The sequence below is a fragment of the Orcinus orca genome, chromosome 13, assembly GCF_937001465.1.
Source record: "Orcinus orca chromosome 13, mOrcOrc1.1, whole genome shotgun sequence".
NCBI lineage: Eukaryota > Metazoa > Chordata > Mammalia > Artiodactyla > Delphinidae > Orcinus > Orcinus orca.
This window is the reverse complement of record NC_064571.1, coordinates 26,384,517-26,528,695: the sequence shown is the minus strand read 5'-3', so window position 1 is coordinate 26,528,695 and position 144,179 is coordinate 26,384,517.

The window sequence follows — 144,179 nt, the reverse complement described above, 5'->3', positions numbered from 1 at the left end:
ATGTACTGATAATATGCTTTACAGCTTAATATTCAGAAGCCTATGTTTTGGCTAAGTGAGCTTCAGGAAGGAAGGAAATTTGTGGTTTACCTCCACTTACTTTGGAACCGCTGGTTCCAAACATCTACTTCTATGCACAGTCATCATCTGTAAAATGGAGTCAACTCTAAGACAACAGAGTTACAGAGATGTTGCACAGCTCCATGTGTCATTGTCTTCATTTGTTTCAGAATACCAATAACATCTAAGCTACTACTGAAAGAGTGCTATATTATTTGGGGTCATCTAGTGCAACTCTGTCAAAGTAAAGAAAAGGGACCTAGAATGACTATAATTTCCCCAAGAGGACACAATTATTTTATGGTAAATCTGGGACAAGAACCCTAATCTCTTTGATCCCATTCCATTGTTCTTTCATTGGGTTCTGAACAGCCCAGAGAAATAAAGAGAAATAAAACTCCTGTGTGCTGTGTCACTGGTACAGGACATGGCAAGATTGGAATTGGAGCATTACATATTAAGAGGTATCTGAGAAATTCTTCAAACTAATTGAGATATATACCAGGTACATAGAACACAGTATGTTTTATGAAGATGATTCTGTGCAATGAACAGAACTGGTAACACACACTGGAAGGTGAATTCTCATTTTCTGGCCCCTTGAAAACTCCACCTCAACATACACATTAAAATAAACATTTGAACTGGGTCATATTTAATTCTGCATGCTCTTGTAAGTCAGCAGAATATTCCATATATCATTTAAGTTGTCACTCACTTTTTAACTTGACTTTCAATTTCTAAAATTCTTTCCAAACATAAAACAGAGGTGGGAAAATGGTATATGGGAAGCTGCAGAGATGAAATAAGCTTATTTCATTCGGCATAAAGATGAATATCCAAACAACTTCTTCATGGCTGAAAGTGTCCAAATCTACTGTCTTCATTTTGTAGTCAAGGCTTCCGGAAAAATATGCTAATGGATTCCTTATTACCCGAATGCCCCATATCAGTTTCAGTAGGTATCATTATATATTATGGAAATTTTTCTCAGTGACGGTGAAAGACATCCTGGCTGAACATCCCCCTGCCCATGACACAGAGATGATGGTCTCAAGCTATCTTGAAGGCACTGGAGCCCACACTATCCGTTACTAATATTAATGGAGGATAAAACTTCATATTCTGTTTGCTCTATATTTGTTAAATCACTTCTTCCCTTCATTAAACTGGATGGCCCATAATTGAGTCTGTAGTGTGTCTATCATTGGAAACTGAACAAATTTTTGTTGGTTTTATTAACGTCATACGTTTCTAGGGAGGGTCTATTCAATAACTAAGTCTAGTTTCACAGTTACAAATAAATTATGATGTAACTTTGAATAAATTAAGCTCATCATAAAGGAAGGATACTGAGAGTAGCTACTACCCCTTCCTTGAGGGGCTCTTGTAAAGCACTAAGTAAAGTAACACAGGTGTATATGTATGCATATATTTTCAATGATATTTGTACCGACTTAAAAAGAACTCTACAGAATGCATTATAAAAACCTTAATGCTGTGTGTCCCTAGTTCCCAGCTCTCTCATTAAAACTACTTAAATGAACACAATCTTATCTGTTAGGATACTACTTCTTGCAGTACCCTGTCCCAACCATTTGCCATCCTCTTCCCATTAGTCCTCAAGTCAGAAGCCCCGAAGATCTGTTCATTAATTTATGAACACATTTCTTCATCCAGCCAAGAAAATTGATTGATCCCTTACCAAATTTCAGGCACCCTTCTTCAGTATGATTTATAGGCATGTTCAGGAAACACAGCAGTGATTAACACAGATGAATATAGTCTCTCTTGAGCTGAGGGGGGAGGCAAAAGTAAATAAGCAAATATAAAAACATAAGTATAGTGCTTCCCTGGTGGCGCAGTGGTTGAAAGTCCCCCTGCCGATGCAGGGGATACGGGTTCGTGCCCCGGTCCGGGAAGATGCCACATGCCGCGGAGCGGCTGGGCCCGTGAGCCATGGCCGCTGAGCCTGCGCATCCGGAGCCTGTGCTCCGCGTCGGGAGAGGCCACAACAGTGAGAGGCCCGCGTACCGCCAAAAAAAAAAAAAAAGCTATGAAAACAAAACCTATGGATGGAGACCTACATGAAAGATGGAAGAGTATAATAATGGCCAGAGTACATTACTGTGGCAGAAGCAGCAGCCCTTAAGGAGGACAACTTTATAAATTACAAATTGGATTTAAATAGACAGGGAATTGAAAGTGGAGACATTATTTTCTGCAGAAGATGATGGACAGGGGAGAGCAAAGAAAATAAAACTGAGATTGTTAACAAAATACAATGCTAAGCATATAAGTTAGGACTGAGTCCTTAACTTTCATTTTTATTAATGACTGGGTGAGTATAGATTACTGACTACACAGAACCAAGCCTGGGAACACATTTTATATTTATGATCTTTGTGCCTAAAACTAGATTCTCCTGCAATTTAATATGACACTAGGACAATGACTGGCCAAGTTTTAGATTAATCACTCTTACACAAAGATTTTTCATTCATATAATCTCAAACAAATACTGCGTCACCAATTAAGTTCCAGATCCTACGCACTCTGGCTGAAGATATAAATATCTTGCAAGCCCAGCGTCACTTTCCTCCTTCTCTGGTAACAAATCACACTTTCTATTATGACAATGGCTCCAGTTATCGGCCCAGGAATAAACACTTGACTCAGGAAGAGCCAATTAAAGCCCTCCTTTAGAGTTGATCGAGAGCTTTAAGGTTAGAGTATTTCAATCTTATGAAATTTTTGTAAAACAAAATTATTTCAAAATCTACTAATTATTCTTTAAGTTCTAGAAACTGCATTCTGTGACTAAGAGGACAATTTATTTGCCGTCGTTTCTGCTCTGCCCACTTTATGTTTCTGGTATTGTGAGATAAAGGCAGTGGGGAATGGCAAACCAATTCTGATTCATTCAACACATGAGTGCTTCTTAGGTACAAAACACCATTCTGAACATTGTCCGAGGTAAAAAGATAAATAATACCTAGCCCCTTATAATACCTAGCCCCTTACCCTCAAGGATCTTCCAGCTTAGCAAGGGAAATAAAACATGCACACAGATGACTGCAACAAAAAGAAGATAATGATTGCTGCCAGATGTTTGGGGAGAATGAGTAGAGCAAAGAGAGAACACAGAATAAGGCAACATTCAACAGTCAGCCAAGAACTATTTGTTGAGCAGTTGCAAGCTGTGACCTGGAAATGGAAGAGGAGAGCATAAATGTTCACACGGGCAGGTGAAAATTCAAGTGTTCTTACTTGTAACACAGCTCTTCAAATATATTTTTTGGCACCAAGTGCCTACTAAATAGCCTTAAATTAAAAACTAAATAAGGATACAGTCTCTATCAAATATAGCCTGAGGTACTGATGCCTAAATACTAGGATCACAGTATTTGTGTCCCAAGGATGCCTTTCTATTGCTTTGCTTCTTTTCCCCTTTCCAAATTAGCTAATGCTGCCTTAACAGGATATCTATTGCACTTGTTCCAGCCTTTTTGATCCAATGTATTGAATAGCAGAATAGGTGAGTTACAAGAGGATATTTTGACTTCAAACAACAGAAATAAAATACTATATAATTGAAAAAAAAAAAAAACAGAGGCAATCTTTCAGGCACATGTGGATCCAGGAGTTCACATGTTTTAACCAGGTCCCTTTCTCTCTTCCCCACCCCTTCTTCTCTCTGCCTTTTCTCCTCTCTGGTATCTCTCATTATGGGATTCAAATATTTCCCTGTTTATGTGGGAGCTTCTGGCACAGCTGCAGGCTTATACTCTCGCAGCTCCAGGGCTGCCTGGAAGGGGCGGGCGCATCACAGCATAAGGTTGCACAAGGTGTGCACTTATATAGCAGGGCATCACATCTATGAGTGATGGATGATCACATTGTATGCAGGGGTAGCTTCGCATAGTGGTTTTTTTTTTTTTTGCGGTACGCGGGCCTCTCACCGCTGCGGCCTCCCCCGTTGCGGAGCACAGGCTCCGGACGCGCAGGCCCAGTGGCCATGGCCCACGGGCCCAGCCGCTCCGCAGCACGTGGAATCCTCCCGGACCAGGGCACGAACCCGCATCCCCTGCATCGGCAGGCGGACTCCCAACCACTGCGCCACCAGGGAAGCCCTTCGCATAGTTTTTACGTCACTTTTCTTGAAGATGGCAGTAAAATGGTATGTTTTTACAAAATCAAATAGTGTAACATTGTCCAAAAGATATACATAAAGCATTTAGAGGAAGGAGGCTCCTTTTTCTTTTAACTCCGGCACGGATTGTCTATTGGACAGTGGTAACCCTATGTCATCACCCTCGTTACTCCAGCAGAAGTCCAGGGATTAGCCCTGCATAACTCTTGTTAGCCTCTATTCCCTTCCTTGAACACTGTAGCCAGAAGGTTTTTTTCCTCCTCAAACCTTAAGTATTGAAACCTGGAGGAGGGGCATGTCTGAAAAGAAAATGATGGACTGGACTCTCCCTAGAAGGACGATAAATGGGTGGTCAACAAGAAAAAAAATATCCTCTGTACCAGGAAATGTTTGAAGTGTTGTTTGGGTATCAAAAAACGGGTGCCCTACACATAAAGCAACAAAGGATATTGGTCTAAAAAGAACACCATGGCCAAAGGTGCATGGCCTATTTCAACAGAGGATTTGAAAGTTAAAAGTTAACCTGTAAAACATTCAGTTCAATTTCATCATTTTACAGATGGGCAAAGTAAAACTCAGGCACAGGAACAGAAGTGCCAAGGTCATACAGGTGGTTGGTGGAAGACACAACCAACTTCCCAACTTCTGACTTTTTAGGGGTGTGTGTGTGTGTGTGTTGTTTTATTTATGTGCAAGGACATTTTTCTTTAGTACGCTAACATTACAACAGAAAGTATAGTCTTGTTTTGGTTTTCTCTGCGCCCTCAATTCTGTATAAGACAGTTTCGCTGCACTCCAACAGAAAGGCTCAGCAAGAGTAGAGACCACCATAAGCAGTACACGTGGGCACCAAGGGCAGATACATTGCCCTTCCTTGTGTAGGAACTAGGGCCACTTGTTGCTTTACTGGGCCAAGTTTGGGCTGGACCTGCAGGATGGGACACCTTTGAAAAACAGCTTCCTAACTGCACTACAACCTGCTCTGGCATCCTGATTCCATTCCCCAAACCCCCCAAATCTTCAGCCAGAAAAAAAAAAAAAGAATGGATCACTGGATCACTGGATCGATGGGGAGATTTCTGTCTGCTCCTCCTACTGTCACCTCTTTCTTGCTATTTCCTGCCCGAGGAAACCTGACATCAGCCCAAAAGCATCTCTGGAAATGGGTAGGAGGGAGCCTTACACCTGTCAGCGCCAGAGAAGAAAGTGCGCTCTGCAGAGTTCTCAGTTGTTCCATCTCTTGCGATGAAAGGAAGAAAAGGAGCGAATCCGCCACAGATTTACTGGAGACCAGGGTTACTTCATCCGGCTCCGGCCACAGTAACCCCTGAAGACCAAAGATGCATTTCCATTCCCAGCATTTCTTGTTGGCGTCTTTCCCTACAGGCTAGCCCAGTGCCTGGCCCCGGAGAAGTCTCTGCGTAAAGGTTCTTTAGATCATAAATCAGGCTCCTGTGTGTTTTTCTTAGGAAAAACTGGCACAGACGAATTAGCAGTAGAGACTGGGCTCTCCCTACTACCCTGCATGCTTGGCGGCATCACTTTCGACTACCTCGCATTCTCCCGGCGCTGACAGCCCCGGCTCCGGACCTCAGGGTTGGAAGCAGTCAGCCCCAGCTAGAACCGCCCTGTCCGGGGCTGATGCCACCCTGTGCCTAGAATGTGCGTGTGGGTGCAGGCGGGCGAGCGAGCGGCTTCTACAGTGAGACCGAAGCAGGAGCTCAGCCTTCGCCTGCGACCTGCAATCCCCAGATTCCCTGGGGATCTCGAAACTCCCAATCGGAGGTACTCCCCCCGCCCCACAGCCGCCCACCCATTCCCTCCCCCCTTACCTCAGCACGCAGCCCCTCCCTGCGTGATGTTGCAAAACCGTGGGGAGGGTGGGCGCTGGGAAGCGTGGGGAGAGCCTGAGAGCGAGCGAGGGTGGGAGGGAGTGGGCGGAGGAGGAGAGGGAGCCGAACTCGCATTTAAAGCGATAGCCATCCTCGCTCTCTCCCCAGTGCTGGGCTGTTGGAGAGCTCGAGCTGCAAGCCACCGAGCGCGAGCTCGAGCGCGGCGCGCTGGCCAGGGAACCCGAGAGCGCACGGCGCCCCAAGCTGGCAGGCGCCGCGGGACCCCCCATCCTCGCCGGCTGCCCTTCCCCGGGCGCCCCTACCCTCCTCGCCCGCAGGAGACCCTGGGCTTCACCGGAGGAGCTCACCCCAAGGGGCCAGGACTCCGGCGGGCCCGCCACCGTCCCCTCCAGTGCCGCCGCCACCGCCGCAGCCGCGGGAGCAGCATGGTCCAGCTGGGGAAGCTGCTCCGCGCCCTGACTTTGATGAAGTTTCCCTGCTGCGTGCTGGAGGTGCTTCTGTGCGCGCTGGCGGCGGCGGCGCGCGGCCAGGAGATGTACGCCCCGCACTCCATTCGGATCGAGGGGGACGTCACCCTCGGGGGGCTGTTCCCGGTGCACGCGAAGGGTCCCAGCGGAGTGCCCTGCGGCGACATCAAGAGGGAGAACGGGATCCACAGGCTGGAAGCGATGCTCTACGCCCTGGACCAGATCAACAGCGATCCCAACCTGCTGCCCAACGTGACGCTGGGAGCGCGGATCCTGGACGTTTGTTCCAGGGACACTTATGCGCTCGAACAGTCGCTCACTTTCGTCCAGGCGCTCATCCAGAAGGACACCTCCGAAGCGCGCTGCACCAACGGCGAGCCTCCGGTTTTCGTCAAGCCCGAGAAAGTAGTTGGAGTGATTGGGGCTTCGGGGAGTTTGGTCTCCACCGTGGTAGCCAACATCCTGAGGCTTTTCCAGGTAGGGGGGCGCTCCCTCCGGGGCAGAGCGCGCCGTAGCTCCCCGCGCTCTTTATCCTGAAGGCTGGCTTGGACTCCAGGGGTGCGGGGTCTGGTCAGCCTTCGCTCATTTCCACCCTGGAGATCCTGCCGAATCCCTCCCACCTCACCCGAGGAGGTACTTTCCCTGCTTGATTCATTTCCCTTCCATCTCTCCCCTGTCCGCGCTCCACTCCATCCGGCTTGACATTCTGGATTTATGGCCCCATTGACAAGAAACAGTCTCCGAAAAACAAGGCGATGATTTAAATGGGTTTGCATTCGAGTGAAATATGGTTCCAAAACAGGCTTGTAAAAGTGCCGGGCTCCTGTGAGAGCCACCTAGGCGCAAGGAATATGAAAGATGAGAAGACGCCTAGAAACTAGGCATTTCTCAACCCTCCAGCTACCCTGCCCCAAGCCGCCCGACAAGCTGCAGCTGCCTTGGAAAATTTCGAGAAGAGCTTAGGGAGGCAGTTCTTAAACCGAAGGCTAGGTCTTCACCTACATTTGGACGTGAATTGCCCGTTTCGCTCGGGTTGGATTTCCCGACCTGTAACCTGTCTCTGCGAGGGCATGGGGCGGAAGGCGTGGGGACTGTCCTCAAGCGGGGAGAAGCCACCGGCAGACGTGCCCCCAGGTGATTTGCTCTGGGCAGTTGTTTGCACCGTCCAAACTGCCTTCGCGATCCGGCCACTGGCAGGAGCCGGGCGATCAGCTTTCTACTCCTGCCAGCTCAGAGCCCGGAGGTGAGCTCATGCTAACTGCGAAACACAATCGCTTTCTCTGCACCCACCCTGTGCCCATCCTTTCCCACGACCTCCCTAACGCAGCCCCCAACCCCAGTCCTGGGTTTTGAGGACGATTCTCAGAGCCAGACAAGAAGGCGCCTGGAGGGAGGCAGTAGGGTGCGCCGAGCAAGGCCGGGCGGTCCTCTAGCTCCGGGTGCAGGCGGGCAACGGCGGAAGATGCGAGGACGGCGGATCGGGCCAGCTGAGCCGTGGGCGGTGCTGCAGTGCTCTCTCACCGCCTGCTCCCGCAGCCTCGGCCCCACAGCTCCTGTGCCGCCCTGGGTATAGATGGATGGCTTCTGGATGAAGAAATTGAGTTTCAGGGTCTGCGTGACTATGGGTTCTCTTGTTTCTCTTTCTTCCTGTGTGTCTCTCTCCTTGTGTCTCTTTCTCCCTGCTGTTTTTTTTTTTTTTTTTTGTCTCTCTGTTTTTATGTTCTCCCTTTCAATTTCTGCCTGTCTTTTCCTTCTCTACCCCTATATCCAAGTTTTTTTGTTCATCTCTGTCTTGAAGTGATCCTTTCCTAATGCACAGCTCTCTCCCTGCCTGGTAGGACCCAAGCTCAGTTAGTCCCTTCTCCAGATGTTCTGGCTGACCCTTATGCTCCCCATAGCTAAAAAGTTGGCTCCCTCTCAAGTGCCTTTCCTGAAGCACGTTGGGTTTCTGGAGGGGACTCCTTGTGATTCAAGCTGTCACTACATCAGCACCCAGGAGTATGAAGTTTGTGTTTGTGCCAGAAGGAGGGGTGCCTGTCTAAAGCTGCAGCCTGGTATGGACCCTCTGAGCCTCTGAGCATCTGAGCATCTCTAGCACCTCTTGAGTATGCCACCATGGAGATCTCTAGATGTTTGCAAGGCCAAAAGTGCTTCTGGGCAGCCTTCACTTTGAGGTAATGCTTTCAGGAAGAGCCTGGGTTGTTGTAAGCAAAACCCAGAAGCACTTCCTTTACCTCTGAGCTTAAACTAGAGAACCTGAGGAGGCAGCGCTGCAGGGAGGATGAGGCCAGAGGTCACCTGAGAACCACAGGGGCAACTCACAGTATTTTTACTGGAGCTCTGGGGGTTGAAGACACATTTGCTGTTTGACATTTTAAAAATTATTTTGGTGCCTTCACTTGGAGCTTGGGCAGTACTGCAGAGGGGCCTGCCTGTTGAAAAAAGAGTGAAATCTTAGTCAAGAGAGAGCTTGCCGACTAGGCTGAAGGAATGTGTTTGCTGAAAAAGATTCCAGGGGGAGCTGATTCCTTCTCTGGTGTGTGGATCTGAGGCACTTGCAAGAAAAGAGAATGCTTGCCTTATGCTTAGTTCCCCCGTTCCCTGCGCTGGGAAGGAAAGGAACTGAATGCCAACATTAGCAGTGTGGGTTGGGACCAAAACCATTCAGAGAAAACACTGTCATTTTCCTCTAATTTGCAAATTGCAGCTATTCATGTTGGATTGAACAGCTGAGGGAAAAGAGCCCCCAGTTTTCACCTGCATTTATTGAGAAGAGGCTGGTAGTAGGAGGGATGCACCAACTTGTAGCTTGTGCTGCAAGCTGGATATAAGCTTGGTGTGAGCATCCTGGTTAACCACTGCCCATGTTCAAATATACAGAGATAGATTCCAACAATCTCTTCCCGTAGCCTTATTTTTGCGTGTGATCTTAGAAGCTCCTGGCATGTAAGTCCAGTCCCCAGTTTCCCAGCCTCTGTAAACCTGCAAAATGAATAGAGAGAATAGTGGAACACAGACCCATTGTTCAAAGACACAGTCACTTTAGGGAAAGAAGAAAAGAACGGGTAGGTGAATCTTCTCTGGGATTGCAGGGTTCAGCTCAATGAAGACTGTCCTGTATAAAAGAAACTCCTCTAAATGGTTGAATTCTTAGCTCTCCAGAGATCTGAATTTTCTTTTCCCCAGTCCCTGTGGGTTGCTGTGGGGAATGTGCCAAACCTATCATTTGAGATAAAAATTTATGGTGAGGTAAGCTTCTAGGCTGGGGGAAGGAAGACTTAGTGACTGAAATGGGGGATGCTAAGCACTGGGGGGCAAGAAGGAACAAGGAGATAGTAATGGATGTAACAAATGCTGCAGCTGCCAGCAAAGCCTGGATTGAACTTCCTTCCTGAAAATGAGGACCCGGGCGAGAATGACCACTCAGATGTAAACAGTGTCTCTGACTGGGCATTCTCATCTGCCTGCCGGTGGGCCAGAGCTGAGCAAGTCCTTTCTCTCCTCTGTATGCACGCTGAATTGGTTAGTAAGTGACATGTCAGAGGACAGGAATCATATTCAGTGGATCTTTCAAATCCAGGAGTTTGAGGCTAATGAAATTAGTGTGTGGCCAGGGCTCTGCCAACTAGAATTAAGTCACTGCAGCCACCCTGCAATGCATTTTCAGCCTGAAGGGAGCATCAGGGAGGAATTTCGGGAGATTTGTTTCTGAGCCTGTACAAAATAATACTCTCCTAATGCTAAGAAAGATTAAATGTAAATTAATATTGACTACGAGTAACATATTTAAAAAATAATCGCCGAGTGGGGGATGGCTTAAAGTGGAGAGATTATATAATATGGTGTCCAAAGAATAAATCTCCCCTGACCACTGTTTCATGGGCTATAAGTAAGATATATTACAATGGAAATTAATGGGAACGTTTTTAGTCAAGGCTTCTCTGCTATTGGCTTGAGAGCAAACACTCTGAGAGTATAAATTACTCTTGCTATGTGCTGACTCTGAATGAACAATATTTCATGTGCAGCGACATGGTCTAAGCTATAGACTTGGAATTGAATGGCATCTGTTTCAATTGTTTTGTTCTCTCAAGAGCAACTAGATAGAAAAAAGTGGTCAATTTGACCCTTGTGGGAGCGTGTTGCAAATCTAAACCTGTGTCCCTCATACCATAAATGAAATACATTTGTAAATTTGTAAGTGTTCTCCTTCTGTTCATTGATGCTTGAGTATAATCTCAAACTTTGGGAGCAACACTTTATACATAAGTACTTGGTTTTCTTCCTTTCTTCTTTCTCTTTCTCCTCTCTCTCTCTTTCTCCATCTTATGTAATTGGATAGAACTGGGCACCTAGGATGATGTGGTGTTACTATAGTGGGATTTAAAAAAAAAATCAACTCTAACTTACCCTTTTAAAAATTTCATAAATACAGGTGTCGGTGCCATTTGGAATAGTCTCTATAACAATTTCTGTCTCCACATTTACTGTGTTTCAGCAAATTTACCTAACAGATGGTGAGTGGGCAATTTTTAAAGGGGCATTTTTTAAAAGAGCGGAGAGGGAAGGAATTAGAGACAGGCACATACTATATTTGAAGTTACCTCCACGTGTATTTTATGTATGTATACCCATACAATTAAGAAGTCTTTGGATGTTTTATCTTCAAGAATAATTCAGATAATGGATTACTTGAATATCATAAACATTTAGGGTTTAACAGATTTGTTACATATAGACGTTGTATCATGGATTTAAAAGACCATAGCCAGCGGGCAGCGGCGGGCGGAACGACCGAGGGGCGGCGCGGGCTGGGCGGCGGGTGCGGGGGTCCGTGCTTCCTCCTGGTGGAGGGCTGGGGTTCCCCGGAGACGCCGGGTTGCTCCGCGTTGCCAGGTTACCGAGCGCGTGCCCCGCGCCCGCTCTTCCGCCCGGGCCGCCCTCGGCGCTGCCTGAGCCGTGGTGCGGGCTGCGCGGGGCGTCGGTTCCGCGGAAGCCTGGGTAGGGCGCTGCGTGCGGGACTCTCGTCGCTCGTGGACGGGGCGCGAGCGCGCGGCGGACGTAGGGCGCCGACCTGGGGCTCCCCGGCGCTCCGGCTCCGCTCAGGGCGCCCGCTCAGGGGCCTCCGGTGCGAGGCCCCCTTTCTGGTCAAGATGGCGGCGCCCAGGCGGGCCGCGCCGAGGTGAGCTGGAGCTGGGCCCGGAGAGCGACGAGTCTGCCACGCCCAGGACTTGGACCCCGGGCTGGTCTCCAGTCTCCCGGGGAGCGGCGGGTGAGTGGACGCGGCCGCGCGTAGGTCCTTCTCGTGGGGTGGTCAGCTCTCCGTGCCTCCGCAGACTTCTTTCCTCTGATAGTCAGATCTGGGGTGGCCCAGGTTGGAGGCGAGGGTGCTTGATTGGGGAAACCTGAGGGGTTTAAGGACTCTGTTGGGATCGTTTCAGACCCCAGCAAGAAGCTGAGCAAGTTTCCTCTTGACTCTCTTCCCGGCTAAGTTTTCTCCCTTCTCTGAAGACGCTAGCTTTTCTGAATCACTTTGTTCCCCGGGGGGATACAGTTGGTGGTTCTGACCGTGGAACGTAGGACCCGGCGCGGGGACGCCTGAGCTGGTTCTAGTTACTTTGTTTGCAAAGCACTTGTCTTGTCTTTGGAATCTTTGTGTATGTAACCAACGTTGGGAAGAGCCAGCGTTTTCTCCTCCAAAACACTGCGAGGGGTAACTTTATACGTAAGAAACAAGTGGGCGTTCACATCCATCTCTTTTCCAACCACTGAGCCTTGGTTGTGTTTCCTTTCTTTAAGTTTGTCTCGTTTTGAAGTGATAACAAAAACAAACAAAAAAGACCATAGCCAATTACACAAAGTATACTCTAGTCTCAGTCCTGCCATTAATTAGCTATGTTACCTTAAGTCGTTTAATTTTTCTAGGCCTCATTTTTCTCATGTGATGTTTTTTCTTTGAAAAAGTATAGTTTCTAGAAGTCTCTAATCTCTGTGTCATAGTTCAGCTTGGAGAAAACCTGTTCTTATCCAAACTCCATGACATTGTATTTCCAGCTCCAACTTTGGACTTCGAGTGAGTTGGGGGCAACTTTTTAAGGATATTTTCACACAGCTTTTTTAGTTAATATCAGTCTAGCTGACTTGTCATACTCAGACTTTCTCCCATATTCTTTTACCAGTGTGTTCCTTAGTCATATATATGAAGACTGTTGTGGGAAAAATGACCTCCTGGGTCAGCTTACTGCATGGTCATCGACACAGGGCAGGGAGTAAGATTCTGTGGATTTTACAGAAGCAGATACAGGTTTCATTATCCATGTCCTCTCCCCTTTCATCTTACAAAAACAGCAGGCTTTTCTTGGAGAACTGCCAGATAATGCCATCCTGCCTCCTCACGGCCCCCCCCCGCCCCCCCCCCCCCCCCCCCCGGGATGAGTCTCCAGGGACTGAACTCCGGTAAAGCAGGTGATTGGCTCATGGGTAGGCATCTGACCTCGGCTAAGTCTATCAGATTCCTCCCCAGGACTTTTCTCTCAGAGAAAAATGGAAGAATTGTCTTTTCTCTCTGGAATTTCTAAGCTGGGGAGATACGACTCTGGGACTCCCAGTTACCATCCAGCACAAGAAGAGACTTTCTGTAAAATAAAGTCTTGCAGAGGTAAGCAGGGCTGAGCGATGGAGAGAGAGCTGGAACCCTGCTGATACTCTGGAACTTCCAGATCCAACTGTATCTGAATATGGCTGCATCCCTGAATTTCTAGTACTTGTTTGTTGAGGTGGTTGCTGTTGTTTGGTTTTTGTTTTTAAATTTCCTTTGACTATTTTGAATTTGTTTTCAGCCATGTGCATTTGAAAGCATCATAGCTAAAAGAGCTAATTTCCTACATTAATGTCAGGTTTGCTGAGTGGCATTCCTTAAGTGAAAAATAATATCCGCTATTTTCTTTAAATAAAATCCTTCTAGCTCAGGTTTGAGATATTCAAAACTCTGCCTCCTACCCCCCTCTTTTCCAACATTTACTATATCACCTTGAAGCATTTGTGACCACATCTTTCCCATCTAGACGCAGTTGAGAGAGAGAGCAAAGACTTCTGATATAAACTGCAACCTATACGCCTCCTACCTGGAAGCTTTAGAACATACTTGATTCTTGTCATTAAAGCAAATCTTTTGTTGTTGTCTCCAGGGCACAGAAGCATTTTCATGGCATAATGGAGTGCAAAGTACATTAAGCCTAACTCTACTTCTCACCCTCTTTTACTTTAAATAGGCAGAAAAGAACAATCTCAAACACATTTTCCCAACAAATAAAATACATATACGATTATGTTTAGAAGACGTTTATGCAACATATAGTTAGACTGATTAATTAATGGACCTTTCGCCAATTGGCACAGTAAATATGTATGTTCAATGTGCTTAATTAAAAAGAAGACAATAACATATTTTTACAGGTTAATTATCGGAGAAGAGTATTGTGCCAGCACACTTGATGCTACAGTATTTCATGTTTGACAGGTAATCTTCTTTCAATTATATTTACTGCTAAGTGTTTCTTGGATCAAGCTATTAAATTATAAGGTCAAAAGTAAAATGGTATGAAATTACAATGATAAAGGGACACATATCCCACTTTATGAGAATAGAAGTTCTAATTTCTTTTCAATACTACTAGTAGTGACCACAGTACTAATTTGAGCCCTTACTGTGAGCCACTGTGCCCATATACATTTAGTTCTTACAGTAGTTCTGCAAAGGGCATGTAATAATCCACAGTGTAAAGCTGAAGAAAGTGCTTCTCATAGCTGAAAGTCACATAGCTGGTGAGTGGCAAAGTCTAGATTCAAACTTAGAGTCGTCTGACAATGCCCAGGTTGTTGACCACTATGTACACTGCTCAATTGTTGCACCAATAAAGAAGTGCTTGAAATAATTATAGATTTGCCTACCCTGAAACTGCAGTGATTTAAAGACATCAAAGTTGCCAGTTGCTTAACCACATCTACTTACAGTAAGAAATTACATTTTATTTCATTTCTAAAACAAGATTAATTCTGCAGGCCCATAGAAACTTGAGCACACAAATCCTACCTCCAAATGAAAGATGCTTGTTTTCCACTATTCAACAGATGGCCCTGTACAGAGGCAATAAACATATAGTAGAATTTTCATTCAAATAAATGAGAAGAGAGGTTTCTTCTTGTCCTGATTCAGTGCCCATCATTATGGATTATGATGGCTCATCCCAAACTTTACTTCATTCACTCCACTCTTTCTACAAAACTCCAGTCATGGAATCCATCATTCAGATATATGTGCAAAGCGAAAGGACTGTATTAATACAGTTGCTGAAAGTCAAGTCGATAGAGCACAGGAAATACATCCTAATAAATGCAACATTAATGTTTGTGTGGGCCTTGGAGTGAGGGGTAGAAGAATTTTCAGTTTAATGGAATATTTTGCCTCTTGCTATGAAAGTGTGGCTGAATAGTCTTGTAATTGGTCATTTACAGAATCCTCCATCTCTGGGTTTCATGCTTTCTTTACTCTGCAGCTGTTGATTCCTTCTCTTGTTCTGGATGGAAGATAGCAACGAAGCCACTTCAAAGGGCTCAGCCTGCCTTTTTGTGTTATTGTTTAGATGAAGATATTTCCATTTATTAAAGCACACTATTTAAACATTTTTATCATGTTTCAAACTTGACTGTGTTCTGAAGGTATGAGCACAGGCAGACATAATGGGGGATGTTTTCCAGGAGAGAACATAGACCATACCCTTATCAAAGGAATTATCAGAATTTTCATGTATGGATTGAGAATCAAATTCTGGAGTTAGACCTGAATTTAAATTCATACTCACAACTTATTACCAGTCTCATCTTGATCAAACGGTTACCACACTTCTCATCAATTTCCTTATCTTTGAAAGCGGAATAAGAGAAGTATGCCTGGTGGAGTTACACATAAAGCTCATCTGATAGAATATTCATAAGGATTTTGCACAAAATATACATGGAAATATTTTAGCACCGAGTTTAGCATGCGATTCGTCTTCGATACGTTTAAGAGCTATTATTTTATTATTATTATGCTATCATTAAATATCACTATTACTTAAATGTCATTATTGCTAAAATTGCTGTAAAACTACCGCAGTAACCCATGATGAATTCCCCTCTTCTGTTTCCTTTGTTTAAATGGAAAATATGTATATAAATCTAGACAGAGAACACTTTAGTGATCCTATTCAGTGGAGTGAGAATTTCCATGGCACTGATTAAAACAAATCCTGAATTGCATGGACTTAGGATAGCAGAGAGGGGCTTCCCTGGTGGCGCAGCGGTTGAGAGTTCGTGACCCGATCCGGGAAGATCCCACATGCTGCGGAGCGGCTGGGCCTGTGAGCCATGGCTGCTGAGCCTGCGCGTCCGGAGCCTGTGCGCCGCAACGGGAGAGGCTGCAACAGTGAGAGGCCCGCGTACCGCAAAGAAGAAAAAAACGATAGCAGAGAGGCTAAGAGATTTGAAGTTAGACATCCCCAAGTGTGAATTCTACTGTGACCCTCTTCTAGCTCTAGAACCTTGAGGAAGTTACTTAAACTTTCTGAGCTTTACTACTAGTTTCCTCATCTGTATCTTTTTCAGGACTATTTATCAAGGATCTTCCTGTTCTCTATGCTTGGACGTATCAATGAATAAATTAGACAAGAGCCTTTGCCTGCGTGCTCCTTCTTGTGTGCTTTCTCCCTCCTTACACTCTCGTGTGGAAACGGATGTTATAAATAAATTCTGTGCTTTGTCACAAGTTGATGGGCGCTACGGGATAAGGAAAAGGATGTGAAGCTCACTGAAGAGGCTTGGGTTGGGAGTGCTGGAGGAGTGTACAGGTAGGTTCTGATTTTAAATAGGGTAGTCAGGGTGGATTTTATAAGTTGACATTTGAGCAAAGACTTGAAGTGAGGGAGTTGTCAGAATGTATGATGGGGAGACCACTCCCTGGGAGCAAGAATAACCAGTCCCAAAACTCTAAGGCAGAAATATGCCGGGCAGCTTGGAGGAATATCAAGGAGGCCACCCTGGCTGACTTAGTCAGTGGGGAGGAAGAGACAGCAGGACGGCTGGAGGTCGGATATGTGATGGGATGGATTGGGTAAGTCCTGGGAGGCCATCACATGCATTGTGTCTTTTACTCTAAATGTAGGCAGCCAGGGGCAGGATTTTAGCCGAGGTGTGGCATGAACTGTCTCTTGTTTGAAAAGCATAACTCTATCTGTGGCCTTGAGCATGTGGGGAGAGAGTGGAGTCAGGGAGAATCTCGGGAGGCGACTACAGGATCCTCGAGGTCTATGTTGGTGGCCTGCACCAGGCTGCTAGCGGCTGGTAATTCTCAGAAGTGGCACATTGCGAAGGTTGTGACAGCATTTCGTGGTAGATTGAATGCAAGAATGGAAAGGAAGAGGGGGTCAAGGGTGAATTCGAGATTTAGGGCCTGGGGAACTGGAAAGGTGTGGTTACTGTCACCTAAGATGGAAAAAGTTTGGGGTAGAGCATGTTTGGGGCATTAAAGACCAGTTTTGGAGGTATAAGATTTGAGTTGTTTTCGTGACGTCCAAGTAGAGATGCTGAGTACACAGTTGGATACACAAGTCTGCAGTTCTGAAGAAAGGTCTAAACTAGAGATACACTTTAATACAATGGAGATATTAAGAATAATTACATGGAAGCGCTATTTTAAAGATAAAATGAAGTAATGCAATTAGCACTCTGTCTTCTCAAAACATTTAATAACTGTTAGCTAAAATAATTACCTGAAATGAAAAAATACCTATAGTTTGTTTTGTTGTTTGCAGTAAAAGTGAAGAAAATGTCACAATTATTTTAATAGTATTTGTGACACAGTAGTTTTAGTTAAGACACCATGACTACAAACATTTACAATAAACCTTTCAGTCTCCTACTTTTCACTCTGATAGGGTACTTGGAACCATATTTTGTAAGGTTTAAGTTAGTTGTCATAGGGTACCTCTTTAATTAGAAGTAATTCTGAACTGTCTAGTTCCATGCAGTTTTATATACATATATGTATAATTATTATTTTATGATTTATCAAACTCAGTTGAAAATTTGCATCACTGATATACATTAGAATTTAAGCATTTGCCCAGGTATTCAAGGAAAAAAATGTACTTGTCTTGTAATTTCCATAGGGGTACTTACTTTCACATCTTCCCTTCACTTTGCAATCGAAAACATGGCAGGGGAAATATTACCTTACTGGTCTTTGAGTTCCCCTTAGCTATCTGCAAGTCCTTAAACAGCCTTTGTGGCTTAACCAAAATTCTCTTCCATCTTCATTCCGCTAACAGATATTGGTCTAAGCATGTACTTATACTAAAAAATGCATGACCACGTTGTCTCTACACATCTATAATTTTATGTTAACACTATCATTATGTAAGCTATACTTTAATTGTAATTATAACAGATTTTATGTCAACACACATCCATTTCTAGTGTTCATCTGGTGTTCAAGGGGAGAGCAGCATGTCGTAAATTTTATCAAAATATAACATCTGAAGAATAGAACAGAGGGTAATTGTGTAATTCTGTATTCACTCTAATTAAGTTCAGTGGAGTTGGCATAATAGAATTAAGATGAAAAAAAAAAGACATTGAGGTACCATGGCTCCCTCTCCTAACACACCCTTTTCGTATCTGAGAGCAGAGACTCAGCACCTTTCTGTACAGAAATGGAGACGGGAAGAGGCCAGAGGATGAATGACAGGCACGAATGAGGTGGAACTTTGAAGAGCAACATGGAAATGAAATACTTCTTTTGTATTTGGTAGGTGGGGAAAATGTACCAGCGTGTATGCCTACTGGGACCACGTTTTCCAGAACAGTTAAGCCCAGTGTCAACTATGCTGTCCCACCTTCCTCGTAAGTAGGAACATACTGTTACTTGAATCTTTGCTTCCTGTTTCTTGATACCTGGTTGAGAAGATTATCACAGGAACTGCATCTTGTTAGCAAATACACTGTTTTGAAATGATTGACACTCACTGAAGAGTGGCAACTCCAAGCTTGCTCTCTCTTGATCTTGGACTATTTAAGTCTGGAGTGCAGGAGTGGGTTATGGGGAAAGACCATTGGAATTCTTATGTCTTCAGCATAACGGTTATAGCATAATGGTTAGGAGTGTAGGTGCTGGTTCAAATCTCTGCTTTCCACTTGCTAACCATATGAGCTTGGGCAATTTACCTGATTACCTGAACCTCAATACTCCTGCCTATAAAATGATGTTAATAATATTTCATCCCCATAGACTTGTTTTCAATGTTAAAACGAAGTCACTTACACCAAGCACTTAATACAATGCCTAGAGCATAGTAAAGTCTACTATTATTACTATTACTACTACTATTATTATTATTACTATCACGATGCCAGGTGCTATTTTTCCTATGCCTTATTCCATTATCTTCTGCCCTGTCTCCCCATTTCTGTCTTGTTTCTGTACAAGGGTAGGTTTGTCACAGAGCATTTTCTTTCCCTAGTGTCTGACTCTTAGTCATCAAGATGACTGGTCCACGACCCGGCGTTCATTGCTGCTCGTTGAAGCAACCCATTTTGAGAAGGGGAGTTGGATATTGATGCCAAGTTGGGTCAAGGAGAGAGAATTTTCTCTCTTCTGCACTCAGAGAGCTAAGTGAAATATTCAGGCCTCAGAAGGAGAATCAGGCAAAGGGCAACATGCTTAATTTCATACCTTAGTGATTAAGAACAAGTCAGACAGGCTGGATTTGAACTCATTTCCGTCATGTACTGACAACGGGATCTTAGATGCTTTTGTAACCCGTCTGAGGCTCAGTCAACATCTGAAAGAGACGAATAACATTATCAGGACCTAGCGTATAGCCTCGTTGTAATAAGTGAGTAAATCCTTTTAAAATGTTCAGCACGTTGTTTGGCATATAAACACTTAATAAAATTTAGCTTCTTTGACTACTACCGCTGCTAATATTATTAAGTAGCTGAGCAGATCCGAGGCCCATTTTTTTCTTAGATTGCACATAATCATTTGGACAACCAGCTCACATTGATCAACCGTTGCTTATATATAAACCCCCATGAACCCAAAGGTGCTTTAACTCTCTCCCCGTCAGAGCCTGTTCTGGGGGCAGAAGCAACACCGGCACTACCCCCGGCATCTTTGCCTTTATTGTCACTACACTCGCCTGCCATACTGAGCACTTTCTGTTTGCCAGGCACCAAATTTAGCCCTGCGTATGCACTATAGCATATAGCTCTCACACTCAGGTGGGAGACATTATCATCATCCCCAACTTTCAGATAAAGACGCCGAGGTGCTGGAAAGGTAAGAAACTTGACCCACAGCAAGAGATGGAGCCGGAGTATTCAAACCCTTCTCTCTGACCTCAAGAACCCTTAAATATTAGCATACTACTACATCCTGGTAAGAAAATCTGCTTCCAGCCACTCTGGTGAGAGTAGAAGTGATTCTCAGTCCCCACATTCCTCTATTGCCCATGCCACCCTAGCCTCAGGACTAGGGGGGAAAGGAAGTGATCTCTTCAAAGAGCAGCCAAAGGGAACCTACTCCCTTCTGCCTTTTCGTAATCAACTAACCAATATTTTATTTCCTTCTTAAGAGTCCGCACATGTTCCTTTTGGTACTTAGCTTGGCCTTTTAGAATTCTGACATTCTGTACATGACTCATCCACTGTATTTCATGTTAATTTATTGAGGTCAAGTATAGGGTCTTACTCATCCTGAAGTCCAGTTATCCCCTGTCACATCTAACTCTGTTCTTTTCTTCTTGTAGGACATCTGCAGATATTTATTTGAATTTTGTTGAATTGTTCTCATCAATAGTACATTAAAAGTTATACAGAAAGTGCTTTCTTATAAGGAAAACCATCTAAATAGATTTCTAGCTCTTTACTTTTTATAGCACTATTGTAGAGATTATAGATCTCCAGGTAATATTTTTTAGATTGAGTTCTTCATATCATCTTATTTTTACATATAATGATAAATCTGAATTTTCTCTATCAAACCTCCGAGACTTCACTGGCTTGTAACTTAGCTTGTTGATTATGTGTTGTTGACTTTTCCATTTACAATGATATTTGATACTGGTAAGGATGGGGCTGGGTGGGAAGGTACATCTTAGGGCCATAAATTGGTTTTGTAGAGAACTAACATAAAGATCTAAAGTCTCATCATATTTCTGCAGAACTCATGAATCATTTTATTATAATTCCATTCATTCAGGGAGTATAAAACCATTTTCAAATTGTTATTCCTAATTTGTTCATCTTCTCTTCCTTAGTCGTAGTGAGAAGAGAGCAGGCTGAATGGAAGAAAGTCATTATGACCACTGGGGCCACTAGGGTAGGCATCAGTCCCAGAGTTTTGTTTTCATCTCTCCGCTATTAATATTGGCTAATGTCTTGAGTGCTTACTTGGTGCAAATTACTTAGCCGACCATGGCAAATGGATTGTGTCATTTCATCCCCTGATAGTCATACAATTAATGTATGTATTATTATGATATCCCATAATGCATACATGGAACAGAGCCTCAGAAGTAGTTATTTGCTCACGAAAATATGGTAGATGTGGAATTTGGACTCAGGTCTGATAGACTCCTAAGTCACTCCTAATGATTTTTATCACTAAATTAAAGTTGTATACCTCTGGAGAGTAGATAGTTTCTAAAATCTCCTCAGCTCTAACGTTTTATAATTAAATTTTTGTCTGATGGCAAGCTTAACAGTTAAGATGGGTAGGAAGGAATGCCAGCCTGTTGAATGGAATTTCCCTGAAATAAGCCTGTTTTATGACACCAGTTCACTCATTCATTCACTCAGCATGTATTGAATGTTTGCTCTGTGCAAAGGCATTTTAGGCATCACAGTGGAGTGAGCGCCCCTTCCATAGACTCTCCTGCAGCACTCAGAGAAGTCTTGGACTGGTTTGCCTGTTATGGAATGGGGCTTGGTGATAGAAGCCTAGTTTGTCCTCCACTGATAAAACTAAGACATACTCATATGAGTTTATAGGCATCTTGAAGCCGTGGGATAGTAACACACATGAATCTTACCATTTTTGCCTGGGATTAATGATATAAAGGCTTTGGATTTGGGTATGGAAAATGGATGCAATTATGGGTGTGTTGGTTCTACATATATATGGACATCACGTGTCATCAGCCTGCAGCTACCTGCCGTTCCTCACTACTCCTTCTTTTCACAAACCAAACAAGTACCATCTTATCTCTCCTGTGGATAAGCTCTTGACAGTGGCACTAGGGCCTCCCTCAATAAGTACATCATTGGCTAAACCAGTGGTTTCTCAGATATGCTCATTGAACAACCCTTAAGGTGGATTGACATTCCACTGCCTAGAATAGAATATGGTTTTCTTTACAAATCGGGGGGAAAAAATAGGCCACCAGCTGTACTTTCTTTAATTTAAATTGTTTTTATATATATATATATATATATATATATATATATATATGAACAGTTGTTATATATGTGTATGTATACTCGTTCATGTATATGAATGATTTAAAATTGAAGAGAGATATATATACACACACACATATATATGTATGTATATTTAAATTTTGGCTTCTGTTAGCAAGTAGTAAATTAAATTATTAGCAGATCCATACTGCAGGGAAATAACCAATCAGATTTCATTCAATAGCTTGCTTTTTTGTAGATTTATGGTTGTGATTTTATATCTGCAGGTATGTTTGCTGAAGAAAATATTTCTACCACTTTACACAAAATTAAATTCATTTAATACCAATGCGGCATGTCTCAAATGTCTTAATACAGTTTTAATCTTTAATCGCATCAGAAGTATGAAATTAGAAACATACCCCAAAATCATTTGAAGATATAATTACTTTCGTTTCCCTTATACTTTTGAGACTTTTGAAAAATAAGTATTTAGTTGTACTTATCTGTTTCTGTCTCTCTAAGGATAGCAAACACTGAAACACAATTCTTTTTAAAAGTCAATATTAAAAATATATTGTCCAAGATGATCAAAACTAAGGAAGTGGCAAAGAAATTCAAAAATTTAAACTTTCAAAGGGTGCTTTTTTTGTGAATGTGTAGTACTTGTTCTTCTGAAGGAATTAATCTTCTTAAAAATTTAATTAACTTATTTTTTATTGAAGTATACTTGGTTTACAGCGTTGTGTTAATTACTGCTGTACAGCAAAGTGACTCTGTTCTACATATGTATATACATCGTTTTTCATATTCTTTTCCATTATGGTTTATCACAGGATATTGAATATAGTTCCCTGTGCTATATAGTAGGACCTTGTTGTTTAGCCAATCTATATATACCAGTTTGCATCTGCTAATCCCAAACTCCCAGTTCATCCCTCTCCCACCTGCTTCCCCCTTGGCAGCCACCAGTCTATTCTCTATGTCTCTGATTCTGTTTCTGTTTCATAGATAGGTTCATTTGTGTCATATTTTAGATTCCACATATAAGTGGTATCGTGGTATTTGTCTTTCTCTTTCTGGCTTACTTTGCTTAGTATGATAATCTCTAGTTGCATCCATGTTGCTGCTGCAAATGGCATTATTTCATTCTTTTTTTTATGGCTGAGTAATATTTCATTGTATATATGTACCACATCGTCTTTATCCATTCATCTGTTGATGGACATTTAGGTTGTTTCCATGTCTTGGCTATTGTGAATATTGCTGCTGTGAAGATCAGGGTGAATGTGTCTTTTTGAATTATAGTTTGGTCTGGATATACGCCCAGGAGTGGGATTGCTGGATCATATGGTAGGTCTATTTTTAGTTTTCTGAGGAACCTCCACACTGTTTTCCACAGTGGCTGCACCAACTTACATTCCCACCAACAGTGTTGTAGGAGGGTTCCCTTTTCTCCACACCCTCTCCAGCATATGTTATTTGTAGACTTTTTAATGATGGCCATTCTGACTGGTGTGAGGTGGTACCTCATGGTAGTTTTGATTTGCATTTCTTTAGTAATTGGCAGTGTTGACCATCTTTTCATGTGCCTATTGGCCATCTGTATTTCTTCTTTGGAGAAATGTCTCTTTAAGTCTTCTGCCTATTTTTTTGATTGGGTTGTTTGCTTTTATTGTCATCAAGTTGTATGAGCTGTTTGTATATTTTGGAAATTAAGCCCTTGCTGGTCGCATCATTTGCAAATATTTTCTCCCATTCTGTAGGTTGTCTTTTCATTTTGTTTATGGTTTCCTTTGCTGTGCAAAAGCTTGTAAGTTTGATTCAGTCCCCTTTGTTTATTTTCATTTTTATTTCTATTGTCTTGGGAGACTGACCTAAGAAAACATTGGTATGATTTATGTCAGAGAATATTTTGCCTGTGTTCTCTTCTAGAAGTTTTATGGTGTCATGTCTTATGTTTAAGTCTTTAAGACGTTTTGAGTTTATTTTCGTGTATGGTGAAAGGATGTGTTCTAACTTCACTGGTTTATATAAGGCTATCCAACTTTACCAACACCACTTGCGGAAGAGCCTGTCTCTTTCCCATTATATATTCTTGCCTCCTTTGTCAAAGATTAGTTGTCAAAGATTAACTGAGGTGTGTGGGTTTATTCCTGGGCTCTGTATTCTGTTCCATTGATCCATCTTTCTGTTTTTGTGCCAATACCATGCTGTTTTGATTACCGTGACTTTGGAGTACTGTCTGAGTCTGGGGTGGCTATGCCTCCAACGTTGTTCTTTTTCTTCAGGATTGCTTTGGCAATTCTGGGTCTTTTATGGTTCTGTATGAATTTTAGGATTATTTGTTCTAATTGCGTGAAAAATGTCATGGATGATTTGATAGGGATCGCATTAAATCTGTAGATTGCTTTGGGTAGTATGAGCATTTTAACAATATTAATTCCTCCAACCCAAGAACATGAGATGTCTTTCCATTTCTTTGAATCATCTTCACTTTCCTTTATTAATGTCTTACAGTTCTCAGCATATAAGTCTTTTGCCTTCTTGGTGAGGTTTATTCCTAAGTATTTTATTTTTGGGGTTGTGATTTTAAAAGGCATTTTTTTTTTACATTCCCTTTCCGATATTTCATTGTTGGTATAAAGAAATGCAACCAATTTCTGTATGTTAATCTTGTATTCTGCTACCTTGCTGAATTCGTTTATCAGTTGTAGTAGTTTTCATGTAGAGTCTTTAGGGTTTTCTATATATAGTATCGTATCATCTGCATCTAATGACAATTTTACCTCTTCCTGAAGGAATTAATCTTGAAGTTCTACTAAGACTTTTGGGATACCTGTTTTAATGAGCCACTACTTCCTGCCTGAGATTGCACTATGCACCAGAGATTCTAGAATTAGCATAATAAAACTAATAATGCAAACAACAGCAACAAATCTTCACAAACCTTCCTTGCAAGGAAGTAAAGTCCACTGGAAAAACAGACAAGTGAAACACACATTCAAAATGGCAGTGATTCTCAAACATTTATGTGCTGAAAAATCATGACAAGCATGATAACCAGGGCAATTACTAGAGCCCTTCTCCAGCTGGTCCGGTGTAAGGTCCTGTAACTCTATTTTTGGTGAATGCCTCCAGGAGAGTCTGAGACAGATGTTCTCAGTTGTCGTCGACCTTTAGTGTGCATCAGATTTGCCTGAGAATATTGTTAAAACACAGATTGCTGGGCTCCAGTGCCAGAGTTCTAACCAGTTCCCAGGTGTGGCTGATATTGCTGGCCCAGGGACCACATTTTGAGAACCACCTTTCAAAACTCTGCAGTATGCGGTTGTGTGTGTTGTGAATGAGACGGGCCCAGAGAACCAAAGGAGGGCAAAGGGACTCTGCCCTAAATTAGTCAAAGGTAACAATAGCAGCTAGAATTGATTGACCCAAGAAAAAATTATAAGAACTTTACCTGCATTTGCTCATTTAATCCTTTCAGTAAGGTACATAGGTGCTACTTAGTGTTCTTCTTTTACAGGGGTGTCCAGAGAAGGTAACTACTTTGCCCACATCCTAAACTGGTAAGTAACAGATTAAGAATTCAAGTCTAGGAAGTCTGATTCCAGAGCCCACACCTCTACCCTTTCTGCCTGTAGAGAGGAGTAAAGGGTTGTCAGTGAAGCCTTCCTGGGGGCCCTGGCCTCTGAGTGTAGATAGAAGGATGAGTGGACATAAAGATCATTATTTGTGTGTGGTGGGGGTAGGGGAGGAAGTATGAGGGCTTCCAGAAGAGCCCGCCCTCCCCATACATCTGCTATAAGCAAGTCTGATGATCAGGAGTCCGGAACATGAGTATGACTGGGATACTGAGAAGGGTTCTAGAACCCTGAGGTGAGAGTTCTGGATCAGTTAGTAGGTAACAGAAAGTGAATGAGTGATTTACCTTACTTTCCACGGGTAGCAGGAAGTTTGGAGATAGACCCTCTAGCGTTAGTCCAGCTGCTGAAGGGCATCACCAGGGGACTGGGTTGCTTCGCTCTTCCAGCTTCCACATCTCTAGCATGTCCACATAGCTTCAAAGTGACCCCAGAATCTCCAATAGTGTTCCAACAATTTGGGCAGGAAGAAAGAAAAGGAAAAAAAAAAGAAATTAAGTAAGAAAAAAAAGGCAGTGTCTAACTCAGAGAGCAAATATTTTACCACAGATGGTCAACAGACTTGCACTTAGATCTCATCAGCTCGGATTTTAAACTGGCCACCTTAGCCGTAAGGATAATGGGGTCTCCTAAACCAGGGCTCTGATAGTAAGGAATAAGGAGAGAGTGGTACTGCTTAGCAGTGCCTGTTGTCCCAAACAAATATTATCCCCAAACTATTTTTTTTTATCCTATATTTTACTTTAAAGAATGGAGGTGAAACATTATGTATCTGTAAATAGCCTTTTAGAAAGGGTACAATTATATAGTTATACAACCCCCTGGAGGGCTCCTTTCTTCTAAAATCTCTTTAAAAACTGTTCAAGGTTAAGGACATTTTTATCTTAATTTAGTAACTTGCAGTCGATTATCTTGGAATGACATCCTCTCTCTGCAGATGTTCTGTCAGGCTTTAGAAAATTCTAGAAGTGGACAGAGAAGTGTTATGGTACATGTATTTGCAATATGCACGTCTTTGAAATGAAATCCATTTAGGGACCAAAAGGCATTTCATGTCTTTGCTATACATTTTCACATATTTGCCTTTCCAGAATTCCTTTGAGCAAATCTGTTCAATGTAACCCATCCGTTTCTCCCATCTGAATTCTTTATTACTAAACATTCTTCAGTATGCTCTCACTCCCCTCTGTCAAAGGCGTTTCTCTGGGTCCTCACCCTTCTCATCTCATATGTGAATGCGTATCTTAAACTGAAGCAACAGTCTGCTATGACTTCTCCATAGCTTGAAGAACCCGTCTTTGTGGGGAAGAAAGTAGACTTACTAACTTAAAAGGTAAAATGCGTGCAATGTTTCTGAGAATTAAAAACTAAGATAAAAACATAAGCAATGGAAAAAACTTACAGTGGATCCTTTTCAAAGACTTTATTTTACAGAGAAGGCAACTGAGGTTTAAAGAAAAAATGCGTTAGTTAAACACTAAATAATAAACCTTAAACCTCAGTGGAGCAACACACGGACAGTTCATTTCTCACTCACTCAGGAGTGTAGTATGGACTTTGGTGGTCTGAGGGTCAGTTTTCTGCTCAGTTATTCAGGGACCCACCACCTTCATCAAGTGGCTCTACGTTTGTCCTAAAAAGGAAAGGAGAGAGGAAGCTGCGAGCTACAATTATCAACTCGTTATCCTTCAGACATAAACTCTTCAGGTCACCTCTGGTCACATTCTTTGGGATAGAACCATACCCAGATGCGAGCGGAGATGGAGAATGTTGCTCCTATCTTGGTCCTAGTGATGCCTCTACAGGCTGGAGGAACTAATTAAAGTGTAGTCAACAGCTCGTTGTTTCTGCCACAATGAGTGATTAGCCTAAGACTGTGGATTAATTATGTGTGTGTGTCACATATACATATAATACACACAAACATATATATGTGTGTGTGTATATACATTTTTTAGCATGAGTTGACACATGGGGCTTCTGCCGTATCAAAAGAGTACAAACTGCCTCTTGTTACTTTTTCTTAATTGAAGTTGACTACTACTATCTATTTCCCTTCATTTTGCTACCTCCCCCCCGCCTTTCAGTATTATATGAAAATTCTGAAAGAAAGAATTTCAAAGTTTCCAGTGCTTTTAAAGGTAATAGAATACTCAGACCTTAACAATTTTCCTGTGTGAAACTTTTGCCAGACTAAAATAGTTAACTTATGAAAAGTAAATTTAGATTGATACAAAAGAGAAAATAAGCTGATTTTTTTTTTACACAAATGCCCTGAGCCAGGGTGGAAAATAAATGGAAAACTGGAGGAATTTAGATCCTTTTGTTGTAAATTTAAATATTTTTAATTGTAAAAATAATACAGGCTCATTGCAGAAACTCCAAAATTGAAAGGACTTAAAAAGGAAAAATAACTCAAAATCCCATTTCTGATAAATCATCTCTGTAACATTTTTGAGGGTATCTTTGGAAACTTTTTTGTGACGGGGTGCATATAAATACAATGCAAGTATAAAATACCTTTAATTATTATATCAAACTACAAAACAGTTCTATAACATTTTTATTTAGTAATATAAGTATGATTACTCATCACCTAATAAAAATCTGCAGCATCATTTTTCATGGTTGAACAGCATTCTATTATTTATTTAACCAGTCCCTACTGTTCAACATTTAGATTATTCCTGTTTTGCTTTGCAAAACAATGAGACAAGCATCCTTGTTCATATGTCTTTGAGCATTTGTTTATTTCCTTAAAATGGACTTCTAGAACTTGAATGGCTGGTTGTCAGTTCTGGTACGTACTGACATAATGTCTTCCAGAAAGGTTACCGTGCTTTTTATTTCTACCAAGAATTTAACATCCAGTGTGGTTTCTTACACACACTCATCAGTACCAGTATTATCAATATCAATACCAGTATTATCAAGTTTTTTAAAACTTTGTCATTCTAGTCAGTAAAATATGACACCTGAATTATTTTATTTGTATTTCTTTGATTAATAATAGCAAGGTTGAACATATTTTCATATCTTTATTGGCTGTTAATACTTTTTAGTTTGTGACTTTATGACATCCATTTTTCATCGATGTATAACAACCTTTTATATATCAATGTGTTTATTTTGTTTGTTGTAAATGCAATTTTTTCCTCTTCATTTATTAATTTTTATTTTGTGTGTGTTGAACTTCTTTAATACTGTCAAGTCTATTCAAAAACCCTTTAATGAACACAACAAATGTGGAAAATCAGTCATTCTCCTGCATTTTGTAATCAATTTATTTCCTTTTGGGCAGTATGGAAATGTAAGTTCTTATTTCATCTTATGGTTGGAAAGAATCTATTCCCTCGGAAAGGGATTATAGTCTCCATGATGCAGTAATGGGAGATTTTATAGGGTAGGCAGGGTCTACAGAAGAAAAAACCCTAAATCACACTCCATTGGTGGTTGCCTTATTTATAAAAATGGCATTTGAGGTTGTGTGACTGCCATCAGGTAAGCAAAATTAATTTTTAGCATGAAGTACTCCTATCAGCAAGAACAGCCTAGGATAGGCTAGCAGTAAGAAGTGAGGGGTTATGGGATTGGGGCATAGCCTCTGTTTCCTCCAATGCAGCTGGAAATTTAAACTCTGGGGCTCCTGCTTGATCCAATCAGCCCAGCTAGTATGTGTTGCCAGGTAGGGTGAGTAGACTCAGAAGTACAAGAGCTCATCCTTGGTCTCCTCTGGAAATGAGCAGAGAATACTGTGTCAAGCAGAGGTGATCAGTCCGTGGTCTGGAGACTTGGATCTCCTCACATAGTCCTTAAAGTCAGGGTGAGACAAACTGCCAATACAAATCATATTGATGACAGTATCAATGAGGTGACATTGAGTCCTTTGACCCAACGTGTGTCTGCAGTGTGCCATCCATTAGTAAATGGGCAAAGCCATTTGACAGATCTATCTGATACAATGAATGAATCTGACACTCATATTTTGAAAAACTGAAACTGTATCCATTTGTCAAGAACAGTGGCTACTTGTTCTGCTTTATTCCCCCTGGTAGAACTAGGTGACATTGCAGGCAGTAAGACGTTCCGGCATTTCACCCTGGAGTAGCCCCAAAACTGAAGAAGCTGTCTTACCAGTAGTTAGCTCCTTGTCACCAAGAATATTAAAGTAGATTTGTATGATTAGCAAATTAAAGAGACTGTAGTGCCTACCACTACTGTATTCACTAAGGCACCCAAGTTATTCTAAAGAAATCCTAATAATACATTAGGACCGTTTTGAATATTTTTATTTGATTAGCTGTAATCTTCTAGTTATAACATCTATCACCATTTTGACCACTGAAACTTGGCCTTCTTTTCTTACAGCCTAGCCCTGTGGTCTTGGGCTAATCACTAACCCGCTTAGATACAATTTTCTTCTCTATGAAATAGAAACAATATTATATGCTTTGAAGGACTGCAGGAAGATGAGCTGTAATGTTTATCAAGTGCCTAGTAAGTAGCCTGGCCCATAATAAGTACTTGGCTAATTGTAGATGTTAGTTTCATTTTTAGTTTCATTTCCAAACATTGCTCTTTACTTTTGGAACTCTAAAATTTGTTTTGAGAGTGGAGGACTTGTTGTTTGGATTCCTCCAACACTCTCTGTATATTCTGTACTTCTATCCCTACATCATTTATATTAATGGAATAAATGATCTTTGGTCTGGTGATTCCAAGGTGACGAGGAGCTAAGTGGAGGTTCAGTATACACCTGGAAGTATGGATTTTCATGCCCAGTGCAAATGTGGGAAAGGCATTATTCCCACATTATAAAGGGGGTAGAGACCTCCAACTTGAGGAGACTCTGGGTTGAGAGATGAGAGATTTACAGGTACTGTGTTTATCCTACAGGGTACCACAGGGGCTTTTATGTTCTGTAGCAAGAATTTGCACCTTATACCCTTGTAGTTAGAAGCAAAGCATACCACATAACTAATATCTAGTAAGCATTAGAGTTAGAATAAATACCATTTATTTAACGTTTCCTTTGTGTTAAGCATTTTACAGTTACAACATATGGATGGATACTATATTGTAATGGTTAAGAGTGTAGTTTTTTGAGCTGGATAATCCTGGATTGGAGTCTCATCTTTATTACCTCTTTTTTTTTTCTGTTTTATTGAGGTATAATTGACAAAATTGTAAGATAGTCAAAGAGTATATCATGATGATTTGATATACATGTCTGTTGTAAAAGGATCCTTCCCATCAGGTTAATTAATACATCTAACAGCTCATGACACCTTTTTCCTTTTTTTCTTTTTTTGGTGAGAACACTTAAGTTCTATTCTCTCAGAAAATGTTAGTTATACAATACAGTATTATTGACTGTAGTAACTATGTTATACAGTAGATCCTCAGACCTTATTCATCCTGCAGCTGAAAGTTTGTACCCTTTTACCAGTCTTCCCCTCTTTTCCCCACCCACGCCCCAGCCCCTGGCAACCAGTTTTCTACTCTGTTTCTATGAGTGTGGCTTTTTTTCTTTTTAGATTCCATATATAAATGATATCATTCGTATTTATCCTGTCTGGCTTATTTCGTCAGCATAATGTACTCCTGTTTCATCTATATTGTCACAAATGAAAGGATTTCCTTCATTTTTTTAAGGCTGAATAATATTCCATTACCTCTTAAATGAGTGACTTTTGGTACATTGTTTACACTTTCTAAGCCTCAGGGTTTCTTTTCCTCTGTAAAAAAAAAAAAATATATATATATATATATATATACTAACAGGTTACCTTCTGATATGTGGAATGTTTGTTGAATCAACAAATAATTAGTTGAGATCATAAATGTGACACTTAGCACTGTATTAACATTTATTAATACTCTCCCTGTTAATTTCTACAATAAATTGTATAATAAGTAACAATAATAATAGTACTACTAGTAGTTTTAGAAAATGCATAGGATGTGCCAGGCATCATATACTGTACTACCCTCCTTCATGTGTACCACAAGTTACATGTGGATATCATCTTCCACGTTGTTTCCTTTAAAGAAAATTGAAGCTCGGCAAGATTAAGTAGCTTGCTCCAGATGTGAACTCAGGTCTGAATCACTCCACATATAGGTTCTTAATGACTCCATGTCTTTAATTCCACATCTGCATTTGTTTGTTGTTGTTGTTTTTAACTTTCCAAGCATCTGATCTGAAATTCCTTTCTCTTTGGGGAATTTTCCACTTTGTGGGTCTTGGTGAGAAACAGAGCCTTCCTCTCGTTATACAAGCTGAACATGTCAGATACACTGTTTACTCACATGCTCAGTCTCCCTTACAGATGGAAAACAGTCGGGCAACCTCAAGTTGGCCACCTGCACCCCTCTCTTGGATTTTGAATTACAAATAAATGATGTAAAGAAGCAAGACCAGCAGTGCTGGGTCAACCTCCTGTTTCCTGTTCCTGCTTGGTAGCAAGGCCAGCTAGGACTTATAACATCACTTTGGGCTGATCCTATAATTGCAATAGCATAGCCTTGGCTTTTGGTTGTTTAGTCTGCTTCTAGTTACTGAGACCTAACCATAAACTTCCAAAAGTTTCCTTTATTGCTCAAATTAGCCATATCTCGGTTCCTGATGATTACAAATAAGACCTTTCCTGATATACAATGGTGACCTACTTATCCAGGCAGATGTAACATCGTCCTGGCAGGGACAGAGGTCAGGCAAGGTCCTTGAACAGGTGAACAAGAAGAAAAAGACCTAAGAAGGAAGAATTGAAGCCAGTTCTGCTTGTGTTATAATTCTACCCTCAGCTGCCTCTGTTTCACAGACCACATGCTAAGGACCATGTCCCTTCGCCTGTAACAGACGAGCAAAGTAGACCCAGGCCTTCCGACCCAGAGACCAGCTGAGCTGTACCGTGGACAATCTAGGATGTGAAAGACTTCACTCAATGTCTTTGTCACTTGACACATTGTTCGTCTCTTTGGGAAGTAGCTTCTTTGTGTGACAAGAATATGCTAAACCAGCACTTAAGTGGACAGAGGTGAAAGATGCCAAAATTAGCTACAGAAAAAAAGGCGTAAAGACATGTATTTTCTGTTATTTGAAGGTGTTAAGACCCCACATAGAATATGAGTCCTTTAAAGGAAAGTTGTGAATGGCCCAGGGAATGTTGAATTTCCATGTGGCAATATGTTCTTGATCGGTCGTGATGATGATGATGGTAGCATCAGTAGCATTTATCAGTGTTTCCTGGGTGAGAGGCACTTTATCCTAATGACCTTTTATCCCCATGATGACCCTGTGAAGTAGGAAATACTGTTGCAGCATCTTCAGGGTTTTTCTTTTTCTTTTTTTTTTCATCAGGAATTTACCCTAGATCACAGTTGGGTGGTAGAACGACCAGAACTGGACACTAGCCTTTCCTGAATTCCCAGAGTGTGACCTTAGCAGTTGTATTGCCTGATGCAGAGCCATGTAAATGTTGCCAAAGCAATGAAACCTGTACCTATTTCTAACAGATTCTAACTCAGAAGCTCTGGGGTTAAGTGCAGAGCAGTTGAGTGTGATTGTCTTTACAGACAGTAGACAACTTAAGAGAAGTTGTTTAAAAGTATATTTGCGTATTGCACTACACTGTCACATCTGTGACTGGTTAGCTATTGAGTAACTAACACAAATCCCAATCCCATCTCTAATCTCATTCATCTCTTGTATGATATTTGACCTAATTGAGGCAGTTTTTTTTTTTTGTTCTTTCCCACAAACACACATCGAACATCCAAAACATGCTTACCATTTGTGAGCATATCCTCTTAGTTATTTAGGAGTTGAGTAAGAGTGAGAGAGAAGGGCTTCCCTGGTGGCGCAGTGGTTGAGTGTTCTGCCTGCCGATGCAGGGGACGCGGGTTCGTGCCCCGTTCCGGGAAGATCCCACATGCCGCGGAGCGGCTGGGCCCGTGAGCCATGGCCACTGAGCTTGCGCGTCCGGAGCCTGTGCTCCGCAACGGGAGAGGCCACAACAGTGAGAGGCCCGCGGACCACAAAAAAAAAAAAAAAAAAAAAAAAAAAGAGTGAGAGAGAAAAAGACACATAAATATGAAATACGGTCATCATTTTTTTAATATCCTTTATGTTGTTAATCCCTCTTAGCATTTACTGCCATTCACTCATTTGTATTATTTGGGGTATAGCAGTTTATTCACACAGCATTTTTACATATGGCTTATCATTTGTATTCTATTTGAATAACACTAATAATTATAGACTATTGACAAACTCATCAGACCCTACATATTCATTTCAAAATCATGAAAATAAGGTGGAAAATGACGTGTAAAGTGGAAAATCTATGTGTATGTTTTCATTGGTGGAATGAGGAGCTACCTGAATATCACTCCTTTAGCTTTTCCTTCAAATGGTGCACTTTTTCCTCCATGCATAGGAGTCCCTTCCATTAGGTAAACAGTAGTCTTGAGGGCAAACCTCAGAAGTAGAAATAGGAGAACTTTTCAGTTATGGTAAAATCAAACATATTTTTCTTCAGTAGTGAAACAAAAATTCTTCATGAGAAGTTCAACCACCGTGAGTTCCATGGTGAAAAACTTTCCACTTATAGATGCAACTTCCCCCAGAATTCTGAGAAATGTCGGTAGTAGAGAGGGGTGTTGCATACACCTGTTTCATTTCCCTCTGACTTTTCCTTCTCCTTTCTCTATTGACATTAAAATCTATAGTGAAAGCACATAGTAAGCAGTCTAGGACAATTGATAAGACATTTGATCTAAATCTCCACAGTCTGTTTTAGATGGGGATGCTATGAGAGTCACAGGAGGGGAAAAAGTCTAGAATTATTCTTATGTGATCACATGTTCTAAAATAACAAAAGCAAATCTTATTTCTAGCGAATAAAATCACATTGCTTATATGATGTCATACTATGGCAGAAAAGAAATGTATGCGTCTATTTTCTTCTATATTAAAACTGCTAAGGAGTGGGGACCAATGAACTAAATCAATTGTTTTGGGTTCAAGTTGTAGTTTTTAGTAGCCATCCTTCTTAGCAAGTTTTCAGAAGCAAATGTAGTTCATTTACTATCACCACTAAATGTGCAATTGTGTAGATTTGTGGAAAAAAGTATTATCAAATATATATACTTCAAAATGATTTGTGTAAATTTATCTATTCATATTATTATTCTCCCCAAGTAAATCAAAATCTACTATATACTGTGTTTTTCTTCTATAGCTTAAAAGGGGAATGTATGTTGAAACTTATTCAAATATTTATTAGGTGTCTACTAAGTGCCAGGCACTCTACTAGGCAGTAGAGATGTTGTATTAGAGGTGGAAAATGTCCTTGACTTCCAGAACTGATACTCTTGTAAGAGAAATACTGGGTCAAACAGTTTCTTTGCTACAGAGCTTTTTACGAGTCTTGTGAATTATGAGTCTCTGATAAGGAGATGTAGTGGACAACAGATCCCAAATTTATTTGAAATCTTTTCCTTCATGGACTGTCTCATAGGATTTATGATCCACTGAACACACCTTGAGAGACACTAGTATTCTGCAGTGGTTAGTTAATTGTTTTCTATTAAACAACTATATACCGAATCCATGATATTATTATCTGGATTTTTTTGGAGGATACAATGATGTACATGGCCACTGTGATGATAAGGGCGTCCAGTTTAGTTAAGAAGAGAGACCACAGGAGCTGTAACTTAATGTAACAAAGAAATACACACACATATACATATATTTATATGTAAATTACTATTTATATAGTATACACTGTCTTCTGAAGAAGACAGAGTTGTTTGTAACTTGGGATCTCACAGGAGGTTTCACAGAGAAGGTAGACCCTGAGCTGGGCAGAATTTCAGTAAGTTAATTTGGTTCTGACCGTACGATAAAATCAGGTATCTGCACTGGTCAATCTGACCTTGATGGAACAGCATTCCATTTGCAGGGAATAGTGTGATCAAACATGCAGTGGTGGAGATTGCCAGATTGTAATATTCCAGTACCTGGAAAGTGTTGGAACATCTGCTTTCTCCACGGTCTAGAAAAGTGAATCTCGAGTGAAATGCAAGTATAATGGAGGCCAGTGCTCTTTGCTTTGTACACTGCTTTGATTCTACAACATGCAACAATGTAGTGATCTGTTTCAGATTGTCATTATTCGAGAGGGTTCTTAGTAACAGGAGTGGAAAAGGAAGACCTCTCTTCCTGTGTTTCTGCCCTATGCTCTTAAGCCCGAAAAGGTACCAACATCACTGACCTGACCTTGTCTCAGGTATCTATCAGGATCTACTAGAATCATTCTAGTGAAAGGTAACTAGACGTCCAAAGGACTTAAAAGATACACTATAACCTTTGTATACTTTATATACCTGGTGAAACAAAAATGTCACCTGAGTGGTCCCCTTCCCTAGAAATACCAGTATGTTTTTCCAGTGCATGGCAGAACTTTGCAGGTAAAACTGGGATAAAGGTGAAGAACAGTCTTAAAATTCTAGTCCTTGAACAGCACCTAACACACAACAGGTTTTCAATAATCTTAGCAACAGTATTCACAAATAATGACCATCAGCGTAACTGCTCTTTTGTGCCAAAATACATTACCATATTACTTTTTTTTCCTTCAGCTTTACAACTTGGGTTCTATTATTGTTTCCATTTTACAAATTAGGAAAGTGAGGCTCAGAGATGCTAAGTCACTTGGGCAAGGTCACAGAGCTTGTAGGAGATAAACCTGCACCCTTACTGTTGGATCCTACAAAGCAGACCATAATTTAAGTCCTTCAAAATATACCTCAGAACATTTGAGTAAATTAATGAATAAATCCTCCTAGTCAGACTGACCAGATCATTATATTAGGTTCAGCTATAAGTGGAGGAAAGTCATAATCATAGTTGGACAGTTAATACAGTAATTTACTTGCTTTGAATTTTCTAAATGATGTTTAGCTGGTAGTTTCATGATGATAACCATCGAATAAAAACAGGCATATTTTGGTGTTTGGAATAAGATCTCATATTGAGTAAAATACATATTGATTCCTAGACCTATATGATGTGAGTAACAGATGACATTGAGATGTCATCTAGAAGTACTCCTGTGCAGTTCATCCTGTCAACCCAGCTAATAATTTTAGAATGTTCAGAGTGAATAATATATGCAGCCATAAAGCATATTTCTAATCAATGCAAATAATATTTTTCCTATGCTAAACCCAGAGTTAAGTTATAACACGCATCATAAGATTAATGGGCCATTTTTTCTTCATCACTTTGCTAAATGACTTAGTCTGGAAACCATTCAGAAGGTTGCGAATTGGAGCTGAGCAGTAGTAGTGAGACTGTGCCTCTGATGATGAAACTATTTCCACCCCGACCACTACCACTCCCTTCTTGGGAAAGAAGGCAACATTTCTCCTAGAAAAAGTCACAGGTTCATAAGCTGGCTTGTATAATACGTTTGGAGGAATAGTGTGTCTTTTAAGCAGGGCCTATCTCGGCATATAAAATAATTTTTACCTACTATTTAATGAAATTAACACTCACTTTGAGGCTAGGTCTTTTGCCATTTGACTCCTGGATCACGTCTATGGATATATTCTTTTCTTGAGACGAAGTGTGAACCCAACATAGTATCCATCATTCAGTCTATCTAGCTGATGGACATCATCTGAAGCACAAGCTCCCTGAGGCCAGGCACTTTATCTGCTCTATCAGTGTAGCCCTGATGCCTAGTGTCTAGCTTTTGGAGATTCTTAATAAACATTTGTACTGAATAAGGTATGTATATGGTCAACAAAAGTTGGCTTCCCATTTTACAGTCAAGAGTATCCTACTCATGTTCTGTGAACACTGGATAGCAGAATCTTACTATGTTATTTTTCTGTTCCCTTTGCAAGTTTCCTGAAAGGGCATTCCTGTCCTTAGAATGTCCATCTCCTCCCATCTTCCTGGAGAATAACTCTTCTTTCTTAAATACTTAGCCCCATTATTGACTCTTTAAGATTGAATGTATTACCTCCTTACAAACAGGAAAATGCAGTGCTTTTTTTTTTTTCCGACAATTTATCACCAGAAAATTATTCTAACACCTGAAATTCTGGACCTAAAATGCCTGGACTAGTGGTTCTCAAAGTCTGGTACCCAGACCAGCACATCAGCTGCACGTAGGAATTTTTAGAAGTGAAAGTCTTGGGCCCTGCTCCAGACCTACAGACTCGGACACTCTGGGGGTGGGGCCCACTACCTGTTTCAGCAAGCTCTCTTGGTGATGCTGATGCATACTCAAGTTTGAGACCCACTGCTTAGACCTAGAACTTAAGGTTTAGGCTTTGGACAGATCTGAGTCCTAAACACTACTGAGACACTGGAGTGACCATGAGCAAGTTACTTCTGGGAACCTCTTAGCATCTGTGTGCCTTGCTTAGCTAATAGTGATTTAAATTAATTAGAATAATGCACACGGTGTACTCAAGAGAGTAACCAAAGCATGCTTTATGTTCCATAAATTCTAGCTGTTTACCATTATCATCAGTCAGAGCTTACTGACACATCCTGAAGACATTCTTCTAATAAGTGTAATAATGTGGTTTGTAAAATTAACAGCTTAGAAGAGCATATTACGAAGTTCATCAGACAGGGTCTCAGCAGGAAATCAGGGGTACATCAATAAGGATAAATTGAGCCCAATGTAGAGAATCAAGAGATAGTGTAGTGCCCTGTGTTCAGTAAAAGTGTGGCTACTTTACAGGAGATGAAAGAGAAAGGAAGCCTTGCTGGAGAGAGAGTCCTCCCCAAAGATGCTGTGATGCCCCACAGAGAAGCACTATACGTTAGTTGGGGGATGCAGCCAACTCCCAGCAATTTGGCAAGAATTAATACCCTAACTTCACTCCCCTCCTTCATTCCCTACAATCTTCTATTGGTTCTCTTCATTGGTGAGCCAAACAGAAGCCAGAGCAAGGACACTTACTAAGACAGGCCATGCAAGCCATCCATATAGAGTTGAGTGGAGAAAGGATGTGGAAGGGCAAATAGGACATATTTCCCGCAGGTGGTGAGCGAGCTGTAAAATCACTCGCCCTTCTGACATCATTTACATTGCAGGAGCACGGAGGAGCAAGTGGTTAGTTCTGACTTGGCAGATCCAGGAGACTGCAGGACAGAACTGGTATATGAGTTGGGCTTTAAAGGTAGATTTGAATTTTAATGGAGAGTATAGAGTAAGAAATGGTGACGAACCAAAGGAAAGGGAGATTCATTGCAAATGGAGAAAAGAAAAGTGGCATAAAGACAAGAAAAGTCAAGACTTATGGAAGAGATAGCAAATACTCTGCATGTGACTGGAGCAGAGAATGGGTAGACGAAGGCTGGAAGTTAAGATGAAGTCATCCTTGAATAATATTAAAGTTTCCTCCTTTAACCTCAATTTCCACCTTCTACTCCCTTCAGTAACATTGGAAAATTAAAAGTGAATTTGACTGGGTTGGTGGCAATGGCAGTATGAAGCAAAGAGAGGAGAATAAGAGTAAAAAATTTAGTAGTACCTTGGTGAAGCTGGGTAAGTGATGGGTGGTGGTGTCACGTCAAAGCATGGGCAAGTGATTGTGACAAATATAGGCTTATTTCTTGACTATATGACTTCAGTTAAGGTACTTAAGCCCTCTAGGCTGCAGTCTCCCAACCTGTAAAATGGGGATAAAACCTCACTTCCTCCAAGGTTTCTGTGAGGATCTAGTGAGAAATGGAAGTAAGAGTTGAGTCCAGTAATCTGTTTTTAATACATATAAACTAATGTGAGGATAAGGGTAAGAATACTTGCTATCATTTATTGAATACTTACTATGTGTCCAATATTATGCTAGTCTATTTACGTATCTTTTCTCACTTGGCTTTCTTTTCTCTTATCTGCCTTTCTATAGGCAAGTGATAACTGATGGCTCAGTTATGAGGAAACGCAGTTGTGAGGAAAATGTCAGAGGGAAAATGTACCAGAAAGTTAATTCCTAATGGATCTGTCAGCCTTAAACAGAGCATGTCTGTGCTAAAATGTGTAAAATATCTGTGCTAAAACTACTCAATTGGACAAGTTTTGATAAAGTATTAACTTAATGAATAGGCATAAACAGCTTGGAGCTTTTTGGAGGGTATGTGGTAATATTAGTATTGGTGTGATGACTTTTGAAAGTTCTGTGGCGTATAGAAGTCAAAAAGAAGACCCGGAAAGGGGGAAAACTCTCTCTGAAAGTTATTGGGGAAGCCTGGCTAGTAAGACTCCAAAAGGGAGAATCAGTAAGAGGCCAGGTTATTCATAGGCCTTCTAAGAATGTGTCCATGAGAAATATTTACAATGATTGGATGCCGGAATAAAGGAGAACACTGGCTCCATAAATGGTAACTTATTTTACACAAACAGGCTAATGATAAAGATAATGAAAATCTGATGGATTTTTGAGAGTTTCATTGACCAAACTGAGACAAAAGTGCATAACAGCTAGATGCTCATAGTTTTGATCAGTTCACTTTGGAGTCAAGCCAAGATAGCACCTGAAATGGTATGGGACGTTTATGCAAGGTCACAAAGATTTTTGGTGGTGCATTTGGGATATAAACCCATTTCCATAAGAATTCCTTCAGAAGTCAAATGTTTGCTTGTCAAAAATAGCATGAACTTACTTCCAGGAGAAGTTCTTAAGAAAAAATAATTTGAGTAATGAAGAACACTGATGTAACAGTTAATTTAAGAACCCAGAAATAGAGGTAAAGAGTAAAGCAATTATGGGTTAAGAGTCTGCATAAATTCCCCTGGAAGGGGGATATGGTCAGAGATGGCAATTTGAAAACAGTGAGTCACCAAGAGTAAAAGTTTAAATTACAAGCTGTTTTGGGGGTCTTCAAGAGAGATTTTATAGATTGAACAACAACCGCAGCAAGGATAAGGTATAACGCTGTCATGTAGACTGCAGCCTGAAAAGAAAGCATTGCAGAAAAGCCACATCACCCTGAATTTATATTTCCGTGCATTTGAACAGATTGGAGAGCAGTGAAGTTGCTTTAAGAGTGAGTGATTTAAGTCAGCCAGCTTGTGAATAATACGAGATATTTTTGCATTTACATTAACTTATGTCCATAAATAATGAACTTTAACAATGAACAAAATCCATAATCCTGATAATGCTAAGAAAACTGGAAAGATACCTTTACCTTGAAAAGACAGGATAAAGAAGACAGCATAGAAATTTAGGGAGATTGCAGTTTTGGAAAAATTATATTAACATTTATTAGCTGCTACAGCTTTGAAATGTGACGATTTAAAGAAAGAAGTAGACTGTTGATTTCTAAAAGGTAATGTGTTGGCTGAAAGAGCAGAGAATCTTGTTGAGACCTAAAGTGTTCTTTTAAGGATATATTTCAATGTCATTTCAAAAAATAAACACACTTCCCATAACAAAACAGTGAGGTTAATGGAATAATGCAGGTGAAAGCTTTTTGGCCCAAAGGAGTTCCATCCTTTGGAACAAAGTTTTATCGTTGAACACACCATGACCCAGGCCTGTGAGTGCCAGCACAGTGGCTGTTTTTACAAGATCTGGTACAATATTCACAGTAGTTCTGGCCTTAGCACTAGGCAAGGATCATTCTTTTTGTATCTTCCTGATTGCTTCCTCTACAGAAATGGGATAATCCCTCCTCTTCTAAACTGGAAAGTAGTTTTTTCCCTCAATAAAACTAGTTTCTTCTCCAGGTTGCGCTTTTCCAACTCTTAGAGGTCTAAAATGAATGATATGAAACATACTATATTTGCATCTATTTTTATTTAAGAGTTATCTAAGGAGATTTATCTTATTAAATAGGAATTTCCTAAGAGATGCCAAAATAAACAATCAACAAGTTTTCTTTAAAGATCTTATATATTATATAGCAAGATCCACCTAAGAGTTAAAATATAAGTAGGTATACAATTTAACTATTTGAAGATAATTTTTCTTCTTACCACTGAAGCAATAAGCAGGTAGTAGTACAATTTGGGGAAAACAATATTTCTGGCTTTTGTTTGTTTTATTTTAATTTGTGATATTCATGAGATCTTTTGTGAATCTTTTGGGTATATAGTAAAATTAATGGGTTTTTAACTTTGTACTGACTCGTATTTTTGTAGGTTTAAAATTTTTCTTCTGGCTTTAATTTATACTATCTCCTTTTACTTTTTCATTTAGAAATAATGTATTTTTCTCAGGATTGCAATCTCAGTGCAGTCCTCTACTTTTCTATTTGTTGGACGTTCTCTTAGACGTCTACATTTTTGTCTAGTTAGTACAGCTCTAGTTTTTTATACAATTGATAAGAACTCTTTAATCTTATGAATTCTTTATATTTTCTCTTTGGAGACAAGATTTATAGGGATTTCCTTGGGCTTAAACTAGAAAGAAAAACGAATTTGCATATGAAATGTTGAAGACTTTGTTACAAAGTGGGTTAACATTATATTATGTTTGAAATAAACTACTTCAACCAGAGCATCTAGCTGTTAACCTCCAGATTAATATCTATCATAAAATATGTGCATGCTTCCAACACATGGCATTGCCTCCTGTTACTGCATGTCCAGGAGAAATTGTTTTGTCTTGTAGCAAAAGGCATTAGCTCTTTGCACATTTTTTTTTTAATGACAGCTATCCAAAAATCAAGCTGAACCCTTGTATGTGAGGACAGAAAAGGACAATTTTTAGACAGGTCTAATATCCAGTTGTACCTTTCAGTCACTTAGAGAGAAGGCTTAGACCCCAGAAGCCCAAAGTCACAGGTTTTTTAGGATTATGGTGGTATATACCTCCAGTTTATAGGAAAAAAATGCGTTGTAGAAAATCCAAGTTAAATTAGGACTAAAATCCAAGTTAAATCTAGAACTAAAGTTTTACTGCCCCAAATACTTGTAAACTCTAGGTTACTGCTCTGTTGTCCATTTCATCAGTTGCAGAATATTCAAGTTAGTCTTTCAGTGCTAACAAGAACATAAAACTGCATTATGTCTAAAAGCAGAACATGATTGCCAAGCCAGATCTGCGCATTACCTGAGAGTTTGGGGGGCCACCCAAGCGGCATCTACTTGTTTGCTACTGACCTTCAGTTAGACTTGCTCAAGAATTGTTACAATGTAATAACATACACGCTTATGTACTCTTGAGTTTATTGAAAACACACAGCAAATGTGCACACACACACACATACACACCAGCACACCCGCACGCACCTACTCTAGAGCCTAGAATTTTAAGAGTCAGAACTTTTTATTTGCTTCTGGATTAAGATGGACCCTGTATTTCCTCAGCATGCTAATTAGAAACTCTATAAACAATTCAAAACCAGCTTCTTAAAATTGTTTTACAAAAATTGATGTTAAATATTGTCCTCAGAGAGTTCTACTCTGACTTTTCAAATTGTTTTTTTCTCCCTTCATGGGATAAACAGTTAGGGTTTCTTTTTGTTTGTTTTTTATCTCTCATTGTAAAAAATTCTATCTTAAAAGCTGATTTATTATTTCTTCCTTAGCATGGGTGGCATGGGAACAAAGATGGTATTTCATCAGTCTTGTTTTTATTTAAGTTGAAAGGTTAAATATTTCTACTATCTACTGCAATAATGCTAAATATTTTTATAGTGCTTGTAAATCTTATGACATTATATTTTTAGTTTGTATTTAAGGCATTTACTCAAAAGGGACCATACGCCTCAGTTCATGTTACTCTACCATCAGTGTGTACGGTCACTCTATTTTCTAATACTTTTAAGATTGGTTTTGGCCCCGACGTTCCTCTGCCAGATTTATTTCCTTTATTTTCCCCTGTATAGCACCATTTGAGCCATTTAATATGTAATTTCCCAACTCACCTTTCATAGTTATTTTAAACATGTGTATATATTTGAAATACCGAATTGTTTTGTATTTTCTAATTTTTGCAAAAGTAGTATCGACTAAAAATCACATCCTATTCTTTTATTTTTTTCTACACAAAATTATTGTTTTAAAATTTGTCTGTGTTGCTCCATAGAAATTATTGCTTCTGGCCACTGTCTAATATTCCACCATATGTTAATACCATGTTTTGCTTATCCATTACCCTGGTGATACATACTTAGGCTATTTTCAACACTTTATGTCCACCATAAAGCATTAATACACTCTTTCCACATGTCCCGTTGAGTAACAGTGCAGAGTAACAGTGCAGCCGTGGAATGGCTGAGGTAGAAGTCATATATATGCCTTATTTCACAGATTCCTCCCCAGAATAGCTGTACCATTTTCCCCTCACCAGCAATACTTGGAATTTCTCTCTTGCCATATCCTTTGTCACCACATACTGTTAATCTGCATTTTAAAAAATTTATTTATTTATTTTTGGCTGCATTGGGTCTTCGTTGCTACACTCAGCCTCTCTCTAGTTGCAGCAAGCGGGGTCTACTCTTCGTTGCGGTGAGCAGGCTTCTCATTGCAGTGGCTTCTCTTGTTGCGGAGCACAGGCTCTAGGCGCGCGGGCTCAGTAGTTGTGGCTCCCAGGCTCTAGAGCGCAGGCTCAGTAGTTGTGATGCACAAGCGTAGTTGCTCCACGGCATAATTTGCATTTTAACTTCTGGAAATTTGGCATGTGTGGATTCATATGAAGTAAGGTGTTTTAATTCTGCATTGCTCTGATTCTAGAAAAGTTAGGTCTTCATATACTTTCTTGCTATTCATGTTTTCCATTCTGTGAATTGCCTATCATGACCTTCGCTCATTTTTCTATTGAGTATTCTGTGTCTTTAGAGATGCAGAAGTTTTTGTATTCAGATGTTGAGTCCTTTATTGGGTTTTAGATAATGTACATGTCTTCTACCCATCAACTGTTTTTCAGTCTGACTTTGGTATCCTTTATTGTACATAAAATTCTAATTTTTTATTAAAGTATAATTGATTTACAGTATTATGTTAATTTCAGGTGTACAACGTGGTGATTCAATATTCTTATAGATTAGGCTCCATTGAAAGTTATTATAAAATATTGGCTATATTCCCCATGCCCTACAATATATCCTTGTATCTCATTTATTTTATACATAGTTGTCTGCACTTCCTAATTCCCAGTCTGTATCTTGTCCCTCTCGCTTCCCTCTCCCCACTGGTAACCACTAGATTGTTTTCTATATCTGTGAATCTGTTTCTGTTTTGTTGTATCCATTCATTTGTCTTATTTTTTAGATTCTACTTATAAGTGATATCATTACAGTATTTGTCTTCGTCTGACTTATTTCACTAAGCATAATACCCTCCAGGTCCATCTATGTTGTTGCAAATGGCACAATTTAATCATTTTTTATGGCTGAGCAGTGTTCCATTGTGTATATATGGCACGTATTCTTTGTTCGTTCATCTGTTGATGGACACTTAGGTTGCTTCCATATCTTGGCTATTGTAAACAATGCTGTTATAAACACTGGATGTGGGTGCATGCATCTTTTCAAATCAGTGTTTCTGTTTTCTTCAGATATATACCCAGGAGTGGAATTACTGGATTATATGGTTGTTCTGTTTTTGTTTTTATTAACATCTTTATTGGAGTATAGTTGCTTTACAATGGTGTGTTAGTTTCTGCTTTATAACAAAGTGAGTCAGCTATACATATACATATGTCCCCATATCTTCTTCCACTTGTGTCTCCCTCGCACCCTCCCTATCCCACCCCTCTAGTGGCTGCATCAGTTAACATTCCCACCAACAGTGTACCAGGGTTCCCGTTTCTCCACATCCTCGCCAAGGCTTGTTAGTTTTGTTCTTTTTTATGATAGCCATTCTGACATGTGTGAGGTGATCTCTCATTGTTGTTTTGATTTGCATTTCCCTGATGGCTAGTGATGTTGAGCATCTTTTCATGTGCCTGTTGGCCATCTGTATGTTTTCTTTGGAAAAATGTCTATTCAGCTCTTCTGCCCATTTTTTTAAATCAGATTTTTTATATTAATAGATTTATAATTTTAATATAGTTAAATTCATCACTTTTGCTTCATACAATGTATGTTTCTTTATTTTTCAAAGATCTATTTCATCTCTTACCCTGAAATCACAAATATATTCCCTTGCAATTTCTTTTGTTCTCTCTAGATTTTATTTTTCACATTTAGATATTAAAACTATTGTATTTTAGTTTTGTACATTAGGTGGAATTATATAACATAATGGTTAATAGAATGATTTCTGTGGGGTTTAAGTTCCAGCTCCACCATGTACTTCTTAGGCTAGTCATTTTATCTCTCATACCTCAGTTTTTCCACCTGTAAAATGAGGATAATAGTTTATGCCTTGTGGATTTTTTTGTGAAGATTAGGTGAGCTATATAGGACTGGGTACAACATAAGTGATATCACTAGGTTAAGATCCAGTCTCATATCTCTTTTGACAATGAGACTGTTTCCCCAAAAGCTGTAATTCAACTTCCTCCATTGGACTATGATTCCACCTCTTTCATGTGCCAACTTCCTCTCTGTATATAGCTCTATTTCTAGGCCACCTGTTTGATTTGTTTTCTTGTTTGCTGTTTCTTCCAAGGGCATCACACAGTTCTTATCTATCATGACTTCCCAATATATCTTAATGTGTAGGGCACATTCTCCATTTTGAGCTTATTTTTCAAAACTACCTTAGCTGTATGGAGAACTTTATTCTTCCAGATACATTTTATTTTATTTTAATGTCTTTATAGGAGATAGAGCAATCTACTCTTTTTTTTCTTTTTTCTTTTTTCTTTTTTTTTGGCTGCGTTGGGTCTTCATTGCTGCGTGTGAGCTTTGTCTAGTTGCAGCGAGGGGTGGGGCAGGAGGCTACTCTTTGTTGTGGTGCACAGGCTTCTCATTGCAGTGGCTTCCCTCGTTGCGGAGCACAGGCTCCAGGCTCGTGGGCTTCAGTAGTTGTGGCTCGTGGGCTCTAGAGTGCAGGCTCAGCAGTTGTGTTGCACCAGCTTAGTTGCTCCGTGGCATGTGGGATCTTCCTGGACCAGGGATTGAACCCATGTTCCCTCCATTGGCAGGCAGATTCTCAACCACTGCACCACCAGGGAAGTCCCCCAGATACATTTTAGAATCACTTTTTTATGCTGTCCCTCAAAAAAGAGAGCTTGGCCTTTTATTACAGTTGCATTTAATTTTATAGATTAATATAAGGACATTTATATTATTATAGTAAGTCATCTCATCCATACCTGTGATATATATTTCTTTTACTCATGTGTCCTCTAATAAAGTTTTCATTATGAAGATTTTCTGCATAATTTATTAGGTGAAACCCCATACTCTCTATAGGTTTTGTTACTATGGTAAATTCATCTTGTATTGTATCTAGATATTGATGGTATGGAGGAACACAATTGATTTTGGTGCACTAATTTTTTTCCAGCCCCTATGTTGAGCTCTTTTCTTAGATTTAATAGCTTATTGATTTTCCTGTGTTTCCAATGAAATACATAATCAAAACAATCTATAAATATGACATTTTTATCTATATTCTTCTAAACCTTCTCTCTCTTTCTATTTCTCTCAATACACAGCTCCAAAAAGGTCAGTTCCAATAGACCGGTAATGTTAGAAATCTTTATCTCAATTCTCTGCTTAAAGGAAATGCTAATTTTTTAAAATAATTAGTCGTATAATAATTTTTGTTAGTGTATACATGTGCCATGTACTTTTGGCATATAGCCTTTATCAAGGAAAGATAGTTATTATTTGGATCTAGTTTTATAAAATTTACCCTACCCAATAGAGTTTGAACCTCATGGGATGCTTTTTATCTCTTCTATCTAAAAAGAATGATGATATGATTTTCTCCTTTTATTTAACTAATACAGTGAATCACATGATTTGACTGGCTGATACTGAACCAACCTTGCATTCTCAAGGATAAACCCACTTGACCAAATCGTATTATAGTATAGATTAGCTTTTGCTGTATTACAAACCACCTCAAAACTTAGTGGCTTAGGGAGATCAGCTTGGTGCTTTGTGACCACCTAGAGGGGTGGGATAGGGAGGGTGGGAGGGAGGGAGACACAAGAGGGAAGAGATATGGGAACATATGTATATGTATAACTGATTCACTTTGTTATAAAGCAGAAACTAACACACCATTGTAAAGAAATTATACTCCAATAAAGATATACAAAACAAAACAACAACAACAAAAAACTTAGTGGCTTAAAATAGCAATTACTTGGCAATTTGGGACTGGATTCATCTGGGTAGTGTTTTACTTTTGGTTTTATCTGGGCTCCTTCATGCAGTTTTAGTCAACTGATGGATCAGCTGAGTGAGAGCTGGTCTGAGACAGCCTCACTCACAGGTTTGGTGGTTGGCATGGACAGTGGGAGCACCTGGTCCACTTGTCTTCAGAACCTAGTGGGCTAGTCCTCGGCAACTGAGCCATCAAGCTCTTTTGCTATTGTCTCATCATGTGGGTTGAGTATGCCAAAGCCCAGTCCTGCTGAAGTGGTGACTCAGGAATGAGGGTGTCAGAAGGGGATTGTGCCATAATTTTTGAAACATCCTATCACAATGTTTTTAATATACCTTAAAACTCTGTGGAATAATATTGTATTTAGGTTTTTAACTTATATTTTTAACAAGGAAAATTTGATTGTAATGTTTTTTTTATATTGCCCCTGTTTGGTATAATATTCTTCTTGCACCTCTAGCCCCATTATTCTAGCTTGGGGTACTTAAAATGTATTGAAGGGGATAGAAATGAGTATTGCATCTTAAATAAAATAGTCTTGGACAAGTGGTTCCCTCTTATCACTGAGGTTGTTCAACAGGCTGCACTCTCACAGTGGACTATTGAACCCTTATGCACACCAAGCATTACATCTCACTTATACCTTACTAGCATTCTTGTGCTGGTTCCTTGATTTTAATTTAAAAAGTAATAAGTCCTTGAAAAAATACAAAGTAAGAAGCAAAACCGCTCCATCACCCTAGTCTCTTTCCCTCACAGGGGAAGCAACTATAAAGTTAAGATGTCAATTAAAAGATATTTACAAGATGAAAATGATTCTTAAAAGTCCTTGGGGGCATTTAATCGTTGAAGGGTATGCTGAAGAAGGTAAGTAACAGTTTGACCTCCAATCCAGAGACTATTGGCAATAAGTGTAAACAGTGCTCTAACAACATGGCCTAATAGAACTCTAGAACTAAAGAAAAAGCTAGGATTAGGATTATTGGGCCCGAATTCACATTGTTCCTAATGAAGAACCTTAAAATCATGGAATATTGACTGCTCTCTAATTCTAAGTCATTCCAGAATGCTATTTTCTATGTCGAGGAGTGGAGTTTGAGAGAGAAATAAGAAGGAATAAAGTCCAGTTTGGTTTTAAAGAATCATGGAGAAATGAAGATTATTTCTTTCATAATTTCCCTGTAGATAGAGCTCTTCTATGACTGACTGTTTCACTAAAGCAGGGAAATACAGGGGGTTATCCAGAAAATCGTATCAGTTTACTTCCAGTCAGTCCTCTTCTGGGCAAACACATCTTCAACTTCCTTTGTATTATATAGTATTTTAAATTATGAATTGTTTTGTCTTCTCAGGTCAGTTTCTTTTAGCCACGTGGGTTTGTTCTCTGTTTATTCCTTCCTCCTTCCCTCTCTTCCTTCTTCTCTCCTGTACTCCCTTTTTTATTTGTGAATTGGAAAGACGATTTCCTTATATATGCTAAACTATGCAATAGCAAAACCCCAAAATATAACTAACGTTTTATGAAGAAGACAATAACGAAAAAAAATTATAGTGGAAAAATCTTAGGAAACTGGAAGGAATTTGGGGGGTCTTTCTGTCTCGAAGTAGATTTGGAATGTGAATTTCAGGTTCTCTTTTTTAATGCAGGGTTGCTAGTTGAGCCTTTATTTTGTTTCCAGAAAAACAATCAGCTTACATATTTTTTTAACAAGGTTTTCTTCACCTTTGGAAATTAGTAATGATTAAAAAGAATATTATATAGTTAAGCGATGTCTGATTTTTTTCCTCATGGGTTCACCGTAGTTCAGGTTATAGCCCTGATCTGTTTAATCCTCCAACAATCCTGAGAGGGAGCAAAGGGGCAGATGTTCTTTCCTCATTTCACAGATGAGAAAACTGAGGTTCAAAGATTCAAAGTGAGGTTAAGTGCTTCTGCCAAGGTCATTCTCTGAGGTGAAGCCGGAGCCAGGAATAGCACCTCATCCTCTTGTTTTCTCTCATGTGATTCTCCATCCGCTGACCCACTCTCACTATAAAAACACACTGTACCAGGCCTCACACAATCCCTGAAACGTCCTTTTAGTAGGACACTATGGTAGTGACAAGATTGAACAGATATAAAGAATGCTGTAAAAAAGGACCTGTCTTTTTTGTTGACTCCATCCCATAAACTTCCACAGCCACACTGCATGAGAAACATGAGACATCCATTAAGATCATGTTCCCATTAGTTCCCAAAATCTAGCTAGAACTAGATTTTGCAGAAATTGAAGACACATCTTGTGGCCTGACTGCTGAAAATGAGTGTCTCGGGAGTCAGAGAGGCATCGCTGCTCAACGAAGTCAAGAATGCCCTTTGCTAATTGTTTCTCCTCCATTTCTGAGGGAATTTAAATTCATGATCGGCACCATATATTATACTTCAATACTATTCACCATCCATCTTGTACGTATTTGCAGGAAAGAATGTTGCCCAAGTCATTATATCCCGCCATGATTCACAGTCGTATGACCTTAGGTGGCAGCTCAGCAGGAGCTTACCGGTGCCTTAAATCATCCCTGTTGTGGACATACAAGAGCGTGACCTCCGACTTCCCAAGCTGTCTCTTCATGAAATGAAAATGGAACTGAGAGTTTAGGGGAAAGTTTTGAAAGTGTCTGGCTCTTGTAGTCATCTAATGAGGTCCTCATTTCTAGCTGCTAAGCATGCCCTTTAATTGGTGGTCACTCGAAAATCAATGATAATATAACTGTCCAACTCTTTGGAGCTATTTTTCTCTCTGCTTTCTATCCTGCAAGTGCACGATAAAAGAAAGCACCCATTCAGCCATTATCTTGTGTCACTTACTATTATTCAGAGATGAGTCTTCCTTTATGTGCTCTTTCAGGAAAGACCTGGGTTGTATTTTTCACTTGCCTTTCAGGCAGAGAGTAGAGTCCTTGGCACAGATTAAGTCCTCAAAAATGTTAGATGCGTGGATGGGTGGGCAGTGGATTGCAGCACATGAGCAACTACAGTAACATTGTGATTTTTTACTGTACATGACAAGGAAATGACCTCAGTTGGGGAAATAAATGCCTAGCACATATGCCACCACTTTCTTCCCCTTCCATCTTCATTACAGTCCTTACTAATCTATTATGACATTTTTTCCCATTGGGTCTAGATATGACCTCAGGATGCTTGTAGAATATAAACAGTCCTGTGCAATGTAAACCTTGTATAATGTAAACAATGCTTTACTGTTTGATTTGAGTTGGGACACGAGAAGAATCCTATTTTCCGTCCATAACATAGACGTTGGGAATAATAGCTAATGCTTATGTAAACATATAGATTCATAGGATAGAAAAAATAATTTTTAAGAAATGACCTAGTACAGACTCAGGGGGAAAATATATGTTAACTTGATTATAGAAATTTGGTTCAGCCACTCAGCTTCAACCTTCAAAAATCATGTCACTTTTTATTTTAAACCAACATATGAATCCAAGGTATAGCAAAATAAACCATAAACCTTGCAGAACAGGGCCCTTCTAGATACGATCTCGTTAGGACCTGATCCTCCATGGTTGTATCTACACAGAGGGGTAATGCCAGGTCCCCTACGGGGAAGTTGAATTGGAGGAAGAGATAGACATAGAGGTACTATGGATAATTCTAGACTGACATGGTCATCAAGAAGTCCTATGAAAAATAATTTCTGGTGAGTATAGAGTAAATCAGCAATGAGAAATGGAGAGGATTGGAATTAAGTAGACTCATCACTAGTCCATGGTTATTACCAGTGTACCAGTTTAGCAATGAATTACTCAAGGTAGTTGATGCTAGGTAGTCTAACAAACACTCCTGAAAGCCAAGTGTCTTAACTTAATAAATGTTTATTTCTCTTGTCAGAGACCAGTGTGAATTAGGTGGTTCATTCTTAGCAGATTGCTTTCAAGTAGTGAATCAGGAACCCATGCCCCCTCCACCTTGAGGTGTTGTCTTAAATGCATGACTACCTAAACGACAGCAGAAGGGAACATGGGCAAGCATGCATAATATCTCCTGGCTGGGCCTGAAAGTGGTAGACCCATACCCTTTCAACAAGAATGCAAAAACTTGACCTCTGCCTGGCTCCAAGGGAGGCTAGAAAAGGTCATTGTTCTGTGTGTCCAGGAAGAGGAGAATGAAATGCATCTCACTGTGTCATCCATAGCTGAAGGCAGGTAATCTGTGAGAGAGAGCAATGTTTGCAGATGGTGATACATGAAGATTGAGGAAGATTGATTTCTCAGTCATTGAGGAGTACTGTTCCATCTAACTGAGTTCGGAATGGTAATAAAGTCATCCACTGAAAACTTACCAATCTAGTTTGTGTGCAAGATATTATGAATTATAGTCTTACCGTTAATTTAGCAGACCCACAAATATTTACATCTACCAAGCACCGTGCTGGCAACTGCAGCTTACCAGTACTTCTTTCCTGGGCCCTGGATAATTTCCAGTAGCTGGTATCAGGATCTAAGCTATCCACTTGTTGTGGACACTCGTCCCCTTGCAGCCCTCTCACAGGAGCCTTTAACCATTCGTGGCCAAAAACAAAGGAAATGGGCAAGAGTTACTGCTCTGCTTATCAGAAAGTGTCTCCTAGAGTCTTGTCTCCTAAATCATTTTTCTGGCCCCTTTATAGTCATTCTTTCTTTATTCACATTTCTTGGCCTACTGAACGCTATAATCAAATCCTCCCTCAATTTTCTTTTTTCTGAAGTATATAAAACTACATTTTCTTCAGCCTTTTTTTAAAAAAATGATAATTATCTTGTTTATTTGTATTTGGAAAATCTAATGAGATCACATATTTAAAAATCACATACTATCAAAAGATAAATAGTAGTAGTAATTCCTTCTGGAATATTTTTGCCCCTCATCCAACCAACGTTAGGTCCCTTACCCCCTTTCTTAGCAACTTTTATTAATTTCTTATGTGTCTATCAGAAGTTTTTTGTGGCAAAGGTACATGTGTATGTTTCAGAGGTTGCTGTTGTCATGAATTCACAGAAGCCAGAGCCTGGAAAGCATTAAGTGGTCCTGAGCACCCCATTTCCAATGAGAGAGCGTAGCAGTGCTCAAACGGCTGGGTGTCCTATAATTCAACTCAATTCTGGCACTAGCTACCTGTAGATAGCATCAGATCTCACATGTTAAGGGCTCAGTCCAGCAGGAATGCACACACACACACTTCAGGTGCCAGTCACCAAGTATATGTTGTCACCTGTGCTTCTGACCCTTGTACCACAGATCAGAGGTTCCAACGAACCCCTTCTTAGCTTTAATTAATTTGCTCAAGTGACTCATAGAACTCACAGAAATATTCTATTAACTAGATTAACCAGTGTATTATAAAATGATAAAACTCAGCAACAGCCAGATAGAAAACATGTATAGGATGAGGTATGGGGAGAAAGCATGGAAGCCCACTCTCCCCAAATCTCCATGTGCTCACCAACTGGGAAGCTCCCTGAACCCTGTCGTTGGGGGTTTATGGAGGCTTCAGTACACAGGTGTGACTGAATAACTCATTGGCCATGGGCGATTGAGCTCAATCTTGGGTGGCTCTTCCCTGCCCTGAGGGCAAGGGGGTGGGACTGAAAGTTCCAACCTCTAATCACAAGGTTGGCTCCACAGGCTGCCTGCTCCCATCCTTAGGTGCTTTTGGAAGATCACCTTGTTAACATAACAAAAGACACCATTATCATCTCGTCACATAGGAAATCCCAAGGGTTTTAGAAACTCCGTGGCAGAAACTGGGACAGAGACCAAAAATATAATTCTTATTACTCCTAAATCACAGTTATCTAGGTAAATGTTTGTATCACCCCAAACAGGCAGTAGTCACCAGGGAAAATAAGTTAATTGCCAGTCTTTTCTATTAATTTTTAAAAATCAGATTTAAGAAGAGAATTTTTTTAATGGCCAGTGAAAATGTCTCTTACTTTAGCTCTTGCCTTTTTCTACTTATTATTTATTTTTTCAATTTTTAGTTTAGTTTTGAAAAGTGTCTTTAAGTTATTTTAAGGTTAGAACCGAACCTTCCAGGGTTAAAAAAATATTGCGTCTCTTGAAAGAGATTATTTTAGACTTAGTGAAACGGATTTGATGCTAGAGAACATGTGACATCATACATTTGACCTTTTTGAAATGGTTTACATTATATCAGCTACATTTTAAGTCCAGCAACTGTAACCAAAAAAAAGAAAGAAAAAACCCTACTAATTAAGGCAACTTTGCAGATTGATGGCATTAGATTATCAATTAAGATCTCAGTTTTAAACCAGATTTTTCCTCTAAATAGTGATCCAAAGAACACTAGTTTTACGGTCATTCTAATTAGTCAGACAGCCTTCTGATTGTTTAGTGCCTTCACTTGAAGTTTGTTAAATATTTTGACGATCACCTATGCTCCCATGGGACATTAGTGAATGTGAAGTCAACAAAAAAGAAAAAAAAAGTAAGAAAAAGGATTTTGTAGTAAAATAAACTTGAGAAATCCTGGGTTCAGTAAATTTAAACATGTTTCGTGACTGGAGGACTTTTGAGATGTGGAATGAGCTATAATGTGCTCTGTGAATTTCACTCTTAAGTAGAGTTTTGTCTGAAGTGTTTTTAAACTTTATTTGGCTCTACAACCCTTTGTCAGTGGAACATTTTAAAGGACTCTTTGTTTCTAGCAACTTTGGAAAATGTTGTTCTGGTCTCAGTTAAGCCCTTGAAATCTTAGCATTTGGAAGGAGATCCACACACAAGCTCAACCAATTTCTGGTACAGAAATCTACCATGTATCCATGCTATAGGCTCACTCAGCTGTGGATGAGTATTTTGATAACAAAATGCTCACTACCCATAAATCAACTGATTCTATAGTTGGAATGCTGGTCTGTTAGGAGGTTTTAACTTTTTAAGTGCCTTTTACTATTAGAAAATTTTAAGTTTTAAAATTTTGTCTATTGGACCTAGATCTGATCTCTGGATTAAGATAAGTCCTACTCAAGTAAAAGAATCCTTATTTTTCAAGGATGATTTGTACATGAAAAAAAAAATCCATATACTTAAAATCATCTGTAAATAGTGACTGAAGAGTAATTGAAAATACATTTGAAAATAATTTTCATTTGAAATTTATGTCAAAATATGTTATTATATAAACGAATCCAGTATATTTTCTCTTATAGCCAGTAAAATTTAGGTTAAATTTTAATTAAGCACAAGTGCTACAATTAAAAAAAAGAATTACATTCTGTTTCGAGTGATTATTTCAGCAAAACTGGTTTATGGGACAGTAAACTGTCCTTCACTGCATGTTCAATGTTAGCAGCTCAAACAGGCTAATTCTGGTAAAAATTCAACAGTTTTCCAAGGCCTTCTCTTAATTATTTGATACTCAATTGTTTTTTCTTTTACTTCTATTGTATCTCTTTTTTAAATTGTTAACTACACATCCTCATTTATCAATGGCTTTGTATGTTTAACCCAGCAGATCTCTGGTATTATTTACAATGGCTTCAGGATATTATATCTTTAAAATTCAGAATTTCACTTTAAAGTTGATTTGAATTTTATTTCTATTATACGGTATTATGTTTATGTTACGAATCCATCAGTGAGTAATTTTCTGAAACAGGATGAGCAGTTTGCTGACTTAGAAGGGCTGGAATCTATAGACACCTTAAAATTAGGATGTAGATAACGAATAGTTGGATGACAAGAAACCCTGTTATATGAAAACAGGAATGATAATGAGTGTTCCAAATCTTATCTTTTCTGTTCTTACTTTTCTCCAAAGATTAGTTCTAGAGTCCTTAATTCTCCATTCAGTATTAAATGATTGACTATTTGCAGCCATCCCACCATTCTCCCCACTTCTAGGTCTGAGTTTGATAAACCTTTTGGTTTCATCCTTTATTTGTGAAGTAGTGTTCCTAGTCAAGCCAGAAGGCTGTTCCATTAAAGGTTTAGCATTTTAGTGATTTTAGTAGTAAGGGTAAGGATAAGTGGTCTTCAGCCCGTCACAGTCTTCCACCCAACCTTTCTTCATATGAATTTCCTGCAGTAGAAAAATTAGACAACCAGGCTGAATGATTGAGTCCCTGACTATGACTAGCAATGAACTACTCAGCCCTGGCTTCCTGGGCATGCCATCCTTCAAAAACAGCCTGCCAGATGGACCCTCAATCCCCTAGCTTGGCATTCAAGATACTCATACTCTAATCCACCAAAATCCACTTTCAGTAGTTCTCCCCACTTCTTTCATACAGCAAATATCCATTCACCCAACTGCATTCAGTTATCTGGAGTGCAGGTTCTTTTCCTTATATTCCAATATATCCCTATTTCATCTGCCTAGGAAGTCTTTCAACTTCTTCACAATCTTAAATCCTACATGGTCTTTACTTTCCTACCTTTACAACTTGACCTTAAGAAAATTTTTGCTTTCCAAGATCTATAAGTCAATCAATCAATAAACCATTAATAAGTTCATAGGCTGCTTCAATACAGTTCTCCTCAATACAAATATAGTTGTCAATCCTTAATAATAACAGCTTATATTTGATCACATAGAAATGTATTTTAACTCACATATTTATTATCTAAAATGATAGTGTAGCACTCTTCATTTTGTTGGTTATTTTCACATATTTTAATGTCAGTATCACCTCTTTGAAGACTTAAAGTATATGTTGTCCATTTTTTCAGTATTTTAGTGTCCTGCCCTGTTTTACACTTAGTGGGTGTTCAATAAATGACTTCGACACTTCACAGAATGGAGAAAATTTTCCCAAATCCTACAAGCGTTGACCCTCTCTGACTTTGCACATCACTTGTTAATGGCAGCTGGGTAGTTGTGTTTGATAGAAAGTCAAGAAAAAATTTCTACATGTTTCAAAACCAAAGCCACAGTCATATGAGGACCTTAGTCAGCATCATGAATATATTTTTAAACATATACAATGGAGAATTGCACTTTTATGATTTTGTGATGAATCACATGTAAAACAGTCATTCACATTTTATTTATTTATTATTATTATTTTTAAATATCTTTATTGGAGTATAATTGCTTTACAATGGTGTGTTAGTTTCTGCTTTATAACAAAGTGAATCAGCTCTACATATACATATATCCCCACATCTCCTCCCTCTTGCATCTCCCTCCCACCCTCCCTATCCCACCCCTCTAGGTGGTCACAAAGCACTGAGCTGATCTCCCTGTGCTATGTGGCTACTTCCCACTAGCTGTCTATTTTACATTTGGTAGTGTATATATGTCCATGCCACTCTCTCTTTGTGCCAGCTTACCCTTCCCCCTTCCTATGTCCTCAAGTCCATTCTCTATGTCTGCGTATTTATTCCTGTCCTGCCCCTAGGTTCTTCAGAACGATCTTTTCTTTCTTTCTTTCTTTTTTTTTTAGATTCCATATATATGTGTTAGCATATGGGATTTGTTTTTCTCTTTCTGACGTACTTCACTTTGTATGACAGACTCTAGGTCAATCCACCTCACTATGAATAACTCAATTTCGTTTCTCTTTACAGCTGAGTAATATTCCATTGTATATACGTGCCACATCTTCATTATCCATTCATCTGTCGCTGGACACTTAGGCTGCTTCCATGTCCTGGCTATTGTAAATAGAGCTTCAAAGAACATTCTGGTACATGTCTCTTTTTGAATGATGATTTTCTCAGGGTATATGCCCAGCAGTGGGATTGCTGGGTCGTATGGTAGTTCTATTTTTAGTTTTTTAAGGACCCGACATACGGTTCTCCATAGTGACTGTATCAATTTACATTCCCACCAACAGTACAAGAGTGTTCCCTTTTCTCCACACCCTCTCCAGCATTTATTGTTTGTAGATTTTTTTGATGATGGCCATTCTGACCGGCGTGAGGTGATACCTCATTGCACTTTTGATTTGCATTTCTCTAATGATTAGTGATGTTGAACATCCTTTCATGGGTTTGTTGTCAATCTGTATATTTTCTTTGGAGAAATGTCTGTTTAGGGTTTCTGCCCATTTTGGGATTGGCTTGTTTGTGTTTTTGATGTTGAGCTGTATGAGCTGCTTGTATATTTTGAGATTAATCCTTTGTCAGTTTCTTCATTTGCAAATATTTTCTCCCATTCTCAGGATTGTCTTTTCATCTTGTTTATGGTTTGCTTTGCTGTGCAAAAGCTTTGAAGTTTCATTAGGTCCCATTTGTTTATTTTTGTTTTTATTTCCATTTCTCTTGGAGGTGGGTCAAAAAGGATCTTGCTGTGATTTATGTCATAGAGTATTCTGCCTATGTTTTCCTCTAAGAGTTTTATAGCGTCTGGTCTTACATTTAGGTCTTTAATCCATTTTGAGTTTATTTTTGTGTATGGTGTTAGGGAGTGTTCTAATTTCATTCTTTTACATGTAGCTGTCCAGTTTTCCCAGCACCATTATTGAAGAGGCTGTCTTTTCTCCATTGTCTATTCTTGCCTCCTTTATGAAAAATAAGGTGACCATATGTGCGTGGGTTTCTCTCTGGGCTTTCTATCCTGTTCCATTGATGTATATTTCTGTCTCTGTGCCAGTACCATACTGTGTTGGTTACTGTACCTTTGTAATATAGTCTGAGGCCTAGGAGTGTAAAACCTCTAGCTCTGTTTTTCTTTCTCAAGATTGCTTTTGGTATTCAGGGTCTTTTTTGTTTCCATACAAATTGTGAATTTTTTTGTTCTAATTCTGTGAAAAATGCCATTGGTAGTTGGATAGGTATTGCATTGAATCTGTAGATTGCTGTGGGTAGTATTGTCATTTTCACAATGTTGATTCTTCCAATCCAAGAACATGGTATATCTCTCCATCTGTTTGTATCATGTTTAATTTCTTTCCTCAGTGTCTTACCGTTTTCTGCATAAAGGTCTTTTGTCTCCTTAGGTAGGTTTATTCCTAGGTATTTTATTCTTTTTGTCACAGTGGTAAATGGGAGTGTTTCCTTAATTTGTGTTTCAGATTTTTCATTATTAGTGTATAGGAATGCAAGAGATTTCTGTTCATTTATTTTGTATCCTGCTATATAACCAAATTCATTGATTAGCTCTAGTAATGTTCTGGTAGCATCTTTAGGATTCTCTATGTATAGTATCATGTCATCTGCAAACAGTGACAGCTTTACTTCTTCTTTTCCAATTCGGATTCCTTTTATTTCTTTTTCTTCTCTGATTTGTGTGGCTAGAACTTCCAAAACTATGTTGAATAATAGTGGCGAGAGTGAACAACCTTGTCTGGTTCCTCATCTTAGAGGAAATGGTTTCAGTTTTTCACCATTGAAAACGGTGTTGGCTGTGGGTTTGTCATATATGGCCTTTATTATGTTGAGGCAAGTTCCCTCTATGCTTACTTTCTGGAGGGTTTTTATCGTAAATGGGTGTTGAATTTTGTGGAAAGCTTTTCCTGCATCTATTGAGATGATCATATGGTTTTTCTCCTTCTATTTGTTAATATGGTTTATCACATTGATTGATTTGCATATATTGAAGAATGCTTTCATTCCTGGGATAAACCCCACTTGATCATGGTGTAGGATCCTTTTAATGTGCTGTTGGATTCTGTTTGCTAGTATTTTGTTGAGGATTTTTGCATCTATGTTCATCAGTGATATTGGTCTGTAGTTTTCTTTCTTTGTGACATCTTTGTCTGGTTTTGGTATCAGGGTGATGGTGGCCTCGTAGAATGAGTTTGGGAATGTGTCTCCCTCTGCTATATTTTGGAAGAGTTTGAGAAGGATAGGTGTTAGCTCTTCTCCAAATGTTTGCTAGAACTCGCCTGTGAAACCATCTGGTCCTGGGCTTTTGTTTGTTGGAAGATTTTTAATCACAGTCTCTATTTCAGTGCTTCTGATTGGTGTCTTTATATTTTCTATTTCTTCCTGGTTCAGTCTCAGAAGGTTGTGCATTTCTAAGAATTTGTGTGTTTCTTCCAGGTTGTCCATTTTATTGGCATAGCGCTGCTTGTAGTGATCTCTCATGATCCATTATATTTCTGCAGTGTCTGTTGTTACTTCTCCTTTTTCATTTCTAATTCTATTGATTTGAGTCTTCTTCCTTTTTTTCTTAATGAGTCTGGCTAATGGTTTATCAGTTTTGTTTATCTTCTCAAAGAACCAGCTTTTAGTTTTATTGATTTTTGCTCTCGTTTCCTTCATTTGTTTTTCATTTATTTCTGATCTGATTTTTATGATTTCTTTCCTTCTGCTAACTTTGGGTTTTTTTCTTGTTCTTCTTTCCCTATTTGCTTTAAGTGTAAGGTTAGATTGTTTATTTGAGTTGTTTCTTCCTTCTTGAGGTAGGCTTGTATTGCTATAAACTGCCCTCTTACAACTGCTTTTGCAGCATCCCATAGGTTTTGCGTCCTCGTGTTTTCATTGTCATTCGTTTCTAGGTATTTTTTGATTTCTTCTGTGATCTCTTGGTAATTTAGTAACATATTGTTTAGCCTCCATGTTTTTGTATTTTTTACAGTTTTTTTCCTGTAATTGATATCTAGTCTTGTAGCATTATGGTCAGAATAGGTACTTGATACGATTTTAATTTTCTTATATTTACCAGGGCTTGACTTGTGACAAGTCTCAATATATGCTCTATCCTGGAGAATGTTCCATGAGCACTTGAGAAGAAAGTGTATTCTGTTCTTTATGGATGGAATGTTCTATAAATATCAATTAAGTCCATCTTGTTTAATGTGTCATTTAAAGCTTGTGTTTCCTTATTTATTTTCATTTTGGATGATCTGTCCTTTGGTGAAAGTGGGGTGTTAAAGTCCCCTCCTATGATTGTGTTACTGTTGATTTCCCCTTCTATGGCTGTTGGCATTTGCCTTATGTATTGAGGTGCTCCTATTTTAGGTGCGTAAATATTTACAATTGTTATATCTTCTTCTTGGATCGATCCCTTGATCATTATGTAGTGTCCTTCTTTGTCTCTTGTAATAGTATTTATTTTAAAGTCTATTTTGTCTGATATGAGAATTGCTATTCCAGCTTTCTTTTGATATCCATTTGCATGGAATATCTTTCCATCCCCTCACTTTCAGTCTGTATGTGTCCCTCGTATGTGTCTGAAGTGGTTCCTTTGTAGACAGCATATATAGGGGTCTTGTTTTTGTGTCCATTCAGCCAGTCTATGTCCTTTGGTTGGAGCATTTAATTCATTTACATTAGTTATTGGTAGTTATCGATATGTATGTTCCTATTCCCATTTTCTTAATTCTTTTGGGTTTGTTATTGGAGGTTTTTTCCTTCTCTTGTGTTTCCTATCTAGAGAATTTCCTTTAGCATTTGTAGCAAAGCTGGTTTTGTGGTGCTGAATTCTCTTAGCCTTGGCTTGTCTGTAAAGGTTTTAATTTCTCCGTCAAATCTGAATGAGATCCTTGCTGGGTAGAATTATCTTGGTTGTAGGTTTTTCCCTTTCATCACTTTGAATATGTCTTGCCACTCCCTTCTGGCTTGCAGAGTTTCTGCTGAAAGGTCAGTTGTTAACCTTATGGGGATTCCCTTGTATGTTATTTGTTGTTTTCCCTTGCTGCTTTTAATATTTTTTCTTTGTATTTAATTGTTGATAGTTTGATTAATATGTGTCTTGGCATGTTTCTCCTTGGATATTTCCTGTATGGCACTGTCTGCGCTTCCTGGACTTGATTGCCTATTTCCTTTCCCATATAAGGGAAGTTTCCAACTGTATTCTCCTCAAATATTTTCTCGGTCCCTTTCTTTTTCTCTTCTTCTTCTGCGACCCCTATAATTCGAATGTTGGTGTGTTTAGTGTTGTCCCAGAGGTCTCTGAGACTGTCCTCAATTCTTTTTATTGTTTTTTCTTTATTTTGCTCTGCAGTAGTTATTTCTACTATTTTATCTTCCAGGTCACTTTTCTGTTCTTCTGCCTCTGTTATTCTGCTATTGATTCCTTACAGAGAATTTTTAATTTCATTTATTGTGTTCTTCATCATTATTTGTTTGCTCCTTAGTTCTTCTAGGTCCTTGTTAAATGTTTATTGTATTTTCTCCATTCTATTTCCAAGCTTTTGGCTCATGTTTACTATGATTACTCTGAGTTCTTTTTCAGGTGGACTGCCTATTTCCTCCTCATTTGTTTGGTCTGGTGGGTTTTTTCCTTGTTCCTTCATCTGCTGTGTATTTCTCTGTATTCTCATTTTGCTTAACTTACTGTGTTTGGGGTCTCCTTTTTGCAGGCTGCAGGTTCGTAGTTCCTGCTGTTTTTGGTGTCTGCCCCCAATGGCTAAGGTAGGTTCAGTGGGTTGTGTAGGCTTCCTGGTGGATGGGAGTGGTGCCTGTGTTCTGGTGGATGAGGCTGCATGTTGTCTTTCAGGTGGGCAGAAACACATCCTGTGGTGTGTTTTGGGGTGTCTGTGACCTTATTATGATTTTAGGCAGCCTGTGTGCTAATGGGTGGAGTTATGTTCCTCTCTTGCTAGTTGTTTGGCATAGGGTTTCCAGCACTGTAGCTTGCTGGTCGTTGAGTGGAGCTGGGTGTTAGCGTTTAGATGGAGATCTCTGGGAGAGCTTTCGCCTTTTGATATTACGTGGTGCCGGGGGGGGTGTCTCTCGTGGACCTATGTCCTGAACTTGGCTCTCCTGCCTCAGAGGCACAGGGCTGACACCCTTCAGAGCACCCAGACCCTGTCAGCCACACGGCTCAGAACAAACGGGGGAAAAAAAGAAAGAAAGAAAGTAAAAAATAAATAAAATAAAGTTATTAAAATAAAAAATATTAAAAATTTAAAAAAATTAGAAAGTAATTTAAAAAAAGAAAGAAGGAAAGAAGAGAGCAACCAAACCAAAAAAGAAATCCACCAATGATAACAAGCCCTATTAACTATACTAAAAAGCAAAAAAACAAAAGACGTACAGACAGAACCATAGGACAAATGGTATAAGCAAAGCTATACAGACAAAATCACAGAAAGTCCACCGCCTCAATTTTGGGATGATTCATTGTCTATTCAGGTATTCCACTGCTGGGATAGATTTCCCTTTTTCTTCTTTGTTCGCACAGCTCCTGGGGCTCAGCTTTGGATTTGGCCCCGCCTCTGCGTGTAGGTCACCTGAGGGCGTCTTTTCTTCACCCAGACAGTACAGGGTTAAAGGAGCAGCTGCTTCGGGGGCTCTGGCTCACTCAGGCCGGGGGGAGGGTGGGATACGGAGTGTAGGGCGAGCCTGCCGCAGCAGAGGCCAACGTGGTGTTGCACCAGCCTGAGGCGCGCCGTGCGTTCTCCCGCGGAAGTTGTCCCTGGAATTCGGGACCCTGGCAATGGTGGGCTGCAAAAGCTCCCGGGAGGGGAAGTGTGGACAGTGGCTTGTGCTTTCACACAGGATTCTTGGTGGCTGCAGCAGCAGCCTTAGCATCTTATGCCTGTTTCTGGGGTCCGCGCTGATAGCCGCGGCTCGCGCCCATCTCTGGAGCTCGTTTCGGCAGTGCTTTATTAATCCCCTCTCCTTGTGCACCCCGAAACAGTGGTGTCTTGCCTCTTAGGCAGATCCAGACATTTTCCTGGACTCCCTCCCAGCTAGCTGTGGCACACTAGCCCCCTTCAGGCTGTGTTCACGCAGCCAACCCCAGTCCTCTACCTGGGATCTCACCTCTGAAGCCCGAGCCTCAGCTTCCAGCCCCCATCTGCCCTGGCAGGTGAGCAGAGAAGCCTCTGAGGCTGGTGAGTGCTGGTCAGCACCGATCTGTGCGGGATGCTCTCCGCTTTGCCTTTCGCACCCCTGTTGCTGTGCTCTCCTCCGTGTCTCCAAAGCTTCCCCCCACCCACTGCTCCCTGTCTCTACCAGTGAAGGGGCTTCATAGTGTGTGGAAACTTTTCCTCCTTCACAGCTCCCTCCCAAAGGTGCAGGTCCCATCCCTATTCTTTTGTCTCTGTTTTTTCTTTTTTCTTTTGCCCTACCCAAGTACGTGGGGAGTTTCTTGCCTTTTGGGAAGTCTGAGGTCTTCTGCCAGTGTTCAGTAGGTGTTCTGTAGTTGTTCCACATGTAGATGTATTTCTGATGTGTTTGTGGAGAGGAAGGTGATCTCCACGTCTTACTCCTCTGCCATCTTGAAGGTTCATTCATATTTTAAATACTCTTCAGAGCACAATTTTTAAACTTCTATTTCTCGAAACATAATTATTTAATAATTAAGAGGTGTCAAAATATTACAGTTGGTTTTTCTTGTCATTCTGTTTGTTTGTTTGATCCCATATTGTATCTTGGAGATTTGGGGGCAACTTATATTCTGTGGCAGTATACAGTATATATGCACAATGTTTTAAAAATCTGATGTATAAATATTGAGTTTTACTGTCACCTAGATGGCAGATATGCAAAAAATAAATTCATTAAAATAATTCTAATGTCCTGGTTTTAAGATAGGGAGCACTTTCTCAATGTTCATCTCCTCACATAGTCATAAAGTTTCCTACTTTAACAAAAGTCACTTGGTTCTCTGCGCGCCAATGAACTTGAATGTTAAATTTACAAGTTCATGCTAATGTGTTCTCTGCTAAATTTGGGAAATTTTCTTTCTGTGTATCCATTGATATTTCACTATTTATCATGGTGGTGTAAATGCTTGGGTTAGCTTGACCTAAAGGCATCCAAATTCATGGAAATGAATGTGGAAATGGGACGATATAATTAAATATCACAATTAATGGGCTTGATGCTCCTATTTCATTCTTCACACAAACATATTAAAAGTAGATTTTTTTTTATTACGTAACACTTGGTTCTATATATAGTTCAGCCAGAAGTAAAATTATTCCTAAATCACCCTGTCTCTCAACCTAATGCATCAGCTTCAGCCTGTACACATAATGACAGTCAGACCTTGATTGGCTTTTTTCTCTCCCAACTGGTGGTGTAGACAGCAAACAGGATCCCTGTCTGAGAAGAGTTTGTGTATAGACCCAGAGAAAAATTTTAACATGGCACTGTTGTTTATGTTATGATCAACCATTTATTGATCCAGTCATTTATTTATTTGTTCTTACAAAGTCCTGTATTCATCCATCCAGCACATTTCCTGAATACTTAGCATGCACCAAATACTGAAACTACAGTAATAAGCAAAACAGACATAGCCCACGTAGTCCCGGATTTCATAATTTGGAAAGCACAGCTGGACTAGAGTTACCCTTAGGAAAAATACGTTTAAATATAATTAGATAATCACACAAATATGTGAAATGAATAATAAACATATGATGCTGTAAAAGCAACGAGACCCAGTATTTTCAGGAGGTCAAAGAAAGGCTTTTTTGTGTCAGTGCCATTTGAACTGAGATGGGAAGGACGCATTAACTAAGCAGTGGCGCTGATGGGGAAAGTAATCACTAGCTATCTGACCTCAGACAGGTTACTTAACCAGTTTATGCATCAGTTTTCTCATCTATCAAATGACAAGGTTAATAGTACCTACTTTATAGGGTCTGGTGAGGATTTGGTAAGAGTTTAGGACTATGTTCACTACATGGGCTCTATGTAAATATTACATATTGTTGTTACATGGCATTTTTACCCATAGTTTGCTAAGTTAGAAACATACTGAAGAAAATAAAAATAATTAAGTAATACGGAATGTTGATTTCAGACTTATTAAAGTAAGATGCAAGTGATAAATAAAACTTTCCATACAAAAAGTCACAATTCAGGTAGGGACACAACATGGAAAATGTTGAAAGCGATGAAAATGATGATGTGAACTGCTTACAATATATGCATTATGAAATGACACCTAGGAAAACTGGAAATCAATGAAGTTGTGTTAATTGCTATTTTTTCTGGAAAGGGAAGATGGATGCTTGCAATAAACTTAAATGAAAGATTTTTTAAAATGGTGCCCTGGGAACAGAGCGGCACAAAAGCATGCCCATAATTTTGTGGCTTGGGCTGAAGCATTTCTCAGATGTCCTTGAAAGTTTCCAAAGACAGTCTTTCCTCAGGAAAGTATTTCTCCTGTGAGTAAATAATGTTCTTGCCTCGAAATGAAATGCAGTAATATATTACATTGCAAGTGAACTGTTAGCAAGACTGGCAGCAGAAGTTCAGAAACAAATGTCGCATTGCAATCTAGAGTTTGAGGCTCTGTATCTGAACTTCCATAACTTCTAAAGGGATGCCCTTTGTATGAAATCAAAATAGTCCAGAGAAGAATTTTGACTTCTCTTTACTTAACTATTAGAAGGATTTATTTGGAATTATGATTGTGTCATGCATGTTCTGCCTTAACTTTTCTGTGGTTGAGTTGCACAATTGATAAGCTAAGGTTTCTTTTCACCATAAAAAGCCTCCTTTTAAGGAGTCCTATGATAATGACATTTAAAATACTTGCTTGCTTTTGAAGAAAGCTTCATGCTTGGGCTTCCCTGGTGGTGCAGTGGTTGAGAGTCCGCCTGCCGATGCAGGGGACACAGGGTCGTGCCCCGGTCCGGGAAGATCCCACATGCCGTGGAGCGGCTGGGCCCGTGAGCCCTGGCTGCTGAGCCTGCGCATCCAGAGCCTGTGCTCCGCAACAGGAGAGGCCACAACAGTGAGAGGCCCACGTACCGAAGAAAAAAAAAAAAAAAGAAAGCTTCATGCTTTCCAAAGTGCTTTATAAACGCATTTCTATGAGGCAGGTGGAACATGTCCTGTCAACAGTATTTTACAGAAAAGAAAATGGAGGCTGTAAAGGAAAGCTGCTTGGTCAAGGTCATTCAGTGCATTAGGCGAGTTTTCATCACAGGAGTACTCACAGTTGAGCAGGGAATCCAGCAGGGAAAGCTTAAGGCTTTAGTCTATCTTTACACAAGTAGTTTTGCATAAATGAAAAATTTACCCAAAATGAAGTGCATTAGGTACCTAGTACTGCCTTCTTGTTCCTTAGAGTCTAGTGAGGGATATAGACTGAGCATATTCTATCCCAATGAAGATAACTTAGATTATTCTGAGGATGATCACTTGGGCTTCAGAATCTGAATTCCAGCTTGACCCCTTCCATGAAGGAAGTTACTTAATCTTTCAGAGCCTGTTTCTCCATCCCTTAAATGGCAATTTGAATGCTCTCTCATATGTTTATTAACTCATTTACTTAACAAAGCACCTGCTAGATCTCAAGTACTCTGCTAAGAATGGTGAGGCTTTTCTAGGAAGCCAGAAGGCATCCTCCAGTGGATAGCGGAGGTCAAGAGAGGTTAGAGTTAACATTTGAATTTGACAGTGGGAGAAGATGAAAGGTTCACACGGCAAGGAAAAGAGAAAAAGACTATTATACAGGTTAAAGAGCTAGACCTGGAGATATTTGGAGTGACAAAATTTCTGAATTTTGATGTACCATACTTCCTGCCTCAGTTTCCACATCTTGGAAATGGGAATAATGATTAAACATGTTTCACAGTATTCATTTGGTAGAGATTAAATGAGGATTAAATAAGCATGGAAAGTGGCATAGGACAAATTTGATAAATTATTATGTATGAAAGTGTGTATAAATAAAATCAATTGCCATGACCCCTCTTCGTACCGAGTGATCACAGCACGCTTTAATTTTCTAGCTGAGTCTGGATATGGATTCGTAACTTTATTCAAACAGTGTATCAGGCACCACGTAACCTTTGGATTGGCTGGAAATTTTTGCTCCTCTGCTTTAATACAATTTAATTTTAATTTTGGTTTTTAAGGTACATGGGTATAAATAAGAAGAGTGTTAAAGAAATGTATTTCAGATTTTAAATTCAAAAATGTAGAAAAACTTTCTTTTACTATTTTTCATTTTACCTTTGGGTGCACTGATCAGCTACTTTTTCTTCTGCACCCAGGCAAAAGGGATTCTGAAGAAAACACTTAAAATTTTTGATTTCATATATAAGATAGTGGGAGCCTCTGCCTGCTTGATTTACATTTGTGCTCACCTTCCACTTTATGTGGGAGGGGGCATACGAGTAAAGGAAACTTTTATATGATTTCAAGTTATTTAATTCCTGATATTATATTTAGCCATGGTAGAGTGTTATGATTTGCCTACAACATCCATCCTTCCTTTTCTTGTACCTTACCTTGTTCAGAGAGGACTTGTGCCTGTTCTGCTTTGAATTTCTCAACCAGTTCAGCTGCTAAAATCACAGGTGAAGCTTAGTTTCTGCTGATTTAATCCACCCAATTGAGATAGAGTTTCTCATTTTATTCAGCAAATATTTACTATGCCTTCAAAAAAGATTTTTAAAAAAAATGCATGGTCTTATTTGCTAATGCTGCTGGGAATTAATTAATTAAGTTTTAGGTTCACAGTAAAATTGAGCACAAGGTACAGAGATTTCCCACACGTTCCTCTGGTGGGAATGTAATAAATTGGTACAGCCACTGTGGAAAACAGTACGGAGGTCCCTCAAAAGCTAAAAATAGAATTACCATATGATCCAGCAATCCCACTCCTGGGCATATATCCAGAGAAAAACTATAATTCAAAAAGATACATGCACCCCAATGTTCGCAGCATCATAGAGGCGTTATTTACGATTGCCAAGACGTGGAAACAGCCTGTGTCCATCAACAGATCAATGGATAAAGAAGATTTTATATATATATATATATATATAAAATATATATATATAATTTAAATTTACATATTTGCATACATATATATATAAATACTACTCAGCCATAAAAAAGAATGAAATTAATTTTGCCATTTGCAGCAACATGGATGGACTTGGAGGGCATTATTCTAAGAGAAACAAGTCAGACAGAGGAAGATAAATACTGTATGATATCGCTTATATGTGGAATCTAAGAAATAAAACAAACTAGTGAATATAACATAAAAGAAGCAGACTCACAGATATAGAGAACAAACTAGTAATTGCCAGTGGGGGAGGGGGGAACGGCAATTTAAGAGTTGGAATTGGGAAGTGGGAAGTACAAACTATTTGGTGTAAAGTAGGCTCCAGGATGTATTGTACAACAGGGGGAATATAGCCAATATTTTGTAATAAATGGAAAGTAGTCTTTAAAATTGTATAAAAATATTTTCTTTTTTAAAAAAGATACTTCTTAGCTGATAGAAGCTTTAGAAGTCTACAGAGGCAGATAATTTTTAAACTGCAGCATATAACTTCTGGAGCCTGGCTGACATTCTCATAGGAAGCCGCATGAAAATTACTTTCAAAGGCATTCATCACCTTAGCCTGCAGGAGTCTGTTCCTTCAGTGTGTATTAGTCCATGGTGCATCCTTACTTTGACTTATCTGTGAGGTTCACTTCTCGCCCCCAGGAACAAAGCCTGCAGAGGGGCAACTTGTTTGGCTTGGGAGCCTGCCCAATATGAAAAGTTTGCAGGCAAAATCAGAAAGAACAGCTGCAGGAGGAGAGATGAGGGTTGCCGACAGCTAATGATTCAGAAAGCAATTTGCATGAGAGCCTTCTGCTTAACAGGAGGCAGCATGTGCTGGGCAGTGGTTTACCATCCACTGCCAAGCTGATTTCTACACCCTGAGTCCTCATTCCATCAAAACACGTGTCCTGAGGGAACGCCCAGCCACCAGCTTCCACTTACCTGAGTTAGCATGACCTGCCATCTAGAATTTCAGAGAGCTTTTCATTTATTAACTCACATGAATCTACTTTATCCTGAGGCTCTGGATACTAGTCCCATGCAAACTGACTTAATAACAAACATATAAGTGCAAATCCAAGGTCATCTAGATAATATTCTTTGACAGCTTATTGCATATGAGGCACTGCACTGTGCACTTTTTATACCATATCGGACTTCATAACAGACCTCTGAAGTGGGTGGTTAAGTTTCCTGCCAAGGGATCCATACACAAGAAACGATAATCAGAAAAGACCAAAGTATTATTTATTACTAGTGAGCTAGCCGCTGTTACTTCATTTTGGAATTCTAATTGAGGCTTTCCTTCTCTCTTTCTCTTGCCCCCAAATCACAGATGACTAGGTCATGGGACAAGCTTAAGCTAACATGCCTTATTCTGTGAATCATAAGCTGAGCTACTGGGACAGAGCCATGTGACACGTTTGTCACTTTCAAATGTAATAATTCTACCCATTGCTCCATAGATGTTCTGGTTACTGACCAATAACATTAACAATTCCTCTTCCAAGAATAGGATGGAGGGGAAAGGCACTGGATCTCCTATGCCTCCCAAACATGTGAAGGCCGAAGCATGGTGGGAGGAGAAGCATATCTCTTTGTAATATGTTTTATTCCCTGTTTTATAGATGTGCATATGGAAGATTAGAAAGGCTGAGTAACTTGTCCATGTCATGTAGCCCATGCTTGTAACTTTTTTATTATACGACTTATCCTTCTCACCTATCAATTTGCCTTTTATACTGATGTCCTGAGAAACAGACCACTGTATGGTATAGAAATGAACAACCATAAATAAGCTGGAAATGCATTTCTATTTACATTAACTAAGATAGTCACTTGTTTCTTTTAAGTGAGGTCCTCCACCTTTTTAGGGACCTGAGTAAACTAATGATGTGCTTCCATTGATTAAACAAGAATTCTCCAATATTCCATAGAAGAATCATACATTTCTTTAAGCCCTGTGTATGCTTCTAGGGTTTAGATTCTAAATCAAATAGGTTTCTGTTTTTCATTTAAAAAAAAACGAACACAGGATTTCACTTGTAAATTTAATAACTTTTTTTTTTCTGTCTAGCAACAAGCAGTGACTATTGTTGGGTTGGTGGACATAGTAGAGATGGCCATTCAGAAAATCACAAATTTTAGGAACTCTAGCATTCATGTAGCTCAGAACTGTAAGAAGAGACCAGAGGAAGATCAACATGCTTTAAAGTATATTGCAAATCAATATTGAAATAGAGCTTAACATATAATTCATCTGGAAAGAAGCTCAGAACATGATTGCCAGTTATTTAATATTCTGGTCAAAGACAATGGAAGCACTATTAAAGTATGGCATTTTGACTGCCATTGGAAAGGTCAGGTTTCAAACAGCAGTGCACTAGTTGTGCTCAAAATGACTAAAGAATGATGACTAATTAAGTGAAGAGGAAATGGGAGACCTGCATTCTAATCTTGTTTTGGCCACTGATGGGAATCATGTGGACTTTCAGCCCATCACACAGTCATTTACCACCTTGGTTTTCTCACCTGTAAAATGAGGGAGTGACTATAGTTCTTTAATAATCCTTGATGATCTTTAGCGCTATGATTCTAGCAGCATCTTGATTTAATACAGTTTGAGGATTTATGTCTAAACTCTAGCAAGCAGAAAAATGTTCTTTTATTTCTAAAATGGACTTGACATTGCGTTAACAGAGCAAATGAAATCTTTTGAAGATTGTTCAAAGAATCACCAGCTTAAAATTCATCTCCATTGTTGGTTTTTATTGTCTGTTTAACTCTTACTAGATCTATAATAGTTTTATTTATTTTCCTTTGCACCTGGACTGGCAGCCTGTGTGGTTGCAGAAACACATCACAATTTATTTTAGATACTTTGTTATCAGAGCCAACTCTGTAATCTTTGCTCTGCCCGTGAATTATTTATTTAATGTGATGTGTTTTTTCCTGGATTCATAGTACATGTGTAAATGTACATAGTACATTTCCTTTTGTCATGATGCTTCTTTCCATTTATGGGACTGTAAAATACAGCTGACTAAACCTCCCTAGTGGCCGAGTACATATCAGGTCTTTTGTGTGAAGGATGCTAGCTAATCTTCCCGTTCATAGGCTGACTACATTTTTATTCATTAGCTTTTTTTCTACTCACCCCTGACAGTAGTATCTGTGGAATAAATAAAATAATGATACCTACTACTATTTAACTCAGATCAGAAAACTTGACCTTTTCCTTTTTTTTACATTTGCTAGCTTTGTGGCAATATGCACCCCTATTTTTCTCTGAATCTCAGTTCACCCTCTACATGGGAATAATTTTGCCTACCATACAACGTGGTGATCATAAAAGAAATTCTACCCATCTACTACCATATTGGGGAAAAATATTTGGATTGACTTTGACCAGACTTGGAGGCACATGTTTGCAGTGGCCTGTTTGAAAATACTGACTACATGGGGTACAGTGGGATACTCTGAAGGCACCTTACACAGGTAGATAATATCTCTCCCAGGGCATCAACGCTAAAAGTGAGAAGCATTTTGATTTCTCATCAAGAAAGAAATGTTCTATGATGTTAATGGTTCTTAACTTTTGGTGATTCATTGCAATCTCCTGGGGAGCTTTTGATAATCTTAAAGCCCAGCCTGTAATTTTTACCAATTAAATATGAATTTCTGGAGGTTGGACTGAGGCATTGGTATATTTTAAGGTTTGCAGAATGTAATGGTTAATTTTAAGTGTCAACTCTCAACTATATCCTGAGATACACAGATATTTTGCTAAACATTATTTCTGGGTGGGTCTGTGAGGGTGTTCCCAGATGAGATTAGCATTTGAATTGGTAGATGGAGTAAAGCAGATTTCCCTCTCCAGTGTAGGTGGGCCTCATCCAATCTCTTGAGGGCCCCAAAAGAATAAAAAGTCAGAGGAAAGGAGAATTTGCTCTCTCTGCCTGAGTGTTTGATCTGATCCCCTGCCCTCTGACTGTGGCTTACGTCAGTTCTGAAAACTATACCCCTGGATTTCCTAGTTTCCAGCTTCTATTTAATATACAATATATTTAATATGTTTAATATCAATTACATATGTTAAAGCAATTACATAGATTACATTATATTTATTATATATCTCCTATTCGTTCTGTTTCTCTGGAGTACCCTGACTAATATGGTGCTTCCAATACACTGTAAATATTGAGAACTACTATATATGTTAAAATACTATGGCTAAGGTATTACAAAAGTGGATGCCCTGACAGTGCAGTTCTGCTTCTTAAATGGGCAACTCAATGAGGATAAGTAGCAATGTAAATTATTTTTTTCATTTTAAATGGTGGCCAGTCATATATATATAAACACTTTGGGAGGCTATAAGACACTAATTAAAAGAACTTATAGGATATAAGCACTAAAACCACATCGACTCGCCACTCAGTAGAAGGAATTCTAGGCCCAAGATATAGAAACCTCCATACCTGAATCATTGGAAAAGATGTAGAAAAGACTCTAAAACGATTGAAATTTTCAGAGATCCCTTGTGACCCTTTTGGAGGTCATGATATCAGGACTCACTGTCCCCTGAGTCTTGTTTTGTAATACAGAGAGGGACCCACAGTTACATAGTAAATTGACACCTGAGACTTGTTTTTTTTTCAGCTAGAAGTGGAAAGGAGAAATATCTTTCACTGAAGCAGAGAGTAGAGGTATAAGTGGGGAAGACAAGGTAAAGAAAGAGAAAAGAAAAGAATCCATTTAGAGAAGACTTGCTCTTGGGGCAAGCCCTGGACATATAGTCATTTATATATCCTATTTCAGGATACATTGCATGCTTTACTGTAAGTAAGCATTTAATGATTTGTCTTCCACATACTTTGCTTCATTAAAGAGATTCACTTCTGCTGGCATTTTGTTTCATGGGATCCCAGGCCCTTAGCATAGTCCCTTAGTAAAGTATCTGTGGAATGAATCAGTCAATATGTCCTCAAACTCAGTACCCTTCTCAAATCAGTTACCTGCTTTATACCATAACTGAGATTATATTATCATAGTGTTAGGACTCAAAGGGAAATATGATCTCGATTTTAGAAGTTGACGTCATCTGTTTTATCACCTCATCCAATGTAAGAGTTCATGCTATAAAAGTACTGGTAATCTGGCCTCTGTTTGAGCACTCCTCGTATCTTGAATGCTCTACTTGGTGAGTTAAGTCATCCAGCATACGAACAGCTATAATTTCTACAAAGTACTTCCTTATAGTTGCCTTCCTGAAGCATGTCACCCATTGGTCTTAGCTTGACCTGATGGAACTACAGAGAAAAATATTTGAGTTTCAAATACCCATGTTTGCACTTCACATCTTTGTAGTCCATTATCACACAACTGAAGTCTACTTTTCTTCAGGAAAACATCTAATGTTTTTTCCTAAAAATCCTGTGAAAGTATGTCTAGGCCCTTCCCCATCTTGTTTATTGATGTTTGTACTTGCTTTTGTTTTCTAAAATACTCCCAAAAAGGCAATGCTCAGAACTGGATCTAGTGCTTCTGACATGGTCCTTTTGAGACAGAATGAGACAACATATGCAAAAAAGGAAATCTATATTTCTATTAAGTATAATTGTCTAATTCTTATATCATAAAATCTGCATGTGTTTGTTTCAAAAATAAAAATACAGAATAGTATAAATATACAATATTTTATATAATAGAATATAGATATAGAGTAGTATGGAAAAAACCCCCTGAAGTCATTCAAAATAACCCATTACCCAAAGAAAAGTACTTTCAGATCCATTCATCTCTGCTTTTTATCTCCCTACATTGTGTGTATGTTCATTTGTGTGAACATCACACAAACATACTAATATATACACATAGTTTAACCTAAATAAAAACATCATGTTTTAAACCCGTTTTAAAATTTAATGTAAGCATTGGACATTATTACATAGTTATAAATTTAATTCTGCATCAAAGTTTGCAAACTCTTGGCTGACTAGTTAAATTCAGCCCATAGACATTTTATTTCCCACCCCCCAGTCCCACCCCCGGGCCTGCACAACATCTGAAAAGCCTAGGCATGTTGCAGCTTCTCCTGAAAAGTGGACAGTCTGGTGATACTTGGTGTGCAGCCTTACCTGGATGTGGGGGAAGTTGAAGCGCAGGTACATCTGATGCCCTGGGAGGTGTTCTCCAACGAGAGCTTCATCGTCAGCGTTTCCTGTTTGATGCAAACAGCCTGCAAGAACAGCCCCTCCTGGGTGAATTTGTGTTCCCGGAACATGATCATTTTAATAGCTGTAGCTCTAGGCAGTGGTTGTACCACCATTCATTTCATAAATCCCCTTTCGGTAGACCTTAATGTTGGTTCCTTGTTTCTCCTATTATAAATAGTGTTGCAGCGTATATCTTTTTCACCCAGTTGCTTGATAGTCTTATGATGAGCTCCCAGACTAGATGTGGAATTGTGTGGCCAAAGTAGACTTCGAGGTCTCAGAACTTGTTTTAGTCTTTTAAACATCATGAGAACCACAAAAACAGCCTTTATTTTTCACTTGCACTCTGTTAAGCAAACACGTGACCACTCTATATGTAAAAACAATTTTAAAAAATAGTTGTTCAAAAATACATAGTAATTAAATTAATATGGTAGAAAAATTATAAAATACAGAAAAATGTAAAGGAAAAATATAAATACACTTGCAGAACTCTGAGATAAATATTATCTTTTCCATTTTTGCATTTTCCCACTTGTATGTGCATATATATTTATATAAACATATATATTTACATATTTTGTACATACATTATTTAATAAGGATAAGATATACTGTTTATATAATTTTTATTTCCAGTACCTTTTCACCTAATGTTATCATGACAATTTCCCACATGATCTAATATTCCTCATTTAGAAAATTTAAAAATTATTTAATATTTCAACATATGATATCACTTATTTAAACAATGCCCTATTGTTGGAAACAAATTATTTCCAAGTTTTTCTTTTTTACAAATAGTATTCCAGTTAATGCCATGGTACCTAGATTTCTGTGAAATCCTTAGAATAAATTTCTACACATGTACTCACTAGGTCAAATAACCAACTCGTGCAGACAATTTTTAAAAAATCTATATTCAGACCTTTACATTCACAACTATATTAAGTATATTGATTTCATTTGTTTTGCTCTTTTGTTTTCACCCTGTTGATAGGTAGGCAGATAGAGAGAGAGGCATTTCTTTTAATTTAATACGTCTCTCATTGATCTTGTTGCCTCATGTCTCTGCCTCTTCTAAATATTTTTGCACAGTTTTGGCGTTAACTGGGTGTTTTGCCAAAAAGTCAGTTCAGTGTTCCTCAGATAGTTGTTCAATACTGCCTGCCTCTTCAGGTGCTGAAAAAGGAAATTCTAATGATTTGTTAACACTTGTTAATATAGATAAGATTAAGGCCCCAATTTTCTTATGAAAGCTTACTACTTGGGGCTGGTTTCACAGAAATATCATAACATTATATGCAGTCAAGTTGCACTGATATTCCATATGAGGAAACAAAATCTGTGAAAGGATTTAAATATGAAAATAATTATGTAAATGATAAGTATTATTTATTATTAAGTATAATTAGTAGTTGTCAAGCAGATCCTTTTCTCCCAAAGAGCCACAAATCTTTCAAAATGAATGCTTGTAATTAATAATATTTAGATAGGGGAAAAATGGAGTTTTTCTCAGCTTTTCCATCATAGCCTAGCTACTGCCAGGCAAACAACTTGATAGAATCAGTGGAAGCTTAAACAGGTGATAATCTCCTCTTGCTCTCCAATTGATCACTAAATGGCTTTTCTGTGGATTGCAATCATTGAACGGTTGTAATTGTAGCCTTCTGCTATATTTACCATTAGAAAATTTCTTTTTACATGGAGCGTGCTGTTCTAATAAGCAGTGGGTTTTTCACAAACTGGTTTATCATTCACAATGATTAGGTTCCCCTTTATTTGAACTGGTGCATAAAATGCCACTTACGTTTTTTTTTTAATTTAATTTAATTTATTATTTTATACAGCAGGTTCTCAGTTATCCATTTTATACATATTAGTGTATATATGTCAATCCCAATCTCCCAATTCATCCCACCACCACCCTCCCCTCGCCACTTTCCCCCCTTGGTGTCCATACATTTGTTCTCTACATCTGTGTTCTCTACATCATGTTTTTGAATGATTTTTTCTCTTTGCCTTTCCTGTTAGTGTAACCGGAGGTGGGGTCTAGCTGCTCGCCGCTCAAAAGCAAGTAAAGAGGCAAGGTTGGTGGAAAGGAAAGTTTACTTTGTTTTGGGTGCCGGCGACCAGGGGGTGTGGGAGGGAGGACGCCTGTCCGAAGGCCAGCTCCCCGCACCCACCCAATGAGGGGGCAAGAGCTTTTATAGACGGAGGGAGGGGGGCTACACGCAGAAACAGCACAGTCAGCTCTGACCGTCATCTTGAAATTGGTCATCGGTGGTCTGACCAGTGTCATCTTGATTGTTTTAAGTACAGTTAGTCTTCAGTTCCAGGGTCGGTTCGTTCTCATTTCTTTGAGGCCAGTTCTCAGAATTGTGAATTGTGGCAGCTTATGTCATGCCTACAGTCTGGTCATCATGTACTTAACTTCTTCACCTAGTGGGGTTTCACACAGCTCACAGGATATGGCTCAGAATATTATCTATAGCCATTGAGGAGGAACTAAATGTCCTTAACTTTGCTTACTGATAAATTATTATTGTTTTGTCCTGTTTGCTTTTATTTTTTGCTTCTGCATTTTCTCACTTCTCTGATTAAACTTAATTTTGGGCTAAAGTTTTTCCACAGACAAAAAGCAGGCAGAGGACATGGTTAGGGGAAAGGATCATAGGGTCCTGCTCTGTCTCATTAGGAGTCTCATTTAGGTGCATAGTTAATGTCTGCATCGCTTGGCCTCTGCTAGAAGAGGAGTGAGGTGCACGGGACGCCCACGGCCTGCTCAGAAAGCCTACAAACATTGGAAAGGGATGGCGGTATCTGCCACACTGTCAACCTGTTCTACTCGGTGTGCTACTGCTGTTATAGCACATGCTGAGCTGTCAATAAAAATCAGTCAAAGGGGCTTCCCTGGTCGCGCAGTGGTTGAGAGTCTGCCTGCGGATGCAGGGGACACCGGTTCATGCCCCAGTCTGGGAAGATCCCATATGCTTCGGAGCAGCTGGGCCCGTGAGCCATGGCCGCTGAGCCTGTGCTCCGCCAAAAAAAAAAAAAAAAAATCAGTCAAAGCATTCTGTGTAGCGTAGGGAGATGTGGGAAAAGGGGTCATTCCAGTTGCATAAAGATGATGCATCTGGTTAGCAAGAGGGCCCATATTCATGTTTAATCATGTATGGAGCCTCTGTCCTCCTTCCTGGTCCCCGTTACTCATCTGTTCAGGTCTCCCTGCCTCCCTGACCGCCTCCCCCATCTTCTCAGCTGCTCATCCCTGTACTTGATTCAGAGTATCTATGAGAGTCGGCCCTGAGCTGCAGGGCCTGATCTCTGCAAAAATGGATTGGTCTGTTGTGAGCCGCACAAAACAAAACAAAAATCAGGAAACGAGTGAAAGCATCTGTGAGCTAAAGTGGAATAAGTATACCTCGGTACCCTGTTTATAAAGATATATAGCAGACTTCCTGCCATATTATCACCCAGTAAGTGTACTTTTTTTTTTCCTTTTAGTGAAGAGAGAATGCTTTTATGTCAATCTATTCATGCTTAAGACTCACAGTGCCTATTGTCTATAACTGTGAGATACAACTCGGGAAGGATATAGATGGAGTATTTGGCTTCAATAAAGTGGGTGGAGCAGGAAATGGGCCCTACACCTGGCCTTGTTTACAACGAGTGACTTGTTAAAATGAGCATCTATACCAGGAAAAATTAATCAGCAGGGGCTTCCCTGGTGGCGCAGTGGTTGAGAGTCCGCCTGCCGATGCAGAGGACACGGGTTCGTGCCCCGGTCCGGGAGGATCCCACATGCCGCGGAGCGGCTGGGCCCGTGAGCCATGGCCGCTGAGCCTGCGCGTCCGGAGCCTGTGCTCCGCAACGGGAGAGGCCACAACAGTGAGAGGCCCGCGTACCGCAAAAAAAAAAAAAAAAAAAAAAAAAAAAAATTAATCAGCATATGTAACCATAAGGAAGGTGGAAAGTGCTGATCACATACATTGCTCAGGTGCTGTCAGAGAGATTCCGGGGCTGATGGAGGCTATACAAGCCCTAGCATCAGATGGGAACAACTCTCTCCCCCACAAGCTAGCTCGCTTTCCCCCTTCCTAAAGGCAGGCCCTTACAAATGTGGTGTCTGGGGTGGTCCTCTAATTTTCCCTAATCTGTGTGTGGCTGTGGAATGAGATAGAGCTAACGTGCAAACAAAGGGTAGTGAAAATGACATGAGCTCTGGAGTGAGACAGAACTGCATCCAGATCCCATCCCTAACATTGATTTAGTTACGTAAATTGAACAAGTTCCTTAAATTCTCTGAACTGCAGTTGCCTTGTCTGTGAGGTAGAAATCAGGTCAGTCTTTACTGGGTTATTGTATGCATTATAAATAATATATATAAAAGGCCTAGCATGGCACTGACATAAAACAAACACTCAAAGTGGTAACTATTACTATAACTCAGGAAGACTACTCTGCCCAACATAGGCAGTTCTAAAGTGAAACAATATATAATAAAATCTTACTCAGAAGAACTTATAAGTAGGCAGTGGATTGGGTAGCTATATCCTATGGCTAGGTCTCAGTGCATCAATTCATATCCAAGGAGATTCTCAACATGTAGTAGATGCAACGTATTTCCAATTAATATCATCATAAGAACTAAACCTCTGTATTTCTTTGGTTTCTAAGAAATTTTCAACCTTAATAATATGTTAGAGTACTTCTGGGTTTAGCTCTTACTGAATTATAAATGCTATCATTTTATACCTAAGATGCATGGTTCACTCAGTGCAGGTGGGGGAAAACTGAATGTTTTAATTAAACTGGCTAACTCTGGCTTGCTGAAGTTCTGGTTCACGGACTAAGTGGTGAAGTCAGTAAAGCTGATGAGGTTTCATTTCTAAATGTACTAGGACTAGGTCAAGATGCTAGTTTCCAACTGCATATATCCTTTCTGATGATTATCTTTTTTTTTTTTTTTTTGCTTGAGTGTAAAGATATTCTTTTCTCTGTATTTTTGAGAAAATATTAGCTTGGCTGTCCCAAGCTAACATATGACGTTATGTTAGCTAAAAACTATGGCGTTATGAAAGAGTGACTTCAGTGACTCAGTGCTTCCCACTTGGTAATTTCTCTCACCCTCAGGAGTAGCCTCAAATGCTAGCTCCCATCAATTACTGGATGCCCCATATTTTCCCAGCATCATTATAATCACTCCTATCAGTTCAGCACCTGTAATGAGCCAGGCTGCTTATCCATTTACAATCTTCACTGTTTTTTATATATATTAGCTCAGTTTGCTACCTCTTGTCCCCCTCAAGCCAATATCAAATGTTTATTAATTAGGTAAAAATGGTATTAACCACTTACATCAGGAAGGGCAAAAGGGTATCATCTTGAGTGCCCATTTTGAATGAGTGGTAATGGTTGGCAGAAGCACTGAATTAAGAAAAAAATTTAAGCTCTGTCCAGCCTTGGGGGGAAGAATGCCGTGATTGATTAGCAATGTCTGCCTTGGTTAAAAGAAAAAAGAATAGAAATAGGTTGAGTGACTTGCAGGACGGAAAGGATGGGGATTCTCGGGCTCAATTTCCTTGCTGTTTATAAGCTTCTTAGAGACACAGGTAATGTTTCAATTTTCCATCATGTTGCCACAGTGTTCATTTCCAAATCATTTATTTCTTCACTCCTCCATTTATTCCTGCTGAGTTCTCCTGGACTCAGAAACTTCACACACTCTATTCCCTTATGTTGAGCCTCACATACTTCCAAGTGGCTTCCAAGTGGCCTCCAAGGGTGGCCTTGTCCTGTTTATCCCGAGAAATTCCCCCAGGTTAATATGTGTCGCAACGTCTTTCTATTTTATACTATAGAACTTGTATGAATTTGTAATCATTTGTTAGAATGTTTTCTTGTTAATTTACTGTTTCCCTCACTGAACTCTAAATTCCATGAGCCCAAGAACCGCATCTCTCTTTTTGACAAGCCACCTTATTTACACCCGGCACACACATCTGGGAAAGAGTAGACATTTAATAAATATTTGTTGAAACAGCAAATCCACTAAACTTTGGAGATTCAAACTTAATAACACATGGATCCTGGCTTCACAGAACTCATATTGTAGTGAAGCAGAAAGTTGATGAAGTAAATGATTATGATGCAATGTGATAAAAGAAACATAGACGTAAGGAAATATCACTGCTGCCTGGATCAGGGGGCAGGTGTTGGGGACGCATTCCAAAAGTGATGTCAAGATTGAAGAGTAAGGAGTAAAAATGGACCTTTTAAGAAAAATCAAGCGCTGCAACTTGTGCGATTTGAATTTGATGTGTTCCACCATTAAAGTTTTTTTTAATCAAGCAGGGTATGTTAACATGCATCTGTAGTATTGCCCTAAAAGCATTTTAAAAGAAACATGGATGTCTTACCTACAGAGGCACACAATTAGGCTTTTCCCTCAAGGTATTCTTAGTGTTAACCCTTTATATTGCTTTTTACTTGATGTACCCACTAATTGTTCTGATCCAGTGGCCTTGATGAAATTTTTGGTCATTTGCAAAAGTGTCAGTGGGGATGATGTGAGCACGAGTCTTTCAGAATTTTAAGTAGAAAATGGCTCAAGCATCTCCTACAGTTAGGGTACATGTGGTTACAGTAGAATAATTTAGAGAAGTGAAATTGGGTCTGTCTCTTTAGGTTTAAATATATGACTTGGGGATAATAAAGGAAAATCATTACTAGCACAACAAGGGATATTTAAAATAAAAGATGGTTTTAGGTACACCACTAACTTTCTTACAGCGTCAATGATAAATTGTTAGGTATTATATTGATGGTAGCAGGCGGTAACATGTCCCTTTGTAGTTGAAGCTTTTTTTAAAGCTTATTTTTTTTTAACATCTTTATTGGAGTATAATTGTTTTACAATGGTGTGTTAGTTTCTGCTTTATAACAAAGTGAATCAGCTATACACATATATATATCCCCATATCTCCTCCCTCTTGCGTCTTCCTCCCTCCCACCCTCCCTATACCACCCCTCTAAGTGGTCACAAAGCACCGAGCTGATCTCCCTGTGCTGTGCAGCTGCTTCCCACTAGCTATCTATTTTACATTTGGTAGTGTATATATGTCCATGCCACTCTCTCACTACGTCCCAGCTTACCCTTCCCCCTCCCCGTGTCCTCAAGTCCATTCTCTACATCTGCGTCTTTATTCCTGTCCTGCCCCTAGGTTCTTCAGAGCCTTTTTTTTTTTAGATTCCATATATATGTGTTAGCATACAGTATTTGTTTTTCTCTTTCTGACTTACTTCACTCTGTGTGACAGACTCTAGGTCCATCCACCTCACTACAAATAACGCAATTTCATTTCTTTTTATGGCTGAGTAATATTCCATTGCATATATGTGCCACATCTTTATCCATTCATCTGTCGATGGACAGTTAGGTTGCTAGTTGAAGCTTTTTTGTACAATAAGCTGGAGGGGTTTTTTTTTTGGCTCGATTATATATTTATTCTTTTATAAGGCAAAGAGGAAGAAAGGGAGGGATAGACTAAGAAAGTATGGAGCAAAACATTTCCTTAAATCACATTTAAAATAAGGTAGAGTGTAGTAAAATACAGGAAGGTAGACTGAAAGGCAACAGTAAATTTTTTTAAAAGAACTTTTATAATTATATTACATCACTTGACAGAGCTGTAGTTCTTTGTGTAAGCCTTTCAAACTTCCCCCAAACATGTTCATTCACCTTGATTCAGGCATGTGCACAGAAGAAGTTCCTTGTTGGGTTGGTAAAGCAGAATCATATCCAGGCTCTAGCTAGATCCAAACACTATTGCAGTTCTGTACAAACCTGTGTGGTATGTACAGATAGAAACAGTAATATGTAAACCTGTTCACCTTTGGTACATTGATCATTTCCTAAACTTATTTCACCTGTACCCACCACCCCTCCCCCCCCCACACAAAGCACTAATACTCCTGTAAGATATATTAAATGTGTTGATTTGGATAACTAGAATTTGATGGACAGAATTCCTCCAGCAAGAGGGAGTTTTAGGTAGAATGGAAGAGAAACTCATGGAAACGCTTGAATGGTCCTTTCCTTGATTCCACAAAATGAGTAAGACTGATCGAGTCCCTTTAATATGCGGCATCCATATTGCATTTGTTCTTACATTTTATGCTGTAATTAAATACAGAGTAAAAGTTATTGAGTGAATATTAAGTTTATTGGGTAGCTGAGTTGATAATTGTATTTTATTTTTGTGCATTGGAAATCTATGTACATTTATATGGTAGGAATATGGCAATGCTCCAAGAAAAATGAGAAATTCACTGGTAATTTCCCACCCAAAGAGAGCCATTGTTAACGTTTTAATATTATATACTCTTTGTGTCAGTTTGTTTTTTTAGTCAAAAATGGCATCTTATTGCTTGAATTTGCATTTCACTGATTATGTGATAAAAACTCCATTTTAGGGCTTCCCTGGTGGCGCAGTGGTTGAGAGTCTGCCTGCCGATGCAGGGGACGCGGATTCGTGCCCCGGTCCGGGAAGATCCCACATGCCGTGGAGCGGCTGGGCCCGTGAGCCATGGCCGCTGAGCCTGCGCGTCCGGAGCCTGTGCTCCGCAACGGGAGAGGCCACAACAGTGAGAGGCCCGTGTACCGCAAAAAAAAAAAAAAAAAGAAAACTCCGTTTTAATTTAATTTTTCTTGAGGTAACATTGGTTACCGCCTCTCAGCTCGAAATTCACTCTTTTGTTACTTGCTCTGTGAAAAGTGCTATGGGTCCTTTAAATAGTTTTTCCTTGGCTAGCCCGTGTGATGTTAGGCTTTCCTAATTGATGGCACCTGAGGAAGGTGTTGCTTCGTGATGCCCCGGTGCTTGCTGGGAAGGCTCTTGGTGGCGTCTTCAGCACCCACTCACTCCTGCAGCTCCGAGGGCGTCCTCAGCCCTGCTCCCGGGGCTCACAACTTCTCCGGTAGTCGGCTTCAGCAGTGCGCAGAGAGAGCAGTGGACGACAGCTTCCGTCAGCATCTTCTATCAAGCAGTTTTGGAGTAGCGCCTCAGGTGAGAAATCTCCCCGTGCATAGTTTTACTGGAACCCTAGAATGTGGATTTCCAGCAACTTACAGAGGGCATATTTCCAGAAAGTTCCACCAGGAGACACCACAGCAGCTTCTTTACCATCCAGTGAGCCACAGTCATGCTCTTTTCAACCGGGTCTGGACCTCAGTCCTGTGGGCAGGGAGGAGGAGGTCTTCTTTTCAACTGGAGGGTTAGCGGCTCTCCTTATTTCTGCTAACTGTGTGTTTTGGCGTTCTCTTTACTTGTCGCTGGCCATTCCTTCCTTACTCTAATCGTCTTTCATAATTAATAGTTTTTTCATTACACTTTCCATGCTCAAATTACTGTTTGTTTTTCTTCTGGTTGGAGCCAGAATAATAACTAAATAATCTAATATTAGTGTGTTATTGTTTAATTTTAAAACCCATTTTTCACATTTTTTTGTTTCTACATCATTATTTTAATGGTTTCATAGTAGTCCATGTAGTAGTAAATACTTCATGCCTATTGTTATACAGTTTATAATATATGTTTTCATTTTCACAATTGTAGACAATGCTTTAGTGAACATCTTGGTACACATCCTTTGCTCCTATCCATAATGATTTTCATTAATTCTCAGTCATTTGGACATTTTAGTCAGAGGCAAGTGATGAACACACCACGTCAAGTGCTTTATATATTTCCAGGGGAATACTGAACATATTACTTAGCACCATAGCAAAACATCAGAAAAAAGTGAGGAAATCATGATTTTTATTGTCTTCTGCCAAACTCTCATAGCAAGAATCTGAAAAATCTCTGGTGAAACACAACTGAAACTAGATTTGAGATTGAGCCATTAAATCCCAGTTATCACCAATCACTTCTGGCTGCTTCTGATTAAACACTTTCTTTGTGTTTACGATTGGAGAATCCACCTCATGAAAAGAATGGCAAATGGGAAAGAAGTAAATGATTCGGAATATCTTGGTCGTTCCTGGGAGAGTGCTCTGACAAAGCAAGCGGTTTACCTGAATGTCTTAAGCAAACTGAGCTTGGCTGATTTCCTGTGTTTACAGAAAAGAACCGCTGTAGCTTCAGCTGGAAACCCTAAGCCAGTGGCTCAGTGGTTGTTTTTTTTGACGCGCCTGCATCACAGGTATAAACAATCTGCGATGTTGAGCTAAACGTACCTAAACTGCTGAGGATCTTTCAGGTTAATTTAAACCAACAGGGAATGATCCTGACTGGCAACAATAGAAGATTCTCTCCCAGCGGGAAGTGCATGGGGGCATCCCTTCTAGATCAGACATGCTTCAGAGACTGCTTCTGGAAGCGGTCGTCTTAATTGAATGTGTGTGTCTGAATGTTTGTTGCTCACAGATGTTTCTCACCAATACTGTTGAGCATTTTGGTGGTTTCTAAAAGAGGCTATGTTAATCTCAGAACAAGGAGATACAACATATATGACGTGTAATCACACTATAATGATAAAAATAGACATATGCCATCATTGTTGTCATGGGCAGTATCAAAAACACAACACAGTCACTGTAACTTATTGGGCACCTGTTAATGTAGACAACATGTCTCTTGTCCATGGATTAGTGTAGTTAATCCTCACAAAGCTCTTAAGAAGTAAGTACCAATAATATCCCCATTTTACAGATGAAGACACTGAGGAAGAGAAAAGTTAAGAATTTACCTATGATTAGTTATCCATCTGTTCAGCCAGTGCACAAATTACACTGCCCAACTCCAAGATCAGGTGAGTACAATGGCCTGAGCACCATGCTTTACTGCTTCCCACATATTTAGGAGCTAAAAGAAATCAAGTAGTGGACCTTAAAGAAAATCTTCCTCTACCTTCATTCAACTCTTTTCGCTTTCATTGTGGTGGAGTCTGTGAGAGACTTAATGTATCATGTAGAATTATCAAGTTAAATGACTGCATTTTTCCCCTTAATTGACCATTTTGAATTGAATTGCTTGGATTTATCAGATTTTTTTATAATGCAGTGTGGTCTACAATAGCTATTGCCAGCCTCTTTCCCACCATCACTACACCTGAAAAATAAAATTCACACATATGACATTCTATCATGTGCTTATCCAGAATTAATGCACAAAGCTGCATAAGTAAAAATCTGTGGTTTATGCACAGTTTCTTCCAGGCCAGCTGCTGTGTCTCCCAGTCACCCTAGGGTCCGCAGTTAAGGACCTGCAAGTCTAGAGAAACTGAGAGAGACGTGTTGGCTTGGCCAATAGATCTTGAGCACCTATAAAGTGCAAGGAGCTGGATCACTGTGGTGGACTTGTCGGGAATTTAAAAATAATAAGACAGCCTAGGAGACAGGCTTTGACACCACTGACAAAAATACACTTCAATTACCAGGCAGTGAGAAAAGGAGGGACGTGGGTAGAGGAACATGTCAGCAGGGTGTGCTGCGTGTGGCCCATCTTCAAGTCTCAGTTGAATCCTACTGTTCAAATGTGGGCCACTTGGGGGAAATTCTGTACCATGAGGGTTTTGCTGAATGTTTAAAAAGTCTTAAAAAAGATGAATAGGAGACATAGCAGGTGGCAAATCAGAAAGTTGTGTCTTGTAAACAGGGGGAGGTCAATCCAACCTCCAAATCCCAAAATATATCAATATCCCATAATAGAGAATCACTATCAGGGAACTTGCTGTTTATTTATTAGTGGCAGCATGGCATAAAATCAGGATAATTCAGCGTTTAAAATCCCTACTTTGTTTGAATTTATAACTAGTATAAATACTTCTAAGATTATATACATTTAAATTTTTTCTGCAACAAGTTAGACAGGATCACAAATTCACATGATGCCCAAAAGAACACTCAGAAATATTTAATGAAAACCTTCATTCTAGTGATGAGGAAACTCTAGCTCAAATAAGAAGCAAAAAACCATACTCAAGCAAACAAATCTGTAAAAGAGTTGTAATCAGAAATATCCAGTTGTCCTACCTCCTAATTTTGTGATCCATCTGCTTCACCATCAGTCAAAAAATCTGATTCTTCGAAGAAAGAACTTTGGCTTGGCTTTAGAGAGTAAGATTAAAAAAAAAGAAAAAACAAACACTTAGGCAAAGGAACAAACAGCCAAAACTAAGTAAATCTGGGATTTTTTTTAAACCAGCGTTGTCTGCATTGTTATTTTGGGCTCAGAGCGATGGCTTGATGCCAAATTTAAATGGAAAGCATTATCTACTCCATATTTATAAATCTTTAGATTCTGCATGTGTCATGAAAAATGTAAGTAAATTTTATAATAGTAAGGTGTGTGGGATTAATTTGTATTCTATGTTGAAAAGCTCCACGGTAGGCAATTAATTCATGAAACACCAGCGATTGCTGCCTTAAGGGCTACATTGCTAGATAAAATTACAGACCTCAAATCTTATGATTACACTGGTATCTATTTTTTGTGTGGTCTAGGGAATATATCATCTTAAATTGAATATTTACCTAATCAGTAGGCTAAGGGTATCTTCTGGGTTCTGCCCCCTTTGACTCTAGAACGCGTTGTCTAGTTGTGAATATTAATATGCTGCTTATATAGGTAGATACTACTGCTTACTGTTTTCACTTCATGGCACACTTATTAAATGATACTTGTATGCTATACTAGAATAAACTAGAGGGGATCTAAATGGAGCTTGGTAAAAATTGTATAGCCTTTATATTAAATAATGATAAAGTAAAACAACTAATATAAATAAAAATTTAAAATAACAAGCCATAATAAAGTATAAAGTATTGGGAAAGATATCAGATACTTAATTTACATAATTTTCAAGTAATGCTTTTCAGGATTTTTACTGAGAAACTTGTAGTTGCTTCCACAAACATAAGTGTTTTTTGGTTTTTCTGTTTGTTTTGTTTTGTTTACCAGGTCTTATTCTTGAAGTTGTGACTGTAATTCTAATCAATGTTTTAATAACATCTCTCTATTTTTGATCGTCACATTAGACAAAATTTTAATCATTTTTATGATCAAAAATTTTAAGCCAGTGTTTTTCAAAGAATCTAGTTTCTTCTTTCTTTGGCACACAAAAACTCATTGCAGTATCATCTGATGATGTGTATGAGACTGATTTCGTTCCAAGTTGGTGGTTGCTTTTGTAAGGTATGTCCCAATAATGATGGTAGAAGGCACAGACTGGTAGAGCCTTCACATCCACTAGGCGGTCATATCATCTTTACATGAAGATAGAGGTGGGCGGGTAACCACCTAAACCCACGCTGACAAGGTCTCCTGGGACTCCCGCCCCTGACCGGCTGTATCTTTGCTCTGGATCATTAGTTCTTGTAGCAGTCCTGGCAATCTCTTGTTCACCATGAGCATTGGCATACTCGCCGCTGGCTGTTGCACAAGTTGATGCCCGCTGGTTGAATGGCGAGAGAACTTTGATGGACCCATGGGTGTGGCGTTTCTCACTGTGTCTGCCATCCGAGACCACTTTTGACCTTTTGTCTGACTCTCTCTCTCGGGTAACCTTCCTGGGAGACCCTAGAGAGGCTATTTGTGGCTGAATGTGAATAGTTCCAGGGTTCTGGGTAACCCAGGCTGTACCAGGCAGCCCCAAGTGTTGAGGGGATCATTATCTCATGTCCCACTTACAAACATTAGATTCAGAACTGTATACCTAAGCAGACTGCTTGGTACCCTCTGATTCAGGTATGTGACTTAAAACAGCCTTGAAGAACTTTGAAAGTAATATAAAAAATGGCAAACTTCTCTGTTTTACCCTTTCTTTACCTAGACTAAACCTGCAGCCTCACAGGAGCTGAGAACATATTTATTCTTTATCTTTTACTTCAGACACTCAGGAGGAAGGTAACACACTTTGAATGAAAAAGGACAATTCAAGTTAGGTTGGTGCTTTGCCTAAGCCAGAAAGGTTTAGGGAGAGAAATTGAGGATGAAGAACAAAAGAGACAAGCTTTTTCCTTTTCTTTTTTTTAACCTCTCATGGTTTGACTTAATTCTGTTATTTGAATGATTTTGAATTCATTTGGACACACCCACATTTAAATATAAGTTCAAAAATGCATTCTAAAGTCAAATGGAAAGTAATTTGTGTGGTCTTGTTATGAAAATAATTGTTTTATTCTCTGTATACTCCAGTCTCTCCACTCATTTATTCATACTTGTATTCATCTATTTACACATCATTCATATATTCACAAAATATTTGTTACTGGATACTATACCTGGTATTGATCTAGGTGCTGAGCTGGAAAGGTGAAAAAGTCATTATCATTACCTTGGAGGGTCTCCCAGTCTTGAGGGGAGTCATAGAGGTTAACACATAATTATTGTACAGTTGGACAAGTATCATTATAGTCTTATGAACAGAATATCAGGAGAAAAATATTTTATTTAGTCTTATTATGTATTTGAGTATTCACCTGCCCAAGATGGAAATCTATCTAATAGAGTTTGTACTTTTAAGGACATAATCCAACATGATATTTTTTAATTGCTGAGATCTTTTCTCCATGAAGTGAATTAGGAGCCCAGGCTTCTTCTATGTCCTGACTCTATTTCCTAGGGCCTCAAAGCCTTTGGAATGTAGTTGGAAGACAGAGGAGAAAAGGGTGTAGAGGCTCTGCTCTTAATCACTCCATCCCAGAAGTGACATTCATTACCTTTGCTCACATTCCATTGACAGGGTATACATGCAGGAGGTGCTGGGTCCTGCAGCCCTGGCAAGTTAACATCTAGCAATAGTTTTACACAGACGAAGGCTAGGAGCTCTTTGCTGAATTGCTCACATTCTCTGGACAAAAGTAAGGAAGTCTGTGGCTGTTTATCCCCTTCTCAAATATATGCTTCATTGTTTTCCATCCCTCTAACTCTAATCATGGGCAGCAATATTTCTTCAATATTTTATCCACTCACACTGTCCAGGGAGGTTTCTTTGGCACAACAAGCAAGGCACACTGGGTTTATTTTTATAGCACATTTCCCACAGTCGTATCAGATAAAATGCATTACATCTCACCAGGTGACTGCTGAATAATCTCACAACTGTGGCTTCCATGTGAAAGGCAGAGATGATTAGCTTCCAAGGTGTTTGTGGGCCAGAATTGCTCTGCTTCCCTTAACTAGGTAGGTTAGTAGCTGTTCGAGTTCTTTGAGCTTTGTATACTGTTTCCTTGATTGACAGGAAGAAATCATAGACTTAATAGTCTGGTTGTGAGGATTAAATGAGATATTTTATATAAATTGCTAAGCATGGCTTTAGGCACATATAGAAAGCAATCCATAATTGAGGCTCTTGTCATTGCTAATTAAGGATAGGATATTAAGCAAAAGTGGAAGTGTCCTTTTTGTGGAGGAGGATGATATACTGAAACATTTAAACGTATTATTTGCTGTAACTAATTTCTAATGAGATTTCAATGTGTGCTTGCTGTCTGATTCCCCAAGAGAATGGATTTTCTCCCTCACTTTATCACACAGATATTGCCTGAATAAGGTCCTAATACCTGTAACTGAATTCACTTTTAGGATTGCACTATCCTTTAAGAGGCAGCAAAATATATTAATAAAGAGTGTTAGTTCTAAACTCAGATTTCAAGTTCTAGCTGGGTTACTTATCAGCTGCGTGACCTTGATCAACCTGTTTCTGAATCTGTGAGTGTTAGCCAGTTCCCTTCTAGGGACATTATGCTGGGAATGAGATGATTTATATAAAACACTTAGCAGAGAAGATGGCATAGAGCAAGTACCTAATACATGTTACTTTAATCATGATGATTACACAGAATATTGGGATTGGGGTCAGATGACCTGAGTTTATATCTGTGTTCTGTAGCTTTTAATCTTACTGAGCCTCTGTCTCCTCATCCATAAAATTGGGCTAATAATATTCTCTTCACACAGTTGTTACGGTGATCTTAACGTATGTGAAAGTTCATAGAATCTTGCCTAGAACCTATAAAATATTAAATACGTGTTAAAATTATTTTCTTTTATTTGCGGTATCTGTGGCCCTAGGCAAGTTGATCTGCCTCTCATATTGGTTATGCCTCCTACTTGGCCTGTTATAGTTAACATCAAAAAAAAAAACGGTTTCCCTGGTGGCACAGTGGCTGAGAGTCTGCCTGCCGATGCAGGGGACACGGGTTCGTGCCCCGGTCCGGGAAGATCCCACATGCCGTGGAGCGGCTGGGCCCGTGAGCCATGGCTGCTGAGCCTGTGCGTCCGGAGCCTGTGCTCCGCAATGGGAGAGGCCACGACAGTGAGAGGCCCGCGTACGGCAAAAAAAAAAAAAAAAAAAAAAAAAAAACCAAGAAAACAAACCCTCAAGCAACTCTAAAAATAGTACTATATCTAACATTATTATTTAAGAAGAGGATGGCATTCTGTTCCTGAAGGATTTGGCCATTGGAATTGTGGAGGAAGACCATCTTGGGATTTGTGTGGTGACATTTCTTAAATGCATGGTATAGCATGGGTTGCTTTCATCACACAGTAGGGAAATACTAATATCTATAATTTTATAATCACTAACCCAGATTAACTTTAAAGCCATTAGTAAAGACGAATTCCATTTTGATATTTAGTACCCTGCTAGAGTATCTCTCACTACAGAAGTTTAAAATAAGCATAAAAATAAATCCAGAAACAGATAAAACTAGCCTGTGCTGTGGAACACCATATTCCCAGGCAGTCCAATCTGAGGTCCACAGTCAAAAAAGATTTTAATCTATGAACTATGTCTACAGTGGGTGTTGATGGGAGACAATGAGAAATTGACGCCTTTTTAGCCTCCCTCTGTCCTGAGGTGGTTTCTATTTCAGGTTCGATCATTACACCATTATAGAGAAGCCCTGCTATGCTAATATTTTCCTTAGACTTTGAACAAACTCAGACACCATAAGATTTTTTTTTTTTTAACACGGAGGGAAACCTGAGAGCTTTCTGTGGTATCTCTCTTGTACTCCTCCTGTTCTCCTATGTGGATGCCCTTCTCTATCTTATATCACTTCCCCAGTTCAAGAATCCTTCAAGAGTAGCCTCAAAGCCCATCTCTTCTTTGCAAAGTTACTTGTTCCATATTGCTTACATAGATCTCTCTGCTTCCAACCCCCTTGAAACACTGTTCTTGTCTTTCAGTTGAGTGTTGAATCACAGAATTTCTATCATATTATTTAAGTATTATTTAAGTAGCGCGGGGAGAGGCTAATCCTTGAAATCAGGAAATAATTATATCTTAAATTAGAATTTACAGCTCCGTGGCAGTGAACACAGTGGCTAAATAAATAAAAATTTAATTAAAATGGTATGCAATGAGGGCCTTACAAAAATGCCATTAAGAATAACATCGTTTGCATAAAACTGAATATCTAAAAACAGCTAGATAACTATTTAACTTTCCATTTGTATGTATAGATAAAGCACAAGGATTTGCCCATTAGGATTTTATTTTCCATGGTAGGTCATTTCAGATGCTTTACGTGACCCTACAGGCATCTTTTTCAGATTACCTTTGGACCCTGGTTTTTCATCTTGGGACTGCCGCCATGTACAATCCTAAAATGTTCCATAAAGGCTCAATCTTGCTTTTATGTCATGAGCCGTTTCCATTTAGTTAAAATTAAACTCTCAGCTACAGGAATATCTCCCAGGACTCAAAGCTTTGCCTTTTCAGTTAAAGCGTCTAACCTGCTAGCTTCCTGAGGGCAGTGAGCTCAGAGTGAAGCTGAATGACAGTGAAACCCCAAGTGACGTGACATCGCTTCATTCCAGAATGGGTGTTCCCCGACGGCTGCATCTAACATATGCACAAAATCTCCCTCTCGATTTGCACTTCCAACACCATTCCTAAAATGTAAGCATTGTTCTTTGGTGTCCCATAGGTAGCATAAATTAAATGGGATAGTTTTTGTATTGTGTTCCACCTCCACGTAGATTTTTCTTTACTGGTTTCTACATGTGTCTCAAGTTAAAGCATTGTTTCCTAACTATCTCACTCCCTCTCCTGTTTACCCTCCTGTCCCTCACTTGCATATGAGAGCACAGTAAGCAGACACCTTTCCTAGTATCCACCATTGATCCATCCCCTATTGCCCTGTCCTCGTAGGACCTGATTTGATAGGAAAAGGTGTTCATTCTCAGATATTTACCAGCATGAGTGAGACTACCAATGCTTCATCCTTTCATTCACTGTGTTAGGTTTGTAAGAGACACATGGAACAAAAGGGGCTTAATCTCTTTTGGCGCCCAGCTGGAAATCCACAGGGAGAGAAGGAGCAAACAGGTATGCTGCTAATTATCAAACAGGTTGTTATGATGGGACATAGAACAGGGAATGAGAGCTCACCTGGTTAGAAGCAGGTGATCAGGGGGTTGACTTTTTAATAACTTTATTAAGGTACAATTTACACACAATACATTGTTCATATTTAAAGTATACTAAATACTGTGAGTTTTAATATATGCGTAGACCCATAAACCCATCATCCCAATCAAAATACCAAATATGTTATAATTCCCAGTGTTTTCTTGTGCAGCTTTGCAATTCTTTCTTCTCTCTATGCTTTACTCACTATATATTAGTTTACATTTTCTAGAATTTTATAAAAATGGCATTATGCTTTTTTTTTTCTTGGTCTGGGTTATTTTACTCAGCATAATGATTTTGAGATTCATTCATGTCGTTGAACGTATCAATAGCTTACTCCATTTATTCACTTACTTATTTATGGCTGAATAGTATTCCACTACAAGAATATACCACAATTTAACTTTGCACTCCCTGATGGGCATTTGGGTTGTTTCCAGTCTTGTCTTTTATGACTAAATCTGTTAGGAATATTTGTCTACAAGTCTTTGTGTGGATGATATACTTTCATTTCCTCTTGGTAAAAATTTAGAAGTGGCCTTGCTGGGACATACTATCAGGACTTTTGACTGATGGAACAGCATAAGAGGTTGGAATACACATAGTAATGAATCTTTGAAGGAGGAGAGTTGGGGCACCTTTTGGTCCCTTCCCAGGGGATAAGTATATACTTCAAAGGTACCTCAAATTTGCCAAGTTTTGAGTCTCAGTTCTCGACCTTCTTTTTCAAGTGTGGTCCCTTGTCAGTATTCCTTTGTTCAGTAAATTGTACCACCATCTGTGAAGTTGGGCAACACAAAGTCAGCCTTGACACCTACCTCTCTTTCACTCCCTTTATTCTATTGGTCTTCAAGTCCTACCGTTTTTCCCTCGTAAAAATCCCTACCATTTGTACTGCCCACGCTCTAGTGTGGGTCACTGCAGTCTCCCCCCCGGACCACTGGGCAGCATGCTCACCGTCCCCCATCCCTTGACTTGTACTCTCCATCCATTATCTGTGGTTAACATAAAATGACCTTTGAAACATGATATACTCAGCATAAGCCTGAGTATATCACTTCACAGATTAAACCTTTAAACAGCCCTTCATAATCCTTGGAAAAAAGCCCAAAATCTTTACCATGGTTTACACAGTCTGCATATCCGTGTCCCTGCTTAATGTACGTACTCAGCGTTACAACTCAGTATTATCCTCCGGTTCCATTTTATGTTTTGCCTACAGTGAGCTTTATTCAGGTCATCAACTTTTCCAAGTTCTTTATTACCTCTGGATCTTTACACTTCCAATGTCCCTGCCTTTCTCTTCATTTATTTGTCTGACTCTTACTTAACCAAGTTAAATATCATTTCCCCTAGAAAACTCAGGTCTAGGTAAAATAACTTAAGCCTGATCCTCCGTACCAATCTTAAGATATTACAATGGCGAAGATTCTGGTCAGCCTCCCTAATTGAAAGTAGGGCCTAGCTCATCACTTTTGCATTCCTAATACCTAGTACAGCAGCACATCTTGAACATATTAAGTGCTCTAATGCATTTGATCATGAAATAAAAGGCTATGACAGTGATCTAGACTTTATATAACAGATGCCTGACAAATATTTGAAAAGTTGAGATGAATTCAAGAAATGTTTCTCAATAACCAACGTGGATGTCACCAATTTCATACACTAATATCCATGACTTTGCTTATGACAGAGGCCCTCTGGCTCTCATTCAAAATTAATTTTATACTTAGTCTACACAGTCCTAGTAAATTCAGGTATGAAGTTTGTTATACCAGAATATATTAGAAACAGAAAATCCAGTGGTTGAAGAGAAAAATTAATGCAGTTGTATATAGGCACACACACTGCAGCAAAGAGTGAAGATACTGAAAAACACGGAACTGTAATTCAAAACCTCAGTAGTCTAGGGTCATTTTGTCGAGGGTCATATGATCTGATGCCATCATTTGATTGGAGTGGAGGCAGATTTTGATGTTACTAATTAAGGTGCTGATCTGATGAGGCTACTGATAATCATAGGTACGCTTGATTGTGTTCTGTGTGACAGAAATGGAGCTAAGCTCTCTTTGCATTATCTCATTAAATTCTCATAATGACCCTATAAAATTGGTATTGACTTTATAGAAGAGAAAAGGAAAGTTGAGAGAAGTTAAATATCTTGGCCTTGGCTACCTAGCTTTCAGATATGACTCTAGCCTGCTTAGTCTAAGTAGTCAAGAAAGGATTAAATTATGTTCTTTTACCGTATTTAAAGAAACAAGAAATTGTAAAAGTTCATTGAGAACAGATTTTTTTCTTTAAATTTTGGATTCTCCAGGGGGATGTTTGAGTTATCTAAAATAATAAGGTAGGAACATTTATTTCCCAGTCATGCCAAATAAATGAAGTTTTCCTGTAAATGCTTTCCCATGATTACATTACACTTCATGATTATCTGTAAAATTACGAAAAGACTCTAGCGAACAGTGCTTCCTGAAAAGTGGCAATAGCATGATGCTAATACTAGACAATGTATTACCCTATACGGGCTCATTAAGGGGCCTGGTTTTCATCTTTAATTGCAAAGAACATACATCCCTGGAATGAGTTTGTAGTCATTTTAATAAGAAGTACCAGAAGTGTGAATAGAATCTATCACCAGATCCACTTAGAACCCATTTATCTTTATGACTATATGTGTTATGGATCATCAGCCCATGATCATACAGACCCCAGTCAACACTCATCTTCCTGATGGCAAGTGTAAAATGCAGTGTCTCTACTGGGAGATGAAATTTTTTTCCACACTTGTGAGTGATAGACTCCTATGTTCCTAAACATATTTTACCTCAACTAATTAATTCCAGCGCTGCATTAGGTAAACCTCTACTCCCCAGCTCTGTCTTTTAAGGAGTGCTCACCACCAGGTAATGACTCAGGGACAGCCCACCCCCAATCAATTCCTCCTCTCTCCCCAACTTCTTCACATTGTCTGATTCCCGACCTCCACTGTTTTTGATATATTTTACTCTCTTGGATTTAATAAATCGCCACCCCCCCAAATTCTGTTGTCCAAGTCGATATAGACTTCCCCTTCCCTAGCCAGGACCCCACCTCCATTTAGCGTTTTGAAAGCCCACCAGTATGGTGTATAACCAGTACTCCCCACCAGTGCAGTCAGCGTGTCTTCATATCTGTTTTCACCACTTACTTTCCCCCAGAAGACCAGCAGGATTAATCTCATCATGCTTTTATTCCCATTTTACTCTGTAACTACCAAAAGTCCAAGCATTCAAGATATTTAAATACTAATTTTTATCCCCATAACCTCTTACATCTCTTGATCTGATCTAATCTCCCGTCTCTTTCCAATCCCTCACTCCCCAAATAGTTTCTGTGTATCCTTTAGAATATATAGTCTGTCATTACCAAAATTCCCAATCTTCAGTATTTTCCTTTAATGTTTCCTTTATCTTCTGACTTGAATAAAAAACTGATTTCCGGCCTTCCCTGGTGGCTCAGTGATTGAGAGTCCGCCTGCCGATGCAGGGGACACGAGTTCGTGCCCTGGTCCAGGAAGATCCCACATGCCGCAGAGCGGCTGGGCCCGTGAGCCGTGGCCACTGAGCCTGCGCATCCGGAGCCTGTGCTCCGCAAAGGGAGAGGCCACAACAGTGAGAAGCCCGCGTACCGCCAAAAAAAAAAAAACAAAAAACTGACTTCCCCTGATGACACAGCTTTCCTTACTGTCTCCTCAGAGAAGGACAACTCTCTGTTGTAGAGCTTAGAGACTAGATTGTCATTCTCTTCCCCCCACCCCAGTGCTGCTTCTAAGACATTTCTCCTAATTAAAAAAAACAAAAACAAAACAACAACAAAAAACCAAAGCCTCAGCTTGTATGAAGTATGTGCCAACGAACTGTACTATCCTGGCTGTCATAATCATCTATTAAATCTCATTCATTTCTCCTCATTTCCTGAATGTTTTTGCTTGCAGCCTCCTATTTTTCTGTCACTATTCTTGTCATTATTTTTGGAGATTTGAAAAGTCCCATAGCTCATCTGCCCGAATCCCAATTAGGAAAAAATCTGCTTTATGGTGATAAATCCCTCTTGATCATAATGACTTTTAAAAAATACGTTGCTGGAATCTATTTGCTAATATGAGGTAGAACTTAAGATCTTAAAAGAAATGTGCTTCTAGTTACTTTTGGATAAATTTTCCATATCTGATTTTTGTATTAGGACTCTTCTAATTTTTTAATACATTGGAAAATAACTGATGTCTTTCTAAGGTGTGTATCTTTGATTATATTGTATTTTCATAAAGCTACTTGTATTCTCTACTCAAAACAAGAGTAAATAATGGCTGCACATAACTAATCAATAATCAGCCATTTTGTCCAGATTTTCAAATGTGTTGGTATAAAGCTACCATGGTATTCTTTTGTAATTAAAAAAAAAACTCTCTGTTTTATAGCTAGTCCCATCACTATCATATTTGCCAAATATTGCTTATTTTATTGGTCTTTCTAAAGAACAAGCTTTTGGTTTTATTTGTCAAGTTTACTGCTTTTCTTCTCTATTTTTGACTTTTCTCTTGATTAACTTTGTCCTTCCACTCTTTGGGATTTACCTTGTTCTTTTTCTATGTCTACTGTTCATTTCCTGTAGCTTCAAGAGCCATTTTCAACAACTCAACGAGCTCTGCCGGCTGTGTCATGGCCACTTCATCATATGCCATTAAAACTTAATCTCATACACTGGGTGAAGGCTCAGCAGTCTTATTTTGCTTTCAAAATTGTTCTATGGCCTTGGATCCTTCTTCTCCTAAATTAGCACTATCATCAGGGAAGATTCTAGTGGGCCTAGGATTCTAGGCTTGCCTTTCCTGCAGTTTCATAATAAAAGAAAAAACATTTCCACCCTGTTTTTGATGTTGATCGAAAATTTAGCAACACTTCTTTGCACTATATTCAAATCCCAAAATATAAGCAAGCCTTCATGCACACAGGCTCACTGAAATGTCATAATTTTAAACTATGTATGACCTTGAACAATGACCTTTCCAAATACTCCACACTCTGCCTAGGTGTTCAGACTTTTTCATTCCTACAACATCTTTTACACATGGTCGATTTGTGTCATAAGTTCTTCCTCACTCCCACTTCTGAGTATATATCCAAAGGAAACATCATCATTATTAGAAGAGATATCTGTACTCCCATGTTCATTGTAGCATTATTCACAAGAGCCAAGGTATGGAAACAACCTAAGTGTCCATAGTAGATTAATGGATAAAGGAAATATGGTATATATATATATATATATATATATACACACACACACACACACAATGGAATATTATTCAACCTTAAAAAAGAAGAATCCTATCATTTAAGTCAACATGGATAAAACTGGAGGACACTATGCTAAGTGAAATAAGACAAAGACAAATAGTGCGTGATGTCACTTATATGTGGACTCTAAAAAAATAATGAAATAAATCAACTCTTCCCTCCCTGGACATTTTCCTCAGCAGAATCTAGCAGCCTCTACTATGAGTCTTATCTTTTTTTTTTTTTATTGTTTGTATCAGATCACAACCCCAGGGAACCTATGTATTTACCGATGTATATCTAGATTATACTTTACCATTGTTCTTTTTCTTTGCAATTCATTCCATCCACTTCTGGCATCAGAACCTCATTTTTCCTTTGGAGAAGTCCTTGTGATTCAGGTAGGCTGTGTGTCTCCTCCCTAGGCTGTGTGACTTGGGGCTGGCTAGACACAGTGTTTTATATATACTCTATATGTCTTAAGTACTTATTTCTCTGTTTTCCATCATTTTCCTTCCACATTTTAGTGTAGTTATTTTTTAATTGACATTTGTAATCCTTTCTTTTGTTTGACTAAAGTACTGTTCAACCGATCTTCTGAGTGCTTAATTTCAGCATTTTTAATTCTAGAAGTTTCTTTTGGTTGCATTTCACAGACAATTTTTGCTTAAATTGTACATGTTGTCCTTTTTTAATACATTAATCATAATTTTAAATAATAGTTTCATTGAGATATAATTTACTTTCCATATTATTTAAAGTGTACAATTTAATGTGTTATGCATCTACCACCACAATCAATTTTAGAACTTTCATCCACCCCCCAAAAGAAAAAGAAGCTATTATAGGTCACTCACTCCCCCATTTCTCCAGACCCTAGGCAGCCACTAATATACTTTGTCTCTACAGATTTGTCTAGACTGGACATTGCATACAAATGGAATCATACAATTACTTAGCATGTTTTCAAGGTTCATCCATGTTGTAGCATGCATCAGTACTTGATTTCTTTTTATGGCTGAATAATATTCCATGGTCTAGATATTACTATGTTTCATCTATCCATTCACAGTAAATGGCCATTTGGGGTATTTCCACTTTGGGGCGCTTATGAATAATGCTGCTGTGGTTGGATTTACGTGCAAGTTTTGTATGCAGGTCTAGATTTGTATTTTAAATTAACAGACTATTTTGGAGCCGTTTCTGGTTTACAGAAAAATTAAGCAGAAAGGACAGAGTTCTCATACCTCCTTACCTCTCTACCCAGTTTCCCCTATTATTAATATCTTACATTAGCGTAATACATTTGTTATAGTTAATGAACCAATATTGACACATTATTACTAACTAATGTCCATGGTTTACTTTAGACTTCACTCTTTGTTTTGTACATTATATGATTTTTGACAAATGTGCAATAGCCTGTATCCACCATTACAGAACCATACACAGGAGTTTCTCTGCCTTTAAAATTCCGGGCTTCACCCATCCTTTTCTCCCTCCCCACAACCTCTGGCAACCACTGATCTTTTGACTGTCTCCACACTTTTGCCTTTTCCTAAATTTCATATAGCTGCAATCATATAATATGCATGTAGCCTTTGCAGATTGGCTTTTTTTCAGTTAGCAATACGCATTTAAGCTTCTTCCATGTCTTCTCATGGCTACATAGCCTTTTCTCTTTATTGCTGAATGCTATTCCTTTGTACCGATATACCATAGTTCGTTTATCCATTCACCTATTGAAAAACATCTTGGTTGATTTCAAGTTTTGGCAATTATGAAAGAAACTGTTATAAACATCCATGTGCAGGTTTTTATGTGGATGTAACTTTTCAGTTCCTATGGGTAAATACCAAATAGCATGATTACTAGATCACTGTATGGTAAAAGTATGTTTAGTTTTGTAAGAAACTGCCAAGTATCCTCCTAGCAACAAATGAGAATTCCAGTTGTTCTGCATCGTCAACAACTATGGTATTTCAGTATTTGGATTTTAGACATTTGAATAGGTGTGTAGTGGTATCTCATTATTGTTCTAATTTAAAATTCCCTGATGACATGGAATGTGTAGCAACTTTTCATACGCTTATTTGCCATGTGTCTGTTTTCTTTGTTTAATCGTAGTTGTTTTGTTTTTTAACCAAGGCCTACTAACTCTTGTCCTCCTGTGTCTATTTATATTTTCTTTTTTCCTTCTTTCTGTTTTTTTTCTTTTTGAGCTTTTGATCATTTAGTCTTTTTCCTGGTATGTCTAATTATTTTTATATTAAAATTGGGCTTAACTTATTTTAGGAAACTATAAAGATACCTCCACATTCAGGATGTTGTTATCGTTCTCTTGAAAAGATTTCCTTTTGCCCATGGCAGACAGTTACTATAGGGACTGGAAACCTTAGTCCATTCTCAGTTTGAGCTCATTCAAAGCCGTTTTTCACTCTGTGTGAAGGTTGCTCTATTTCTGTCTTGTCCTTCCTCTACGGGTGTTGCCCTTTGGGATTAGCATGTGAACGTTTAGATTCTCCCTATTCCCAACTACCCTTGTATTTGTTAGGCTTTAAATGTAATGGTTCCCCCAGCCCTGTGAGACTAAGGATACGTGTAGCTTGTCATTCCATTAGTTGTTGCCTTTAGCTTGAGCTCTTGCCGTTTGGCTTCTGTGGTTAGAGTCTTTTGAACTCCTTGGCTTTTCAGCTCCTAGGCTGTATGAGTTGAATCAGCAAATGCCCCAAGGAGAAAAGCTGCACCAAATGTTAAGCTTGCATCTGTGTTTCCCTTCTCTCCAGAACTTGGCCCACATGTCTCGGCGTCTCTCTAACATTCGGATGCTGGCGAAGAGATGTCTTCTTACTTTATCCGGGTTTTCTAAAATTTCTTTAGACTTCACCTGATCTTATGTTATTATTGAAGTATCATCTCAATTATCCCTAGGAAGAAAATTTACAATTTTATGTTTTATTTTCTATATTACCTCAGTTTCTGTAGAGACCTTTTACCTGATTCTTCAGTCTATTTCCTGTGTTACCAGTAAGATGGAGATAGGTGGAGGCTAAGAATATCGGGGGGGAAATCACTGATGAATGATATGTCTCGCTCTTTTTGTTTTTCCTCTCCTTATTTACTCTGGCAGCCTACATTTGCCCTTCTTGATTTGACCCAGTTGCCCAAATACGCAACCCACTCTGGCAAACACCTGACTTTACTCTCATAAATGTCTGCATGTTAGGATTAGCTAGATGATGAACACCATGCCAGAGTTTTTTGTGTGACCAGTCAGAATGGCCATCATTAAAAAATCTACAAACAATAAATGTTGGAGAGGGTGTGGAGAAAAGGGAACCCTCTTGCACTGTTGGTGGGAATATACATTGATACAGCCACTATGGAGTACAGTGTGGAGGTTCCCTAAAAAACTAAAAATAAAACTACCATACGACCCAGCAATCCTACTACTGGGCATATACCCTAAAAAAACTATAATTCGAAAAGAGACATGTACCACCATGTTCACTGCAGCACTATCTACAATCGCCAGGACATGGAAGCAACCTAAGTGTCCATCGACAGATGAATGATGAAGAAGATGTGGCACATATATACAATGGAATATTACTCAGCCATAAAAAGAAATGAAATTGAGTTATTTGCAGTGAGGTGGATGGGCCTAGAGACTGTCATACACAGTGAAATAAGTCAGAAAGAGAAAAATACCGTACGCTAACGCAGATATATGGAATCTAAAAAAAATCGTTCTGAAGAACCTAGGGGCAGGACAGGAATAAAGACGCAGATGTAGAGAATGGACTTGAGGACATGGGGAGGGGGAAGGGTAAGCTGGGATGAAGTGACAGAGTGGCTTGGACATATATACACTACCAAATGTACAATAGATACTAGTGGGAAGCAGCCACATAGCACAGGGAGATCAGCTCCGTGCTCTGTGACCACCTAGAGGGGTGGGGTAGGGAGGGTGGGAGGGAGGGAGACGCAAGAGGGAAGAGATATGGGGATATATGTATATGTATAGCTGATTCACTTTGTTATAAAGCAGAAACTAACACAGCATTGTAAAGCAATTACACTCCAATAAAGATGTAAAAAACCAAAAAGTTAGATAGTAAAAACTTCAGAAGAATTGCCCACACTCCTCCAACAGATTCTCTAACAGTTAGCAGAACAGAATTCACACTGAATCTGGTTTATGAGTAAAAGACAAGTCAACTTTAAAGTGGTTCATAGATGACAACATTTCTTTTCCGTGTGCCTGCTTTGGAGCCATATTTCTGCTGACCACTCAAAACTTTCCTCTTGAGTATTCTGTGATATATTAGAACCAGGAATAAGGGATGTCAGTGCTGGAAGGGTCAGCCAGTGGTCTGGGATTTAGTTCACATATCCTTTCTGCACCAGGCTCTTTAAGATCATTGAGTTAGCCTAAGAATTTTGAAGCTGTAGAATTCAAGACAGTGCATTACAATATGCCAATATTACTATTCTCCTGCTCTGACATTCTCCACTGATGGACAGATGAAGGAGAAGGAAGGGCAGTCACCAGTAACTGAGAGTAAATGAAACTGGAATATTATAATTCAGTATCATTTGAGTGACTGAATTGGCTGGCAGAGTGTTCTGCAGTTAAGGGTGAGGAAAGATTAATTCTGCACCTGACACCACTACTGTATTTATACAAGTCTACTGGGACAGTTGTTTACCTTGAATTGTTTTCTTCATTCATTTCAGTCAGACAGTTGTGTTGACTGATTTTCCTTTTTGATGTATGAAATGACTGACTGAATTTACCATTTAATTTCCACTAATGCACTGTAAAAACAATACATTACTTAAATTGGATTGGAAGGTATGAAAATGTTTACCCCAGAACTAGAAAGGCCAGATAAATCATAAGAAACATTTGACTGTGAGTGTTAGAAAGCTACTGAGGTAGCCATGACCTAGAAAAGTAAAATAGAGAAAGAAACTCACTGAAGTGAGAACAATATTCTGCACATGCGTTTCTAGCCCAGTCATTTAGAAACTACTGATGAAGAGCAAAAGTCTGAGAAACCAAATGTGGCTCCTAAGAGGTAGAAAAGCCAGTAGATCTTAGGACAATGTCATAGGACTAAGGAAACCAGAGTTGGAATTGAGAAATAACAAGGCAGCTAGAATTTTAAGGACCAAAATCACAGAGAGAGTAAAGATTCAGAGAATGGAGCTGGATTCAGCAACAGTGTTCCCTTGCAGTATTTTCCATGTATAAAAGGTAGACAAGACAAGATGCTAAGAAGTCAAACAAAAGCTAACTGAAGTCAAAGCAAAGACTTAGTTGGCTCATAATGCTGAAGAGACAAAATTGGGGTTCAGAACCTATGAAAGATTTGTGGCCCAATGGAAAACTAATGATATGAATTAGGACATTGGAAGTCTCTACATATGTGTGTGTGTGTGTCTGTGTGTTAGGAAGGTTGATGCAACATCTACATTGAACCTTATAAAGAAGGAAAATGAGTATGAAGTTGGTCCAGTGACTGAGGTGATCTTCCCCTCTGTTCCCTACCTAAGAATAGGAAATTCTCTCCTCAAGAAAATACAGTTGACCCTGGAACAATGTAGGGGTTAGAGACGCTGACTCCCCGTGCAGTCAAAAGTCCACATATAACTTTATGGTCGGCCCTTCTTATCTGTGGTTCTGAATCTGAGGATTCAACCAACCACAGATCGTGTAGTACTGTATTACTTATTGAAAAAAAATCCATGCATAAGTGGATCTGTGCAGTTCAAACCCAGGTTGTTCAAAGGACAACTGTAATGTCATTCAGATTCTCTACAACTTGTCATATCCCAAGTCTGGTATTCACTGAAGAACCACCAAGACTACCAAGAAAAGGAGAATTAGAATAAAAAACAAAAAAGAATCAGAATCATAGATGACCTAAACGTTCAAGTTCATACATATTTTGGTAAATATTATCAAGTTCAAGAAAATAGATGACAAGGTGAAGGATTTAACTTGACAACTAGAAACTATAAACTGATTGAAGTTGAACTGATAGAATTAAAAATATACAAAATTTAAAACTCGGTAGTGGATTGGACACAGGTAAAGAGAGGTAAGTGAACTGGAAGATAGAGTAGTAACAATATTAAGACTAAAGCATGGGAAATGAAAAGAATAAAAAGTACACAAAAGCGCATTTGAGACATATGGGCCACAGTAAACATTTTTATCATATGTGTAAACTGGAGTCCAAAGAAAAAAGGAGAGAGAGATTGGGATGAAAACAATATTTCAGAAATATTAACAGCTGAGAGTTCTCTAAAACTAAAAAGAATATATGGAGCCTTAAATTCAATAAGCACTAAAAAAAAAAGCAACAAGAACAAATACAAAGAAAACCACACCTAAGATCACCACAGTACAATTCATGAACAGCAAAGAAAAACATGACATCTTAAAAGCAGCCCGAGGAAAATGAGAGAGATTACTTTCAAAGGAACAATAGGATTAAGATTACAGCTTACTTCTCAGCGAAACTGACTGGATACTAGAAAATAATGGAATAACATTTTTAAGTGCTAAAGAAAAGAACTGCCCATTGGGAATTCTAGAGGCAGAGAAAATGTTGTTTGGAAGGAAAGATGAAATAAGGAAATTTGCAGACAAACAAAATTTAGAAAATATGTTCTCATCAGAACTGACTGAATTAAATTCTAAAGGGAGACCTGCAGGCAGAAGGAAGATTATCACAGATGAAAATAAGGACTTTATAAAGAATTATGTATAACAGAAAGGATAAATAAGTGGATAAACCTAAGTAAAATCTAACAGCACACAAGAGTAATAATAAAATATATCAAAAATTAGAATGCATTAAAACAAATGGAAGAGGAAAAAGTAGTAAAAGAAATTTAAGATCTCAGCATTGCTTGAGAAGCAGTAAAAGAGCTAATAAGTCATGGTACATGTGTAACTGCTACTTATGTAAAAATAACAAGCTAATACAAGGGAAAATGGAATTTGAAGAAATCTCAAAGGAAGAAAGAAGAGCAATAGGAACGTAACAAGGTGGGACGAATAGTAAACAAGGAGTAAACGGTCTATAAGAAAATACATTAACTGTAAATACTGAAATTAAAGGACAAGGATTATTGAAACAAACCAAAAACCTAATTCTATGCCACCTACAAGAGACAAGAGTCAGATTGAAAATGAAAGGATTCAAAAATTAACAACAATAAGTAAAACTGAAGAAGATTTTTTAATGTTAACATAGATTTGAAAGCAAAAAGTATCACTGGCGATAAGGCAGGATAATAAAACCCACTGTTACTTTACAAGGAATATATTATAAGTCTAAACTTCAATGCAATATATGAAGGGAAATTCCAAAAATCTAAGTAGAAATAGAAAAATCTAAATTACCTAGATCAGGAACATAGAACCACAACAACAAATCAGATTATAGACGATCTGAGTACCATCATTAAAAACTTTGGCCTAAATTTACATAAAACACTGCACCAACAATGATGGAATATATATATTATGCAGAAATTTTTAGGTGCACATGGCACATTTATAAAATTGACTATATTCTGGTTATAAAACAAGGCTCTGAATAAGCAAGAAATTTAAACCTATATAACCAATATTTTACCAAATAGTTGGATATTAAAAACATACTTCTGATCATTATGTAGGTCAAAGATAAAGTCGCAATGGGAATTAGAATTTTATTAATTGACTGATAATGAAAATGCCATAACAAAACCTGTGGGTTGCAAATAAAGCTGTGGTCACAGAGAAGTTTATGTATTCCCATTATACTCTCTAAATGTAAAACGGAAAGGAATAAAGCAACTAGAAGATAACCTATCACCCTGAGGTAGGCAGCTCCTGAACTGTACCTGGTGGGGAAGGCAGGGCAGAACTTCAGGAGGCCGGCTGAGAGCACGGTGAACACCATGTCAGGAGCAGTCTCCAAGAAAGACAATTTAATGTACAAAGGGATGACAAATATATTTAAGAGCTAGCACCCTGACCCCTCTTAAGGATGACTTATGTTGCTGGGGAAAAAATAAGAAGTGCTCGATGTAGAAGGTGAATAGCTTTATAATTCCCAGGAGAATCTTGGTACCAGGACCACACAATGAAGAACTTGGAGTCCCCGTGGCTAATCCAGCAGAGAGAAAAGGAGAAACAGAGATGCGAGAGAAAATGAAGGGAACTCTTGGTGCAATTTGGTGCTGCTGCAGGCCCAAGTCCAGGTATGTGCTCTCTATCTCCACATCTTAAATAAAAGCCACCATGTTCCTCAGTCTTTCAGGTACTTAGAATTTCTCTTTAGAACCTGAAAATGGGGTCAGGTCTCCTGTCTGCATTGCTACAGTACAAAAGAGAGGCAGGATGTTTGAAATAGTTCTCCATCTGGCAGAGGAGGCCTTGAAGCTGTGAGCCACTCGCTGCAAACCAGCAGGACATGAAGGATTCTTGAGCAGATCTGAAGCTACTGGGAGGCCTTTGAGGAGTTAAATCCCATAGTAAATACTGTACCTTCAATGGCCCCTTCTCCCTCTCTGTCCAGTCTTCCTCCACTCCCGTGGGGGCCCAAAGGGGTTAAATGAGCACTCTGATGTAATCAATATAGCAAATTACTGGTATCTTCTATGGATTATTGAGATCATAAATGCCCTATATACAGTATTATGTAGAAAGCAAGAGAGTTGATATAATACTTATATAAAACCGTGAAGATGGAACTATCGTCCTTGGTCCTTACCATATAAACACACACACATAGACACACACACACTTAATGGAGATTGAAAATTTACTTATTTATTATTTTCCAAACCAACAGATGCACACCTATATCTCCAATGGTAATGTCTATGATAAGCTTTTTTAGTCAGGGTATCATATGTAGACATAGCAGTTTCAATTCAAAATCAGGCTGCCACCTGTTAAATATACAGGAGTCCATGTTTATGTGCCATGATCCATCACTGTTGTGCTAAAGCCATGTAAGCAAATTAAATGGGGATATCTAGGAATCACAACTACTACATTTTTCATATCTTTGACAGTAATACACATCTCTTCAATAATTCCAGAAATGCAGTATTGCTGTTGATTTCAAGCTTGTTGGAATGGGAGACGAGTTCAGTTCAGTTTCATTTGGCTTTCCTACACAAATTTGAAAAGCAAGACAAGGGGTGTTCTATCACTAACTGTGTTTTTTCCACTTATATATCAGGAACGGGACAAATATCCACAAATTTCATTATGAACCGGTGAGCACACTGTGAGTTGGGCTTGGGTCAGAACTCAGCTTATCACCTGACCTCCATATCTCTCATGCTAACAACTTGAGAGGGTATCATTTCTGTTTAATAGATGTTATTGATACCTCAGACCACTTATCTAGATGTTTTTGAAGTGTCTGAATGTTACCCCAGGTCAGTGTCAGATTCAATAATTCAGTTGCTGATTCAAGACTCTTATAAGATACACATATGCATGTGCACGTGCACACACACACACACATCCATTCATCCATCTATCTGTCATCTACCTATCTATATCTATAAATATTTTTTGACATAGCATTAAGTGAAAGAAGTGTGAGAACATTTCCCAGTTTGTGGATTTTCAATTTTCCCTTGTGAAGACTGAGTTGCTATATTTATAGAAGCTTGAGAAGCTGGAGTTACTAGGTCTTAATGATTCATACATTTTATCATAGTAAATATCTTTTAATCCCTGATAGTATTTTTGACTTCTTTTTCTGATATTATTATAACTAAATCCATTTCTTTTTGATCAGTATTCTCCCCTTAGATTCTTTCTGTCACTTATACTTCAGACTTTCTATGTCCTGTTAAATTGGGTATGTCATAAATAAATAATAATTGTCTATTTAGCTAAATTAAATCTTACGTTTAATGTATTTATTGTGATTTTAATTAGCCCTTCAAATTCTTGGGTTTCGCATCTGTGGATTCAATCAACTTGGATTGAAATTTCCATTCATTTTACTACTACATTTTATATGAGGGACTTAAGCATCAGCAGATTTTGGTATATGCAGGGGCTCCTGGACCAATCCCCCTCAGATACCAAGGGATGACTGTAATCTTCTGCTGTTGGATAAGTACTTTATAAATGTCAATTAGATACAGTTGATAATGATGGTGGTTCAGTTCAACTGTATGCTCACTGATTTTCTGTAAGCAGAATCTGTCAATTACTGATAGAGGTCTGTTGAGGTCTCCAACTATAATAATAGAGCTGTTTATTTCATCTTGCCATTCTATCTGTTTTTGCCTCACTTATTTTGGTACTTTGCTGTTATGCACATACACATTAAGGATTAAGTCTTCTTAGAAAATTGACCCCCTTATCGTTATGTAATGCCTCTCTCTATCCCTGATAATTTTCCTTGTTTGAAGTCTGCTTTGCCTGACATTAATATAGCTACTCCAGCTTTCCCTTCATTAGTGTTAGTGTGGTATAGTTTTCTTCATCACTTTACTTATAATCTATGTCTTTCTTTTTAAAGTGGGTTTCTTGCAGACAACATATAGTCAGTTGTTTTTTAATCCCCTCTGTCATTTTCTGTTTTTAATTTTTATAGTTGCATTTAATCCATTCACATTTAAAGTGATTATGTGTATAGTTGGATTAATCTCTCCCCTTTCTGTACTGTTCTCTATTCATTGCACTTCTTATTTCTTATTTTTTAATATTCTACCCTTTTCTGCCTTATCTGGTTTAATTGGGCATTTTATATGATTCTGTTTTCTCTCATTTCTTAATAAATCAGTTATACTTCTTTTTAAAAAATGATTTTATTGGTTGCCCTAAGGATGGCAACATGTATTTACAACATGTATTTACAAGTCCACTTCTAAATAGGTCTATATTATTTTATGAGTGTATAGGTACCTTAAAATATTTCGTATTCGTCCCTTCTAACATTGATGTCACTCATTTCACTTATCAATAAGCTATACTCATCCAGTATATTATTGCTGTTGTTAGTTTGAACACTTAAATTAAATCAAGTAAGAAAAAGAAAAATAAAAGGGTTTATTTTACCTTTATGTTTTCCATCTCTAATGCCCTTCATTTCTTTATGTAGATCTCAGTTTCTAACCTGCATCATTTTCTTTCTCTAAGCTTTAAAAAAATTAAACTTCTTTAAACATTTTTTGAAAGGCAGATCTACTGGTGAAAAATTCCTCAGTTTTGTTCATTTGAGAAAGTCTTTATTTCTCCTTCATTTTTGAGGAACAATTTTCCTTAATACAGAATTCTAGCTTGGTGATTCCTTTATTTCAACATTTTAAATACTTCACTCTCTTTTTGCTTGCATTGTTGATGACAAGAAGTCTGCTATAAATCTTATACTTCTTTCTTCATAGGTAAGGTGTTGTTTTTCTGTGTGTGTGTTTCAAGACTTTTTCTTTGATTTTCTGTAGTTTGAACACAACATGCCAGGTGAAAGTTTTTTTATTATTTATCCCACTTGGACTCCTCTGAGTCCTTGATCTATGGTTTGGTGTCTGTCATTATTTTTGAAAAATTCTTAGCTATTTTCACCTCACAAATTATATCAGTATTGTGAATTGAAATCCCATGTTTTTTATTACCAATTCATACTCTCCTCTAATAAGCCATTCATCATAGAAGACCTGCCACCTTACACTTCCTCTAGATCCACCTCTGCTGAGACCATTGCATCAGAATGAGAACTAATCTCGAACTGATTTTTCCAATTTTCTCTTTGCACAGTGCTGAGTAGTGGGAACTTTAATTGTAACTGATCAATTTTTGTCTTTTATATAGTGTGCAGAATGTTTATTTGCACAAAACATAAATAACGTGTGTATATATATATGTGCATGTATATGTTATGTGTGTGTGTGTGTGTGTGTGTGTGTGTGTGTGTGTGTGTGTATAAATGTTATGATTCCTTGCTTGGAAGGTTGGAATCTAGGGCAACAAGAAAAGGGGGAGTGATACATGGTCTTCCTCTTAACTTTACCTTTTTTTCTCTCCTTTTCTTTTTTTACCTAAGTTATTTATTTAATTCATCTGCTACAAGAAAAGTGATGGAAAATCAGTCTACTGGTCATCATTTGATGCAAATAAAGAACATGGGCTTAAGGTCCTATACATTTTACTGGTCCATGTGCAAGAATAGTCCAGATCTGAGCTGTGGTCCATGATGCAGAACAATGGTCCAGGTTTTCTTTATTCATCTTCATTGCAGGTCAGAAGTGGCTTCAAATGAGGGTTATGGAATAAAGAATGGTTACCATATCTCTAGGAAAAGGGCTTGGACCTGACGCAGAGATGGGGATAGACAAAAACTTGGGTTCTTATGTTTTCTCTGGTGCAAACGGGAAGGCGTTCAGCAAGCTGACTCCCACCCTGGGGAACGTGACAAAGTAAATAGGGGCCTTCCAAGTGTGAGCTAAGCCCTCCTTGCTTGAGGCGCCTCTAGACATGGGAAGCCCCAGATGTGGTTGGGACATACCTAGAACCCCAGAAACCCAGAGTCTAGCCACCACTCCATTTTCGACCTGATTCAAAGCTATCATTGCCTCTTTATTATTCTAGAGATTATAAAGAAATTATTATTCCTGATTAAAAACAGAATTATCAAATTTAAAATCATTGTGATAGCAGTAAGCAGCAAGTTATATTCCTTAGAAAATCAATGCAATGAAATACATACTCGGCATACATACATACTCAATTTTTCTCAGAATTCAGAAGAAAATAATAGAAACTAGGTGTGATGAGAAAATAGTTAAGTGAAAGAAGGTGGAAAATAAAATCCAATCTACAGAAAATTGTAACTTCATGAAACAGTCACTTTTACAAATTACAAGATTTTTTTTAATCCAGAAAGTGACATAGTTATTTATCAGTTACTAGTTTCAGATTCCTTTCAACATTTCTGAAGACACAAGTCAAGATGAAGCTGATAATTGCCCAACATTTGATCTGATAAAAACATAATGCTGCAAACGAAGGAGAACTTTCCTCTGGTGAATGGTGGACTGAGGGGGGGAAAATGAAGCACGTTTTCACCTCATGGAACTGAGAATGCATGAAGAAACGTTGATAAAATATTTGGTTAACTTAACCACAGATGTTCACAAACTGAGTTTTAAATAGATATTTATGGTTTTCCAAAGCAACCGAAGCAGCAGCCCATCTTCATGGGATCAGCTAGTGAGTATCAAAATTATTTAATACACTCTATCCCCTACTGTCAAAAGTGAATACTCTCAAGTGCTTGGCATTCTGTAGAATAGTGGTTAAGGAGAAACTTGAAATGTGTTTTCTCTTGTCCAGCAAGTTAACATTTTCTGTTAGGTTTCTGTTTTCTCTCGAAGGACCTACTCTTCTCTTGATGGTAAGTTATTCTCTTTAAGGACACGCTGTCCCCCTGCCCGTCCCCTCAACTACAGTAGTATGCTTTATTCAGAGATTTCTGTAGGGCACAAATATCATGATATGATAATGTAAAATACATATGTACATTTTAGTTAGCAGATGGTTGGTCTCCTTATATAGATTTTAAGATACAAATCAAAATAAAATTCAGATGGAATAAGGACTTAAATATATAGAGCATAAAATTACTGAAATAATACAGGAGATAACAAACTCTGAGCTACACAGTAAAAGCAGACATAATGATTTGGTTAAACACCAAAAGCTTCAAAAAGTTTAAACAAATCTCAAAATAGAGAAATAACTTCTGCAATGCAAAATAATCAATATATGGGCAAAGATTTCATTAAAAAAGAAAGGTAAATATTATATTGAATAAATGCCAGGAAGAAGAAATTCAGGAAAGCAAATGTAAAAAATGTGATAAATACAATGAAATGCTCAAACTAACCAGTGTTCAACAAAACAAAATTTAAAATAAAAATAATATGAATGTTTTGTCTATATGTTTAATTCATGAAATTTGTTAAATGTAAACTATTCATATTGATGGAAATATAAACATTGGACTAATATTCTGTATTGTTTTGGATTTTGCTTTCTATTTGATGGTAAGATTTAGAGACTTTTTCATGTCTGTTTATAGATTTATAACTTTTTCAAAATACCTTCATAGCACATATTCTGAATTCTTCATAATTTATTTGTCATTCTTATGGGGATTTCGAGTTGTCCTCACTTGGTTGCTATGCCAGCAATTCTATACGAGAAAACCTTATCCATACAATTTGGTTTCGATGTGTTTTCTTAGCACTCATTAATTCTCCTGAAGAAACCTGCTCCTTTTCCCAAACTTTAATTCAGGAAACACAAGGATAGTCACCTAATTTTAGAACTTTGTTTTGTGTTATTGAGATCTGTATTGTTAATCTTATGATCTCACGGTTCTTCCTCAGTTTGGTCATATTTCCTTATGCTAACAAAATCTTCTTTTGAGAGGTAAAAAACTATTTTTTATTCTTACTGAAGATGCACTTAAAATATTTTTCATTAATTTTTACTTTTGTTGTTGGCACCAAATTACTGAGAAAAGGGCAAAAGAAACAACTTTATTCAGCCATATATAATTACAAATCAGTTTGTTGATATTTAGTAATATTGGTTCTTATTATCCATTATCCTAAATTAAAATTTAGTATATTTACAGACGCTCAGAAACACTAGGAAGTTAAAATTACATATTATTTCTTTGCTCTTGAAATTACATTTGATAAGCTTTTGTATTTTCTTAAGGAACAATCTGTGTCTTCAGCACTTTTTGATGTAGCATTACATTAAGAACATTTTCCATGTTATTAAATATTTTTTGAAAGCATGTTAATACCTACAAAACATTCCATCTTATGCAAGTACCACATAATTTATCTGTGCCTTTATTACTTGATATTAAATGTGTTTCTAATTTCTTCTATCCCCAAACATTCTATAATAAGCATTCTTGCACATTAATCCTTGTTAATTGCTTTATTTCTTTAAAATAATTATTATAATGCTATATAAGTAAAGTATGCTGTGGGCACTCAAAACCATAGAGAAAACAGTACATCTAAATGTATTAGTGTTTAAGAATCATAACACATCGAGGGGGATTTTAAGTGAGTGAACCTAGTGATTAATTTTAAGAACATAAAACTTGAGACAACCAGATATTATGTGCTCCCTAATGTGAAGAAATAAGAAGTGTAGCACATCAACTATGAAGAACTCTTACCAATCAAATCTGAATCAAAACTGTAGTTCCTGATCACTAATTCGTTAAAAAAGAAAAACATGAAAATCGGAGAAATATGTTAAAAATAAAACAGGAATACACACAGAAAAATGCAAAATTTTGTTAACTCTACAAGGCAAATGACCACCCACAAGGAAGAATAAACTTCATGGAAAAAAGAGAGAGGGACAACCTATAGATTTAAAGATGAGAATAATCAACCAAGCTATCAATATTCTGAGCCCTGTTGGGATTCTGATTTCAATAAAACAACTTTGGAAATAAATTATGATACATCATGCAGATATATACACTGACTAGATTTTTTAATATTAAGGGTTTATTGTTAAATTTGTGGGTGGATAGCTGGACGAGCTTTTGTCTTATTTTGTATTTTTTTAGTCCTTATGCTATTTTTTCCCCGATGAAATGTTATGTTTAGGATTTTCATGTATACTATTCAGGGGTTAAAGTAGCTCTGAAGTAATCCTAAAGTAACCTTAAAGTAATCGTGTTTTGGGCAGAGCCAAAACACGATTGGACATATGTTGATAATTATTGATCTTCTCTATATTTACATATTTTTTGAGAATTTAAAATGCCACAAAAGGGAGCAACAGGAAATGAGTTTACTATTTCGGTGGGGAATAGATAATACAGTCTTGTTATATATATATATGGTTTATCCTGAAGAGATTAGGGAAAGGAAGTGATATGATGGGATTCACAAGTGAGAGTGCACTCTTATGAACATGGACATGAATTCATGCAGGAGCAAGGAGACCATTAATACCTTCCTCAATTTCTATAATTCCAGTCCCCTCTCTGTCACACTCTTATGGGCTATAATTTCTCTACAGAATGATAATAGAATGATAAAATAAGAATGAAATAAAAATGAGATGTGAAAGCCAAAGGGACTCCTTGGTAGAGGCAAAGAAGCCCTCGTTTTGCAGCAGGAGTGCAGAGAAAGCCAAACGTGAGGCCTGAGATTTATTAGTCTGTGCGACTAACTTCAAAGGAGGTTAAACTTGGCAGATTTGTTATACCAAGGGCATTGCCCCCATTGGGAAAATCTGATGCTTTAACACACAGAATCTAGACATGCGGATGATTGCTCCTGAAGATTTTGATTCCTCTGACTCTTCTGAACCTTCTAAGCCTGCAGAAGTGTTCCATTCCTTTTTGCTAAGAGCAGTCATCTCAATAATCCTGAAAGGCAGCCGATATACCACTCAAGATCTGCCCTCACTTTCCCTCCTGGCCACTTGGCTTATACCTAGGTTTTAAGTCACAATATCAAGCAACTGAGGATGCACTTGGCTTCATAAACAAAGTAGTGTAATTTAAAGGTGCTGCAAACCTATCTGACATGTATCAGTAGCCATCTGGGATGTATGAGTGGCACTGTGTTAGAAGATTCTTTATCAAAGGGACTGGAACATAGAATTGGAAAGGGAAGAATTTATTTACCTGAGAATATTCTTTGGAGATAAAGGATTTAGTGTCCTGGAAAGAACCTCAGGAGATTGTACAAACTAATGAGGTGGCTCCCAGTACATGGCATGGTACACACAGTGGCCAAGCTGAGCAAAATTGAAGTGCATGAACTGCAATGTCAGATGATGGATAAAGAAATTAAAAAGTTCAGAGAAGTAGACATGCTAGAATGGATGTAATATGTACAGTCAGAAGATAAGCATGATGGTTATGTTCCTTGGGAAGGCCCAAGGACACAAAATTTATCAAGGCCATACGAATGGCCTGGTGAGACAGGAAGCAGCATCATTAAAAAGTTCAGGGGCTTCCCTGGTGGCGCAGTGGTTGAGAGTCCGCCTGCCGATGCAGGGGACGTGGGTTCGTGCCCCGGTCCGGGAGGATCCCACATACCGCGGAGCAGCTGGGCCCGTGAGCCATGGCCGCTGGGCCTGTGCGTCCGGAGCCTGTGCTCCGCAACGGGAGAGGGCACAACAGTGAGAGGCCCGTGTACAGAAAAAAAAAAAAAAAATTCAGTAGTGTCTCTACTTTTCATTTTAGGGCTGGAGATAGAAAATACTGTTACAGAATTTATCTAGCTGAAAACAATGTCCATGAATGGACTTTAAAATAGTAGAGTCTAGGTGGCAGCAGTTAACTGTCAGTAACCAGGTGGTACTTAACCACATATGTTGTGATCACTAGCAAAGTTGGAGTAATAGCCCTGGGAACCAGATACACAGGGACTTACAAGGATGGTTAATAGAATATGACCTCCCTAGGGGCAAAATAGATTGGTGGCTGACAAAGTCACTACTCAGCTTGAACCAGCAGAAGAAATCAAGGTTTGGTGATTGGGCGTCTGAGGATAGCCACCCTAATAAATATGTCATGATTCCTTGCATAGGTTTCAGACTGGGGACCATTGTTCAGAATCAGAGCCCACTAAACAGTGGTTCCAAGTGGAACAATTGCAATACCACAGCATGTATACAAAGCAATGATTTGCTGCATTTTTCCTCAAGAAAATTATGGCCATTTACTCACTTGACTATAAATTGGGAGATGGGGATTACTCATATTTTTAGCACTGTTGGTATAGGTTATAGGGTTTCTGTGATATTGAACTACGAATACTTTGAAACATTATTGTGGCCTTCCTATATGTATGGGGGCATATGGGAGACAGGTAATAAATCACTTACATAGACCACCTGATGGTCATTTCCCTGGACCCTGAATGTTTAATTGGTATTAACATACTTGGAAGTTAGTACAACTTCCAGATTGGGTCCTTGGTTGTAGATAACTACCAAAATAGGGAAAGCTACATGGAAGCCTCTGAAACTGTTCCTGTCATGAGAAAGTAAGTAAAAATATATAAATAAAAATTGTATCATATATGTATTATATAGAGTTTAGGAGATTTATATCAGCCATGAGTTTCTAACAGATGCAAGGATGGTGGTCCTTATCACATCCCCAGTTAAGTTACCTAGCAATGATCTTGCAAAAACCAGATGGATCCTGGAAGGTGACTGTAGACCGCTGCAAGCTCAGCCCAGTAGTTGCCCTGATTGAAGTTGCCATGATGGATGTGGTAACTTTGTTAGAACAGATAGAGCCTCAGGTTCTGGTATATGGACACTGTTTTGGCATGTGCATTCTTTTCTATTTCAGTAAGAAAAGAGGATCAGGGAGAGTTTTTGCTCACTTCAAATGTGTAATAAACACTTGCAAATTTTGCTGTTGAGCTGTAATTCCTTTTCCTCTGCTATAATGTAATCCAAAGGGATCTCGGACTATCTAAACAGTGCAGAGCGCAGCACATGAATCCATTGCTTTCAGGATAGCATGTTAATCTCTTCAAATAGTTAGTACTATGAAGGCCTTCATGAGACCCTGTTTAGAGGATGGAGTGGTCATGATGGCAGAGAGAGAGGCCAACAGCATGGATTCTCACTAACTAAGGCTAATCTAGCTACTGCTACTGCCAAATGTCCAACCTGTAAGAAAAAGAGACCAAAACCAAGCTCCAAAATTACATAATTTCTTGAGATTTACTATCTACCTGGTAACAAGTTAACTATTTTGAATAGCTTCCATCCTGAGAATATCACTGGTCTTGTCACTAGAATAAATTATTATTATATATTTCTGCCAGTGTATATGGGTTTCAAAAACATTCCTGTTCTGCTAATTGTTTTTCAAAGAAATGAGTTTTATGGAAGGTGTGATGGTTTATTTTATGCCTCAACTTGACTGGGCCACAGGGTGGCCAGATATTTGGTCAAACATTACTCTGGATGTATCTGTGAGGATGTTTCTTTTTTTGTTTGGTTTTTTTCTTTTTAACATCTTTATTGGAGTATAATTGCTTACAAAGGTGTGTTAGTTTCTCCTTTGGAAAGCTCCTTAACATTGATCTTGGCAATGATTTTTTGGATTTGACACCAAAAACACAAGCAACAAAAGCAGAAATCAACAAGTGGGACTATATCAAACCAAAAAGCTTCTTCACAGCTAAAGAAGCAATCAACAAAATGAAAAGGCTACCTACAGAATGGGAGAAAATTTTTGCAAACCATATACAGAGTAAAGGGTTAATGTCCAAAATATATAAGGAACTCATACAACTCAATACAAAATAATCCAACTAAAAAATGGGTAGAAGAACTAAGTAGACATTTTCCTAAGAAGACACCCAAGTGGCCAACAGGTACATGAAAAGATGCTCAACATTCAATCTGGAACAATTCTTGAGTGTACAAATCCTTCACCTCCTTGATCAAACTTATTACCAAGTATTTTATTCTTTTTAATGCAATTGTAAATGAGATCGTTTTCTTAATTTCTCTTTCTGATAGGTATTATTAGTGTATAGAAACACAATTGACCTTTGTATATTGATTTTGTATCTTGCAACTTTACTGAAACTGTTTATTAGTTATAACAGTCTTTTGGTGAAGTCTATTATAAATATTATATCATATCATCTGCAAGCAGAGACAATTTATTATTTTCTGATTTGAATGCTTTTTATTTCTTTTTCTTGACTAATTGCTCTGACTAGGACTGCCAGTATTGTGTTAAATAATAGTGAGAACAGGCATTCTTGTCATGTTCCTGATCTTAGAGCAATAGCTTTCAGCTTTTCATCACTGATTATGATGTTAGCTGTGGGCTTGTTATATAGGGCCTTTATTATGTTGAGATAAATTTCTTCTATATCCACTTTGTTAAGAGTTTTTTATTAGGAAAAGATGTTGAATTTGTCAAATGCTTTTTCTGCATCTATCAAGATAATCACAGGATTTTATCCTTTATTTTGTAATGTGGTGAATCACATTGATTAATTTGCAAGTGTTGACCCATCCTTGCATCCCAGAAGCAAAGCCCACTTGATCATGGTGTATGATCCTTTTAATGTACTGTTGAATTTGATTTACTGATATTTTATTGGGTAATTTTGCATTTCTGTTCATCACATATATTAACCTGTAATTTAATTTTTTTGTATATCCTTGTCTGGCTTTTGTATCAGGTAATGATGGCCTTGTAAGATGAATTTCAAAGTGTTCTTTCCTCATCTGTGTTTTGGAGAAGTTTGAGAGGGAATGGTATGACTTCTTATAATATTTGGTAGAATTCACCAGTGAAACCATCTGGTCCTATAACCAAAGATAGGAAATCTGAGAAGAATGAAATATTATGATAAAACATCATAGCCTAATTGAAGTTGGGGGACAAAGTCTTGGTTGCTGTGACAGTAAATTACTCTTAGTTTGAGTAAGAGCTTCTCACATACCACTATGTTCTATTTAAACATGACTAGGATTTTGGGTGATCCTATGACCAGAGCTACTCATCGTCAACTGGGCATAATCATATCATTAAGCCATAAAGTCAAGTGGGCACAGCAGAAGTTGACTATATAATGAAAATGATACATTCAGGATTAGGCCAAACAGTTTGAATTTGACTTCCTATCTTCTAACTGTACTTTTTTTTTTCTTTTCTGTCATTATCCAAGATAATTTTCTTTCTCATGAGTAGTCCTAAATGGTTTCTTTACAAATCTATCATGGTAGTTTTGATATTAATTTGGGGGATGGAAATAGCAATAATAATAAATGTATGTAGGGCATTCCAGTGACTTCTGGAGAGACATGTTCTCCTGATCTGAAAGGCAACAGGAAAAGGAGAGAGAGGGCACAGCCTCTGAATGTTTTTATGTTTTTGCAGAAATGCAGTTGCCATAGAAATTCAATGCAGAGTCATGTTAAGGGGTTAAAATATACAAGCAACCCATCTTAAACATACTACATAAGGAAAAATCTGAATTTTGTTATATCTAGTGTAACACATTTAAATTAACATTACTATCAAACACTCAGTAATTTGGCATTGTAAATCTCTTAAAAACAAAATTATCATAAACTTCAAACAAATCAGTCTCTCACAGCTTAAAAACAAACAAACAAACAAAAAATGGGGCCTCAGGTTAGGATTCAATGTGACTTTTTTCAATTTTGAAAAACTTATGAATTTAATAGGAGTTAAGAAGAGGAAGGACAGGGGAGAGATTGCTAAAGGATTTCTTCCTGGGGTGATGCAAATATTCCAAAATGAGATAGTGGTGATGCTTGCAGAACTCTGTGAATACACCAAACAATGAACACTTAACCACTAATGCTAAACATTGCACACTTTAAAGTGGTAAAATGTATGGTAAGTAAACTATATTTCCATAAAGCTGTTATTTTGAGAAAAAACTTATGATAGGCAGTCTCTTCCTGGGTGCTGGCATTGTATATAAAGATCATATATTACCTAGTTCCTGAAATGTGACCACTTTTCTCTCTAATCAAACTCAGGAGTATATTTTTTCTCTTTGAGTAAAATTAAAACAAAATTTTTAAAAGTAAATGATTCAAAACACAATTTAATTTATACCAGAACATGAATTTTATTAATTTGTAATTAATTTTAAAAACTGATTAAGACTGTAACTCTTAAATTTTTACCTATATTTACTTATTCTGTTTCCTTATCCATAAAATGGGGGCATTTATCATATAATAAAAAAATGTAAAGCAATTAGAACTTTTCCTAGTGCCTAGAAGGTGCTTTGTAAATATTTGTTATTATTAATAAGTAATGCACAGGCCATATTCACTTCTCCAATAGAATATTTTTATACTTTACCAAATAAATTTCTTATTTTCCAGTAAGTATTCTTTTTTCCTCAATTTTTTTCACAAGCTGTCCACTCGAGAACACAAGAATTTTAAACACCAATCTTCAGCTCAATTAGTTTACAAAGTAGGTGTGAAGTCACAAAACTTCAAGATATTGTTTATTTTTTTCAGAAGTCACAGGTCTTTTCAGGAATTAGGAGGTTCCCATCACATATGAAAACAAAGTAACATTGTTAAAAGAATACCATTCACCTGGCATAAACATTGAAACATTCTTCAGTTTTATAATTTAGTGAATTCTAAGCTCCTATTTACCATTTCCACACCTAAAATCTTGATATTAATCCAATTCCTCATGCTCAGTTCAGTAATGATTATGCATTCTCATTATGAAATTTGGAACTTACCCAGTTGTACCTGTGAGTGGATGGATGCAGCGACCCCAGCCAGACAGAGGGGTGATTACCAAGGTCTCAGTCCCTTTAGAAATTTAAGTTTGGGCCACAACAGGGCCAGATTCATGGGCATTTGACCTGGGCAGTCCCACAGGTCAAATGAAGGGCCCCATACTTAAAAGAACCTCATGCTTGGTCTATTGCTCTGCTGTCACTGTTTTGAAATTCTTAGTAATTTTTGAACAAGGAGTCCTACATTTCATTTTGCACTGAACACAGAAAATTATATAGCTAATCCTGGGTCATAAAGCCAGGTAAGCTACCAAATCCTGTGGTAATAATTCAGGGTAGGAGGAAATTAGTATAGGTGTTTGAGGAGGGAGAGGATGAGTATTAATGGTACCCTGAACCTACCTGCAGCAATGGTGTCTGTACCTCTTCCCACTAACCTCTCATAAGTTTCTCCTCAGAAACACGGACAAGAACTACGGAGGAGGGACTTCTCTGGTGGCACAGTGGTTAAGAATCCGCCAGCCAATGCAGGGTACACGGGTTTGAGCCCTGGTCCGGAAAGATCCCACATGCCGCGGGGCAACTAAGCCCGTGTGCCACAACTACTGAGCCTGCATTCTAGAGCCCGTGAGCGACAGCTACTGAGCCCTCATGCCTCAACTACTGAAGCCCGTGTGCCTAGAGTCTGTGCTCCACAACAAGAGAAGCCACTGCAATGAGAAGCCCGCTCATCACAATGAAGAGCAGCCCCCACTCGCCGCATCTAGAGAAAGCCTGCACAGAGCAACAAAGACTGGACACGGCCAAAAATTTTTAAAAATTAATTAAAAAAATGATTCTGGTTCAAAAGAAAAATGCATATACAAAGCTTAAAAAGAAAATGATGAAGGAGCTGTTTTCCAAATCTCATGCACAGAGAAGAGAATCTGTATGAAGCAAGGGATGGATGGGAGTTGTCTTGCTTACATCTCTATTCAAGGAAGACTTCTGCAGGAAGGATAGCTGGTTGACAGCCTCCAGCTGCCCCAAGATTGGCCAATGTGTTCTTGCCAGACTGCTTCCCCAGTGACTAAGCACTATGACGTACTAGAATCACTATATTCCTGCCCACCCCTAGATTCCTAGAATCCCTGTAATGGTAGACTTTGCTTAGGGAGTCTGATTACCTAGTCAGTTAGCTAGCATCCTCTCTCTCTCTCAGATATATATATAATCGCTATTGGGATCATGGGTAAATTTTTGTTTCTTTCACCCTGCTTTGCTTATGTGTATATTATTTTTTTTTCTGCAAATACATGTGCTACTTCAAGGACTTATAATATTGTTGGAAATCATCAAAAATAACACATTTTGTGATCTGTTTGAAAGGAATAAATGATTTCACCCACCTACATTTACTGACTACTCATGAAATGCAAAGCTTCACCTTACTTTACCCTATCATCAGAAAAATGATTCCAGTTTTGATACAAAAGGATACTTCCAAGTATCCTTTCTGCAAGATTGTAGAAAAGCAACCTCATGTATATTACATGATAGCTTTTACATGAATTACTGCTGCTGCAAATCAGTGGGCAGTGTATGTGGACAAATACTCAATGTTTTCATGTTTTTTTTAAGTATAGGTTGCACTTTTGCATTTCATGGTGCCTTTTAGAATTAACTATATCTTTTCTTTAATGTCACGAACTATGTTTTGAAATATTCAAACACATGAAAAAAAGGCTTATTGAAGTAAATATTCTGCAATTAGTATTTCTCATGCCACTTATACCATGATTACATGAAATGTAAAATCACTGCTTTTGAGTATTAGGGAAAAAAAAGAAGGAATCATAATTATAGGCAAGTTTTATTAGGAAATGTTTAGGTTAACTCTGAAATTCAAGTATAAATAAGATTTTTTTAAATCTCAGTTTATAGTTATCACAAGTATGTGTGATAAGTTAAGTTTTGCTAACCAGTAAATTGGGGTGGTCCTTGAATCTTCCTTTGGCAGTTCCTCCCCTTCATTTCAAATCAATCAGAAAGTCTTACAGACTCTACGTCCTAAACCTTTCTTGAAGCCCTCTCCTCCACCCTATTTCTGCTGGCATTGGGCTCATGCTCATTTTTTCTTCATTTGAGTGCTCACATTCTGGCCTCCCTTCTGACTCTCCACATTGTTGCCAGTGTGATTGTTCTGAAATGGAAATATGGTCATTCCTCTGCAATTCACATCTGTCATTGAGTTCCCAGAGCCTAGCTTGAAGTCAAATACTTGTTGGCAATATATCTGAGAACTTTTTTGATCTTACTCCTGCTTGCTTCTCAGACTCATCCCTGTCTGCCTACAAAACCTCTCTGCTCTGGCTCTGAACTCCCTGTCATCATTCAAAAGTTCCATGAGTTTTCACAGCCCTGCAAGTTGCATCTTCCGTTGCCACTGCCTGGAATATATTCCCCTCAGCCCAATCCTGAAAAATAGAACTCATTTCTCTTTTTTCACCTATATTTTTTCTTAAGTTCATGATTAACATTGCCATTTTAAAAAACCTCAATGCAAAGAAATTAATTTGCACATCATAAAATAATTTAATATTTCTGTATAAAATATTCCTTTATTTCCCATTTCAGAATAACTAAACCATAATATCACGTGACAGTTTTTCTCAGCTGATTTCACTGATTTTCCCCCAGCAGATAAACAACTTACCTTGAGTTAAACACTTCCTCCTCTGCCCTTTGCTGCATGCCGAATAAAGCTCTGATAAACATCTTCAGGTATTGCATGTGGCAAACATTCTAACATGTCCAGGAAATTCTTAAAGCCAGAGACTCTCTTTGTTCGTTTCCATTCCCTAAATGTCTTGGATACTTGCTACATGGCAAGTACTCATGTAATATTTGTTTAGAGAATGAACGATAGCAAATAATTGAGAATAAAACTTGATTTTTTAGTGTTATTTTGAAATTTTTTATCAAAATGACAGAACATAACTATTCAGTTATACATTTATCCTTGGTCATGTTCTTGCTTAAATCATGTAACTATTAACATACAGTTCACTCCAACAGCATTTTTATGTTCCTACGTATTAGGTTATTTTGTTGTTTGCTTGGGAAACTCAGATAAATACAACACTGACTCTTTATTCAATGTTTTCTTATAAATGAGTGATGAAATAACAGTTGGTACTATTCACTGTACTCTGTGCCACCTACTATTTAATCACCTAATAAGATACTTCGAGGTGAAATTTAATCATCAGCAGTCTTATTTTGTATATGTGTGTAAAATAATTTAAATGCATTCAAAATATGCATTGTGTTGTGGCAATATAGGTAAATTTATGTATAAAAAGCATTGGATATAATGGTTATTCAATTAATATTTTGGATTGGTTGAATATATCACTAATATGAATGAGTAATTCATACTACTATAATCCTTTCATTTCAGCTGAGCTCTCTATATTTTCTTCTTTTTTGAAGAGAATGGCACTTCAGTATAATCACAAAAAGAGTGAATAGATGGGATTGCATAGTCTCAACCTACTTTTTACATGCAAAAAATTTAAAAACACATAATTATAAATTTCCTATATTTCACAGTAAACATTATTGTTCAAATCTTAGAGTTACAACAATATAAAATGTTAGTAAAATCAATGTTTTGTTGAAATTACAGTAATTCATGTAAGATTTTTTAGAAACTGACACTAGTGAAAACTCTGAAGTAGTGTAGTTTTTTGGCATTTATTTTTCAAACTTCCAATTGGAAACTCAATCACAAAGGACCATCCACAGAGTCACACACTATCTACCCTGATTGCATCTCATGATCCTTACTTCCCTGCCTCCACTAAAACACTGAGTTCTGAGTAGTAATTTTTCAGGGTTTTGATCTCTGATCTGTGCCTTATAATTTGATGAAAGTAATTTTTGAAAGGTTAATATGTCAGGACATTTTTTGCAAATGTCCTAAACAGGTTCTCTTGTATTACTATGATTATTAGTTTCATAATGTTGCCATAACAAATTGCCACAAATTCAGAGACTTAACACAGGCATTATCTCACAGTGCCTTCACAGTCTGAAGTCTAGCTTCCTTGGGTCTCAGAAGGCTAAAATCAAGGTGTCTACATGGCTGTGTTCCTTTCTTGATGCTTTAAGGCAGAATCCACATCCTGGCTTGTGTGAGTGATTGGTAGGATTCACTTCCTTGTGGTTGTAGGGCTAAGGTCCCTGTTTTCTTGCTGGTATTGCCGGTTGGCTAGACATCAGGGATCTTTCTCAGCTTCTAGAGGCTGCTAGCCTTCCTTGGCTCCTGGCCCCATTCCTCCATCTTCAAACCAACAAGAGTGGGTCAAGTCCCTTTCATGCCTCAAGTCACTCAAGCTTCATCTCTTTGACTGATGATTCTGTCTTCCTCTTTAGCTTTTAAGGGCTCATATGATTACATTAGGTCCACTCAGGTAATCCAGGATAACCTTCCTAATATAAAGCAATTGATTAGTAACCTTAATTCCATGTGAAAGACTCTTCTCAGCAGTACCTGTATCAGTGCTTTACTGAACAGCTAGGAAACAAAAAATCTTGGGGAGATATTTTTACAATTCTGTCAACCACTTCATGTAATGATTTTTTTTTCTTCTGGAAAGCATATTGAATAAGTTAACTAAGTAAATAGTGAGAACTTTTTTAGCACTTTATCCTATGATGGTTTTCTTTTTCAAAGAAAGAGTACAAACAAGGGAGAAAAACATAAAAGAACATTCTTCATTCTGAGTCTCTCTCTCTCTCTCATTCTCTCTCATCCTCCTCTTCTCTCTTAGTTGTTTTGTTGCTGTTATAAGTTTTTCTTAAACATGCAGCTTCTGACCAATGCCATTGAAGGCCCAGGTACATTCTATCTTCCTGCTTTGCCATTGTTAGCATGTGGATTCCATTCTCCCATTCATAGTATGGTTGATAATCTTCTAACAACCTGCCATTATTCCAAGCATAAAGAAGAAGGGTGGAAAAAACATAAAGTGCCTAAGGGCAAAAGCATAACTGCCTGCCTATGGAGCCTCACCATTCTTCAAAACATTCCCAAAAGCTCAACTCAGTGACTTGTTTCCATCTAATTGTTGGAACCATGCTACATTGCTTTCCTTAGATGAAAGAAGACTAGGAAAACAGTGGGGCTGAATAGATTGGGTTGATGAACACCATTGCATCTGACACACTATCATCAGACAGAGGATAGTATGGTTTATATTTGAATATTTCTTGTCTAACATTGAACAGAGAAAATAAGGAAATTTGTGCTCATCTGACCGAACTGTGCCTTGGTGTCCTGAAATTAATTTTATGTGGATTGAAGAAATCAATAATCACTAAATTTCAGAATGGAGTTTCAATTTTCATTTAGTAAATCCTAAACCATATGTAATATTTGTTTAAATTGTTAATCTTTCTCAAAAAATATTGAAGTTTTTAATGTTAACTTTATGGGATTAAGCCAAAGACATCAAGAGTGTTAGAAATTCCATGCCCTATATATTGTGAAGTGTGGAATGGTATGAATATATGATCTTTTGTCTTATCACAAATTATAATAAGCTTTTAACTTGACTATCTGTTAAGTTCTGTAGCTTTTCTAAAATTAGGATTAAGTTAAATTTGAGCTCGTATATTCTAATCCATGTAAAATTTACATATCTGATTTTGTGACTTTTTGTGACTATCCTTCAAATCAGCATTTCTATAGCAGAGCCTATCTACCAGAAACAACAAAATTTAAGGCATGTTATTTTGTACTTTCAGTGATCTTAGTCCTCGCACTTAAAAAAACTCCATATCAATATACATTAATGGGAAGACAATGTAATGTAACAAAAAAATCAACAATGTGTTTTTACTTCACTGTTCTCTTGTCTGGGTGGCATAGTGTAGACGATGGGTAATAAAAAAAAATGAGATTCAAAGCAATTATTTTCCAAACTGCTGGCATTGAAAAAATTGTAGTCATTTGGAAACATTTAGGGCTCTGAACCAAATGAACTTACTATTATATAAAATGCAAGAATCAAAATACATAACAGTAATCCCTGAATGTCAAGGGCAAATCACTTAGCTATAATAATTTTAAGTCCTTGAGCATTTATTATAAAGCATACTGACAATGTGAATATACACCTGGCTATATATCTCCCAATAACACATTGATTTTCAGCTATTTCAATAATGGTATAGATCTCAGCATAGGACTGTTCTATGATAGAAGCAATCATTCTAAGTAAGGTTATGTCAAGTTGTGAGAAACTTACTAAGTACTTCTGTTTAAAAATTTCCCTGTTTAATATGTTAAAACTTTGTTTACAATATTCCAAGGGTATTTTATTCCAAAGGTCTTTCATCATAAAATATTTTCAGTGTAACATTTACTATTACGTGACAATTCAAGCAGGTAATACATACTTAAGAATTTACAGTTTGTCAGAGTCAGATGTGAAGTTGTCTTTCTTAGAAAGTGACATCTAAGAGAAGACTAATGTTCCAAATAATACAATAGTACTGCTATATACAGAAAAAAACACGTTCTTAAAACAACACAAAACAAAACAAAATTGGTAAGATGCTAGAAGAGCAGATACTTGAAGAAGGATGATTGCAGGCTGGCAATGCCATGTGAAACAACACTGCACTGAAGAAACTGGAGGAGTCTGCATGCCCTGAAGGACTCTTTCTTCATGAACCCCATTGGCCTCTCACAGCAAAGGGTCTGAAAAATCAACTAAGAAGTGCCTATGGTGATACAGACCGGAGAGGGGAACACAGTCATGTGGGTGGGACAAGTATATGCATCCTGATGCTTCCTCTTTATTTCCACAAGACAAAAGTTTTAATCAGAAAGAACAGTGACACTACTGGCCTTAGGGTATATTAAGGCCAGTTTTAACGAGCTTACATGATAGGTGAAACAATAATTTGAGGGTAGAACCTGATTAATTAAAGTTATATTCATTAAAAATATAACAATGTATATTTCAAATTAGCAGGAAATTACTACAAACTTTATAAGAGATGTATAAGTAATAAGTCAATAGTGGAGGTAAAATGATATACTATATAATGTTTATTTAATGCAAAAGAAGGCAGAGCAAGAGTATATAATAAATTAAATAAATACAAAACAGCTAGCAATTTAGTAAAGTTTTTATCCAACGACATCCATAATCACGTTACTTATGAATGGCTTAAATATAACTTTCTTAAGAATGCAATTGTCAGATTGGATCAGACAGCAAGATCCAATTCTACTGTGTCTATTAGAAATGCAGTTAATATATACTGATAAAGATAAGTTAAAAGTAAAAAGATGGAGAAAGATATGCCATGAAAATAGCCCCCAAAACCTTGAATAGCTATGTTAATATCAGAAAAAGCCAGCTTCGGAACAAGGAATACTATCCAGAATAAAATGGGACAGTATATCATCATTAAGGGTCAATTCTCCAATAAGACATAATGACCATAAATATATATATATATATTACTGATAACAGAGCATCAAAATAAATGAGACAAAAATGGAAGTTAGTAAAACAAGTTGGCAGTTCTAAAATTATAATTGAGACATCAAAAATCCTTTCCCAGTAATTGATAGAACAAATAGGCAGAAAGACAGTAAGAGTATAGAAGATTGGAACACTATCAACCAAATAGTCCTAATTGACATTTATAGAACAATTCACCCAACAGTAGAATACACGTTATTTTCAAAGACATATGAATATTCAACAAGATAGACCATAAAATAAGCCAATAAAAATATCTCAAACAATTTAAAAGAGTAGAAATCATAGCTACATTTTAATAGGATAATAGAATTTAGCTATAAGTCAAACAGGAATAAATCTAAAAAATTCTCAAATCTTTAGATATTAAACATCCCATTTCTAAATAACCCAGGGTTAAAGGGGAAGTCTAAAACCAATGAAAAAACAGTCTGTATGAAATACAGATAAAAATACAACACATCAAAATATGAGGGATACAGCTATAGCAGTGCTTTCAGGGTCATTTATAGTATTGAATACTTATATTAGGAAAGAAGAAATGACTCAGATCAATAATTTAATTTTTCATCTTAAGAAATTTTTTCTTTTTTTTTTTTGTGGTACGCGGGCCTCTCACTGTTGTGGCCTCTCCCGTTGCAGAGCACAGGCTCTGGACGCGCAGTCTCAGTGGCCATGGCTCACGGGCCCAGCTGCTCCGCGGCATGTGGGATCTTCCCGGACCAGGGCACGAACCCGTGTCCCCTGCATCGGCAGGCAGACTCTCAACCACTGCGCCACCAGGGAAGCCCCATCTTAAGAAATTTTTAAAGAAAAATAGAGAAAACTAAACCCAAAGCAAGTAGAAAGAAGTAATAAAGAATGGAGAAGAAATTAATGAAATTGAAAATAGACAAATAAAAAAAATCAATGCAAATAAAAGCATATTCTTTGAAAAGTTCAATAAAATTGACAAACTTCTAGTTACAGTGGCCAAGAAAAAAGGGAGAAGAGCTTCCTATAAGAATGAAAAATTTCAATATCAAGAATGGAAAATAAAGGGACATTGTTACTGGCAACATCGGCTCTAAGAGGAGTCCCGTAGATAGCCTGTGACCTCAGTGTTATCACAGAGTTGGATTTCAGAGTGGTGGATTTGGAGCCCTTAGTCAAGTTCATTCCTGGTATTTGGAAGTAAGTGAAGATAATTCTCAGTCACAACTGTGAAGACGTCGTTATAAAAATAAAAGGAATATGGGTTGTTCTAGATGACCAGAAAATTCAATATGTGATCTTTTATTAGATCTTGGATCAGAACTAAGAAATAAAAACAACTAGAAAAATATTCAGTGGCATATTTGGGGAAAATTGCTATATTGAACACATGACATAAATATTAAAGAACATTTTGTATATCAGGCTTAAATTTTCTGGATGTGATAATTACATTACAATTAGATAAAATATCTTTTAAAAAAATGAAATACAAGCTAAAATATTTGTGTGAAGTATCAGAAACTTAGTTTTAAATAATTGATAAATATGTAATCAAAATGTGTATTGTGTGAGTGTATGTTTAGGTAGACCGAGGGTGAGAGATAAAGGATATATAGCAAATAATGAAACCTGGAAACTCTAGGTAAGGGATATAGGAATGCAAACTTCTAATTTTTGAAGGTCACATATTTTTATACTAAAATTTGGGTTAAAAATAACAACGGTTTACAGTACATTCTTATGGTTAGCAGTTTATAAAAAGCCAACCCACTTCACAGTTCTTATAATTATTTTTTGCTGTCATACTGCTCAAGTGCCTTAGCCATTATAAATCTGAACTCTTCACCTTCCACCTATACCTCATCCAAATGACACATAAAATCTTTAGTGATTGTGCTGTTATATGGTGTTCTTATTGCTTTCAGTTGAGGGTAAAATTCAGTTCCGAAATTCCACCTTGAAGATTAGCATTCTAAGTACAAACTGGTAGCTTAGTCTTTCCAGAAAGCTGAGCCTGAGGCAGAGGAGTTATGTTCATTTCTAGGGAGCAGAAGTGAAAGACAAACTGGCAAGGAGGAAGGGAGAGATGATACAAGTATAGATTATTGAACTGCCTACCACTAAGTAAGACAAATTGCAGAATACCATGATTACTCTCAAAAATCCATACTAGCTTCATTTTGGGTCCTTCTATTGGAAGGGATAAATAGGACTGAATTTACCCACAAATTACTGAATCCTACTGTTCAAAGTTTATCCCTTGGGACATTAACTCCCACATACTTTCAGGTTGTGCAAAGGAATGTGCCAAAAGAGGTTCTGCACCCAGATACATTAACTCCTGTACACTTCTGGCCTGCCCTAAGGTGGATAATTGCAGGTGGCAGCATGATTCTATCAGCATATACTGGAATGATGAGTGCTGGGGAGATATGAGTGGAGCATCGAAACCATCTAATACAGTCGGGGCAGGAGATATTAATTATTGGCTTGAAAGTCCAAATGGATAACCTTAAATTCCTGGGTTTATGGTTTTACTTTGAGGTATTTAAGCATGATGTATGAGTAAAAATTTCCTCTGTTAAATCAAGTTTAAGGTCCTAACTCCCTAATCTTCTGGAAAACTGTGGTATCTTTTAACAGATTTTGCAAAAGTAACATGATTAAGATTTCAAATTGACCATTCATTCATTCACTCATTCAACAAACATTTATTGAACACCTAAAGTATGTCATGGGTTAAACTAGGCACCAGTGTTACTGTTACTAAAATCATTATAGTGCCACCTAGAATTCAATGTATTGTGACACTCAAATAAGAAAATCCATAGTTACCGTAAAAGATATTACAGAGTGCTATAGGAAGACACGGTAAGACCTTAATTCATCCTGTGGACAGTAGTATATGGGCGATATCAGTAGGGCTTCCTGTAGAAGGCAATTGAAATGGATATGTAACACGAAGGAAGGGTGAAGTTTTGAGGAAAAGAGAAGAGAAATTCACGGTTGCCAGAAAATGAATGGTTAAGGATCAGTCCAGAAAGGAGTTCCATTCATAATCAGTATAAGAAATGCTCACTGGGGCTTCCCTGGTGGCGCAGTGGTGGAGAGTCCGCCTGCTGATGCAGGGGACACGGGTTCGTGTCCCGGTCCGGGAAGATCCCACATGCCGCGGAGCGGCTAGGCCCCGTGAGCCAGGGACACTGAGCCTGCGCGTCCGGAGCCTGTGCTCCGCAACGGGAGAGGCCACAACAGTGAGAGGCCCGCGTACCGCAAAAAAAAAAAAAAAAAAGAGAAATGCTCACTGGAGTGTAGGAAAAGAGGACAATGGAGAGGGTGGTAGAAGCCAGATCATGCATGGTCCATGTATGTATAGTAAGTGCTATGGTCTAGTCTTTGTGTTCCCCTCCAAATTCATACGTTGAAATCTTAATTTCCGTAGCTGATAGTATTAGTAGGTGGGGCCTTTGGGAAATGATTATGGTATTAGTGCTCTTATAAAAGAGACCCCACAGAGCTCCCTAAGCTCTTCTGCCATGTGAGGATACAATGAGAAGTCTGTGATTCAAAAGAGGGCCCTCATCTGACCATACTGGCACCCTATTCTTGAACTTGCAGCCTCCGGAACCGTGAGGAAAAAAAATTCCTGTTGTTTATGAGCCACCCAACCTGCAGGATAATCTTACAGCAGCCCAAAAGGACAAAGAGAGTTTGGATGTGAGATTTTACTCCAAGAAAGATGGGAATCCGTTGAAGGATTTTACCTGGTAACTTAGAAGAGAGAAAAGTTTCATAACACAATCAGGTATTTTTATAAGAAAAATTTGTTTCTTTTTCAGAAAGATCACTCTGGAAATACTGTGACTAGATTTTTGGAGAAGTGTGATGGCAGGCCTGGATATAGAAAGATGAGTTAGTAGTCCATTAATATAAGTCAAACAAGAAAGTGGATATAAAAAGTGTGAATTTGTGGCTGAGAGTTCTTTTCTTTTACTACTTGAAAAATGTTATGTCAAAGCTTCTGACTCCATAATTTTAGACAAGAAATGTGCTGTCATTGGAATTGGTTTCTCAGTAAGTGATGCATCGTTTCTGCCTGTCCACTTTCGAGATTTTTTTTGTCTCTACTTTTCAGAAGTTTAATTATGACGCCTCTTGACAAGGATACCTTTGTGTTTTTCCTCTTTGGATTTGCTCAGATTCTTGAATGTGTGCTTATATCTTCTAAAAAATTGGGAACGTTTTACTCATTATTTCTTTGAATACTTTGTCAGAGCTATGTGCTCTCTTTTTTCATTCTGGAACTTTGATGATATGAATGTGAGTGCTTTTGTTACTGTTTACAGGTTCTTGAGATCCTCCTGTTCTTTCTCCCATCTCTACCCCTCAGCCTATTTTTCTCTGTACATTTGGTACATTGTATTGATCTCTTCTAAGTTCATGATTCTATGCTTTGTAATCTCCAGTCTACTCTTGAGCACAGTTTTTTGATTGTTGTATTTTTCAGTTCTACTGTTCTCATTTGTTTTTATTCTTATAACTTCTAGTTCTTTGTTTACATTTTCTATTTTTCCCATTTCCGTCAAGGAACACATAATTGCTAACTGAAGCATTTTTGTGACAGCTTATTTAAAATCCCTGTCTGATAATTTCAATAGATGTTTTATCTCAGTGCTGGTGTAGGTTTATTGTCTTTTCTCATTTATTCTGTGATTTCCTGGTTCTTGGTGCCATGAGTATTTTTCAGTTGGATTCTAAACATTGTGAGTTATTACATGACTCTGTATCCCATTTAATTTTATTATTACTTTTTAGAAGGAAGTCATCCTATTGGAGGTGTAGTATGAGGACTGGGGGGTTACGTACAGATTTCCATTGGGCCCTACTGTCAATACCCCAGCAAAAGTGGGCACTTACATTCTCTCACTGCAGACAGACCAAGTAGAAGTTCAGCTATCCTATTGGCCCTTCTGACACCTTCCCCCCAAAAGTGGGAACATTAATATCATTGTGTTGCCTTTTAGTAGGAGTGGAAGTTCATCTCCCCAGTAGATTTCTTGACACCAGGGGAGGGGAGAAGTGAAGTGTTTGCTGTCCTTCCTCCCACTTCATTCCTTCTTGTTGATGCCGGGTGTGGGTAGAGGGTCAGCTACCTGCTGGCCCCACTGACACCAGGGTAAGAGGAAGAGAACTGCCAACTAGCCCTGCTTGTGCCATCTCATTCTGTCTTACTGCCTCAGGACGGTTATGGGGATTCAGCACCCCATTGGGTCTTACTGACACCATGTGTTGGGGGTTAGTGGGGTGCCTACTCCCTCCAACCTGTAACATCCTATTCTTATCGATGTCAGGGAGAGACGGAGGCTAGGTCCCACCATTGGACCCCACGACTGTGTGAGGGCAGCCCAGTGTTAACTAGCCTGTCAGGCACCACCTTTGAAAGTCTCTTTGCTAATGCAAAGGGGTGGAGGCTCAGCTCACCACTGCACCACACTGAAACAGCCCTGGTGGCGAAATCAGAGCGCTGCCTCTTCTGGAGGGCAGGAGTGGGGTGGTGTGGAAGATCAAATCCTAGCTTGGCCCAACTGAAACCACAGGACATAGGGGATGGGTGCAATATTCCACTGGCACTTGGCTCGAGTAGTGTGTCTATTATTGCCCAAATGCTTTTCTGTCTTTGGCAACCCCTTTCCTCACACCTTGGCTAGGGGGAACGGGGGTTTTGTGTTTTCTTTTTTGAAGCTTTTTCGTCTGTTGTTCTGTTGGTGGTTATTGATTGGGGGTTCCTGTAATACCCTCTCCAGGATGTATGGGAAGCAACCGGAAACACAGGGGACTCATCACCATGTTATTCCTCAAGTCCCAAAGTCCCTAGATAAGTCTGCCTTCTCATTTCCACCTTTCAGTGTCTTCCTATGTTTGTCTGTTGTTATGTTCAGGGTTTTAGTTTTAAGTGGAAGAAGCTGGGAGAAATGGGCTACTTCATCTTCTTGGAAGCAGAGGTCTGGAGGCCTATGGATGTTACAAAGTACTGCTGACTGTAAATTAAAGTTTGATGATATACACCTTGCCCTTTCAGAATTATTCTGCTAGATGATGTGGCTTCCCAAAGTAGCTACAATTTGATTTTCATACTTCTAAAAGTCAAGTGTTTTGCCGGAGTTGAAATTTAAAGATAAGCAAGAGATGAGGCTAAGATGATCTATGTGGTAACAGATTAAAGTTGGAAACATCAATATACATTCATGTTTAGCTTAATATTGCTTCATATTACCTTAATACACATGGTTATGTAGAGAGATACTTATAGACATGTGCATATACATGGGTAATGTACACGCATGTTATCTCTTTGCTCTGTCAGCTGAGAAGATCTAGAAGCAATGACATCCGGGCAGCAATCAGCACACCCCACACCCAGATCCTGCTGTCTAATACTGTTCTCCACTAAAAAGACCTAGTTATCCTTGAAGAAATAGCTGATTCTAGGACTGGGGCAGTAAATATACAAGATTTATATACAAGACCATCTTATAGTGTCAGAAGGTAAGGAAGTTCCAAAAAAATATATAGGATGGGGATACCTCACAGTGGCACACAAGCCACTGAACTGAAAAGAGTTCACAAGGGTCAGGACTAGAGCAATTTGAGGAACAAAGTAACTAACGTAGAATTAGATTATAACCCAAAGTATAAAATAAAAATCCATGAGTTCTTCTGATATAAATAAGTGATTGGATACGTAAATAAATGCGGGAGAATAGATAAATCTCCAGTGCAAAAGAATTCCAAATAGTTTATGTAGTACTCCATCTTAAGCATAACTCTCCATTCCTTAGTTGTGGGCTGAGCATATTCACTTCCTTCCAAAAAATACAATATGGAGAAGGGAAAACAGTAATTTTACAATGGAGAAACCTGAAAAACACTACCTCAGCCTGGTGATCAAGGTCGACCTCAGCATTCATAATGCATATTGATACTTTGTACACTTGATGTGATCTGACAAAATAACCCTTCTACTCTTGTGGTCTTCCTCCCCAAAACACATAATCCCAATATTATCATGAAAAATGCATCAAACAAATTCTAGTAGTGGGCATCCTACACAAACCTAACTACTCAAAATTGCCAAGGTCACGCAAGGAAAATCTGAGAAGCTATCAAACCCAAGAGGAGCCTAAGGAAACACGGCAACTAAATGTAATGTGATGTTTTGGATGAAATCCTGGAATAGAAAAAGGACATTAGGTAAAAACTAAGGAACTGGACTAATGTATGGACTATAGTAAACAATAATGTATCAATATTTGTTCATTGATTGTAACAATGTAACATACTAATATAAGTTGATCATCATAGAGGGAAATGGGTATAGTGTATATGGAAACACTTTATACTCTCTTCTCAATTTCTCTGTAAAATTAAAACACTTCTAGAAAATAAAGTCTATAAAAACATTGTGTTTTCTTGTTTTATGATTATGTGCCTGTATTTCCTAATAAATATGCAAATTTGCTTTGCCTTCCTTGATACTGATATTAAAGAAAATACTAAGTAACTCTGAAAGAATTTGTAACTCCAATTTAACAAGCAATAATTCTTCGTATTAACTTTCTAGGAGAACCCACTGAATAAATCAAAGCAAATTGTCTTTAAAGGCTGAATTTCTTTTCAGTGTTTAATCTTTTCTATGATTAATGCATACCACAAGCATGGTTCTGTTTCAAAGGGCAGAAAACATTGATTGTAGGCCATGTCTAAAATACAGTGAAACATTAATGTATGATGCTATAACAACTTTAATGTATTTTATGTTTTCAAAATGATGAATTGTTATTTCAGTCAATAAAGTATTCACTTTTATACATTTCCTACCCACCTTTTCCCAGAACACCCACAAGGAAATGATACTATCATCTGATATTAGGTTCATCAATTTAAATTGGAGTTTTTGGTAGCTGTGGTTGCCAACGGTACTGGAACGTGTGATACTTTTACAAATCCTCTCCATGGCAAAATCTGATCTTCACAAGGTAAATCACAGTAGGTGCCTAAAGCCAAATGACACAGAGCTTTGTAGCTAGATTACCAAGCATTTTACTTAGAGGCACAATAGAATGTAGAAAAGGCCATTTCTCCTTCTGTCTTTTTCTGCTCAAAGGTCACTCACCATCTCAGAAGTTTTCCATAAATTTAGACTATATAGTGTCACTTAATGTGAATGTAGCTCAACATTCTGTTTTAGTACAGCTAATCTCACATTATTTTATTGGTCCTAAATATGTAAATCATCAGCAAATTTTTGTACTTAACTTTTTTTTTTTTGATGTGGACCACTTTTTAAAGTCTTTATTGAATTTGTTACAATACTGCTTCTGTTTTATGTTCTGGTTTTTTGGCTGCGAGGCATGTGGGACCATAGCTCCCCGACTAGGGATTGAACCCACACCCCCTGCATTGGAAGGTGAAGTCTTAACCACTGGACCGCCAGGGAAGTCCCTGTACTTAACTTCTAAAAATAATTAAAATAAGCTATTCAACACATTTTTCCTAAAAAAAAAAAAAAAGCAATTCTTCTTAGGCTGGCCCTGGGCACATACATGACTTTGCCATTTTTTCCATGGATTATTTTCTTATCTGTTCTACTGTGTCACATTTGTTCTACCTTCTCATAAAGAAGCATTTAAAAATTCATCTACGCGTTCATGCATTCATACATTTATTGAATAAATCTACTGAACACCTACATACGGCACAGAAAAAGAGGCAGAAAACTAATCTGGGTTGCACAGAAAGTAATGAACTCAGTTAAAATTTTTGGTGAAAACAGGTGTTACTCAATCTACTGGAAATCACATTTCATTATGGGGACTCACAGACTCAAGGAAAACCAAGACCTAAATAATAATAAAGTAATAAAAGCACTAGCCATTTACTGAGTGCCTGCTTTTATCTGACTCTGAAACTCTAAAATCATTACGGATGTTTTGAGGATTGTCTGATATAATTGTAATTTCTATTTTACAGATGAAAACAACAAGGTTCAGAGACATTAGGTTACTTGCCTAAAGTGAAGTGGCCCAGAAACTACAGAACTGGAAATTGAACTTTAGATTTCATAATGCCAAAATCTGTGCTTTTAATCACAATGTGTGTGTGTGTGTGTGTGTGTGTGTGTGTGTGTGTGTGTGTGAGAGAGAGAGAGACAGAGAGAGACAGAGAGAGACAGAGAGAGAGACAGAGAGAGACAGAAAGATAGAGAGAGAGAAAGAGAGAGAATGTGTTTAATGGAGAACTTCCGAGAAATGGCAAGAAAACTGCCAGGTATCCATAAAACAATAAATTAGGAGCTTCTTACTATACAAGTAATTGTTAATCATATGGCTGAACTAAGGATCTCTCACTTTTGAACTAAGAAATCAAAAGCTTCCAGAAGTTGAGTCTAAATTTTACACTTACATAAGATACTTCATACAGAATGCTAAAGTATACTAACTAAAGAGCTCTGAAAATACTGGAAGCATTCATACTAGTATGATTTCATAATGTGGATAATAGAGGATTTAAGAAATTGGCAGATGCAACTGCAGACTCATTTGTTATCATTTCTGTGAAGGGCAAGATAAATCAATAAAATGAGAAAAATGAAAAAAGAATGGCTAGCAATTTTAGGTAGTTTGCTTCATCTCCATACTAGGAAAGACTAAGCAAAAAAAAAACATTCTCGAAATTTTATTTTGAAAGTACCTACAAGTGTATATGGTCTTTTTATACCAAATAACTTGGAATTATGAACTGTCAAATAAGTCTAATCTTCTATGATGATAAAATTGCTGACTTTATTTGAAACTATGAAATGAAAAATGAGGTAAGAGTCAGAAATTCTTAAGAAAAGGAGTAGACAAAACAAAATTATAAGAGTTATGTTAAAAAATATTTTGAAACAAACATAAAATCCGCATTACTGGTACAGAGCTTTTAAACTTTATTTTGGTTTTAAGTTTTAATAAATATTGATATGTTTACATAATTACTGTCATAAGGAAGACACAATTTTAGGTCAGCTTTCTTCATTCTTTCTTTATTAAGCATTATTTTATTTTGCTCCATCATCGTGTAATTATAATATAGTAACTGTGTCACTTTCTACTAAGTGGATATAATTTCCTAAACTGTTTTCCTATTGTTAACAATTAAAGGTGTTTCCAATGTTTTGTTACTACAAATGACATGACAATGAGCATCTTTATATAATAATTTTCTGGATTATAAATTATTTATGGCATAAGCTTCCAGAATTAGAATTAATGTGTAAAAAGCTATTAACATTTTTATCTTGCTAGACATTGCCAAATTACTTGTCAAAAGATGGAACCAAATTATATTGCAAAAATCTTTGCCAACAGAAAACATTATATACAATTTTTGATTTTGCTAAATTAATAAGTTGGAAACCTATGTTCCATTTCTTTGAATTCTTTGATAACAGAGTGCTTCTGGAGGCTGGGAGGGCAGCCATGTCCATGAAGCCTCCCCAGAGTTGGAGCCGAGAAATGGAAAATGGTAAAAAAAGATACTAATTGTATTTTCCCTCGATTGTTATCTCTCATTCTTTTCTGCCTCTGTGTAACTTATATCCAGGTAGCTGGAGAAAAATCATGTGGAAGGGCAAATTGGTATTCCAATAAATTAATCATCACCAACTCCAAATGGATTTTCAAGACTGGAAATATTGCTCTGACTTACAGTAAGTTCTTTCTAATTCTCCTTAAGGACTATTTTCTTAGAAGCTTTCCCTACCCTCCTCAAATTTTCCTCCATCCTCTCTACTTCCTTCACTCTGAGCTGGTGAGGCACTTCCTAACTCATTAGGAACACAGAAGTCAGTAAATAGTCCACTGCCAAATCCGTTAATTCATTAGCATTTGCATTGATCTTTGTATTCCCTTTCACTACAGGAGTTCAAGTTCAAAGGCCACGTGCACTACAGGTAGCATTTCATTTTCTCTCATCTTCTCAAGTACTTCACAGCACTGCATTTTCTACAACCCATCTACTCCTTATGAATGATTCTTGCCAAAATTCAACCTCATTCTAGACTAGTAACTCCAACTTAAAATGTTAAAAACTATACGTGTAACACGAAAGCCTCCCTCCTCCTCTAATCCCTGCATATCTTCTTTAGCCAATTCATGTCTGAACTTTTCAAAATTGTTATCATCGTATATTGTTTCCATTTCCTCACGTCCCATTTACTCTATAATTTACATCCATCTGACTTCTCTCACCGTAATCTCTCTGCCCACTGTCCTGAAATTTTACTTATGAAGGTCACCAGTGATCTCCATGTCAGTATAGCCAATGAATAGTTTTTGTCCTATTTCTAGGCTCTTTCATTCTTTAAAAAAGAAAAAGAAAAACAAAAGCCATTTTTTTCCTCTATGCTTTCACACTCTCATCATCTTCTGTCCTGGTATATTTTACTGGCTTTCTGTGTTTAATCTGATTTCTAATATTCTATGAGTTTCCTTTATCTTCAGTGGAATAAACCACTATATGAAGGATTATTCTCAACAGTTAGTTCTCATAATAACAGTACTAGTAGCAGCAGTCAATACTTCTATAATGCTTATCATGTGCCAAACACTATTCTAAGACACTGTTTAAATACATATATATAGACACACACACACACACACACACACACACACACACACACACACACACACATATATATAGTTTTCCTCCTCACAGGCGTATGAAATAAGCCTATTATTATACCCATGTTACAAATGAGAAAACTGAGGCAATGAGAGGCCAAGGTCACATGATCAGTACTTGGTGAAGCCCCACCTGAGTTAATGCTGGAACTTTAGAGTAGACAAGTTAAATAATGTCTCACAGATTGGCCTTGAAAGTGAGCAACATTCAATTAATGACTTGTAAAAGTATCAGAAAAAAGAGAACATTTTAGTTAACAGATTATTGGCAAAGATATAAAAATAATTAGAATGCCAATTTCCCTAGGTATTCCCTGTGTACTTTAGGGGTAAAAATAGTATTTGTAAAGTGATTTCAAAATGTGCAAATATTACCTGTGGGATATAACCTACGGGTGAAGAGCACTAACTCTAAAATTAATTTGCCTGAATCTTTTTTCCCCAGCTCCACCACTTATTAGTTGTGGGAGTTCAGGAGTGGTACTTCTTTGTGTTCCACTTCCTCTTTGAAAATCAAGGGCTTAATAACCTCACCCATTTTACAGGGCTGTGGCGTGCAGTTAATACATGTAGAGTGGTTAGGAATCCACGCCACTCTTAAGTCTTTGAAAATCAATCTTAATATTGTTGTTACTATTATTAATTTGTTAGCTGTCCTTGAAAAAGTTTGCCAGCAGTACTCACTTGCTTTCCTTTTTGTTTTATATTCTCTACATCCCACTTAAGCGTTCTACCAAACCTTCAGAGGCTCTTTTCAGATATTTTACACCTCTTTACTTGTTTGTCACAGCAAAAGTAAAAGGAGTGTGGCTCCCCTTGACCAAACAAACCAGAACTTTGGTTTTCTCCCATTCATACACATTGGTGAACAGATGTGAAAAAACGACTCCATGGGGCTTTCAGTCTGGAGCCAAACATCCAGGCTCTGTGTAACCCGACACTATTATGCACACATGTTGGTCCCTTAGGACCCAAAAGAATCTCAACTAAGCCCATCATTATTTCAGGAATATGACGAATGCTTTTTGTGAAGTAGGTGAATGTAACAGAAATACAAGAAAAGGCAGGGGTGTTTCGTATCACAACTTTTTGAGAAATGCTCAGCGCTCTAAGATGTAGCTGACAATTCCCCCATCAGCTCATGCTTTCAAAGTGACCATAAATTTCACCATAAAGACATTTTTTCAGCAATGGCAATAACGCGGTGACTATACTGCTCAATTCCTCACAGTGTCAGCATTAAATACATTAAAAGGGTAAGTTAAAATATCTGTCTGATTGCTTCTGACATAACCCCGAGATCTATTTTACTTCTGTACTCCATCAATTATAATGTGGAACATTAAGACAAATTATTTCTAAACACTAACAAGGAATGTAGCAACAAGTGGCAGACAATCCAGGGGAATTCTGCCATAGCGTGGTGCTTATTTTGTTACAAGCAGGAGTGCAAACCCAAAGGATGTAATTTAGAGGAAACTCTGTCCTGTCTATTCTCTAGGAACTAGAACAAGGAGACTGAGAGAAGATGATTCTGGGTAAATCAAACCGTTTTCTCCTAATTACAGCTGACTAATAGGGAGAAAACTCCCATGGAAGGCTGTGATCTGCTTGAAGAAAGCTACGAGGTTGCCCTGGTTAGGGTCTTTCATATACAGTCATTCAAGCTCAGACTTGATCATCTGTCAGGGATGCTACAGTAGGGAGAGTTTTGCCGTAGCTCTGAGACTCAGCAAGATCACTTCCAACTCTAAAACCTACAATTTTAATCTAATCACCAACACCAGCCATCATTAAGAGCGACCTTAAATAACTCCAAATCTGTTCATCTACTCACATATTCTTTACACAGTCAATAGACCTCGAGTGATTACTACATGCCAGACACAGTTCTAAGACACAGAATAAGGGATAAGAAATGTAACAACTTCTGTCACTGTGGGGCTTGAGTTCTTTGGGAAGAAGTTCATCTAAATACAAAGAGACACCAAAGATAATATTTGGTTTTATGATTATTCTGTGAAAGAAGTAAGGTAATCTGATAAATTGGGACTAAGTTAGGCCGGTAGGACAATCACGGAAAAATATCTTTAAGAGATGAGCGCCAAAGAATAGAAAGGAATCATTTATGGACAATTTTTCTGGAAATAATATTTCCAAAACATGGGAAAAACAAATACAAAGGCCCTGAGGCAAGGTGGAGCTTAACTACAATCAAGGAACAAAGAGAAGCTAAAAGGTTAGCTTCTTGCACCCTCTTGCACTGCTGGTGGGAGTGTAAATTGATGCAGCCACTATGGAGAACAGTATGGAGGTTCCTTAAAAACTAAAAATAGAACTACCATATGATCCAGCAATCCCACTACTGGGCATACACCCAGAGAAATCCATAATTCAAAAAGACACACGCACCCCAATGTTCACTGCAGCACTATTTACAATAGCCAGGTCATGGAAGCAACCTAAATGCCCATCGACAGACGAATAGAAAAAAAAGTGGTGGTACATATCCACAATGGAATATTACTCAGCCATAAAAAGGAACGAAATTGAGTCATTTGTTGAGACGTGGATGGATCTAGAGACTGTCATACAGAGTGAAGTAAGTCAGAAAGAGAAAAACAAATATCGTACGTTAACGCATGTATGTGGAACTTAGAAAAATGGTACAGATGAACCAGTTTGCAGGGCAGAAGTTGAGACACAGATGTAGAGAACAAACGTATGGACACCAAGTGGGGAAAGCCGTGGGGGTGGGGTGGGGTGGGGTGGGGATGGTGGTGTGCTGAACTGGGCGAGTCGGATTGACATGTATACACTGATGTGTATAAAACTGATGACTAATAAGAACGTGCTGTATAAAAAAATTAATTAAATTAAATTCAAAAATCAAAAAAAAAAAGAATACTGTCTACTGTCCTCCGCGCCCCCTGGAACACTCACTCTAAATATCCAGGAGGTGCTTGCAGAATGAATGAATCAATGAACAAACAAGCTCACTCATTTCAAACGTGCGGTCACATGAGTAATCTCACCTTCTAAGAAGTTAAGCTTCTGGAAGGAGCCCATTTTCTTAACGTATTCAGCATCGAGTCATCACAAAATATGAACTCTTATAAAGTACTGCCCCCTCACTTCCCATGAGAAAGCAAAATTCCTCAGCAGGGAAATGGGAGGGTAGCAGACATTACCCGCAAAGCTTTGGGAAGGCTGCAGCTCGCTGAGCACTTCACTAGGGCCCCTGACCGCCTGCCTGGTAGTAGGACAGACACACCAGGAATGGCTGCTGACCGGCAGAAAGAGCGCCCAGCCAGGCAAAGACGCTCTCTCCACTTCAGAACCGCCCACCACTAGAAAGCCAGGTCCTGCCAGGGCCTGGACACACGAGGCCTTCCTTACAAGGGTTACAAATCTGTGGCCTTGCTCTGCCTCGAATAAAAGACAGAGACGGGGACAACGTGACTATCTCCAGATGAACTTTCAACTTCGTTTCAAGTGCCTGGGTGCTGGGTCACAGTGCATTTCTAAACTCTTCCAATATTCAAAAATACCAATTTCTAAGATGCAGAAGGGTTGTTAAACTTACACTTAGCACAGATCCCAGTCCCACTCCTGAGTATTTTCTCAAGTGAGGTAAAAACCCAAGTTCACATGGAAACCTGCCCTGGGATGTTTACAGCAGCTTTATTCCTGATCCCCTCAAAACTGGAAACATCCCACAAGTCCTGCCACCCACAGGCAAATGGACAAACGGAACATGGAATACAACACAGCCAGAAAAATGAGTGGCTTCTCATACCCGCAACAACAGGGATGACGGACTTCCCTGGTGGTCCAGTGGCTAAGACTCCGCGCTCCCAATGCGGGGGGCCCGGGGTCCATCCCTGCTCAGGGAACTAGATCCCGCACGCTGCAACGAAAACATACTGCACGCGCCAATGAAGATCCCATGTGCCGCAACTAAGACCCGGCACAGCCAAGTAAATAACTAACTAAATCAATGTTTAAAACAACAACAACAACA